A 144,179-nucleotide genomic window follows, 5' to 3' on the forward strand; every position below is an offset into this window, starting at 1 on the left:
CGAATATTAAGGAGGTTTTGTGGCAGCCCCCATATATAAATTGGGTGAAAATCAACTGTGACGGAGCTTCTCGTTCTCCTTCTGATATCTCCGCTTGCGGGGGTCTTGCTAGAGATAAGAATGGTTATTTTCTTGGAGCTTTTGCTTCTTTTTTGGGTGAGTCTAATTCTCTCATTGCTGAACTCTCGGGTGCTTTGCAAGCAATTGAGTTCTCCCATGAGAAGAATTGGAAGAATGTTTGGCTGGAATCGGATTCCAAGGCGGTGGTTCTTGCTTTTAAACCCCCGTTTAGTGTCCCTTGGGCGATTAGATCTAGATGGTTGAATTGTATCTACTTAGTTTCTCACTGGAATTTTATCGTTTCTCACATATATAGAGAAGTGAACAACTGTGCTGATACCCTCGCTAACATAGGCTTAGATTTAACTAGTACTACTTACTACTCTTCTCTCCCTATTGCGTTAAGGGCTGATTTTGCAAAGAATAGGCTTGGTCTGCCTTTCTTTAGGTTTACTTCTGGTTGAGAGGGTCTTGGTATAGTCCCCCCTCTCTTTTTGTACCATTTTTCCTTTTGATATATATATATATATATATATATATATATATATATATATATCATCCTTATTTAAAAAAAATTGATAAGCATCCTATAATGTCAAGTGAACATTACCCTATCCATTTAAGTTGATCCTCACACAAGCCATCTTATAGATAATAACCTGAAATTATTTCCTCTAAAAAGGGAAACAAGTTCTTTCTCATAACCCATCTCTCGTTCCTTAACATAGAGAATTTATTCAATGACCTTAGTTCTTCATAGAAACAGTTCGTTCTCTTCTAGTTTATTTTAAAAGCATCAACTTGTTGATAATTCTGATTCATCATCATCACTGCCATCATAATAATCATCAAATAATAATTTTGGTAATAGTGACGATGATGAGTCTGAATTAGTCAACAAATAGATGCTTTTAAAAATAAACTAGAAAAGAAGGAATCGTTGCTATGAAGAACTTAGGACATTGAACCAAATTCTCTATGCTAAAGAGCGAAATATGAATTACGAGACGCATGCAATTCAAAAAACATTGATTGATCTAAGTCGGTTTTCAAATATAACTTAATTTTCAGATTATTATTTTTTAAAATCAATTTAAATGAATGCATGTGATAACACAAAAATGTATCGTTATTTGGCTTAATTTACATAGATTATATCTCCATTTTTATTTATTTATGTTGGTATTAAGTCGATATTTTTATTATGTTGCAAATATTTAATATTTACAGGCTTGCGTGAGAAAAGTAACAAAAAGGAGGAGAAATGAAGAGAAAAAGATACAAAATATAGAAGACAAGAAAAGGGGGTGAAGGAATGAAGAAATATGAGGAACCAACGACCAAGGCCCAAGCATCCATCAGTAAGGGGTGATGTCCATCACCGTGCCCCTACCGACCGTCTGAAGCAACTAGAAAACTAATTGAAACAAAACAATGAAGTCGCCATCGAACATATATTTATCCTACGCACAAGAATGGAAAATATCGAAGAAAACCACACAATAGCACAGGTCTAAGAGAAAGGGTAAGGGTGTCTGTTTCGTGAAGGGAAGGTATTAGCACCCCTCACGTCTGTGGTACTCCACATGATCCATTCTTGCTAGTTTCTAATCTAAGTGTGTGTGTGTGTGTGTGTGTATGTCATGCAATGTGACAAGGAAACATGCAAGGGAAATATAAGTAAAATAGAAAGAAAAGTCGAACGGAAATAAGAAAAGAAAAGTCCGCTCGATAGAGAGTTTGTACCATGTGCCTACGTTCCTCCAACGTGCAATGCAAAAATTAGAGTGTCGTAGTTCGGCTTAAAAATTTCTGTCTCTATCTCGATTCGCGTCTCCTAGAGAAACGGAACCGAGCACCCTAAGGGAGCATGAAAATAAGGAGCATCACAAAGATCCTAGCAAACATGTCATGTGAACAAGCAACACATATAAAAATAGGCGAACAAGCATCGCAGATAGAAAAAAAACATGTAACAGGCATACACGAATGTGGGTGTGTGAACAGGCATCGCAAAAAACATGTAACAGGCATACATGTGCAAGTGTGTGAACAAGCATCACAAAGATATCATACGAACAGGCATCGCAGGTAAGAAAAGGCATATCATACAACGTACAACAGGCATGTATACGACAATAGCACATAATCGAGCTCGGCTCGTAAATCAAACAAACTACCGAAGTAGTGACCTGGGGACAGGGGAAATGCTCTATGTATCGGGGAAAGTCCTCCGAAGCCACTGTCAACAGGGAAAATCCTCCGAGACAAGCACACAACAAGCTCTAGCTAACGGGGAAACTCCTCCAAAGCCACTGTCAACGCGGAAAGTCCTCCGAGACAAGCTAAAAATAAATTCTCTAGCTAACGGGGAAAGTCCTCTGAAGCCATTGTCAACGGGGAAAGTTCTCTGAGACAAGCACACAACAAGCTCTAGCTAACAGGGAAAGTCCTTCGAAGCCACTGTCAACGGGGAAAGTCCTCCGAGACAAGCTGTCATACCCCAAAATTTTCCCACCACATTTTTATACTCAAGCACATTTGAATATCAAAGTCTCAATACGTGACTGAATATATACTCTCCTAAACAACAGCCCTCCAACTAGGGTTTCGCCTTTCTTAAAGAAAAGTCAGGTTCTTATACCTCAAATGGACTTCGTGGCCTCTCATATGATTCAAATAATCCTCATGCCAAGTTTCAGGCTTCAATTCACAAGATTGCTCAGTCAATTATTCAAAAAGTTAACAGCCGACTAGTTTGACCTATGAGTCAACTGTGGTCAAAGTACAGTCAAAACTCCTGATTTTTTGTCAACATCCTTATATTGAAGTATCATTCACCATTTGATCAAGAATTGATCATGGTTCATCAAGAAAAGATCAGAAGTCAACAATTCCAAAAAGTTTCTAAATTAGGGTTTTCATAGGATAAAGTCAACTAAACTTTGACCAGCCATAACTCCCACGTGGAACCTCAAAATTTTTCCATCCAAAGCTCATTTTGAAGGAAATTGAATTCCCTACAATTTTGTCTCTCACAAGCCAAGTCTAAAAAAGCTTCATTTGAGAGATATGGATCAAAACATTATAGGTCCTTTTCAAAAGTCAACCAGAAGTCATCTTTTTCAAAAGAACACACAAGGAGCATGGAAAATTATTTTGACATGGGACCAAAAACATTGGGTAGAGGACTCTTCAAGGTTTCTAAAAAGTCCTAGAACTCCTCCATACCTTAAAAATTGAGGGAGATATGCCTTGTCAAAGTTGGACAAATTTGAGAAGGAAAATGTGAAGCAAAAGGCCTCAAAATGGATTTTTTTTTTGCAAAGAGGCCCAATATTTTATGATCCAATCTTGCTACACAAGTCATCTAGAAGCTCTAATCAAAAGGCCACAAATTTTTGATTAAAAAATTGATTTTATATGAATTAATATTCAATTAAATCATGATTTAGTCAAATATTTAGAAGGAAAATTGAAAAGATTTGATTTCTCTTCAATTTCAATCATCATTAATTATGAAAATACTCAATATTCAGTGTCAAATTAGTGATAAAAGAAATTGGATTGAGAGAGATTGAAATTGGTCTAAAATAGAAACATATATGAATCAAATTTTCTCCATTTGCAAATCAATGATTGAAAGGGATTTTGCTCAAAATTGTTGACCTAAATCACTCTTGTATATAAACACAACTGGACCAAAGCATTAGGGGACGAAGTTATGGCTTGGAAAACCTTAGTGAAGCTTGCAAATTCTCTAGAAATTCCAAAATCGGATTCAAGGTGGAAGGAAGATTCAAGGCCTTGTAAAGGATCAAACACGCTCCTGAAGGTACTCTGAAACTGTACCAAACATCACGAAAGCCTGAACCACCGAGAATCACCACCAACAAGCCACGGTTCGTTCTTCAAAGTTTTGAATTCGATTTTGATGATTTGCGATGCATAAACTCATTCTGATTGCATAAATTTGTTTCTTATGATGCTTTGAATGTTTATGATTGTTTAATTTGATTGGTGCTTTCTTGTAGCGTGATATGCCATGTTTAGGTTTAGAGGTTTTAAATTAGGGCTTTGATGGTACAGGATGAATTAATCCTAATTACGGTATGGTTGAATTCGTGATGAGTAGACGAACTCATCCATGCTATCGCTGTTGATTTTTGTTGCTCGTATGAAGTTTTGATGTTTGCAGGTTATTTAGTTGCCAAAAATTCGTAGCTAAATCCAAGCTATTTGTAGCTAAGAAAACCAGTGCCAAGGTTGAAGATGATGGGTGGCACCATACCATTCGTCAGTTCAAACTGCGGACCAGTTTTTGTTTCCACCATGCGCTATTTTTTTTATATGTTTTTGTTAATCCGTTTGGTAAACAAAGTGGCAACGTGGCTGGATTGGTAAGCGAGATACCTTTGATCGTAGAGGCGTGGGTTCGACCCTTGGCCTCAACACAATTTTTGTTGAAATTACAAACTGCAAGATCCCACGCACGCAGCCAACGAAGGCCCACCATGTACCATCTCCTCTCAACCACTGGATTCACAAAAGGAGCAATCTGAGGGTCAGAATACGCTACCCCATCATGGACCTTCAAAGAAGCACCACATACAATCAGAAGTTAAGTTTCTTTTAATTCTTTTTATTTTTAATTACACAACCTAATATTTGTTTTATTTATATATATATGTTATATATTTCTTTTTTTTTAATCCTTTTAATAATTTCCCTAACAAAAATTATTTTTGCTAAATTTTTTTTCTAAATGTTAAAATAAAATCTTTATTTTAACTATTATTAGTCATATTACTTGATTTAAATTGGCTTTATTTATTTAAATAATTTAATAAACCATAATTTATTTTTATTAATTGATAAAATATATTAGGGTTAGATATTTAATCGAAACTTGTTTTTTCACCGATTTAATTAATTAGGTTGAAAAACCAATAATTAATTAAATTGACTATTTATTCCGTTAATCCTATTTAATTCGTACCCTAATCAGGGTTTGCGAGGATCATTCCTACACTGAAAAATTTTCTTTTTCTTTGTGCAGTTTCAGGGTTAGCATCAGGTTTCCTCCGACTACGAACCATATCAGATCAAAGCTAAGTCCCCGATTCTATTCTTCTAATTTAAATATTTATTTTTGCCGTTTCCATTTAAATATTCATTTTCGCCTTTAGTTTAATTATTTATTTTTGCCTTGTTAATTTAAAATTAGGGTTTTATATTCAATATCAATGAATTGGCCATACACTCACCCTTTTGTGTTTTTTTTTTCCTTTTCCAAATTTTCAGGGTTAGCCAACCGTCAAAGATCGATTAGTCGATAACCCTAAAACCTAACCTAATTTATTTTTCTTTCTTTTAAATTATTACTTGTGTCAGACCTATTGCACTGTTGGTTCTATTATTCCTTTTTTCCCCATCCCCATAGTATTATGTATCTGCTTCGAGGTTGTATTGTGTGGCCTTGAAGGCACTTAAATCTGTCATATTATATTACTGCGTGGTTAGTAATTCTAGGGAGTGTTAACCTTGAATTGAATTAGAATCACTTAATTGCAAGATAATATAACTGAATCTGATCACGTGATTGATGCACCCACGCACCTTTTATGGTACCCCTCTTGTTGCCTGCTGCCTGTTGCCTTGTGTTTTTAATGCAGAATAGCCAAGTCCCTCGAATACAAGGATACCTCAGCAATGTTGCCCTCAGTTCATTCAAGATCATAAGTCCCTAATGATGCTGCCTTTGATTCGCTAATATGATCTCGTCCCTCGAAGTAGCCTACGAAGTGCTGAGGTATCCTCTGGTTGCCTAATAAAGATGGCTATTCTGATCCTTCCCTTAGACTACATGCCCCTCTATGGCAGGGACAGTCTTGCAGCGAACGATAATTCGATGACCCTTCAACCTCCAAATAAAAGGACTTCCCTACCCTCCTATGGTATGGATAGCCCTGAAAGGCTAAAAGAACATTTTTCATCTAACCAGGTAATTTGCCCCTAATTGCTTTGCTCTGGTTTAAAAATCTTTTTATTACACTTCTTCTTAAAAAACTCACAAGGCTGCGCTCATTTACGAGCTAAAGTCCTTATTTCTTCTCCTTCTACCTTTCTAAAACTTTTGGCTTCAAAACTAAAGAGCAAAGCAATTAAGAGCCCATGGAAAACCATGGATGCAAAGGGTGCCTTACACCTTCCCTTTGTATAAATTATCCCCCGAACTCAGTTTTCTTTTAAAAAGGGTTTTCCTGTTCTTTTAGCCTTTCTGTTAATTTGGATAAAATAAAAGTCGGTGGCGACTCTTGCTTACCGTACATTTCGAATAAAGTAAGTTCACCGTATTACACAAGCACACAACAAGCTCTAGATAACGGGGAAAGTCCTCCAAAGCCACTGTCCGCAGGGAAAGTCCTCCGAGACAAGCTAAAAATAAATGGGAAGGACAAAAAAAGGAAAACAAAACCTCCGGCACACGCCTCAGAGGATTTGCAGATGCAATGCATGCCTAATTCCTACTTCTCATGGCAGGATATGATGCTGCATGCCTACCCTGCTTCTCATGTTATGTATGATGGGAGAAAGCGAATAAAAGGGACAAGAGAATACCGAACGAATAGCAAATCCGCAATGAGCTAGCAAGCGAAAGCAAAAAAGTCCTAAATACTTCACGTAAGCCAGCATCGAGCAAAGTCAAAAAGCATCATCGTGAAAATAAATCGTGAGCGACATGTGGTACGTGTCGAGCATTACCACACAAATAGCCTGCAAAAAATAAAATACTGACATCGCAAGAATAATGTCTCAATGAATGAGAGATCAGATGGATCGCATCGAGAATAAATTTGTGTCCCACAAATAAAGTGGAACATGCCGCAAATTAAGTCGTAAGATAAATCACATCAGAAGCGAATTCGTGTCCAACAAATAAAGTTGAACATGAAGCAAGTCGAATCGCAATTGAAGGCTTTCAAAGTACCTTGCACATCTTAGCAACCACATCAGTAATAACAAGGAGACATGCACCGCCATAGAAAATAATAGCAATTAAATTCTAAAACAAAATCGAACAAAATTAAATTCTTTTTTTATGACATTTTCATCTAAAAACTAGAATAAAAATATGTAACAAAACATTCAAATTCTAATCAAGGAAAATATTACATGTATTTTATTCTCTTTTATCATGCAAAAATATAACAAACATCGTTGTTTTATGTCATTTTATTCCTTAAGAAAAATAATGGAAAAAAACTATTTCTAGCATGAAATTAAGTGAAACAGGGGGGTTTATTAAGAAATCAGTGGTACAGTTAAGCAAGAGGCACAGGGCCCAAGTGTTGCATGTTTGGGCCAAGGGTGTAGCGCAAAAATTCCTAGCAAGGCCCAAGGGAATTCCCCATTCAGATTATTGATCTAAGTTCCACTATCAGAATCATACTTCAATTAATGTCCATTAATCACAATTAATCTCAATTCAAATCTAATCATTACAGTTAAATAACACTAACAACAAAGATTAATAAGAAGGGGATTAGGGTTACTTTTGTGATGCATCAAATTATTTCAAAGAACCTCGGCTTATTCTTCCCCTCACTCTCATGACGGTGACGACCTTCCAACGCTCTCTTCTCCGATCAACTTCGACCGTGCAACCACACTTCCAACACTTCCTCGCCTTCCTCTAATCTCAGACTTCACTCTAAATATTCTCCCTCTTCGTTTCAATTGATCCTCATGAATGAATCAGATCTCCTATTCTCCTCTCCTCTTTTTCTGATTTTTGTTTTCTGCGTTTCGTTCCAGAGATAACGATAACAATGTCGGATTGTTGCAGGTGATGACATTATTTGTTGTTTGTTGGAGATGCGAGCTGATGAAGAGTGCGGAAGTTTCTTCGATGAAGGTGATGAATCAATTGCGGATGAACAATGTAGAGAATCTCGAGAGAAGAGTGGAAATTGGTTTACTGTTCGATGATGATTGGTAATTGATCCTCATATTTGTGAGATTTCTTCTCTTTATTGTTTTCTTGAATTCGAGATGAAGAAGATTGATCCTCAGATGAAGAACATTCTAAAACAACACTAGTTCAAAAATGGATCACACCTAGCACACAATCATCGGTAGATGAAAAACACAAAAGTGGGGTGTTTTCACTCATCCAACAATCTTGCAAACAAAAGATTAAATTATGCAACCATCCAAAAATCATGTTGAAAACACAAAGGCAAGAATCACAAGGACTTTCAAAGGTTGTAATATGGCTTGGTTAACAAACAAGGGATAATTCCTAAGGCTAATCAAAATAAAAACTTGCACAAACCTAAGGGAGTGATCAACTCACAAAAGTTCAAACACAAAATTCCAATCAAACTTCTTTCGAATCCCAAATTTCACACAAAAGCACATACTTATTCGCACAATTATTCGAGATATTTTTGTTTTTCTATTTCAAAGTTTTTTTTCATATTTCTTTCTTTTTCTTTTCATCTCATTTTCACTTTTTTTCCTTTTCTTTTTCAACCTCTTAGAAATCAAACCAACAAGTATACAATCATTTTTCTCCCCAACTTAAACTCAACCATGTCATTATGTGAATAGTCCCTACTTTCTAAGGCAAGGTAAAAATTCATACAAGAACACAAAATTGAGGGTTCAAGAAAAATAACAATCAAAATCCATACAAAAAATGAAATAACTACTTATAGACAAGCATCAAATTCAAAGAATATGGACAATGACAAAAGGCTCAAAAGGGGGGTACAAATGATCGCACACTCACAAGGTGAAATGATAATTTGGCTAGGTAGTTATGCTCAAAATGAAACAAAATGCCTTGATCCTTTTTATGCTTTCATATAGTTAACACAAACAAAAGATTAAGCATAATAAAATCCAGTTAGAACAAGAGTGTCGGTCTCTAGCATATGTGAACAACAGAAAGCTACCTCATAAAAAAGGTAGGAACTAAAGTGATTCACAAATGAATAAGTATACAAAAGAATGAATGGCAACAAAAGTTGTAAAAAGCCTAAGTATCATGAATATGCTAAAGTCTAGAAAGCGATTAACACATACCTTGAACGTGTACAAAACTTTAACAAAATTATTACCATACACTCGCAAGTCGAAACGATCAAACTTGGAAAATCACCTCAAATTCCTCGAACTACTCAAAACGAGGTCAAAGACAAAAAAAAATATTAATATTAACAAACTAAAAGACCATATGAAATCGTCTAAGCAAATTTAAAAGTGACAATTGGAAATTTAAGAACTGGTCCTATCTAAATTTGTTTAGACAATTGCATCACACTACCTAAACTAAACAAAAACTAAAAAGAGCAAACATGCTTGTTTTACGTCATAAGCTCGACGCCTGTTATTTAAGAATGTTCCTCCAAGTTATTTCCGCCCGACTATTCCTAACCACACACAAGCAAACGTGAAAGGAAAAAATAACAATATAACAAACTCACAAGTATAAAGAAAACATGTACCAGTGTAGTAAACATACACAAGTATCAATATAAACAAGTGGGAATATACAATATGTGAGATATATACAAAACATAAAACCAAAGAAACTATTGCGATGCAAGTTCAATAAAACACCAATCCCCAAAAATGGCGCCTTTTTGTTAAAGCGGCAAGCAACAAAAGTTTTGGAAATATTTATCAGAGAAATTATCGTCTCCACAGGGATTTGTGCTATCGAACTGCCATTCAACAATTTCCAAAGTTATGTGTTTGCATTTAATTGTTTAACGAATAAAAACAGAAAAGTAAATATCAACACAATAAGAATTTTTTTTTTTGAAAGAAGAGACTTATTAGGCATTGCATATAATCTACTTCTCACAAACTTAAACTTATCAATCAGTTATACTCAACCTACAATACTCATCAATATCATCAAGCATCGCTCACACCCTAAGTAATTTTTAACCAAAAGTAGAGAGAACTACTATATCATCTCAGTGACGATCTCTCAGCCACCTCAACAACACAGCAGACAACCGTATTGCTCGCGTCGACGATCTCTCAACCAATACAAACAACACAGAGGCATTAAGCTTCGATACCCACGGTGAATATTAGCTCCAAAAACTATCTCTAGAGTCTAGAACTAATAGATATTCATCCCTAATCAAGATTTGTGAGGTATATGTCTATAACAACCCAAATCCAAACATAAAGCAAAAAAATTAAGGAAGACATCAATAATGATTTGTAAAGCAAACTTTATAAAACACCATGATCAACAAATATACATGAGTTCAAAGTAAAATCATATACAAAACCCAACCAAAGAGAAATACCTAAAGAAGCAGAGAAATGAACCGAAAATTTCTCAGTTTGTCCGCTCCGATTGATGATCAATCCACCTCCGATCATCCAAATACAATCTCCATAGTTGTTTTCTAAGCTAATCTACCTAAAAAATGTTTGGTGATGGAGTGGGAGCAAAAAAACCCAAATCATAACCTAAGAAATGTGTTTTTGACTCTTAAAGCGTATTTCTGTCCTGCAAGATTCCCCGGGCGAGCCTTTCATTCGTCGGGCGAGTGACACCAGTAGCAACATCACTGTTTTGGCCATAACTTGAGAACCGTAACTCCGATTTACGCCCGGTTTGAAGCGTTGAAAATATTGTTCAATTCCCTATCTACCAATGACAAAATATCAACCAAATTGATGATTTTTATTATTTTATTGTGAATATTATTCGTTGATTAGTTGGTTCCGTTGCTCTAAAGCGCGCGTTTGAAGCCGTGTCTTCGACACTTTATTGCTCATGCTCCAAATACGCATCACTACCTACAAAATGAATAGAAAAATATCAAAAGATACAAAAATGAATCATAACACGAGTATAAATAAACTAAACGTATTTACGCAGTAAATGGGAGATTATTCAACAGAATTTACACAAAAGCACGACAAGTGCCACAAAACTATATATATACAAAACACTACAAATTACACTTATCACCGATGTTTGTTCGTATGATATTCTTTTGATGCTTGTTCACATATTTGACATGTATGCCTGTTACATGTTTGCCATGCATGTATGCCTGTTACGTGTATGTCTTTTATTTGCGATGCCTACTCGAATGATATCTATGATGCCTGTTCACATATTTGACATGTATGCTTGTTAAATGTTTTCTATACATGTATGCCTGTTACGTGTATGCCCTTTTATCTGCGATGCTTGTTCGTATGATACTTGTGATGCATGTTCACACACATTCACATGTATGCTTGTTACATGTTTGTCATGCACGTATGCCTGTTACATGTATGTCTTTTATATGGGATGCCTCTTCGTATGATATTTATGATGCCTGTTCACATATTTGAAACGTATGATTGTTACATGTTTGCCATGCATTTATGCCTGTTACGTGTATGTCTTTTATCTGCGATGCCTGTTCGTATGCTATTTGTGATGCTTGTTCACATATTTGACATGTATGCTTGTTACATGTTTTCTATACATGTATGCCTATCACGTGTATGCTTTTTATCTGCGATGTCTGTTTGTATGATATCTGTGATGCTTGTTCACATATTTGACATGTAAGTTTGCTACATGTTTGCTATACATGTATGCTTGTTACGTGTATGCCTTTTTATCTGCGATGCTTGTTCGTATGATATATGTGATGCATGTTCACATATTTGACATGTATGCCTGTTATATGTTTGCCATGCATGTATGCCTGTTATGTGTATGCCTTTTTCTCTGCAATGCCTGTTCGTATGATATTTGTGATGCATGTTCACACACCTACTCATGTATGTGTGTTACATGTTGTTTGTGATGCTTGTTCGTTCTTATTTGTGGTGTCTGTTCACATTGTGATGCATGTTCACACACCCACATTCATGTATGCCTGTTACATGTTTGTATGCGATGTCTGTTTGGTTATTCTTATATGTGATGTTTGTTCACATGATTGCTCTAGGTTCACCATGCTTAGTTGCTTATCTATGATGCTTGTTGACATGCCTATCTGTGATGCCTGTTCACATGCTTACTTGATATTTGCTAGGATCTTTATGACGTTGCTTGTTCGTTGCATGCTCCCTTAGGTGTTCGGTTCTATTTCTTTAAGAGACGCGAATCGAGATAGAAATAGAAACTTTTGAGGCGAACTACGATGCTCTGAATTCTTCATTGCACATGGGAGGTACGTAGGCCCCGGGTACACACGCCCTGGCGAGCAGACTTTTCTTTTCTTATTTTGTTCGACTTTCTTTCTTTCTTCCTGTTATTTTCCATTGCATGTTTCCCTTAGCACATCACATGATACATACACACCCTTAGATTAGAAACTAGCAAGAATGAACCCTGTGGAGTACCACAGACGTGAGAGGTGCTAATACCTTCTCCTTGCGTAACTGACACCCTTACCTGTTCTCTAAGACCTGTGCTCTTGTTTGGTTGTCTTTGATATTTTCCAATTATTCGCGTAGGATAAATATATGTTCGATGGCGACTTCATTATGTTTTTCTGATGAGTTTTCTAGTTGCTTCAGTTGGCGATTTCACTGGGGACAAATTGATCTTTGGTTGGTCCAACCCGAGTGTAATTCCTAGTTCTTGCTTGCTTTCTTTGTTGCGGGTGTTTGTGTGTTTACTGCTATCATCATGTATATATTGTTTGCATGCATTTGCATCTATGTGTTTACCGCTTTCCATATGCTGGATATCTTTTGTGTTGTGCTGGCTGGTTTTTTCTATTTGGCGGGCGGGTTATTCCATTTGGTAAAAGGTCCACTACCCAGACCAAGTATACACTTAGATTAGCGTGGATAGTTATGTTGGCTCTCGTGGAGCTTGGCACATAGGGTTGGCATAACATACCACAACCAGGAGAGAAATCAGTGAGGGGATCACTGTCCTGCATGCTTATTGCATTAGGCAGGCGCTCTAATTGTTTGTTCGAAATTCCTGGTGACCATTAGGGAAATCTTGTTTGTGTCTAGGATTCACACCTGTGAGTTTTGGGATGGGACAAGAAACCTTGGCTCCGACCTACCCGAATTGCTTTTTATGATCAGCGCCGAACTTTTGAACTTGTGCCGTTATTATGACAGTTTGTGTAGAATGTTCAGTTTGGTCTCAGAATCAGTTTGGTCTCAGAATCAGCACGACATTATTCAGATTCAGTGGAACCTTGTTCCCATATATGTGTACATCATAGCATCATAGCATGGTCGTATCATAATACACATGTTCAGTCAATTTCCAAGGAATCCCATCAGTGTTTCATCGTTCCTATCTTTACTTGCTTAAATAAACAATCAAATCTTGAAGATTCCTTGGAAATGACCGAACATAACATTGCATCCATTCATTCATACATGCATTCATGACAGGTAATCAGAGATGGAGTTCTTATTCTGAGTTGGCCTTCTCTACACTTGGTCTTCTCTTCAGAAATTTAATTCTGACTTCCCGATACTGAGCAACAATCAAGAGTTAGGCATGGAACAACTCCGTGAGAACTTGAATGAGATGAGAACAGAAATGGGGACCAACATGGGTTTGTGTATGGAGGTTATTCGAGCCATTTCTCTTAGACAAGAAGATTTGAGATAGGTTCTTCAGAGGCCATGTACAGATGGTAATTTCACCCCAGGAGAAGGTCTTTGAAATCAGAATGTCTGAAATACTATTGAGGTTCCAATTTATGTCAAGGAGACTTCACATCATGAGAACAATTCGAGAACTTGAAGCCTTCAGGTTCCCGATTAATGAAACTGACAAAGAGTTCCACCCACTGGAATAAAGGCTGAAAGCCATAGAAGGTCATGACTTTGTTGATTTGGACGTTGTTGGTTTGTGCCTAGTGCCTGATGTTGAGATCAGAAAGGGTCATTTATACTCACTCCATAAGGTTTGGACATGCGAGCCAAAGTGGTGATTACCTCTCGTACATATTCGATGTTTGGGGCTCCCAACCGAGGGATAAGAAAGACGTACTCTTTCTTGAGCTTGAAACATTTGCATTGCTCAAATCCCTTAAGCATTATAAATTCTTGGGTAACTTCGTTGGAATCTTCTGCCAGGCGGTAATCAAAGGTGTTCTACATGGGTACACCTCTTATTCTCAAGGTTCTGCTTCATATCCTTGGTTACCTCCTCTTGGAGTTTCCTTTTCAGTAGACATTGCTTGTCAAGAAAGATAGAAAGAATATGAGGAATAAGTCGATGTAATCCCAATGCCTTGTGTCCCATTGCTTCCTTGCTCGTCGGAATTTCAGTTGGTTAAGGTTTGTGCTTTGGGTCTTCCTCACCACAGATAGCTCTCCTGAGTTCAATGACCATACTAGGTTCTTCCATTTATGATGGTGATTACTGCTCCAGCAGCTTTATTTAGGGCTCCCGGCCGACGGATAAGCAAGGTGCATTCTATCATTATCTTGCACCATTTGCATTGTTCAAATCCCTAAAGCGGAACACTTACAAATCACATTTGACCTCACCGAAATCTTCTTCCGAGAAGTAATCCAAAGTGTTCTGTAGGAACAGATACTAACGCTTGGTGTGTTTTCCACTCTGGGGCACCTGGTCATTCGATTGAAGATTGTCAGCCACTCAGAGATGAGGTTCAAGACCTGATTGACACCAAGGCTATTACTTTCGCACCGGAAGGCCAAATTTGAAATTCTCCTTTGACTCAGCGGATCTTCGGAAGCAATAAGTCCATACGGAGAGAAACTCCTCAACATTGGCATTTCCTAAATCATCATGCATTTTCATGAGTAATCTTTCTTGTTTTGTTCAGTACCATTGTATTCAAAACTTGTTTATTTTTGAACAATAATCATAATGCATTGGATATATTTGTCTTGAAAAAATCCATTCGTTTTCACTCATAAAATATGTCTTTCTTTGCTTGTGGTACCTAACTCTTGTTAAACAAAACATGATAACTCCGTAGGGAGGATGATGAACATGTAATACCTAAGCTCGAACGGTATGCTTTTGAATAATACCTTGTTGATGATGTACATGCATTGTTTCGAATCCCCAAACACTAGAGATATAAGGGGATAGACCCTCGTTAACCCCTTTGAGCCTCGAAGTAGGAGTTTCTTATCTGTTCAGAAAAAAAACCCTCATTTTTAACCCAGGGGCAGGGTAGATTTCATATAATCTGATCGAACGTTCAAAACTCATCAAGAGTGCGCATCTAAGGATACAACAATGGTTATCCTTCAAAGGGTTGAGGAAAAGTCAAAACCACAATGGTTAACCTTCACCTATCAGGAGGTCAAAAGATGACAATGCCATAATGGTAATTCTTCATCAATCATGGAGTGAGGCAGTCACAATCACTTCCAACAAATCAGAGACAATGCAAGATCACATGACTTGTTCAAAAAAAAACAAAAGAAAACAAAAAAGACAAAACAAAAACAAAAAGAGAAAAAGAAAAAGAAAAGAAAAAAAAGTAAAAGAAAAGAAAAAATAGAAAATGGTGATGAAATTAAAGCACGAATGAAGTTGTGTCATGGTAAATTATAATAAGAAAGTAAGTGACTAACGTATCCAAAGAAAACCTCGGTTGGCTCCTCAACCATTCCAAATTCCTTTTGAAGAGATGAATGCTCGTGTCAAGTTAACTAAACTTAGGATTGGAGAACAAAATGAAGGGGGTGGGCACCAAAACGTTTTGAGCCTAAAAATTCTTTTTTCTAAGACCGCGAACCTGACCATGTTACAACCTTGAAAAGTCCTAATTGAAGCAGGGTTAATTCAAAAGCATACTATGAATGAGAATACGGTAAACTATCTCCTAGGAGACTTGTTAAGCTGTTGAGTTGGTATCACACTATCTTTCATACAAAAAATTGGTGTTACAACATCTTCTCAAAAAGTTTCTTTAAACTTCAAGACAAACATGAACTTTGCATTAGAATTATATTTCTCATAACAAACATTCTTTGCATATGAAAAAGTTCTTGACATCAAGAAAGTTTCCATCATGAACTTCGGATGCAAAGTTTAATCCTCCCAAAGGACAAGTTATTTTCAGAACTCTGTTGAGTCGGGGAAACAATATCTCAAAGTATGATCACCATAAGGGGCAAAGAAGCTTTCCAATACTCTGTAGAGTAAGTTTTAAGTCAATCTGGGGCAATCAGGTCGAGATCCGGAGAATCTCTCAAAAAGTTACAAGTAATCAGTGGCATTCACCCAAGCGTAGTCGAAACTACCTCCAAAACTGGTTAGTCAGGGGCATTGTTCTAAGGTTCATAGCTGGGGCAAAACAGTATGCAATGGCATTTTCTCTTTGGATCAGGTTAAGGTCAGGCGCGAGCTAAACCACTTGGTGAATTTTAAGACTGTCGGGAAGTCAGGATCGTCATCTTCAGCTGGTCAAAGGCCTAAAGTCCAATTCTCATTGGCATCTATCTGTAGAGTTTAATTTGATTAAGAGGTTGCAAACAAGGGTGATTGACAAATCATATGAAGTGTGTGTTCCGCAGGTAAAGTATCCACCAGCAGAAGTCTGAACTCCATCTTGAGGGTTCTTACAGATATCCAACTCTGTGTTGGCACCTCGCATATAGTAATCATTTGCATTTGCATTACACCCTCCAAAACACGTAGCATTCCCATCCATAGGGAGCATTGCGCTAAAAAAACTCTTAATCATGCATCGAAGCATAAGCCAGTTAAACCTGTTTCAAAAGTATGAATCATTGATATATCCTCCTTATTAAACACCGAGTTATGCTTTCCCCAGTACATTTTGGTGGTATTTTTTCTCCTCAGTTGAGTCTCGATGATTCCTTGGTAATTTACCCGTGTTCGTTGTAACAACTGAGGCCGAAGAAGGCGATCAGTGGTTGCACCGCATGTAACAACTGAGGCCGAAGAGGGCAGGGGTGGTCGCCAGATCGGAATGAGAGGAATCCTAAGGCCGTGCAGGTATGGGACTGCATGGTTGAAGGAAAGCTTATAAGGATTGATGGGTACTACCTATACAAACAAGATGCATCTTCTTTTCGGTAGCCTGTCCCATAAGAACTCCATAGTTAAGCGTGCTTGACTTGGAGCAATTCTGGGATGGGTGACCTTCTAGGAAGTTTCCCAGAAAGCGTGTGAGTGAGGTCAAAGCATGCTGAAAAGACTTGTGTTGGTCTGTGGGGTCAGTCGATCATCTCGAAAGCAGTCTGGGGTATGACATTCGCTGTTTGGAATGAGAGTGGGAGTACAACATCTCTTTTTCTCAATTATTGGAATATCCATACTTTGTGTGTGGCGGTTTAGATAATTTCCACTCTTGAAGAATTACACCCCGTCTTTTGGCCTGTGGGATTTATGTAGTTCTTTTGCTTCACGAGCATCTGTACTTCCTTGAAAGCCTAGCGTTCACTGGCATCCTTAAGTTGAGTCTAGTTGATACCAGTCTTCTTCAGTCAAGCCCAATGATTATTGGCATCTCTTTCAAGTCCCGTGATTATGGGCATCCCATGGTTAGATCTAGTGTTTGTTAGTCTTTCTCTTTCAAACCCAGTGTTTATTGGCATACCCCTTCAGATCCAATGGTTTTTGGTATTCCTCAACCAAGTCCTGTCATGTGGACATCCTTTTCAAATACACCTTCATGTGGTGACCGTTTCTCGAAATCCCTCTTTTGCTTGGAATTCCTACAGTTAATACTTGTTTGACCATGTAAGCCCACGACTAGGTGGCATTTCTCAAAAAAACAATTCCTTTTTAGTACTCCGGCCAATTCCTGTTTGGCATTTCAATTATCGCTCAACTGTTGACTCTCTAAATCAATACCTGTTTGGAGATATTCAAGAGATATGTACCACTTTCTTCTTTTGAAGTGCAAATTTTCTGAAACAATTGCTCAATCAAAATTCAATCGTACAAGGTATCCAAACCGAAACAATTGCGAACATACTTGAGAAAAAGGCTCAATTAAAATACTAAAACAATCTCTAAAGTTCTAGAAAAAATATCACAATTATCTAAACACCCTAAAGTAATTAGAAAATATTTTTGCACATTTTTTATTTCAAAAGAAAATGATTTTTTAGACAAAAATGAAGAGAGAAACAATTTTTAAGCAAAAAGGAATAACATTAACAGGGGGTGTATTAGTAATTAAAACATGAGCTAATAACCACATTGACTGGCACATGGACCTATACTGGAGGCTGCAGAAAGAAAGTGCTAAACCCAATATAATTGTACTCGTGGCCCAGAATCAATGTTACTTATTTATCTATTTTATTTACAAAGCCATGTGAACATTTTTATAAACCAAGGTTTTTTTTATTAAGTGAACGTGACATGACATTACTACATGATATCAATTGGACTCCATATTTTTAAGTTAGATAAGACAAAAATGAAGCTCTAGCCAATTGTAGAATGCCACCACAACATTTCAATTGGACTCGAATTAGTGGAAATTAATTAGGGTCCCAACAAATTGTCGTTGCTTTTTGTGCTTCTTATCACAGGAAACTAATGGAAATTAATTTTTTGGGACCCGAATTAGTGGAAATTAATTTTTTGGGACCCGAATTAGTGGAAATTAATTTTCATTAATTAATTAATTCGGTGAAAAATTAAATACTATTATTTAAATAGTAGGAAATTAATTAATATTTAATATTAATTAATTACGAATTAGTGACGTGTCCTAAGACCAAGTCTTAACCTAAATTTTGACTAGGTTTTCTTGTCCTCAAGAGTCATCTGTGACTTGCTGACCAAGTGCATAACGTCTACCTTGACTGGGTCGGTTCCACTCTCCCACTAAATTTTTGCCCACGATTCGGTCCACTAAGTTGGATCTTTCTTTACCTATAAATATATTGCCTTCATTCATTTTTTCGGCACTCCAGAATTCACAATCGAATTCTCTCCTCTCTCCCTTATTCTGCTTCATCTTATAAATATTACTTTCTATTTTCGAATGGATTTATTCCAGATACTACGACTGGTTCCTAAACCATCTTTGAAGGTGTATCAATTGGACCGATTCATCACCCGTGCAAGTGTGAATCGTATTTCTTAAAACGAGCTGTTTTATCCTAGAGGCGTCGTGGGTATTTAAGAGCTGCTTTGCATAAATTTGGCAATGTTAGAACAATATTTGTTCTTATCAATTATCTTAGTTTTGATGATAACAATAATATGAATTTTGCTTAAGATAATATGGTACTCTAATCCAATGCAATTTCCCTTTCAGGAAATATATAAAGAGTACGCATAATTCAGCGCTCAGAAGTTGTGTCTCAAATGGTTCAGCATGCAACATCAGAACATGGTCTGGCAAGACATCAGAAGATGGTCGAAGCAGAATCAGAACATGGGTCTATGGAAGCATCAGAAGAACATGAGATCAGAAGCACTGAAGATCAGAAGATGGTATCACGCTCAGAAGCACTTCAAGATCAGAAGATCAGAAGATGCTATGCACCAAGCTGTTTGACTCTGATGATATTCAAACGTTATATTCACAAACATCAGATCAGAAGGAAGTACAGGTGGCAAGCTACGCTGACTGACAAAAGGAACGTTAAAGCTACTAAAGGCTACGTCAGTAGACACAGCGTGAACAAGGCTCGAGGTAGTTGACAAAAGCGTATAACATTAAATGTGATGCTGTACGGAACACGCAAAGCATTAAATGCATTCAACGGTCATCTTCTCAACGCCTATAAATATGAAGTTCTGATGAGAAGCAAGGTTAACGATTCTGCACCAATACAATTCAAATTAACTTGCTGAAACGCTGTTCAAATCAAAACTCAGAATCTTCATCTTCATCAAAGCTCACTACATTGCTGTTGTAATATATTAGTGAGATTAAGCTTAAACGATAAGAGAAATATCACAATTGTGATTATCGCTTTTAAGAAGCATTTGTAATACTCTTAGAATTACATTAAGTTGTAAGGAACTAGAGTGATCGTGTTGATCAGTATACTCTAGGAAGTCTTAGCAGTTGGCTGAGCAGTTTGGAAGTCTTAGGAGTGAACTAAGCCTAGAGTGATCGTGTTGATCAGTAGACTCTAGAAAAGTCTTAGAGGGTATCTAAGCAGTTGTTCCTGGAGTGATCAAGTTGTGATCAGAAGACTCTGGAAGACTTAGTTGCGGACTAAGTGGAAAACCATTGTAATCCGTGCGATTAGTGGATTAAATCCTCAGGTTGAGGTAAATCATCTCTGCGGGGGTGGACTGGAGTAGCTTCGTTAACAGCGAACCAGGATAAAAATAATTGTGCAATTTATTTTTATCGTCCAAGATTTAAAGTCACACTTATTCAATCCCCCCCTTTCTAAGTGTTTTTCTATCCTTCAATTGGCATCAGAGCGCCGGTTCTAAGGTGCAAGCACTTAACCGTGTTTAGAAAAGATTCAGGAAGAGAAAAACGCTTCAGTAAAAGATGGTTGATGAAAGTGAAAAGTCTACACCTACACCTGCATCTACATCTGGCTCTGCTGAGCAATACAACGGTAACAATGGTTATACTAGACCGCCGGTATTTGATGGTGAAAACTTTGAATACTGGAAAGATAAACTGGAAAGTTACTTTCTGGGTCTAGATGGTGATCTATGGGATCTTCTAATGGATGGTTACAAACATCCAGTAAATGCCAGTGGCGTGAAGCTGTCAAGGCAAGAAATAAATGATGATCAAAAGAAGCTTTTCAGGAATCATCATAAATGTAGAACTGTTTTGCTGAATGCTATCTCTCATGCTGAGTATGAGAAGATATCTAACAGGGAAACGGCCTATGACATATATGAGTCCTTGAAAATGACTCATGAAGGAAATGCTCAAGTCAAGGAGACTAAAGCTCTAGCCTTAATCCAGAAGTATGAAGCCTTCAAGATGGAGGATGATGAAGACATTGAAAAGATGTTTTCGAGATTTCAAACTCTGACTGCTGGATTGAGAGTTCTTGACAAAGGATACACCAAGGCTGATCATGTAAAGAAGATCATCAGAAGCTTACCCAGAAGATGGGGTCCGATGGTGACTGCATTCAAGATTGCGAAGAATCTGAATGAAGTTTCTCTGGAAGAGCTGATCAGTGCCTTGAGAAGCCATGAGATTGAGCTGGATGCAAATGAGCCTCAAAAGAAAGGTAAGTCTATTGCATTAAAATCAAATATCAAGAAATGCACTAACGCTTTTCAGGCCAAAGAAGAAGATCCTGAAGAATCAGAATCTGAAGAAGAAGATGAACTGTCCCTGATCTCCAGAAGGCTGAATCAACTCTGGAAGACCAAGCAAAGGAAGTTCAGAGGCTTCAGAAGTTCAAGAAAATTTGAACGTGGAGAATCTTCTGATGAAAGAAGATTTGACAAGAAGAAGGTCATGTGCTATGAATGCAATGAGCCTGGACACTACAAGAATGAATGTCCAAATCTTCAGAAGGAAAGTCCCAAGAAAAAGTTTCATAAGAAGAAAGGTCTTATGGCAACCTGGGATGAGTCAGAAGATGATTCAGAAGATGAGCAGGCCAACTGTGCGCTGATGGCGACAGAAGATGACGGATCAGAATCTACATCAGAATCAGATTCTGAAGAGGTATTTTCTGAACTTACTAGAGATGAGTTAGTTTCCGGTCTAACTGAACTTCTGGAACTCAAGTCTCAGATTAGTCTCAAATACAAAAAGCTGAAAAAGCAATTTGAATTTGAAACAAAGAAGCTTGAGTTGGAGAATTCTGAATTAAAAGAAAAACTTTTAAAATTATCCAATAATGTTGGATCTCCCTCTGATTCAGAAAAATCCACTCCTAGTCTAAACCATATTCTGAAAGAATATGATTTAAGTTTCAGGAAGTTCTTATCTAGAAGTATTGGCAGAAGTCAGCTAGCTTCTATGATATATGCTGTGTCTGGAAACAAAAGAGTTGGCATTGGTTTTGAGGGTGAAACCCCATACAAACTTGAACCTGTTGATGAAATGAAAATTACATACAAGCCATTGTATGATCAGTTCAAGTATGGCCACTCTCATGATATTAGGCACACTTCACATGCACAAAGTTTTCACATAACACACACCAAGAAGCATGTGACACAACCTAGGAAATATCATGAAACTCATATTAAAAATTATCATGCTGTTCCTCCTATTGCTTATAATGTCAAACCCAAGTTCAATCAGAACTTGAGAAAATCTAACAAGAAAGGACCCAAAAAGATGTGGGTACCTAAGGATAAGATTATTCCTATTGCAGATATCCTTGACTGCAAAAAGGACAAGGCACAACATGTCATGGTACCTGGACTCTGGATGCTCGCGACACATGACAGGAAGAAGGTCTATGTTCCAAGACCTGGTGCTTAAGTCAGGAGGAGAAGTCAAATTCGGAGGAGATCAGAAGGGCAAGATAATTGGCTCTGGAACTATAAAGTCTGGTAACTCTCCTTCCATTTCTAATGTACTTCTTGTAGAAGGATTAACTCATAACCTCTTATCTATCAGTCAATTAAGTGACAATGGTTATGATATAATCTTCAATCAAAAGTCTTGCAAGGCTGTAAATCAGAAGGATGGCTCAATCCTATTTACAGGCAAGAGGAAGAACAACATTTATAAGACAGATCTGCAAGATCTTATGAGTCAGAAGGTGACTTGTCTTATGTCTGTTTCTGAAGAGCAGTGGGTCTGGCACAGAAGATTAGGTCATGCTAGTTTGAGAAAGATCTCTCAGATTAACAAACTGAATCTTGTCAGAGGACTCCCTAATCTGAAATTCAAATCAGATGCTCTTTGTGAAGCATGTCAGAAGGGCAAGTTCTCCAAACCTGCATTCAAGTCTAAGAATGTTGTTTCTACCTCAAGGCCATTAGAACTCTTGCACATTGATCTGTTTGGCCCAGTCAAAACAGCATCTGTCAGAGGAAAGAAATATGGATTAGTCATCGTAGATGATTATAGTCGTTGGACATGGGTAAAATTCTTAAAACACAAGGATGAGACTCATTCAGTGTTCTTTGATTTCTGCATTCAGATTCAATCTGAAAAAGAGTGTAAAATCATAAAGGTTAGAAGTGATCATGGTGGTGAATTTGAGAACAGATCCTTTGAAGAATTCTTCAAAGAAAATGGTATTGCCCATGATTTCTCTTGTCCTAGAACTCCACAGCAAAATGGGGTTGTAGAACGAAAGAATAGGACTCTGCAAGAAATGGCCAGAACCATGATCAATGAAACCAATATGGCTAAGCATTTCTGGGCAGAAGCAATAAACACTGCATGCTATATTCAGAATAGAATCTCTATCAGACCTATTCTAAATAAGACTCCCTATGAATTGTGGAAGAATAAAAAGCCCAACATTTCATATTTCCATCCTTTTGGATGTGTATGTTTTATTCTGAACACTAAAGATCATCTTGGTAAGTTTGATTCCAAAGCTCAAAAGTGTTTCCTTCTTGGATATTCTGAACGCTCAAAAGGCTACAGAGTATACAATACTGAAACATTGGTTGTAGAGGAATCAATCAATATCAGGTTTGATGATAAGCTTGGTTCTGAAAAACCAAAGCAGTTTGATAATTTTGCAGATTGTGATATTGATATATCAGAAGTTGTTGAGCCAAGAAGCAACGCATCAGAAGCAGAGTTTCTCAGAAGCAAAGAATCTGAAGATCAAGTATCAGCTTCTCTGGAGGATCTAAGCATATCTGAAGAACCATCTGTCAGAAGATCATCCAGACTCATCTCTGGTCATTCGGAAGACGTCATTCTTGGAAAGAAGGATGATCCAATCAGAACAAGAGCATTCCTTAGGAACAATGCAGACTGTCAATTAGGTCTTGTATCTTTGATCGAGCCAACTTCTGTTGATCATGCTCTAGAAGATCCAGACTGGATAATTGCTATGCAAGAAGAACTAAATCAGTTTACAAGGAATGATGTTTGGGATCTTGTTCCTAGACCAGATGGATTCAATATAATTGGTACAAAATGGGTCTTCAGAAACAAGCTCAGTGAGAAAGGTGAAGTGGTAAGGAACAAAGCCAGACTGGTGGCTCAGGGTTACAGTCAGCAAGAAGGGATTGACTATACAGAAACCTTTGCACCAGTGGCCAGGTTAGAGTCTATTCGTCTATTAATTTCTTTTGCCACTCAACATAACATCACTCTATATCAGATGGATGTTAAGAGTGCCTTCTTAAATGGTTATATAGATGAAGAAGTTTATGTCCATCAACCTCCTGGTTTTGAAGACTCTATGTCTCCTAATCATGTTTTTAAACTTAAGAAATCATTGTATGGATTGAAACAGGCTCCCAGAGCTTGGTATGAACGCTTAAGTTCTTTCCTTCTAGATAATGGTTTCACTAGAGGAAAAGTGGACACTACTCTCTTTTGTAAAACCTTTAAAAGGGATATTTTAATTTGTCAAATATATGTGGATGATATTATTTTTGGAACATCTAATGCTACACTTGGAAAGGAGTTTGCTAAGTCTATGCAGGCTGAGTTTGAAATGAGCATGATGGGAGAACTCAAGTACTTCCTTGGAATACAAATAAATCAAACATCAGAAGGAACATATGTTCACCAAACCAAGTATGTGAAGGAACTTCTGAAGAAGTTTAATCTTCTGGACTGCAAAGAAGCCAAAACTCCTATGCATCCAACATGCATCCTAGGTAAGGATGAGGTAAGTAAGAAGGTAGATCAGAAGTTATACAGAGGTATGATTGGATCTCTTCTATATCTGACTGCTTCTAGACCTGACATTCTGTTCAGTGTTTGTTTGTGTGCTAGATTCCAATCAGATCCTAGAGAATCTCATTTAACTGCTGTTAAGAGAATTCTAAAGTATCTGAAAGGTACTACTAATGTTGGCTTAGTTTACAGAAAATCTAAAGAATACAACTTAGTAGGATTCTGCGATGCTGATTATGCTGGAGACAGAATTGAAAGAAAAAGTACTTCAGGAAGTTGCCAATTTCTTGGAAGTCATTTGATCTCCTGGTACAGCAAGAAGCAAGCAACTATTGCTCTATCAACAACAGAAGCAGAATATGTCGCTGCTGCTGGTTGTAGTACACAGATGCTCTGGATGAAAAGTCAGTTAGAAGATTATCAGATATTTGAGAGTAACATTCCTATATTCTGTGATAATACTTCTGCTATATGTTTATCTAAGAATCCTATTCTTCATTCAAAAGCTAAACATATTGAGATTAAACATCATTTCATAAGGGACTATGTTCAGAAGGGTGTTATATCTTTAAACTTTGTTGATACAGACCATCAATGGGCTGATATCTTTACAAAACCCCTGGCTGAAGATAGGTTTAAGTTCATTCTGAAGAACATCAGTATGGATTTATGCCCAGAATGAGAAGATGAGAAGTTCTCATGTATGAGTATCTTCTGAAATGAATGTGGAACATTTTTTTTGTCAGAAGTTCTGATTGAAATCTTTTAGAAATTATGATTCGGTTATTACTAACGTTTCATTGTCTAAGTTGATTCAGAACCTCTTTTAAAGCAAAACAGCTGTTACGTTTTATCTCGGGATGGTAAACCTATCGTTACTATTCATGGATAAACGCGCGTGCAGTTGAAGGGACGCCGACCATAGGTAACTGTGCTAGTCACCTCATTTGTCTTTATTATCTCTCCTCACGTCACATAACATTAAATGCTAGTCTTCATTCGTTTCACTTTATTTTCTTTTAAATACTCTTCAAAATGGTTTTTTGGTTTCCTATCTCTTTGTTTTCCTCTTAAAGTTTTCTTTCTCTCTCTCTCTCTCGTTTTTCACTTCTTCTCTCAAAACCTAGCGTTCACCCTAAGTCTGTTGAAGCTCCATGACTCAAAGGCGACAGATCTCTGTGCATCTCGGGATGGCTCTTCTAATACCGCTCAAGTCAGACTCTTCTTTGATGTTGTTATCAACTTTCATCCAAAGACAGAAGACTTTCTTGAGTTGTGGGAAGATATACTCAACTTCTATGTTGAGTTTCTTGACCGAATGTTGTAATTTTTAATTTTTGTAGTCATTTCCTCTTTGGAAATTCTACTTTGTAGTTTTCTTTTCCTTGTTGCTTCTGCTTGTTAAACATAGGAACCTCTTGTAATCCTCTGTTGATTATCAATGAAAAAGTTTCTTTGTTTTTACATTCCTGTGTTTCTTTTGTCGTTTTATACATCTGAATCTTTTTAAATATTCTTTTTGATGTTATGACAAAAAGGGGGAGAAGATAAATGATAAATGATTTGATTAAATCTATCAGTTGCTGGGTAAAGGCTCCCACACATTCACTAACAAGAACTGCAAGTTCTATATGGTTTAAGTGTTTTGCAGGTACAGAGAACTGAAGTGAATCTTCAAAGCAAACACTAGAAGCAAAACCATAAGAAGCGTTATTCTGTAAAAGGAATAAGCTCTTGGAAACTGAAGCAAGCTGAGTGCTATCAAGCCTCAGAGATCAGAAGCAAGAAAGAAGAATGAATCAGAAGCACTGATAATAGAATTTGAATATCATTGTCTATCCTTTTCTGACAAAATTCTATTTGCTTTGATACATATAATGTTATGGCTCTGATACATTATTTGCTCTGATACATTATTTCAGCCTATATGGCTCTGATACATATAATGTGTTCAAACATACATTTTATGTTCTAACTCGTTCATGCTGACTTTTGTCGTTTAGTTTTTGTTCTGTAACATTTCAGGATGTAGAGATGCTCTGATGATGCTCTGGTACATTCAACAATGTTCTGATACAAATCTAGCATGAAGTGATGTTGGTAGACATTCAAAGTTCTGAAGCTATCCGAGGGAAGCAGAAATCAGAAGATGTGAATGTTCTAAAGGATCCAGAAAACTCAAGTTCTGAAGCTGTCCTGAATGGAAGCAGAAGTCAGAAGCTGTGAATGTTCTGAAGATCAAAGAAATTCAAGTTCTGAAGCTGTCCACGATGGAAGCAGGAATCAGAAGCTGTGAGTGTTCTAAGGATCTAAAGAAATTCAAGTTCTGAAGCTGTCCAATGGAAGCAGAAGTCAGAAGCTATGAATTCTCTGAAGGCAGAAGCTTATATGATCGTCTCTACCGAAATAATCAGGGAAGTCTTTTATCAAATATCTTCGAGTATTTATTTCAGGGGGAGATTATTTATCTCAGGGGGAGATTGTTAATCTCAGGGGGAGACATATTCATATGCTTATGCTATAGCTGTGTAATTTGTCTTTTGCCGTCTACTCTTTCTGATCGCAAATTCATATCATTTATATATGTTTTTGTCATCATCAAAAAGGGGGAGATTGTTAGAACAAGATTTGTTCTTATCAATTATCTTAGTTTTGATGATAACAATAATATGAATTTTGCTTAAGATAATATGGTACTCTAATCCAATGCAATTTCCCTTTCAGGAAATATATAAAGAGTACGCATAATTCAGCGCTCAGAAGTTGTGTCTCAAATGGTTCAGCATGCAACATCAGAACATGGTCTGGCAAGACATCAGAAGATGGTCGAAGCAGAATCAGAACATGGGTCTATGGAAGCATCAGAAGAACATGAGATCAGAAGCACTGAAGATCAGAAGATGGTATCACGCTCAGAAGCACTTCAAGATCAGAAGATCAGAAGATGCTATGCACCAAGCTGTTTGACTCTGATGATATTCAAACGTTATATTCACAAACATCAGATCAGAAGGAAGTACAGGTGGCAAGCTACGCTGACTGACAAAAGGAACGTTAAAGCTACTAAAGGCTACGTCAGTAGACACAGCGTGAACAAGGCTCGAGGTAGTTGACAAAAGCGTATAACATTAAATGCGATGCTGTACGGAACACGCAAAGCATTAAATGCATTCAACGGTCATCTTCTCAACGCCTATAAATATGAAGTTCTGATGAGAAGCAAGGTTAACGATTCTGCACCAATACAATTCAAATTAACTTGCTGAAACGCTGTTCAAATCAAAACTCAGAATCTTCATCTTCATCAAAGCTCACTACATTGCTGTTGTAATATATTAGTGAGATTAAGCTTAAACGATAAGAGAAATATCACAGTTGTGATTATCGCTTTTAAGAAGCATTTGTAATACTCTTAGAATTACATTAAGTTGTAAGGAACTAGAGTGATCGTGTTGATCAGTATACTCTAGGAAGTCTTAGCAGTTGGCTGAGCAGTTTGGAAGTCTTAGGAGTGAACTAAGCCTAGAGTGATCGTGTTGATCAGTAGACTCTAGAAAAGTCTTAGAGGGTATCTAAGGAGTTGTTCCTGGAGTGATCAAGTTGTGATCAGAAGACTCTGGAAGACTTAGTTGCGGACTAAGTGGAAAACCATTGTAATCCGTGCGATTAATGGATTAAATCCTCAGGTTGAGGTAAATCATCTCTGCGGGGGTGGACTGGAGTAGCTTCGTTAACAGCGAACCAGGATAAAAATAATTGTGCAATTTATTTTTATCGTCCAAGATTTAAAGTCACACTTATTCAATCCCCCCCTTTCTAAGTGTTTTTCTATCCTTCAATTGGCATCAGAGCGCCGGTTCTAAGGTGCAAGCACTTAACCGTGTTTAGAAAAGATTCAGGAAGAGAAAAACGCTTCAGTAAAAGATGGTTGATGAAAGTGAAAAGTCTACACCTACACCTGCATCTACATCTGGCTCTGCTGAGCAATACAACGGTAACAATGGTTATACTAGACCGCCGGTATTTGATGGTGAAAACTTTGAATACTGGAAAGATAAACTGGAAAGTTACTTTCTGGGTCTAGATGGTGATCTATGGGATCTTCTAATGGATGGTTACAAACATCCAGTAAATGCCAGTGGCGTGAAGCTGTCAAGGCAAGAAATGAATGATGATCAAAAGAAGCTTTTCAGGAATCATCATAAATGTAGAACTGTTTTGCTGAATGCTATCTCTCATGCCGAGTATGAGAAGATATCTAACAGGGAAACGGCCTATGACATATATGAGTCCTTGAAAATGACTCATGAAGGAAATGCTCAAGTCAAGGAGACTAAAGCTCTAGCCTTAATCCAGAAGTATGAAGCCTTCAAGATGGAGGATGATGAAGACATTGAAAAGATGTTTTCGAGATTTCAAACTCTGACTGCTGGATTGAGAGTTCTTGACAAAGGATACACCAAGGCTGATCATGTAAAGAAGATCATCAGAAGCTTACCCAGAAGATGGGGTCCGATGGTGACTGCATTCAAGATTGCGAAGAATCTGAATGAAGTTTCTCTGGAAGAGCTGATCAGTGCCTTGAGAAGCCATGAGATTGAGCTGGATGCAAATGAGCCTCAAAAGAAAGGTAAGTCTATTGCATTAAAATCAAATATCAAGAAATGCACTAACGCTTTTCAGGCCAAAGAAGAAGATCCTGAAGAATCAGAATCTGAAGAAGAAGATGAACTGTCCCTGATCTCCAGAAGGCTGAATCAACTCTGGAAGACCAAGCAAAGGAAGTTCAGAGGCTTCAGAAGTTCAAGAAAATTTGAACGTGGAGAATCTTCTGATGAAAGAAGATTTGACAAGAAGAAGGTCATGTGCTATGAATGCAATGAGCCTGGACACTACAAGAATGAATGTCCAAATCTTCAGAAGGAAAGTCCCAAAAAAAAGTTTCATAAGAAGAAAGGTCTTATGGCAACCTGGGATGAGTCAGAAGATGATTCAGAAGATGAGCAGGCCAACTGTGCGCTGATGGCGACAGAAGATGACGGATCAGAATCTACATCAGAATCAGATTCTGAAGAGGTATTTTCTGAACTTACTAGAGATGAGTTAGTTTCCGGTCTAACTGAACTTCTGGAACTCAAGTCTCAGATTAGTCTCAAATACAAAAAGCTGAAAAAGCAATTTGAATTTGAAACAAAGAAGCTTGAGTTGGAGAATTCTGAATTAAAAGAAAAACTTTTAAAATTATCCAATAATGTTGGATCTCCCTCTGATTCAGAAAAATCCACTCCTAGTCTAAACCATATTCTGAAAGAATATGATTTAAGTTTCAGGAAGTTCTTATCTAGAAGTATTGGCAGAAGTCAGCTAGCTTCTATGATATATGCTGTGTCTGGAAACAAAAGAGTTGGCATTGGTTTTGAGGGTGAAACCCCATACAAACTTGAACCTGTTGATGAAATGAAAATTACATACAAGCCATTGTATGATCAGTTCAAGTATGGCCACTCTCATGATATTAGGCACACTTCACATGCACAAAGTTTTCACATAACACACACCAAGAAGCATGTGACACAACCTAGGAAATATCATGAAACTCATATTAAAAATTATCATGCTGTTCCTCCTATTGCTTATAATGTCAAACCCAAGTTCAATCAGAACTTGAGAAAATCTAACAAGAAAGGACCCAAAAAGATGTGGGTACCTAAGGATAAGATTATTCCTATTGCAGATATCCTTGACTGCAAAAAGGACAAGGCACAACATGTCATGGTACCTGGACTCTGGATGCTCGCGACACATGACAGGAAGAAGGTCTATGTTCCAAGACCTGGTGCTTAAGTCAGGAGGAGAAGTCAAATTCGGAGGAGATCAGAAGGGCAAGATAATTGGCTCTGGAACTATAAAGTCTGGTAACTCTCCTTCCATTTCTAATGTACTTCTTGTAGAAGGATTAACTCATAACCTCTTATCTATCAGTCAATTAAGTGACAATGGTTATGATATAATCTTCAATCAAAAGTCTTGCAAGGCTGTAAATCAGAAGGATGGCTCAATCCTATTTACAGGCAAGAGGAAGAACAACATTTATAAGACAGATCTGCAAGATCTTATGAGTCAGAAGGTGACTTGTCTTATGTCTGTTTCTGAAGAGCAGTGGGTCTGGCACAGAAGATTAGGTCATGCTAGTTTGAGAAAGATCTCTCAGATTAACAAACTGAATCTTGTCAGAGGACTCCCTAATCTGAAATTCAAATCAGATGCTCTTTGTGAAGCATGTCAGAAGGGCAAGTTCTCCAAACCTGCATTCAAGTCTAAGAATGTTGTTTCTACCTCAAGGCCATTAGAACTCTTGCACATTGATCTGTTTGGCCCAGTCAAAACAGCATCTGTCAGAGGAAAGAAATATGGATTAGTCATCGTAGATGATTATAGTCGCTGGACATGGGTAAAATTCTTAAAACACAAGGATGAGACTCATTCAGTGTTCTTTGATTTCTGCATTCAGATTCAATCTGAAAAAGAGTGTAAAATCATAAAGGTTAGAAGTGATCATGGTGGTGAATTTGAGAACAGATCCTTTGAAGAATTCTTCAAAGAAAATGGTATTGCCCATGATTTCTCTTGTCCTAGAACTCCACAGCAAAATGGGGTTGTAGAACGAAAGAATAGGACTCTGCAAGAAATGGCCAGAACCATGATCAATGAAACCAATATGGCTAAGCATTTCTGGGCAGAAGCAATAAACACTGCATGCTATATTCAGAATAGAATCTCTATCAGACCTATTCTAAATAAGACTCCCTATGAATTGTGGAAGAATAAAAAGCCCAACATTTCATATTTCCATCCTTTTGGATGTGTATGTTTTATTCTGAACACTAAAGATCATCTTGGTAAGTTTGATTCCAAAGCTCAAAAGTGTTTCCTTCTTGGATATTCTGAACGCTCAAAAGGCTACAGAGTATACAATACTGAAACATTGGTTGTAGAGGAATCAATCAATATCAGGTTTGATGATAAGCTTGGTTCTGAAAAACCAAAGCAGTTTGATAATTTTGCAGATTGTGATATTGATATATCAGAAGTTGTTGAGCCAAGAAGCAACGCATCAGAAGCAGAGTTTCTCAGAAGCAAAGAATCTGAAGATCAAGTATCAGCTTCTCTGGAGGATCTAAGCATATCTGAAGAACCATCTGTCAGAAGATCATCCAGACTCATCTCTGGTCATTCGGAAGACGTCATTCTTGGAAAGAAGGATGATCCAATCAGAACAAGAGCATTCCTTAGGAACAATGCAGACTGTCAATTAGGTCTTGTATCTTTGATCGAGCCAACTTCTGTTGATCATGCTCTAGAAGATCCAGACTGGATAATTGCTATGCAAGAAGAACTAAATCAGTTTACAAGGAATGATGTTTGGGATCTTGTTCCTAGACCAGATGGATTCAATATAATCGGTACAAAATGGGTCTTCAGAAACAAGCTCAGTGAGAAAGGTGAAGTGGTAAGGAACAAAGCCAGACTGGTGGCTCAGGGTTACAGTCAGCAAGAAGGGATTGACTATACAGAAACCTTTGCACCAGTGGCCAGGTTAGAGTCTATTCGTCTATTAATTTCTTTTGCCACTCAACATAACATCACTCTATATCAGATGGATGTTAAGAGTGCCTTCTTAAATGGTTATATAGATGAAGAAGTTTATGTCCATCAACCTCCTGGTTTTGAAGACTCTATGTCTCCTAATCATGTTTTTAAACTTAAGAAATCATTGTATGGATTGAAACAGGCTCCCAGAGCTTGGTATGAACGCTTAAGTTCTTTCCTTCTAGATAATGGTTTCACTAGAGGAAAAGTGGACACTACTCTCTTTTGTAAAACCTTTAAAAGGGATATTTTAATTTGTCAAATATATGTGGATGATATTATTTTTGGAACATCTAATGCTACACTTGGAAAGGAGTTTGCTAAGTCTATGCAGGCTGAGTTTGAAATGAGCATGATGGGAGAACTCAAGTACTTCCTTGGAATACAAATAAATCAAACATCAGAAGGAACATATGTTCACCAAACCAAGTATGTGAAGGAACTTCTGAAGAAGTTTAATCTTCTGGACTGCAAAGAAGCCAAAACTCCTATGCATCCAACATGCATCCTAGGTAAGGATGAGGTAAGTAAGAAGGTAGATCAGAAGTTATACAGAGGTATGATTGGATCTCTTCTATATCTGACTGCTTCTAGACCTGACATTCTGTTCAGTGTTTGTTTGTGTGCTAGATTCCAATCAGATCCTAGAGAATCTCATTTAACTGCTGTTAAGAGAATTCTAAAGTATCTGAAAGGTACTACTAATGTTGGCTTAGTTTACAGAAAATCTAAAGAATACAACTTAGTAGGATTCTGCGATGCTGATTATGCTGGAGACAGAATTGAAAGAAAAAGTACTTCAGGAAGTTGCCAATTTCTTGGAAGTCATTTGATCTCCTGGTACAGCAAGAAGCAAGCAACTATTGCTCTATCAACAACAGAAGCAGAATATGTCGATGCTGCTAGTTGTAGTACACAGATGCTCTGGATGAAAAGTCAGTTAGAAGATTATCAGATATTTGAGAGTAACATTCCTATATTCTGTGATAATACTTCTGCTATATGTTTATCTAAGAATCCTATTCTTCATTCAAAAGCTAAACATATTGAGATTAAACATCATTTCATAAGGGACTATGTTCAGAAGGGTGTTATATCTTTAAACTTTGTTGATACAGACCATCAATGGGCTGATATCTTTACAAAACCCCTGGCTGAAGATAGGTTTAAGTTCATTCTGAAGAACATCAGTATGGATTTATGCCCAGAATGAGAAGATGAGAAGTTATGAATTCTCTGAAGGCAGAAGCTATGAATTCTCTGAAGGCAGAAGCTTATATGATCGTCTCTACCGAAATAATCAGGGAAGTCTTTTATCAAAGTTCTTCGAGTATTTATTTCAGGGGGAGATTATTTATCTCAGGGGGAGATTGTTAATCTCAGGGGGAGACATATTCATATGCTTATGCTATAGCTGTGTAATTTGTCTTTTGCCGTCTACTCTTTCTGATCGCAAATTCATATCATTTATATATGTTTTTGTCATCATCAAAAAGGGGGAGATTGTTAGAACAAGATTTGTTCTTATCAATTATCTTAGTTTTGATGATAACAATAATATGAATTTTGCTTAAGATAATATGGTACTCTAATCCAATGCAATTTCCCTTTCAGGAAATATATAAAGAGTACGCATAATTCAGCGCTCAGAAGTTGTGTCTCAAATGGTTCAGCATGCAACATCAGAACATGGTCTGGCAAGACATCAGAAGATGGTCGAAGCAGAATCAGAACATGGGTCTATGGAAGCATCAGAAGAACATGAGATCAGAAGCACTGAAGATCAGAAGATGGTATCACGCTCAGAAGCACTTCAAGATAAGAAGATCAGAAGATGCTATGCACCAAGCTGTTTGACTCTGATGATATTCAAACGTTATATTCACAAACATCAGATCAGAAGGAAGTACAGGTGGCAAGCTACGCTGACTGACAAAAGGAACGTTAAAGCTACTAAAGGCTACGTCAGTAGACACAGCGTGAACAAGGCTCGAGGTAGTTGACAAAAGCGTATAACATTAAATGCGATGCTGTACGGAACACGCAAAGCATTAAATGCATTCAACGGTCATCTTCTCAACGCCTATAAATATGAAGTTCTGATGAGAAGCAAGGTTAACGATTCTGCACCAATACAATTCAAATTAACTTGCTGAAACGCTGTTCAAATCAAAACTCAGAATCTTCATCTTCATCAAAGCTCACTACATTGCTGTTGTAATATATTAGTGAGATTAAGCTTAAACGATAAGAGAAATATCACAGTTGTGATTATCGCTTTTAAGAAGCATTTGTAATACTCTTAGAATTACATTAAGTTGTAAGGAACTAGAGTGATCGTGTTGATCAGTATACTCTAGGAAGTCTTAGCAGTTGGCTGAGCAGTTTGGAAGTCTTAGGAGTGAACTAAGCCTAGAGTGATCGTGTTGATCAGTAGACTCTAGAAAAGTCTTAGAGGGTATCTAAGCAGTTGTTCCTGGAGTGATCAAGTTGTGATCAGAAGACTCTGGAAGACTTAGTTGCGGACTAAGTGGAAAACCATTGTAATCCGTGCGATTAGTGGATTAAATCCTCAGGTTGAGGTAAATCATCTCTGCGGGGGTGGACTGGAGTAGCTTCGTTAACAGCGAACCAGGATAAAAATAATTGTGCAATTTATTTTTATCGTCCAAGATTTAAAGTCACACTTATTCAATCCCCCCCTTTCTAAGTGTTTTTCTATCCTTCAGGCAATACCGCGAAACGTCTTAAAGAAAGCGTACCGATCTGCGACTCAGCCGATAATTTCCTCTGTGGCATTATTTTCATAAACCAAAAAACAACAATTTTAAGACGATTTTCTGTAACTGCCATGTCGACTGAGGAAACTATCGGTAATACTGCGGCCGCTTTTGTGAATGACAAACCATTCAAGTTTGAGGGATCTAATTTCAAACATTGGCAATCCAAGATGAAGTTTTTCTTAACTCTGAAAAAGGTTGCCCACGTTCTGACTGAGGATATCCCTATTGTTCCTTCTGGATCAATCAAGATAACTAATGGTAAGTCAACTGCTAAATCTGACGGAACCTCCAAAAAGGACGGAGTTTCCAAAACGTCTGATGGAGACTCTGCTGCAAAAGAAAAAGCCGCAGTAGATAATTTACAGCTCCGAAAAGAAATTGCACTATGGCAAGAAAATGATACCTATGCAAACATCACATTCTGAACAGTCTTGCTGATGACCTGTATGATTACTACAGTAATCACAAGACTGCTAAACAGGTCTGGGAAGCTCTCCAAAGGAAGTATGACACTGAAGAAGCTGGTGCAAAGAAATATGCTGTGAGCCGCTACTTGAACTACAAGATGGTGGATGAAAAGTTTGTGGAAGCTCAAAGCCACGAGCTTCAGAAAATTGCTCATGAAATCATTACTGAAGGTATGCCCCTCAATGAACAATTTCAAATTGCTGTAATCATTGACAAACTGTCCCCCCGGTTGGAAAGATTTCAAAAATGTCCTTCGCCACAAAAAAAATTTTAATCGAGAGTCTGATTACTCGTCTCCGAATTGAAGAGGAAGCTCGGAGACAAGATCAGAAAGATGAAGTCTTAGTTGTTTCTAACAATAAAAAGAGATTCGGTGCGGTTCCGAAGCCTACTGGAAAACCATTAAAGAATCAGAACCGCAATGCTGTGAACTGAATTAAGAATGAGAATCCTTCTAGGGCCCCATCTGCTCCATTTACTAGGCAACAACCACCACCTCAGATAAATGACGCTCCGGTTTTCACTTGCTACAATTGTGGAAAACCAGGTCATATGGCAAAGAAATGTAAGAGCAGGCCTAAACCTGTTGCTGGCTTAAATGCTCAGATTAACATGACTGATGAGCCATTTGGTTCTATGATCACTGAAATCAACATGGTTGGTGGAAGTGATGGTTGGTGGATAGACACTGGTGCCTCTCTCCATGTCTGCTATTATCGTGCTATGTTCAAGACATACACTATTGCTGAAGATAAGAAAGTGTTGTTGGGAGATGCTCACACCACTAATGTTGCTGGAATTGGAGATGTTGAGCTGAAATTCACCTTAGGAAAGACTTTGATCTTGAATGACGTCATGCACGTTCCTGAAATTAGGAAGAATCTTGTTTCTGGTTTTCTTTTAAATAAGGCAGGGTTTAGTCAAACTATAGGGGCGGATTTGTACACCATCACTAAGAATGGTATTTTTGTTGGGAAAGGGTACGCCGTTGATGGCATGTTTAAGTTGAATGTTGATTTTAATAAAGTTTCTCCTTCCGTTTGCTCTTTGTGTGATTTTAATATTTGGCATGCTAGACTTTGTCACGTTAATAAGCGAGTTATTTCTAATGCAAGCGACTTAGGCTTAATTCCTAAATTAAATGTGAATGATTCAAATAAATGTGAATATTGTAGTCAAGCTAAAATAACTAAGACTTCTCATAAATCAACTATTAAAGAATCTAATCCCCTAGATCTTATACATTCTGATATATGTGAATTAGATGGAGCTTTAACTAGAAATAGTTGAAGGATAGAAAAACACTTAGAAAGGGGGGGGGGGGGGTTTGAATAAGTGTAGCTTTAAAAACTTGACAGATAAAAATAAATTGCACAGTTATTTTTATCCTGGTTCGTTGTTAACTAAACTACTCCAGTCCACCCCCGCAGAGATGATTTACCTCAACTGAGGATTTAATCCACTAATCGCACGGATTACAATGGTTCTCCACTTAGTCAGCAACTAAGTCTTCCAGAGTCTTCTGATCACACACTGATCACTCCAGGAACAACTGCTTAGATACCCTCTAAGACTTTCTAGAGTATTCTGATCCACACGATCACTCTAGTTACAACCTGCTTAGATAACCTCTAAGACTTCCTAGAGTATTCTGATCCACACGATCACTCTAGTTCCTTACAACTTAATGTAATCAATTCTAAGAGTATTACAATTGCTTCTTAAAAGCTATAATCACAAACTGTGATATTTCTCTTAACGTTTAAGCTTAATCTCACTAATATATTACAACAGCAATGTAGTGAGCTTTGATGAAGATGAAGATTCTGAGCTTTGAGTAGAACAGAGTTTCAGCAAGTTAATATGAGTTGTTTTTGTTCAGAATCGTTAACCTTGCTTCTCATCAGAACTTCATATTTATAGGCGTTGGAGAAGATGACCGTTGAGTGCATTTAATGGTTTGCGTGTTCCGTACAGCATCGCATTTAATGTTATACGCTTTTGTCAACTACCTCGAGCCTTGTTCACGCTGTGTCTACTGACGTTGCCTTTAGTAGCTTTTAACGTTCCTTTTGTCAGTCAGTGTAGCTTGCCACTTGTACTTCCTTCTGATCTGATGTTTGTGAATACAACGTTTGAATATCATCGGAGTCAAACAGCTTGGTGCAAAGCATCTTCTGATCTTCTGACCTTGAAGTGCTTCTGAGCGTGATACCATCAGAACTTCAGTGCTTCTGCTCTCATGTTCTTCTGATGCTTCCATAGACCCATGTTCTGATTCTGCTTCGACCATCTTCTGATGTCTTGCCTGACCATGTTCTGATGTTGCATGCTGAACCCTTTGAGATAAAGCTTCTGAGCGCTGAATTATGCATACTCTTTATATATTTCCTGAAAAGGAAATTGCATTGGATTAGAGTACCATATTATCTTAAGCAAAATTCATATTATTGTTATCATCAAAACTAAGATAATTGATCAGAACAAATCTTGTTCTAACAATCTCCCCCTTTTTGATGATGACAAAAACATATATAAATGATATGAATTTGCGATCAGAAAGAGCAGACGGCAAAAGACAAATTACACAGCTATAGCATAAGCATATGAATATGTCTCCCCCTGAGATTAACAATCTCCCCCTGAGATAAATAGTCTCCCCCTGAAATAAATATTCGAAGAACTTTAATAAAAGACTTCCCTGATTATTTCGGTAGAGACGATCACATAAGCTTCTGTCTTTAGAGAATTCATAGCTTCTGACTTCTGCTTCCATTGGACAGCTTCAGAACTAGAATTTCCTTAGATCCCTAGAACACTCACAGCTTCTGATTCCTGCTTCCATCTAGGACAGCTTCAGAACTTGAATTTCTTTGATCTTCAGAACATTCACAGCTTCTGATTTCTGCTTCCATTTAGGACAGCTTCAGAACTTGAATTTCTTTGATCTTCAGAACATTCACAGCTTCTGATTTCTGCTTCCATTTAGGACAGCTTCAGAACTTGAGTTTTCTGGATCTTTAGAACATTCACAGCTTCTGATTTCTGCTTCCCTCGGATAGCTTCAGAGCTTTGAATTTCTACTAACATCACTTCATGCTAGATTTGTATCAGAACATTGTTGAATGTACCAGAGCATCATCAGAGCATCTCTACATCCTGAAATGTTACAGAACAAAAACTAAACGACAAAAGTCAGCATGAACGAGTCAGAACATAAAATGTATATTAGAACACATGATATGTATCAGAGCCATATAGGCTGAAATAATGTATCAGAGCAAATAGAATTTTGTCAGAGCAAATAGACAAATATGGATCAAATTCTATTATCAGTGCTCCTGATTCATTCTTCTTTCTTGCTTCTGATTTCTGAAGCTTGACAGCACTCAGCTTGCTTCAGTTTCCATGAATTTATTCTTTTTACAGAATAACACTTCTTATGGTTTTGCTTCTTGTGTTTGCTTTGAAGATTCTCTTCACTTCTTTATACCTGCAAAACACTTAAACCATATAGAACTTGCAGTTCTTGTTAGAAAATGTGTGGGAGCTTTACCCAGCAACTGATAGATTAATCAAATCATTTATCATTTATCTTCTCCCCCTTTTTGTCATATCATCAAAAAGAATATTTTAAAAGAAAAAAAACTTTGTTTGAGCAAGAGAAGAAAACGGAAGAGAGAGAGAAAAACTTGATGAGGAATGCAAAGAGATAGAGAAGGAGAACACAGACAGAGTGTAAAAGAGAAAATATAAGAGGGAAGGAGAAGCGTTTGAAGAGTATTTAAAAGAAAATAAAATGAAACAAATGATGGATAGCATTTAATGTTACGTGACATGAGGAGAGATAATAAAGACAAATGAGGTGACTAGCACAGTTACCTATGGTCGGTGTCCCTTCAACTGCACGCGCGCTTATCCATGAATAGTAACAACAGGTTTACCATCTCGAGATAAAACGTTACAGCTATTTTGCTTTAAAAGAGGTTCTGAATCAACTTAGACAATGAAACGTTAGTAATAACCGAATCATAATTTCTAAAAGATTTCAATCAGAACTTCTGATTAAAAAAAAATTCACATTCATTTCAGAAGATACTCATACGTAAGAACTTCTCATCTTCTCATTCTGGGCATAAATCCATACTGATGTTCTTCAGAATGAACTTAAACCTATCTTCAGCCAGGGGTTTTGTAAAGATATCAGCCCATTGATGGTCTGTATCCACAAAGTTTAAAGATATAACACCCTTCTGAACATAGTCCCTTATGAAATGATGTTTAATCTCAATAAGTTTAGCCTTTGAATGAAGAATAGGATTCTTAGATAAACATATAGCAGAAGTATTATCACAGAATATAGGAATGTTACTCTCATATATCTGATAATCTTCTAACTGACTCTTCATCCAGAGCATCTGTGTACTGCAACCAGCAGCAGCGACATATTCTGCTTCTGTTGTTGATAAAGCAATAGTTGCTTGCTTCTTGCTATACCAGGAGATCAAATGACTTCCAAGAAATTGGCAACTTCCTGAAGTACTCTTTCTTTCAATTCTGTCTCCAGCATAGTCAGCATCGCAGAATCCTACTAAGTTGTATTCTTTAGATTTTCTGTAAACTAAGCCAACATTAGTAGTACCTTTCAGATACCTTAGAATTCTCTTAACAGCAGTTAAATGAGATTCTCTAGGATCTGATTGGAATCTAGCACACAAACAAACACTGAACAGAATGTCAGGTCTAGAAGCAGTCAAATATAGAAGAGATCCAATCATACCTCTGTATAACTTCTGATCTACCTTCTTACTTACCTCATCCTTACCTAGGATGCATGTTGGATGCATAGGAGTTTTGGCTTCTTTGCAGTCTAGAAGATTAAACTTCTTCAGAAGTTCCTTCACATACTTGGTTTGGTGAACATACGTTCCTTCTGATGTTTGATTTATTTGTATTCCAAGGAAATACTTGAGTTCTCCCATCATGCTCATTTCAAACTCAGCCTGCATAGACTTAGCAAACTCCTTTCCAAGTATAGCATTAGATGTTCCAAAAATAATATCATCTACATATATTTGACAAATTAAAATATCCCTTTTAAAGGTTTTACAAAAGAGAGTAGTGTCCACTTTTCCTCTAGTGAAACCATTATCCAGAAGGAAAGAACTTAAGCGTTCATACCAAGCTCTGGGAGCTTGTTTCAATCCATACAACGATTTCTTTAATTTAAAAACATGATTAGGAGACATAGAGTCTTCAAAACCAGGAGGTTGATGGACATAAACTTCTTCATCTATATAACCATTTAAGAAGGCACTCTTAACATCCATCTTATAGAGAGTGATGTTATGTTGAGTGGCAAATGAAATTAATAGACGAATAGATTCTAACCTGGCCACTGGTGCAAAGGTTTCTGTATAGTCAATCCCTTCTTGCTGACTATAACCCTGAGCCACCAGTCTGGCTTTGTTCCTTACCACTTCACCTTTCTCACTGAGCTTGTTTCTGAAGACCCATTTTGTACCGATTATATTGAATCCATCTGGTCTAGGAACAAGATCCCAAACATCATTCCTTGTAAACTGATTCAGTTCTTCTTGCATAGCAATTATCCAGTCTGGATCTTCTAGAGCATGATCAACAGAAGTTGGCTCGATCAAAGATACAAGGCCTAATTGACAGTCTGCATTGTTCTTAAGGAATGCTCTTGTTCTGATTGGATCATCCTTCTTTCCAAGAATGACATCTTCTGAATGACCAGAGATGAGTCTGGATGATCTTCTGACAGATGGTTCTTCAGAAATGCTTAGATTCTCCAGAGAAGCTGATACTTGATCTTCAGATTCTTTGCTTCTGAGAAGCTCTGCTTCTGATGCGTTGCTTCTTGGCTCAACAACTTCTGATATGTCAATATCACAATCTGCAAAATTATCAAACTGCTTTGGTTTTTCAGAACCAAGCTTATCATCAAACCTGATATTGATTGATTCTTCCACAATCAATGTTTCAGTATTGTATACTCTGTAGCCTTTTGAGCGTTCAGAATATCCAAGAAGGAAACATTTTTGTGCTTTGCAATCAAACTTACCAAGATGATTTTTAGTGTTCAGAATAAAACATACACATCCAAAAGGATGGAAATATGAAATGTTGGGCTTTCTATTCTTCCACAATTCATAAGGAGTCTTATTTAGAATAGGTCTGATAGAGATTCTATTCTGAATATAGCATGCAGTGTTTATTGCTTCTGCCCAGAAATGCTTAGCCATATTGGTTTCATTGATCATGGTTCTGGCCATTTCTTGCAGAGTCCTATTCTTTCGTTCTACAACTCCATTTTGCTGTGGAGTTCTAGGACAAGAGAAATCATGGGCAATACCATTTTCTTTGAAGAATTCTTCAAAGGATCTGTTATCAAATTCACCACCATGATCACTTCTGACCTTTATGATTTTACACTCTTTTTCAGATTGAATCTGAATGCAGAAATCAAAGAACACTGAATGAGACTCATCCTTGTGTTTCAAGAATTTTACCCACGTCCAGCGGCTATAATCATCTACGATGACTAATCCATATTTCTTCCCTCTGACAGATGCTGTTTTGACTGGGCCAAACAGATCAATGTGCAAGAGTTCTAATGGCCTTGAGGTAGAAACAACATTCTTGGACTTGAATGCAGGTTTGGAGAACTTGCCCTTCTGACATGCTTCACAAAGAGCATCTGATTTGAATTTCAGATTAGGGAGTCCTCTGACAAGATCCAGTTTGTTAATCTGAGAAATCTTTCTCAAACTAGCATGACCTAATCTTCTGTGCCAGACCCACTGCTCTTCAGAAACAGACATAAGACAAGTCACCTTCTGACTCATAAGATCTTGCAGATCTGTCTTATAAATGTTGTTCTTTCTCTTGCCTGTAAATAGGATTGAGCCATCCTTCTGATTTACAGCCTTGCAAGACTTATGATTAAAGATTATATCATAACCATTGTCACTCAGTTGACTGATAGATAAGAGGTTATGTGTTAATCCTTCTACAAGAAGTACATTAGAAATGGAAGGAGAGTTACCAGACTTTATAGTTCCAGAGCCAATTATCTTGCCCTTCTGATCTCCTCCAAACTTGACTTCTCCTCCAGACTTAAGCACCAGGTCTTGGAACATAGACCTCCTTCCTGTCATGTGTCGTGAGCATCCAGAGTCCAGGTACCACGACATGTTGTGCTTTGTCCTTTTTGCAGCCAAGGATATCTGCAATAGGAATAATCTTATCCTTAGGTACCCACATCTTCTTGGGTCCTTTCTTGTTAGATTTTCTCAAGTTCTGATTGAACTTGGGTTTAACATTGTAAGCAATAGGAGGAACAGCATGATAAATTTTAATATGAGTTTCATGATATTTCCTAGGTTGTGTCACATGCTTTTTGGTGTGTGTTATGTGAAAACTTTGAGCATGTGAAGTGTGCCTAATATCATGGGAGTGGCCATACTTGAACTGATCATACAATGGCTTGTATGTGAATTTCATTTCATCAACAGGTTCAAGTTTGTATGGGGTTTCACCCTCAAAACCAATGCCGACTCTTTTGTTTCCAGACACAGCATATATCATAGAAGCTAGCTGACTTCTGCCAATACTTCTAGATAAGAACTTCCTGAAACTTAAATCATATTCTTTCAGAATATGGTTTAGACTAGGAGTGGATTTTTCTGAATCAGAAGGAGATCCAACATTATTGGATAATTTTAAAAGTTTTTCTTTTAATTCAGAATTCTCCAACTCAAGCTTCTTTGTTTCAAATTCAAATAGCTTTTTCAGCTTTTTGTATTTGAGACTGATCTGAGACTTGAATTCCAGAAGTTCAGTTAGACCGGAAACTAACTCATCTCTAGTAAGTTCAGAAAATACCTCTTCAGAATCTGACTCTGATGTAGATTCTGATCCGTCATCTTCTGTCGCCATCAGCGCACAGTTAGCCTGCTCATCTTCAGAGTCTGAATCATCTTCTGACTCATCCCAGGTTGCCATAAGACCTTTCTTCTTATGAAACTTCTTCTTGGGATTTTCCTTCTGAAGTTTTGGACATTCATTCTTGAAGTGTCCAGGCTCATTGCATTCATAGCACATGACCTTCTTCTTGTCAAATCTTCTGTCATCAGAAGATTCTCCACGTTCAAATTTCTTTGAACTTCTGACGCCTCTGAACTTCCTTTGCTTGTTCTTCCAGAGTTGATTTAGCCTTCTGGAGATCAAGGACAGTTCATCTTCTTCTTCAGATTCTGATTCTTCAGGATCTTCTTCTCTAGCCTGAAAAGCGTTAGTGCATTTCATGATATTGGATTTTAATGCAATAGACTTACCTTTCTTTTGAGGCTCATTTGCGTCCAGCTCTATTTCATGGCTTCTCAAGGCACTGATAAGCTCTTCCAGAGAAACTTCATTCAGATTCTTTGCAATCTTGAATGCAGTCACCATAGGACCCCATCTTCTGGGTAAGCTTCTGATGATCTTCTTTACGTGATCAGCCTTGGTGTATCCCTTGTCAAGAACTCTCAATCCAGCAGTAAGAGTTTGAAATCTTGAAAACATCTTTTCAATGTCTTCATCATCCTCCATCTTGAAGGCTTCATACTTCTGGATTAAAGCGAGAGCTTTAGTCTCCTTGACTTGAGCATTTCCTTCATGAGTCATTTTCAAAGACTCATATATGTCATAGGCCGTTTCCCTGTTAGATATCTTCTCATACTCAGCATGAGAGATAGCATTCAGCAAAACAGTTCTGCATTTATGATGATTCCTGAAAAGCTTCTTCTGATCATCGTTCATTTCTTGCCTTATCAGCTTTACGCCACTGGCATTTACCGGATGTTTGTAACCATCCATCAGAAGATCCCATAGATCACCATCTAGACCAAGAAAGTAACTTTCCAGTTTATCTTTCCAGTATTCAAAGTTTTCACCATCAAATACCGGCGGTCTAGTATAACCATTGTTACCGTTGTGTTGCTCAGCAGAGCCAGATGTAGATGTAGACTTTGCAGTTTCATCAGCCATCTTTTACTGAAGCGTTTTTCTCTTCCTGAATCTTTTCTAAACACGGTTAAGTGCTTGCACCTTAGAACCGGCGCTCTGATGCCAATTGAAGGATAGAAAAACACTTAGAAAGGGGGGGGGGTTTGAATAAGTGTAGCTTTAAAAACTTGACAGATAAAAATAAATTGCACAGTTATTTTTATCCTGGTTCGTTGTTAACTAAACTACTCCAGTCCACCCCCGCAGAGATGATTTACCTCAACTGAGGATTTAATCCACTAATCGCACGGATTACAATGGTTCTCCACTTAGTCAGCAACTAAGTCTTCCAGAGTCTTCTGATCACACACTGATCACTCCAGGAACAACTGCTTAGATACCCTCTAAGACTTTCTAGAGTATTCTGATCCACACGATCACTCTAGTTACAACCTGCTTAGATAACCTCTAAGACTTCCTAGAGTATTCTGATCCACACGATCACTCTAGTTCCTTACAACTTAATGTAATCAATTTTAAGAGTATTACAATTGCTTCTTAAAAGCTATAATCACAAACTGTGATATTTCTCTTAACGTTTAAGCTTAATCTCACTAATATATTACAACAGCAATGTAGTGAGCTTTGATGAAGATGAAGATTCTGAGCTTTGAGTAGAACAGAGTTTCAGCAAGTTAATATGAGTTGTTTTTGTTCAGAATCGTTAACCTTGCTTCTCATCAGAACTTCATATTTATAGGCGTTGGAGAAGATGACCGTTGAGTGCATTTAATGCTTTGCGTGTTCCGTACAGCATCGCATTTAATGTTATACGCTTTTGTCAACTACCTCGAGCCTTGTTCACGCTGTGTCTACTGACGTTGCCTTTAGTAGCTTTTAACGTTCCTTTTGTCAGTCAGCGTAGCTTGCCACTTGTACTTCCTTCTGATCTGATGTTTGTGAATACAACGTTTGAATATCATCAGAGTCAAACAGCTTGGTGCAAAGCATCTTCTGATCTTCTGACCTTGAAGTGCTTCTGAGCGTGATACCATCAGAACTTCAGTGCTTCTGCTCTCATGTTCTTCTGATGCTTCCATAGACCCATGTTCTGATTCTGCTTCGACCATCTTCTGATGTCTTGCCAGACCATGTTCTGATGTTGCATGCTGAACCCTTTGAGACAAAGCTTCTGAGCGCTGAATTATGCATACTCGTTATATATTTCCTGAAAAGGAAATTGTATTGGATTAGAGTACCATATTATCTTAAGCAAAATTCATATTATTGTTATCATCAAAACTAAGATAATTGATCAGAACAAATCTTGTTCTAACAATAGTAAACGTTATTTTATCACTTATTGACGATTGCTCTGATTATACTTATATATACTTAATGAAAAATAAAAGTGAAGCGCTTGACATGTTTAAGATGTATGTGACTGAAATTGAGAATCAATTTAGTAAGAAGATTAAGAGACTTCGTAGTGATAGGGGAACTGAATACGATTCTGGGTTATTCAATGAATTTTATATTAAACATGGAATTGTACATGAAACGACCGATCCATATTCTCCTGAAATGAATGGTAAAGCAGAAAGAAAGAATAGAACTTTTACTGAACTTGTTGTTGCAATTATGATGAATTCTGGTGCTGCACCTCACTGGTGGGGGTAAATTTTATTGATTGTTTGCTATGTCCTGAATAGAATACCCAAGTCAAAAATTAAGATCTCACCTTATGATATATTAAAGAAAAGACAACCAAACTTGTCTTATTTGAGAGCTTGGGGCTGTCTGGCCTATGTCAGAATTCCGGATCCGAAACGAGTTAAACTCGCTAGTAGAGCATACGAATGTGTATTCATTGGGTATGCAGGAAACAATAAGGCATATAGGTTTTATGACCTAAATTCAAAAGTGATCATAGAATCAAATGATGTTGATTTCTATGAAAACAAATTTCCCTTCAAATCAATAAATAGTGGGGGTACTGAATCGAGTCACATTCTTGTGATAAGAAGCACAGAAAGCAACGACAATATAGAAACAGAACTTCGACGAAGTAAAAGAGTAAGAGTCTCTAAAGACTATGGGCATGACTATGCGGCTTATAATGTAGAAGAAGATCCAATAAATCTTCAAGAAGCTTTGTCATCTCTGGATGCAGACTTATGGCAAGAAGCTATTAATGATGAGATAGATTCCTTAGAGTCTAACAAGACCTGGCACTTAGTAGACTTGCCTCCTGGATGCAAACCAATCGGTTGTAAATGGGTTTTGAAAAAGAAACTAAAACCTGATGGAACTATTGATAAATACAAGGCTCATCTTGTAGCCAAGGATTTTAGACAAAGAGAAAATGTAGATTTCTTCGACACCTACTCTCCAGTCACTAGAATTACATCCATTAGGGTACTTATCTCAGTTGCTACTATTTATAATTTGATAGTACACCAAATGGATGTAAAACCAGCTTTTCTAAACGGTGACTTAGAAGAAGAAATCTATATGGAACAACCGGAAGGTTTTGTGATCCATGGACAAGAAAACAAGGTCTGTAAGTTAGATAAGTTCTTGTATGGATTAAAACAAGCTCCTAAGCAATGGCATGAAAAGTTTGATAACTTAATGATATCGAATGGGTACAAAGTGAATGAAAGTGACAAATGCGTTTATTACAAATCTGAGAATCGCATTTGCACTATCATATGTCTATATGTAGACGATCTACTCATACTTGGATCAAACATTCACGCCGTTAATGCTATGAAATCATTGTTGTGCAACAACTTTGATATGAAAGACCTCGGAGAAGCGAGTGTGATTCTTGGCATCAAGATCACAAACTCCGAACCAGGAATTTCTTTGGATCAATCACATTACGTGGAAAAGATCTTAAAGAAATATAATTATTTTGAATGTAAACCATCGAGCACACCATATGATCCAAGCATGAAACTATTTAAGAACACTGGTGAAAGTGTCAGACAGGCAGAATATGCAAGCATCATTGGCAGTCTTAGGTATGCCACTGATTGTACCAGACCAGACATTGCATATGTCGTAGGATTGTTGTGTAGGTTTACGAGTAGACCGAGTAATGAGCATTGGCGAGCTATTGAGCGAGTCATGCGGTACCTTAAAAAGACAAAGAACCTCGGTCTACATTATCATAGATTTCCTGCAGTACTTGAAGGATACAGTGATGCAGATTGGAATACCTTATCAGATGATTCTAAAGCTACTAATGGCTATGTATTCAACATAGCCGTTGGAGCTGTAACTTGGAAATCAAAGAAACAGACTATCCTGGCTAAGTCCACGATGGATTCTGAAATGATAGCATTAGCAAATGCTAGTGAAGAAGCAAGTTGGTTATGATGCTTGCTAGCTGAGATTCCTTTGTGGGAAAAACCTATGCTAGCTGTGTTGATCCACTGTGATAGTACCACGGTGTCATACCCCAAAATTTGCCCATACTATTTCTCCTATTCAAATTCAAATCAAGGTACAAAGCTCAAAGACACCCCCTCCTAAACAAGGTCCAAAGAATTAGGGTTTTGTTGTTCTGAGAAAAAATCAATGGATCAAAAGCTCCAAGGCATCCCATATGGTCTATGATACTCCACACTACCTCCATGAAAAATTTCAGGTCTCAATTCAAAAGATTGACCACTCAATTGTTCAGAAAGTCAATAGTCGATTGATTTGACCTAAAAGTCAACTGTGGTCAAAGTACAGTCAAAAATCCTGATTTCTTGTCAACATCCTTATATTGAAGTATCATTCACCATTTGATCAAGAATTGATCATGGTTCATTAAGGAAAGATCAGAAATCAACAATTCCAAAAGTTTCTAAATTAAGGTTTTTCATAGGAGAAAGTCAACTGAACTTTGACCAGCCATAACTCCCACATGGAACATCAGAAATTTTCCATCCAAGGCTCATTTTGAAGTAAATTGGATTCTCTACAATTTTGTCTCTCACAAGCCAAGTCTAAAAAAGCTTCATTTGAGAGATATGGATCAAAACATTATAGGTCCTTTTCAAAAGTCAACCAAAAGTCATCTTTTTCAAAAGAGCACACAAGGAGCATGGAAAATTATTTTGACATGAGACCAAAAACACTGGTTAGAGGACTCTCTAAGGTTTCTAAAAAGTCCTAGAACTCCTCCATACCTCAAAAATTGAGAGAGATATGCCTTGTCAAAGTTGGACCATTTTGAAGGAAAAAATGTGAAGAAAAAGGACTCAAAATGAATATTTTTACAAAGAGGCCCAAGCTTTCGTGACCCAATCTTGCTCCCCAAGTCATCTAGAAGATCCAAGTCCAAAGCCACGAATTCTTGATTAATGTGTGATTTTTTATTGAATTTAATTCATTAAAAATGTAATATAAATCAAATAATTTGGGAAATATTCAAAGGGATTTGATTTGTTCTTGGTTTTAATCAGAATTATTCCTCAAAATACATAATACTTAAAGCAAATTCGGGCAAGAATATATTGGTGGAAAAAGATTTGGAATTAGCCATAATTGGAAATATTAGAATAAAATTCCAATCAAATTCAAGTCCCATGATTCAAAGAGATTTAAATCAGAATTCTCACCTTAATTGAAACATCTATCAGTAGACAATTGAGTCAGACCCTTGGACAAGGTTTTTGGTCGCTGCAGCCAAGAAGGAAAGAGCTTCAAAATTCTCAAGAAAAGTGGAAACACGATTTTGGAATTGAAGGACGATTCAAGGGATTCTAAGCGCTAATTCACATTCCTAGAAGTTCACTGAGGCTTTTTGGATCGTCACTCGATATCAATACCCCCAAAAATCTCTCCTCCAAGCCACGGTATGTAGCTTTTAAAACTCGAGTTCGATTAGAATCATTATGCATTATCTGTAGAAACTAGTTACATATATGTGTTCATGTTAATGTGTTGGTGCTATCTGGAGTGTAAATTGCATTATTGTGCTTGATTGATGATGGTGGCTGTCCACGAATTTTAGGGTTTCCAATTAGGGTTTTGTAATTTAGTAAGAATCAGGCCTTGATTTTGGTATGGACAGGTTCGAATGGCCAAGACGAAGCCAACAGTGGTTTTGGTTTTTATTTTTGCGCATGTATATGCAATTTAGCGTTTGGCAGGTGTTGAAAGTATGAGTTTTTATAGCACTCTGTAAATGAGCGCTGTAAAAAGCTATTTGCAGGTTTTGTTAAAGAAGATGACTGCGTGTCACCCTGGGATTGGAGCATTTGAATCGCGCGTGCTTTTTAGACTTATATCACATGATTTTTATATATTTTATTATTCGCGTATTATTATCAACAAGCGTGAATAGACTGGGTGGTAGGAGCGTCGCATGTGCACCAAAGGGGAAGGGGTTTGATCCCTATCCCCAACGTATTTTTTTCAAAAATATTCCTTGCAGGTTCCCATGTACCACAGGCCCTAGGGTTCACGTTGCACACTCATGCTCTGGCCTTAGGATTGTTCCCATTCCAGATCCAACGCCTCAGAAGCACAGGACCACCATGGAATATCACAGATCACCACACCAGATCCTAAGTTAAGATTTTTATAAAACTTTTTATTTTTAATTACATAATATATTTATTTATTTAAATATATATATATATATATATATATATATATATATATATATATATATATATATATACATGTTTACATGTTTTTTTTTATAATAGTTTTTACAAACTAGTTTTTTTAAGAAAAAATTCTTTTTTTTCTTTTTACAAATAATATAATAATATTTATTTTAAATTATTTTTATTATGTTATTATATTATTTTCTTTTATTCAAATAATTTTATGAAATCATAATTATATTCTTTTACTTATGGTAAGGTCATATATTTAATCGAATTTTATTTTTTTCCCTCGATTTAATTAGGTTGAAAAACCAATAATTAATTAAATCGATCATTTATTCTTTTAATTTTATTCGTACCCTAATCAGGGTTTCCTCCGACTACGAACCATATCAGATCAAAGCTAAGTCCCGATTCAATTTCTTTTACATTTATTGTTTCCTTTTACATTTAATTTAATATTAATTCTGCCTTTTAATTTCAGTTATTTATTTTGCCTTGCTGATTTAAATGAACTGTCCATACACTCACCCCTTTGTATTTGTTTTCTTTTTCCCCAATTTTCAGGGTTAGCCAACCGTCAAAGCTCGACTAGTCGGTAACCCTAAAACCCAACCTCATTTATTTTTCTTTCTTTAATTATTACTTGAGTCAGATCTATTATTCCTCTTTTTCCCATCCCCATAATATTTTTGTATCTGCTCCGAGGTTGTATTGTTTGGCCTTGAAGGCACTTAAACCTATCATTATATTATTGTGTGGTTAGTAATTCTAGGGAGTGACAACCATGAATTGAATTAGAATCACCTAATTACAAGATAATATAATCGAATCTGATCACGTGATTGTTGCACCCACGCACCTTTTATGGCACCTCTCTTGTTGCCTGTTGCATGTTGCCTGTTGCCTTGTGTTTTTTGCAGAATAGCCATGTCCCTCGAATACGAGGATACCTCAGCAATGTTTCCCTCAGTTCATTCAAAGATCATAAGTCCCTAATGATGCTGCCTTCGATTCGCCAAATATGATATCGTCCCTTGAAGTTGCCTACGAAGTGCTGAGGTATCCTTTGGTTGCCTAAACGAAAAATGGCTATTCTGATCCTTCCCTTAGACTACCTGCCCCTCTATGGCTAGGGACAGTCTTATGGCGAACGATAATTTGACGACCCTTCAACCTCCAAATCAAAGGACTTCCTTACCCTCTTATGGTAGGGATAGCCCTGAAAGGCTAGAAAGAACATTTTTCATCTAACCAGGTAATTGCCCCTAATTTCTTTGCTCTGGTTTAAAAATCTTTTTATTACACTTTTTCATAAACCTTCAAAAAGGCTACGCTCATTTACAATCTAAAGTCCTTATTTCTTCTTCTTCTACATTTCTAAACTTTTGGTTTCAAAGAGCAAAGCAATTAAGAGCCCATGGAAAACCATGGATGCAAAGGGTGCCTTACACCTTCCCTTTGTATAAATTACCCCCCGAACTCAGTTTTTTATTTAAAAGGTTTTTCCTGTTCTTTTATTCTTTCTGTTAATTTGGATAAATAAAAGTCGGTGGCGACTCTTGCTATCCGCACATTTAAAAAAAGGCAGTTCACCGTATTACAAAACTGGTGACTCTGCTGGGGATATATTCGATTAAAAGAGGGGTTACCTTAAAGTTTAGGATCACTTAATGTTTGCTTTGCTTGCTTTATTTTTCAGGGTTGTTTTAGGAATTAAATGAAGGACGAATCCTACACCCGGATTCAAGTACATCTAAGATAGGAAGTGGCATAGTCATGGCGACCTCCTTCATGTATGTGGAGGATTGGTCAATATGAGAGTTCACGCTTAAGTTAGGCCTCTATGGGTGTTTGCATGCTTCTCTTGTATGAGGGAGGTTCGTGCGAATGTCTGTGGGTGAGCCGGAGCTTAAGGACCTTTAGTTACCTTTAACCCATCTTGACTTTTAGGAACGTAGTTAGGGGACTACTCTTGATGTATGTTGAGAGCATAGTCGCTACCCGATACTACAACTCAGATAGGTTCCTTCTCAAAGCATCATTGCATGGTATGTATGTATCATGTTTGAGGGTGCTTTAGGAGGGCTGACAATTCTGGGTAACTCGATAGAACCCGTTGTTGATATCATCTTTATCCTTAGAAATACCTTTGGGGAAGGGTATCTCACATGATCTAAACTCCATGCAAGCCAAGCCTAAGAAAATTGTGTGACTTGTTTGTGTTTGCTACTAACTTTTGTTTCCTTGCAGGTTTTGTTAAAAGACTTGTTTACCCTTACTATCTCACGATGTGTATAATGAGCTGCATTCACATAACATCATGACATCATGACATCATAAGCATAACATGATTTAACTAACCCTTTCAAGGATCTTAGGAATTTAGGGCGCACAATTTCAGGTGCCCTTATCAAGGACTAAATTCTCATCAAGGGGCAAGAGGATTTATTTTCCTCTGGCCGTATGCCTTCCAGTTCAGAGACATCAAACCTATCAAGGGGCAAGAGGATTTATTTTCCTCTAGCCAGGTACCTTCAAATTTAGAGATATCATGAATCAGAGGCTATGACCCACTGGATATGGTGACCTTGATTTTCAAAGAAGGACGCTCAAAGACAAAAGTCATAATTCTTCGAACAAATATGCGACCAAATCATTCTCTAAATGTGCTAACTATATTCCTTAAAGATCCTTGAAAACATTGCATTTGCATTCATAACATCGCATCACAGGTTTCTACCACAGGTTTCTACCACAGGTTTCTCACCTCCTCGCTGTTTATTTCAGCATCATGAATCTCGAACAATCAGTTAAGGATCTCCAAGCTCAAAACACTGAGTTCCAAGCCTTGATTCTGAATTTGTCCAAGGGGCAAGAAGAGCTGAAAGCCATGCTGACTAAAAAGAAGAATAAGAAGGGCAATAAGACTCTAAGGAAAAGGCTTAGACCGATCTTGCAACTCAGGGATGCCGAAGCCTTTGAAGACAGTGACGAAGATGAGCAAGATGATGATGCTAGCATCAAAACTGATGCAAAAAGAAATCATGATTCTGCCAAGCCCTCTGAAGAAGAAGAGGACTACCATCATGAGGATGAACATCCTAATGACAAATATAAGTTGTTGGAAGAACGTTGAAAGCCATGGAAATCCAGAAGGTACCTGGACTTGACTTTGAAGAACTAGGACTCATCTCAAGGGTTGTCATTCCCCCAAAATTCAAGACTCCGACCTTTGCAAAGTATGATGGAGTCTCTTGTCCTAAACTACACTTGAGGTCTTATGTAAGGAAGATTCAGCCTCATACTGCTGATAAGAAGCTCTGGATCCATTTCTTTCAAGAAAGCCTATCAGGAACACAACTCGAATGGTACTATCAACTGGAGGGTACCAACATCCGTACCTGGGAAGATTTGGTCGTTGCTTTCTACAAGCAATATCAACACAATGCTGACCTGGCACCAACTCGCATGCAACTACAAAGCATGTCTATGGGACCTAAGGAAAGTTTCAAGGAGTATGCTCAAAAGTGGAGAGATTTAGCTGGAAGAGTCCAACCTTCGTTGACTGATAGGGAATTGGTGGACATGTTCATGGGTACACTGACTGGGCCGTTCTATAGTCACTTGCTGGGTAGTTCCTCATCTGGTTTCACTGATCTCATATTGACTGGAGAACGCGTGGAGAGTGGTATTCGAAGTGGGAAGATTCAGGTAGGTACATCTTCTGGTACTGCAAAGAAACCCTATCATGGAAGAAACGAGTCTAATGTTGTTCATAGTCAGAGGGGCCGTAGTAAGAATGATCAGAATCAATCTGTTGGATCTGTTCTCATCTCTACACCAACACCTCAACAAGCTCCTAGACAAGGGTATCAGCGCAGAACAGACAGACCGAGAAGACAATTCACCCCGATCAACATGCCTTTGTCTCAAGCCCTACAACATCTATTGAAGGCTAACTTGGTCACTCCAAGGGATCCTCCAAAGTTTGTCAACACTGCAAATCCAACTTATGATCCCAAAGCCACATGTGCTTATCATTCCAATGCTCCTGGGCATCATGCAGACAATTGCTGGGCCCTGAAGAACAAAGCCAAAGACATGATAGAAGCTGGTGAAATCGAGTTCGATGCTCCAGAGACTCCTAATGTCATTACCGCTCCCATGCCGAAACACGACAAGACTGTTAACGCTATCATACACACAGTTCATGTCTATGATGTGAGAGATCTGTCAACTCCTCTCCCTGACATCAAGAGAAAGCTGCTGCAAGCTGGTTTATTTCCAGGTTGCGACCCAGGTTGTTATTACTGTGCGTCCCTACCTAATGGTTGTGAGAATCTGAGGAGAGGTATCCAAGGCTGGATGGATCGTGGCACTATCAGATTTGAGAAGATTCCTTCTATTGAGAATTTGTGCGAAGGTTTCTCCCGTGGCTTGAAGATCGAAGATGTGTCCGTAATTTCCAAAGCTCCGTTAAAGATCCCTACTAAGGCTCCTTTCAAGATTTCTGCTGAACCCCGTGTGGCTCCTATTATCATCACTAAGCCTAGTCCAATTCCTTATTCTTCTGATAAGGCTATCCCTTGGAATTATGGTGCCGAGGTCTATATTCAAGGAGTTAAGCAAGAACTCATAACTGACCAAACTTCCGAAGGCGTTAATCCTGATGTGGGGAACATTGCCGGAACTAGTAAAGTGACAAGAAGTGGAAGAGTGTTTTCTCCAGAGATCTCTCCAAACACTGCTTCACCTATTGTTACAAATACTCCTAATGCTGATGCTCGAGGTAAAGAACCTGTCCAGACACCAGTTGAGACTGTTACTGAAAATTCATCTCCTGAAGAAGCAAACGAGTTCCTGAAGATCATCCGCAAGAGCGATTATGACATTGTTGAACAAATGGGGCATACTCCTTCCAATATCTCTATGTTGTCACTCTTGAGTTATTCCAAGGCTCACGCCAAAGCTATGATGAAGTTTCTAGAGGCTACCCATGTGCCACAAGAGATTTCTGTCACTCAACTCGAGAATTGTATTGCAAACCTGACGACAGATAACTACCTTGGGTTTTCTGATGCTGATCTGAGTCCTAGTGGAAAGAATCATAACAAGGCGCTACATATCTCCATTGAATATGGGGGCACCACTCTGGCTCATGTACTGGTGTGGTGGTCATTTTCTTTACCTCCCCGTTTCACTTGGGAGGACGGCACGCTAAACCCTTCACGCGAAATTTGGAAGGAGAATGCGCCCGTGGTGGGATGAATTTTATTTCAGTTCTTCCTACGATATCACACGAACTTTCTTATTTGTCCTACGAGTAGGAAAGGGGAAAAAAGATCTCAACTAAACCCTAGGAGTTTGCTAAGTGTGGGGATTTCACCTAGACTAGAAATTCTGGAGTCCGGGGGGTCGGTTATACATAGGGAAGTGTTTAAACACCCTACATATCTGTAGTACTCTACAGGAACCTTCTCTGTGTCATTTGTGATTGTGTTTGCTGCTAATGATTGGGAAAGTTTCTCCTTTGTATTAGGAGAAGGAATTGAATTGATTAAAGAAAGACAGACAGACAAACAAACTGACTATTTTTGGTATTTTATTAGCTCGCTGAGATTCCTTGTGAACCTCATGCCTACATATCCCTAGTGGAAGTCAGAGCTTAATGTAGTTCGGGGAACTAACTAGGGAAATTAATTGTTTTTTTGGTGCCTTGCTTGAAGCTCAAGGTTGAAGCTTGGAATTAAATCTCTGTTTACAGTAAAGAGACATGAAATCATCTTTACAGAGAGGTATTTGTACTATTCTACCACAAACATTTAAAGGAGTGACAGAATAACTGGATTCATTTCATTCAAGAGGGGGACCTTACTTGTGTGTGCAAGTATGCCAGTCAGATGCCTCTTAAATGAAAGAAAGATGCTCGTCCAAATTAGGGAAAGTGTACAAGTCTGGGGATGTGCTAGTGCATGTCTTTCAGAGTCCTAAATGGGAGACTTTGATTGAAATTGAAATTGAAATGTTTGTTTGTTTGAATGTGGTAGAGTAGTAAAAATATCTCTCTATAGAGATAAGCTATGTCTGTCTACTGTATAAAAGATTTGACTTTAGCTGGCTTGTATGAGGCCCAAGCTTGAGGCTTTTTGATTGATTGATTAATTATTATTGACTCTGGGAGATGACTCCATTGAGGATTAATTACAGGGTATTTTGTGTTCTGTACAAAGCCCAGAATTGAGGCTGACTCTACTTAGGGAGACTCTATTTGTGTGCCTTGTACAAAGCCCAAGGTTGTGGCTGACTGTTGAGGACAATTGAATGAATGACTCTATTTTATGTGCCTTGTACAAAGCCCAAGGTTGTGGCTGACTCTAGCTAGGGAAAACATTATTTTCTGCCCTGTACAAAGCCCAAGGTTATGGCTGACTCTTAAATAAACTGAGTATGGATGACTCTATGGGGAAAAGATCCTGGGTGTTAGGAATCTTTGACACATGAAAATATGGTTTATCTGCCTTGTACAAAGCCCAAGGTTGTGGATACTGAATGATGAAGGACTCACTGGGGAGACTCTATTATCTGCCTTGTACAATGCCCAAGGTTGAGGCTGACTCTTGGCAGGGGAGTTTTATTGTTTGGGTGCCTTGTGTGAAGCCCAAGGTTGAGGCTAACTGTTTTTGTTGGTTTTGACTCTACTGAGGAGGTTTTATTTATTAAAAGACTGTTTTTCTTTGGAAGCTAACCCTTTCCAGGGATTTTGACTCAGCTGGTGAATTTGTCTGTTAAAAGACTGACTTTATCATGTTTTTTTGGAGGCTGACCCTTTCCAGGGGTTTTGACTCTTTTGGGGAAATTATCTCCTAAGAGAAATGAATCTTTATTTTTTTGACATTTTTTTTATTAATTGACTTTGGAGGCTAACCCTTTCCAGGGGTTTTGAAATGGAGGTTGATTTTAATTGACTTTGGAGGCTAACCCTTTCCAGGGGTTTTGAAATGGAGGTTAATTTTAATTGACTTTGGAGGCTAACCCTTTCCAGGGGTTTTATTGAAAATGAATGGCAGAAAGATTATCTAATGGAGACTTCTTGTTTAAAGCCCAAGATGAAGGCTGACTCAATGCTGAGGATGACCCAAAGCATGGATCCTAGACTCTGCTAAGGAAGATTGATGAAGGTAAGGGTGACAGAGACTGTCCATGTCTCTCATTCCAAAAGGTGTACTCAATGTAAAATTGAGACAAACTTAGCTTGTTTAAAGTCTGGTTTAAATTGGAAGAAACTCACCAGGGTAGGCTAAAAGGTGACTAAAGACCTGTTCCTATGTTTATAAGAAACCTGATGGGTCCTTGTATACAAGCTCAAGAGGAAGCTGGAAATGCTTTTAAGAAGCCTGTGGGTCCTTGTACAAAGCCCAAGAGGAGGCTAATCGAGGGTCCTTGTTATAGCACAAGAGAAAGCTATGTAGTTTTGAACTTATTTTGGCTCTAAGCAAATGGGTAAGAGGTTTCACCGGGAATAATTCCTCTTTGGGTGGATGTGTCCTATTATTTGGATTCTAAGGTTTTTACCAAGATGTTTCACCGGGAATAATTCATCTTGGGGGTTTGAACTACAGATCTCTAATTAGGAAAGAGCCTTCACCGGGAAGACATTCTCAATCCTAGGCCATATTCCTATAATATATATATAGTTTAACTGTCCTAAGGTTTATACTCAAACGTAGTTCTAAACTAATATATATGCACAGTTTATATTTGACAGTAATTTAAATAAAGACTGTAAATTGAAAGCTTGTAAAGCCTAACCTGGATGGAGTGGAGGCCATTGAAGAAGTATGTACAGAGCCTCAACAGTATTTTTGTTGTTTTGTTGATAATAGTTGAATATTTATGATAAACAGTTAATGGTTTTTGAAAACAGAAGAAGTGAAGATGGACAAAGGTCACATAGGTATCTGAAGAGTTTCACCGGGAATAATGCCCTTCAAATACCAGAAGAATGTTTTGAAAACAGAAAGAAGATTTTGAAAATACAGTTTTGAAAACAAGCTAAGAAGAGAAGGTTTTTGGGACTTACACTCTATTAGAGGCCCAGTACTTTATAGTACTGGCTACAACAGCAATTTGAAAATGATTTGGAATGATACAAGGTTTTGTTGTTTGAAAACCTTAATCATCCGTTTCATCAGAGATTGAAAACAGTTTTGAATATTGACAAAAGTCAACTTAATTAAGGCAAAGATGAAATCTATACCCAATTAAGACCTAAATAATTAGGGTTTTATCATAAAATTATTCACAAAGTAATTAGGTTAAAACAAAATGAAAATATATATATTTTAAAGTATTTAAGAAAACATTTAAAATATACTATTTTAAACCTAATTAAAATACATGAAATAAATAATATTTTTATGATTTTTTTGATTATTCACAAAGTAGGTATATTAAATAGCAAGTGTGTGAAAAATGAAGTGAAAATGATTTAATTTGATAGGTGAATTGATTGTGTGAAGTTGTGAAGAAATTTAGTGTGAAAAGTGATAAAAAAATGGTTTTGTCACCTAGAGGGGTTGAACTCACGCCCTCCAAGTCATTGGCTAAAACACCCACCATCTGGGTTACGCGCGCAGTTTGTTTAAGATGCACATCCAACTTATTATATTTTCAAACAAGTGGCAAAACATTGAAAAATAAATGAAGCAAAAAGTCTGGGGCGAGGGGGATTCGAACCCCAGACTTGAGGCATGATGAGACTAAGGGTGTATGTGTGGCCACTGGGGCAAGTTTGTTCAGTCGTTTATAAAACACCTATCACTCAAAATAAAATAAACTTTGCCCTGAGATTTCAAAAATGGCGCGCTTCACCATCTTCGTCTTCAACCTCAAGTTCTCCATTTTTGAATTTCTGAACTTACTCGTTTCTCAACTATTTGCAACGATGTAAACATGAAACTTGCTCTAAATTCACTCACGATTTTGAATATGTAACTAACATGGATTAATATTAACTACATCTAACTAATTTACCAGAAATCGTGAAGAACCCTAAAATTTCAAAATCAAATTAAATGACTATACTGAAAGATAAATGAATGATGATAGAGGGTTTTCAATCCTCTGATGATGCTGAACAAGATAGAATCGAGCTATTTCACAAAGAATGCTTAAATTAGAGAGGTGAAGTTCAGAAACTTACCTCTGAAAATGGAGGTCGTGAGGATGATTGAGAGCACCTGGGTTTGAATGAATGATCTCAATAGCTTCCTTGAGACTCAATGATGCTAACTGGACGCTTATTGGAGCTTGAATCCTCCTGAATTGCTCTATGGACCTCCCTCGATTTCAGCTTCAAGTGAGCATGGAGGGTGTTGATTCTTGAGTTACAGATGAGCTGCAGACATCTGGTTAGCTTCACTATGACCTGAGGAGTGTGCCTGGATGATTGGCTTGACTTGAAACCTCCTGAATCACTCTATGGACCTCCAACTGCAAATGCTCCAAAGTGAGAGCAACAATGGTGTTCCTCTACTTACAGAAGTGATCCAGGTGCTTGGATCACCTCAAATGACCTCCCTTGAGATGTTAGAATGCTCACTTTCCAAAGATAAGCTCTGGTTTGAAGAAAACGATTCTTCTTGCCAAAGAACTTTGAAAAACAATGAACATGAGAAGAGAAAGAGAAAGCAAGGAATATGGTTGCTTTGGTGTGTTTTTTGAATGAGAATGAGGCCTCTATTTATAGGCAAATGTCTCAGTACTGAGTGAGAGTGTGAGCTTGCTTAATGGGAGAGTTTTGGTTTCTTAGCCATGAAGAAATTTCAAAGAATATCCAAGTGTGATCATTGCATTTTCGAGCCACCTCCCCTATCCATTGATTCTATCTGATCTTAGGGGACAATTCAGATGCAAAGTGAGCTCTAATTGGTTGGTAAGAAAATTCCTTGGGTGATTCATCAATTTGCCATAAATTCTCAAAAGTAATCATTACATAATCACATGTTCTTGTTTTAGGAATCTTCTTCAATTATCATGGCATGGTGAAAATGAATGCATGGTATTGTTTCTGACATGTTATGGGTCGTGTAGCATCCATTAGTGAAGCAAAAATGCACAAAATTGCAAAGTTCCAATTTGCTCATGACCTATAATTTTACTTCATGATGCCAACTTTGGACAAGCATAACTCCTAGCTCAAGTTGAATTTGGAGAAGGTTGAACACAATTTGGAAAGCCCTAAACATCTACTTCAAATCATTAGTTTGGAGTTTCTTCAGAATCCTTTGGCAAATTTGTGAAAAATGAGGCCAAAGATGGAAGAAAACTAGGTTAAAACACTTAGAAAAATTTCGAAGTGTTTATGACCTAAAACTCCAAAATTTCCAAAACTCTTAAATGATTGATCTTTTGAAAAAAGTTCCTTTGTAAGATGTTGTTTTATTTTGCAAGACCTACAACTTTCATGTTGGAAGTTTTTTGAGTTGTGTAGGTGAAATTTTGAGTTCTCACCATGCCTTAAAAAACCCTAATTCCCGACTTTTTGCTCCTTGATGAATTTCTTTGAATTTCTTTGGTCAAATGACTTCATTATCCATATATTGATGATATTGATCCTTAAAAGTCATGGTTTGACCAAAAATCTCAAAAGTCAATGGTGATCCCACACAGTTGACTTTTCCTGACAAAGTGAATTTTTGGGCTTTTGTGAAGAAACAAGATCTTCTCCTCAAATGAATGATGTAAATGGATTATATTGAGGTAGTAGAGATTCTTGAATCATGTATTGAGTTTTGGATCCATGCCCTGATTAAAAGTCAACCATCCTGGTGAATTAGGTCAAAAACCCTAATTGTCGACCAGATGGGAATGATGACTGTAGACTTTGAATTGAGGTGTGATGTCCAGTTGATCTTGTCATATGGGTTATTTGAAGATGACTGATGTCTTTGAATGATCCCCTGGGGCTTTTTAGGGTTTCCCAAAGGTGATCCCTAATTTTAGTCCTTGATAGACTCCAAACCCTAGTCTGTTGATCTGAGTAATCCTGTACTTAGATAACTGGGTGTCTTAATCAATCATATGTGTAATAATGAGGGTTTTGAGTCTTATGCTTGTATTAGAGACTAATCCTCCTATTGATTGATCCTTTGCCTGAGTTTTCTTGTCTTTGAACACCCTCGATTGAATGTCAGGCTGCTCTGGGTACTTGCTTTGACTTGATGAAAAATCCTGAAGATATGTCATCTCAGGGGGGTCAAAAATTAGGGTATGACAACTGGTTGACAATGGCTCGTCTCTGAATGTGCTACCCAAGTTGGTGCTGGACAAACTCAACCCTGACGAAATAGAGCTGAAATCCAATGATGTGATAGTAAAAGCTTTCGATGGTACAATGAGTACTGTATATGGCGAAGTTGAGCTCCCGATCAGAGTAGGTTCCCAGACTTTCAATACTGTGCTCTATGTGATGGACATTCATCCCACTTATTCCTATCTACTTGGGCGTCCTTGGATACATGGGGCAAATGCTGTGACTTCAACTCTCCATCAAAAACTGAAATATCCAGCGAAAGGCAAGATCGTCACTGTGTATGGTGAAGAAGAGTATGTGGTGAGCTTCATAGATGAGACCAAGTATGTCGAGTTCACTGGAGAGGCTTTTGAATCTCCCCGTCAAGCGTTTGAATTGGTCCCTCAAGTGGTTCCTGAGACTAAACCCATCAAAGCCGTTCCTAAAGTCACCAGAGTTCCTCCTACAATGGCTTCCCTGAAAGATGCTAGGGCTGTGGTAGAAGAAGGTGGCTGCACTATTTGGGGGCAATTACCTGACATTCCTTACAAATCCAACAAATAGGGTTTAGGCTGCACTGCTAAGGATCAAAAGGGAGAACAACATCCTCGTCCAGAAGGTTTGAAGTATTATTTCATCAGCAAAGGAGTCAATGCCATTGGAGAAGATGAAGATAATTACAACCTAGACAAGTGGATTTTTCCTACACCTGACGAAGGGCTGGACAACTGGAAGACCGAAGACATTGTCTCTATCTCCTATTGTCAGGAGTAATTGTCGTTTCTAGTTTTGTTTTCTTTTATGTTTTCAATTTTAATTTCTGTACTTCAATAAACAATAAACTTTAAAGCCGTATGTCTTTCCCGAGGCACAACGGTCCATTGTTAGGGCTTGTCATTTCATAAGCATATTTTCATTCAATAAAACATTGGACTTTCATATTCAAAATTGTGTGTTCGCCTTTTATTTTTTCTGCTTTACTTTTTTATAGCTATGTGTTCATACACACACCCACATAATGCACTGCAGATCCATATCCACCCTGGATCCTATTGATAACGACTTTGCAATTGCTAAATATGACTTTGAAAATCCGATCTACCAAGCTGAGGATGAAGGTGAGGAAGATTGCGCAGTGCCCAGAGAACTTGCCAGATTACTAGAGCAAGAAGAAAAGACTATACAGCCGCACGAAGAGCCAATTGAGGTTGTGAATATAGGCACTGATGAAGAAAAGAAAGAAATCAAGATAGGGGCCGAATTAGAGGATGTTGTCAAACAGAGGTTAATTCAGATGTTACGAGACAATGTTGAGATCTTTGCTTGGTCCTACGAAGATATGCCTGGGCTTGATACTGATATTGTGGTTCATCGTCTACCTATAAAAGAAAACAGTCCTCCGGTTAAACAGAAGTTACAAAGAAGCAGACCTGACATGGCTCAGAAGATCAAAGAAGAAGTTGAGAAACAGTTCAACGCCGGTTTCTTGAAAGTTGTGAGTTATCCACCATGGATCGCCAACATAGTACCGGTACCCAAGAAGGACGGAAAGGTCAGAATGTGTGTAGACTATAGAGATTTGAATCGAGCAAGTCCTAAAGATGATTTTCCCCTACCGCATATTGACATTCTAGTTGATAGCATTGCACAATGCAAGGTATTTTCTTTCATGGATGGCTTCTCAGGTTACAATCAGATCAAGATGGCACCCGAAGACATGGAAAAGACAACTTTCACTACTCCTTGGGGCACATTCTGTTACAAAGTCATGTCATTTGGGTTGAAAAACGCAGGGGCAATGTATCAGCGTGCAATGGTAGCTCTGTTCCATGATATGATTCATAAAGAGATAGAGGTCTATGTTGATGATATGATTGCAAAATCCAACACCGAAGAGGAACATCTGGTCCACCTGCAGAAGTTGTTTGATAGGTTGAAGAAATACAAGTTGAGACTGAATCCAAATAAGTATACTTTTGGTGTGAGGTCTGGTAAGCTACTAGGTTTCGTTGTTAGCAGCAAAGGTATTGAAGTCGATCCTGTGAAGGTAAAAGCCATACAAGAAATGCCGGTTCCACGGAATGAGAAAGAAGTTAGAGGATTCTTGGGACGTTTGAACTACATTGCCAGGTTTATTTCCCATCTGAGCGCTACTTGTGAGCCAATCTTCAAACTACTGAGGAAAGATCAAGCAGTGAAATGGAATGACCAATGTCAAGAAGCCTTTGACAAAATCAAGAAATATCTTCAAGAACCTCCGATTATGATACCACCTGTCGAAGGAAGACCTCTAATTATGTACTTAACAGTATTGGAGAACTCAATGGGGTGTGTACTGGGGCAACATGACGAGTCTGGTCGAAAAGAGCATGCAATATACTACCTTAGCAAAAAGTTTACTGACTGTGAAACAAGATACTCACTGCTCAAGAAAACTTGCTGTGCTTTGGCTTGGGCTGCTCGCCAACTAAGACAGTATATGTTGAACCATACCACTTTATTGATCTCTAGAATGGATCCTATCAAGTACGTGTTCGAGAAACCCGCTCTCTCAGGACGAATAGCAAGATGGCAGATGATATTAACAGAGTACGACATCCAGTATACAACACAGAAGGCAATCAAAGGAAGTGTGTTAGCAGATCATTTGGCCCAGCAAGCTGTAGACGACTATCAATCTATGAGTTTTGAATTTCCAGATGAAGATGTTATGCTTGTTACTGATTATAAACAACCTGGTCCGGATGAAGGACCTGAGCCAGGATCCCGATGGACTATGGTCTTTGATGGAGCTTCGAACGCACTTGGTAATGGTATTGGCACTGTGATTATCTCTCCTGCAGGTGGACACACCCCGTTCACAGCAAGACTCTGTTTCGACTGTACCAACAATATGGCTGAGTATGAAGCATGTATATTGGGTCTCGGAGCTGCTATTGACTTAAGAATCAAGTTCTTGGAAGTATATGGGGATTCAGCCCTAGTAATTAGTCAGGTCAAAGGAGAATGGGACACGAAACACCCTAATCTCATGCCTTACAAAGATTTGGTGCTATCTTTGATTCCACACTTCGAAGAGATTACGTTTGAACATATTCCCCGAGAAGAGAATCAATTGGCAGACACATTAGCTACTATGTCGTCCATGTTTAAGGTCACATGGGACAACGAGGCTCCTATAGTTATTATTGAAAGACACGACGAACCGGCATACTGTTACGAGATAGCTACTGACGAGGTCGAAGAAAAACCATGGTTTCATGAAGTAAAAAGATATCTCGAAGCTCAGGAATATCCTGAAGGGGCATCTATCAATGACAAGAAGTTCTTGAGAAGATTTGCTTCAAAATTCTTCCTAAGTAATGGTACTCTATACAAGCGCAATCATGATTCAACTTTGCTTCGTTGTGTGAACAAGAAGGAAGCAGAAGAGATTATGGAAGACATGCATGATGGTACCTTTGGAACTCACTCTAGTGGGCATACTATGGATAAAAAGATTCTGAGAGCGGGTTACTACTTGTCTACTATGGAAACTGACTGCCATCAGCATTCTAAAACTTGTCACAAATGCCAGATCTATGCCGACAAAGTACACGTACCTCCAGTCCCTCTAAATGTCCTGACTGCTCCTTGGCCTTTTGCAATGTGGGGCAATGATATGATCGGAGAAATCAAACCTACCGCTTCCAATGGACATCGCTTCATCCTTGTGGCTATTGATTACTTCACCAAATGGGTAGAAGCTGCTTTATTCGCCTCCGTTACTAAGAATGTGGTGGCTCGATTCATTAAGCACAATCTTATTTGTCGATATGGCATCCCCGAAAGGATTATCACAGACAATGGTACCAATTTGAACAACAAAATGATTACTGAGATCTACACACAGTTCAATATCAAGCACCACAATTCTTCTCCATATAGACCAAAGATGAATGGCGCTGTGGAGGCCGCCAACAAGAACATAAAAAAGATTGTACAGAAAATGACTGTGACCGATAAGGATTGGCATGAGATGTTACCATTTGCTCTTCATGGTTACCGTACCTCAGCACGTACCTCAACTGGGGCAACCCCATTCTCACTAGTTTATGGCATGGAAGTTGTGTTACCGATTGAGGTTCAGATTTTGTCTCTGAGGATCATGAAGGATGCAAAGTTAGACGAAGACGAATGGATTCAGACTCGACTAGACCAGATAACCCTTATTGATGAGAAGAGGCTCGCGGCTGTTTGTCATGGGCAGTTATACTAGAAACGTATGATCAAGGCATTTAACAAGAGAGTCAAGCAACAAGCATACCAGATTGGTGACTTGGTTATAAAGAGAATTATCTTACCACAAGGAGATCCTAGGGGAAATTGGACGCCCACATATGAAGGACCATTCGTAATCAAGAAGATATTCTCTGGAGGAGCAATGATACTCACTACTATGGATGGCGAAGACTTCCCACATCCTGTGAACGCAGACATAGTCAAAAAATACTACGAATAAATACGACCCGCTAGGTCGACGTACCTAGGAAAAAGTAAGGGCATCCCGGCGAACCAAAAGGGTTCGGGAAAAAGTTAGGGATATAAATATAAAAATGTACACCCGGCAAGTTGAAAACCCGAAAGGGCGACTTGGGCAAAAAAGGGTATCCTGGTAGGCTGAAAACCTGAAAGGGCAGCCTAGGCAAAAGTTAAGGATTAAAGCGTACGACTATGTCTCGTTCAGATCATCCATCATTTAATCCCATCAACAATATCAAGCTCAAAAGGCACGGACCAGTTCAATCATCTCTCTCCAACAAGCAAGGGATGAGATGCTCGAAGACATATTAGCAATAGCAGAATTGAAACTCAATAGGATTGTTTCCACATAGCTATTTTTCTTTTGTTTTACTTCTGTACCTTTCTAAAAACACACAATGTTCTCTTATTATTTTGCCTATTCACGGCTTTTTCTTAATACAAGTTATCTTTCTTTCTATTTTTCTGAGTTTTTCTCCTGCTCGAATACGTAAACGTCCAATGATAATTTTGAATGAACATATGCATATGAACATGATTATCATTTATCTTTCCTTTTGCAAAATATCTTATGATTAGTAAAAAGATAGGACAGGCAAATAGACAATGTCTAAAGTAATCCGGAAGTCCTCCCCTAGAGTCAATAATCTGGAGGAATCCCCACAGAGTAATCATTCAGAAAGATATCTCCAAATACTCTCAACAAAAGACATGGCTCCCCAACAGAGTTTACATCTTCAACACTACCGGTTCTCCGACATCTCTCATCCCCAATCAGGGTATATCAAGTCACTGATCATCCCCAAGCAGAAATCACAAATCCCCGATTAAGCATCTCCAAGATAAGATCAAAACATCAAAATCACAACAACATAGAGACCTATATTCTGAATCAAGATGCTTCAGATAACATAAATCATAGTCAAACATCATAAAACATAAACATATTCATACATAGCATACATTACCTCATACGTACGTCCCTCATTTATTTTGAGGAACTCGTCACATAACACATGCACCATGACATTGCATAAAATTGACAATATCAGACAGGTACATCACAAAGATTTGAATCGCATTCAAAGCAAAGCCTAACGCATGGCCTTTAAGAAATCTACGGATGCAAATTAGATCCACTCTAACGCACGACTCATCCTCAAGCCTAACACACGGCCTTCCAGACATCTACGGATGCAATTTGGATTCAGTCTAACGCACGACTCATCCTTCAGCCTAACGCACGGCTTTCCAGATATCTACCGATGCAAATTGGATTCAATCTAATGCGCGACTCGTCCTCCCGCCTAACGCACGGCCTTCCAGACATCTACGGATGCAATTTGGATTCAGTCTAACGCACGACCCATCCTTCAGCCTAACGCACGGTTTTCCAGACATCTACGGATGCAAATTGGATCTGATCTAACGCACGACACATCCTTCAGCCTAATGCACGGTTTTCCAGACATCTGCTGATGCAAACTAGACCCAGTCTAACATACGACTCGTTCTAAAGAAGTCTATATGGTCTAACGTACGACATATTCTGACTCTCAAGTATATCAAGCTGGATGCCATCTTTAAGCCCGTCTCAATCATACATCTTTTCCAAACCCGTGGATGGCATCTTCAAGCCCATCTCCTACAAAATCCACATTTCAACTAGGGCAAATTTCTTGGTATTCTAGTGTTCAATCATCTTCCACCTTCAGATACCGACTGGCATACAAACCACTCTACATCTTCAGGTTTAAGACAATTGAACGGGGGCAGCTGTCATACCCCAAAATTTTCCCATACTATTTCTCCTATTCAAATTCAAATCAAGGTACAAAGCTCAAAGACACCCCTCCTAAACAAGGTCTAAAGAATTAGGGTTTTGTTGTTCTGAGAAAAAATCAATGGATCAAAAGCTCCAAGGCATCCCATATGGTCTATGATACTCCACACTACCTCCATGACAAATTTCAGGTCTCAATTCAAAAGATTGATCACTCAATTGTTCAGAAAGTCAACAGTCGATTGATTTGACCTAAAAGTCAATTGTGGTCAAAGTACAGTCAAAACTCTTGATTTCTGGTCAACATCCTTATATTGAAGTATCATTCACCATTTAATCAAGATTTGATCATGGTTCATCAAGGAAAGATCGGAAATCAACAATTCCAAAAGTTTCTAAATTAAGGTTTTTCATAGGAGAAAGTCAACTGAACTTTGACCAGCCATAACTCCCACATGGAACATCCGAAATTTTCCATCCAAGGCTCATTTTGAAGGAAATTGGATTCTATACAATTTTGTCTCTCACAAGCCAAGTCTAAAAATGCTTCATTTGAGAGATATGGATCGAAACATTATAGGTCCTTTTCAAAAGTCAACCAAAAGTCATCTTTTTTAAAAGAGCACACCAGGAGAATGTAAAATTATTTTGACATGAGACCAAAAACACTGGTTAGAGTACTCTTCAAGGTTTCTAAAAAGTCCTAGAACTCTTCCATACCTCAAAAATTGAGAGAGATATTCCTTGTCAAAGTTGGACCATTTTGAAGGAAAAAATGTGAAGAAAAAGGACTCAAAATGAATATTTTTACAAAGAGGCCCAAGATTTTGTGACCCAATCTTGCTCCCCAAGTCATCTAGAAGATTCAAGTCCAAAGCCACGAATTCTTGATTAATGTGTGATTTTTTATTGAATTTAATTAATTAAAAATGTAATATAAATCAAATAATTTGGAAAATATTCAAAGGGATTTGATTTGTTCTTGGTTTTAATCAGAATTAATCATCAAAATACATAATATTTAAAGCAAATTCGGGCAAGAATATATTGGTGGAAAAAGATTTGGAATTAGCCATAATTGGAAAGATTAGAATAAAATTCCAATCAAATTCAAGTCCCATGATTCAAAGAGATTTAAATCAGAATTCTCACCCTAATTGAAACCTCTATAAGTAGACAATTGAGTCAGACCCTTGGACAAGGTTTTTGGTCGCTGCAGCCAAGAAGGAAAGAGCTTCAAAATTCTCAAGAAAAGTGGAAACAAGATTTTGGAATTGAAGGACGATTCAAGGGATTCTAAGCGCTAATTCACATTCCTGGAAGTTCACTGAGGCTTCTTGGATCGTCACTCGACATCAATACCCCCAGAAATCTCTCCTCCAAGCCACGGTATGTAGCTTTTAAAACTCGAGTTTGGTTAGGATCATTCATGCATTATCTGTAGAAACTAGTTACATATATGTGTTCATGTTAATGTGTTGGTGCTATCTGGAGTGTTAATTGCAGTATTGTGCTTGATTGATGATGGTGGCCGTCCACAAATTTTAGGGTTTCCAATTAGGGTTTTGTAATTTAGTAAGAATCAGGCCTTGATTTTGGAATGGACAGGTTCGGATGGCCAAGACGAAGCCAACAGTGGTTTTGGTTTTTATTTTTGCGCATGTATATGCAATTTAGCGTTTGGCAGGTGTTGAAAGTATGAGTTTTTATAGCACTTTGTAAATGAGCGCTGTAAAAAGCTATTTGCAGGTTTTGTTAAAAATGACTGCGTGTCACCCTGGGATTGGAGCATTTGAAATCGCGCGCGCTTTTTAGACTTATATCACATGATTTTTATATATTTTATTATTCGCGTATTATTATCAACAAGCGTGAATAGACTGGGTGGTAGGAGCGTCGCATGTGCACCAAAGGGTAAGGGGTTCGATCCCTATCCCCAACGTATTTTTTTCAAAAATATTCCTTGCAGGTTCCCATGTACCACAGGCCCTAGGGTTCACGTTGCACACTCATGCTCTGGCCTTAGGATTGTTCCCATTCCAGATCCAACGCCTCAGAAGCACAGGACCACCATGGAATATCACAGATCACCACACCAGATCCTAAGTTAAGATTTTTATAAAACATTTTATTTTTAATTACATAATATATTTATTTATTTAAATATATATATATATATATATATATATATATATATATATATATATATATACATGTTTTTTTTATAATAGTTTTTACAAACTAGTTTTTTTAAGAAAAAAACTTTTTTTTCTTTTTACAAATAATATAATAATATTTATTTTAAATTATTTTTATTATGTTATTATATTATTTTCTTTTATTCAAATAATTTTGTGAAATCATAATTATTTTCTTTTAATTATGGTAAGGTCATATATTTAATCGAATTTTATTTTTTCCCTTGATTTAATTAGGTTGAAAAACCACTAATTAATTAAATCGATCATTTATTCTTTTAATTTTATTCGTACCCTAATCAGGGTTTACGAAGATCACGTCTACACTAAATTTTTTTTCTCTTTTCTTTGTGTAGCTTCAGGGTTAGCACTAGGGTTTCCTCCGACTACGAACCATATCAGATCAAAGCTAAGTCCCGATTCAATTTCTTTTACATTTATTGTTTCCTTTTACATTTAATTTAATATTAATTCTGCCTTTTAATTTCAGTTATTTATTTTGCCTTGCTGATTTAAATGAACTGTCCATACACTCACCCCTTTGTATTTGTTTTCTTTTTCCCCAATTTTCAGGGTTAGCCAACCGTCAAAGCTCGACTAGTTGGTAACCCTAAAAACCAACCTCATTTATTTTTCTTTCTTTAATTATTACTTGAGTCAGATCTATTATTCCTCTTTTTCCCATCCCCATAATATTTTTGTATTTGCTCCGAGGTTGTATTGTTAGGCCTTGAAGGCACTTAAACCTATCATTATATTATTGTGTGGTTAGTAATTCTAGGGAGTGACAACCATGAATTGAATTAGAATCACCTAATTACAAGATAATATAATCGAATCTGATCACGTGATTGTTGCACCCACGCACCTTTTATGGTACCTCTCTTGTTGCCTGTTGCATGTTGCCTGTTGCCTTGTGTTTTTTGCAGAATAGCGATGTCCCTCGAATGCGAGGATACCTCAGCAATGTTGCCCTCAGTTCATTCAAAGATCATAAGTCCCTAATGATGCTGCCTTCGATTCTCCAAATATGATCTCGTCCCTCGAAGTTGCCTACGAAGTGCTGAGGTATCCTCTAGTTGCCTAAACGAAAAATGGCTATTATGATCCTTCCCTTAGACTACCTGCCCCTCTATGGCTAGGGACAGTCTTATGGCGAACGATAATTCGACGACCCTTCAACCTCCAAATCAAACGACTTCCTTACCTTCTTATGGTAGGGATAGCCCTGAAAGGCTAGAAAGAACATTTTTCATCTAACCAGGTAATTGCCCCTAATTGCTTTGCTCTGGTTTAAAAATCTTTTTATTACATTTTTTCATAAACCTTTAAAAAGGCTACGCTCATTTACGAGCTAAAGTCCTTATTTTTTCTTCTTCTACATTTCTAAACTTTTGGTTTCAAAGAGCAAAGCAATTAAGAGCCCATGGAAAACCATGGATGCAAAGGGTGCCTTACACCTTCCCTTTGTATAAATTACCCCCCGAACTCAGTTTTTTATTTAAAAGGTTTTTCCTGTTCTTTTAGCCTTTCTGTTAATTTGGATAAATAAAAGTCGGTGGCGACTCTTGCTATTCGCACGTTTCAAAAAAGTCAGACACCGTATTACACACGGCTATTGAAAAAATAGAGAACCGTTATTATAATGGTAAAAGACGTCAAATTAGAAGAAAGCACATCACTATTAGAGACTGTATCTCTAAAGGAGTTGTGAGAGTGGATCATGTACGCACTGATGAAAATTTAGCAAATCCTTTGACGAAAGGATTAGCTAGAGAGAAAGTCTATAATACATCATATAAGATGGGACTAATGCCTATAGGAATGTGAGTCGCTCATGATGGTAACCCGACCTAAATGACTGGAGATCCCAAGAAATAGGTTCAATGGGTAATAACAAGTTGTGAGTGATATGAGACGCTACAGGAGTACTCTTGATAGACTCACCTATGTGATTGTGGAATTGAGGCCGGTTCCTATGGAATTTCGAGGCAGAATTCCTAGAGCCTTCACTAAACCGGGATACACGTCCAGGGCCATTAAAATCACAGGCTATTGATACTACACCTTAAGAAAAGGTTCAAGTCTGAGATAGAGTTCAAGACAATAGTGCCACTCTTGTTGAATCGGAATCTTACTAGCTACACAAAGGTTCAAGTCGTAGACACCTTTTCTTATGCACAATCTTAGAAACATTTAACGTACTTCTAAAATTCACCTTTTAAATTTAAGTGGGGGATTGTTGGAATACTTGGAATGATGATAATTTGGAGGAGGAGTTGGAATGATTTGTTGACATTAAATGAGCAATAAATGAGCACAAGTAAGAGTTAATATGAAGATGAATTTGAAAAGATTCATTTTAAGTCCCACATTGGAGGGAACACAAATAATACTAGTGTACATATATTCCAACTTGAACAATTGTTCTCGGGCCCAAGGGCACCTACAATTCTATAATGGAGTGAGGACACGCCAAAATGCAATCATGACATACACGCGTGCGCGCCGCCGCCTCTGTCCGTTCGGCCGGCTCGGTTCGGTTCGGTCCGGTCCGGTCTAAATGAATTAATTTTTTGGTACTCAAATTAGTGGAAATTAATTTTCATTAATTAATTAATTCGGTGAAAAATTAAATACTATTATTTAAATAGTAGGAAATTAATTAATATTTAATATTAATTAATTACGAATTGGTGACGTTTCCTAAGACCATGTCTTAACCTAAATTTTGACTAGGTTTGCCTGTCCTCAAGAGTCATTCGTGACTTGCTGACCAAGTGCATAACGGCTACCTTGACTGGGTCGGTTCCACTCTCCCACTAAATTTTCGCCCACGATTCGGTCCACTAAATTGGATCTTTCTTTGCCTATAAATATATTGCCTTCATTCATTTTTTTGGCACTCCAGAATTCACAATCGAATTCTCTCCTCTCTCCCTTATTCTGCTTCATCTTATAAATATTCTTTTCTGTTATCGACTGGATTTATTCCAGAACTACGATTGATTCTTAAACCATCTTTGAAGGTGTATCAATTAGAACGATTCATCAACCGTGCAAGTGTGAATCGTATTTCTTGAAACGAGTTGTTTTATCCTGGAGGCGTCGTGGGTATTTAAGAGCTGCTTTGCATAAATTAGGCAGTACCGCAAAACGTCTTAAAGAAATCATACCTATCCGCGACTCAGCCGATAATTTCCTCTGTGGCATTATTTTCATAAACCGAAAAACAACAATACCTCACTAAAAATGCACATGAACACCATCTATCATCTTGTCTTTATGCGCTGATTATGAAAAAAAACATTTAACACGCATTGGAACAAAGTGTAGATTCATTCAAACAGAAATCACATCCTGCAAACAATGATGCAACATATAACACCGAAAACATATAACCAATGCTCAGCCTCCTGGTGTAAGGAGCTCTCACCAGATGCATATGCCCTATTTCGTGTTGCTAGAATGCTGAGAGAGACCAGAAAACATACCTGATGCGAATCTCGAATCGAATTTTTTTATAGAAAAAACTCTACGAGCTGCTTTCCTCCACTCCTTACTTCTTGAAGATGATGATTAGTTACGGATCTTTGATACGAATATCTGAGAAATAAACTCAAAGATGTTCTTGATTCTTGAAGCTCGATTCGCATGATGTGCCGTCAAGCCTTCTGAGAAATAAACTCAGAATTGTGGATAGTTGGAACTTGAATCTTGCTTGAAAACCAAAAATGGTGATTGATGATGGAGTTTGTTTTTGATGAAGATGATGATGTATGAAGGTGGTTGAAGGTGATGAAGATGGTGGAGTCTTGATAAAAAGAATGAAGGTTGTTGTGGTGGTGGAGTTTGTTATGAAATTTGTTATGATTCTTGATGGTGAAGATGAGAGAGAGAGAGAGAGAGAAAGGAGAGTGATCCGAGAGTGAGGGAGAAGAGAGTGAGGAGTGGTGAAGAGAATTTGGAGCTGTGAAGAGAAGGATAAAAAATCATGTGTGAGATTGGGAAGGTTTTTTAGTTTATATATGGTTGTCCATGGTTGTATGGTGGAGTAGAAGTGTAGCAGATTATTTGCATGATGTGTTGTTGGTACGATGGTGATGCGTTGTAGTTTATTCTTTTCCCTCTAAACTTAGCTTGCAAGTTTTGTTACACTTGGAGTATGCATACCTCACCACTTTCATGCATGCAGTAGTGGTATCACTAGAATAAAATATAATTTTTGGACACAACACATAATGTGTGGGATTGAAACAAACATCGAAAAATTGTGAGGGCAAGCAAGCTTCTCCAAACTTAATATAAATGCAAAAAACAATATTTAACATTGTCAAAGAAAATGGAAATTAGTTGGTGGGGGCTTAAGCCCCCATCTGACAGTACTTGCATCCGCCCCTGGTGGAATCTGTCAAGGATTACATATGCGTAAAAAATTCCGCATCGACCAAATACAGCAGGCTCTTCTAACTAATTAGGCATTGTTAACTGCTTTAGATATGTTGTATTAATATTATTCAGTTTAATAATATTTGTTTTTAAATTACTATTTTTTTATTATTCATATTAAGTTGTATTAATATTGTTTTTATGTTTAAAAAAATTATTTTATATTTTTATTAATTTAAAATAATTAAAACTAGTATAAATTATGTTTAAAAAAAATTAAGTGATTTTTTTATTATTTAAAATCAATTAAAACTAATTTTAAATCAATTAAATTATTTATTGAATTTTTATTTTATATATATATATATATATATATATATATATATATATATATATATATATATATAACAAAAATAGTTTAAATAACAAAAATGAAAAAATAAAATAAAAAAATAGCATGTCTCCATATGGATTGGCGACATGCTTTTGAAGTCAGAATGGGCCCACCATGTCTCCATTTGGATTGGAGACATGGTCCAAAGTGTGGCATTTTGGGAATTAATTTTCAGAGTGTGGCATATGGGAAATTGTGTTTCACATGTGTGCCATTGGGGGGAAAAATTCGAGCAAAGTCGTTGTTGGACATGTCTTGGCATGAGAATTGCATCAATAAGGGATCCTGCATCGAAGTCACGTGTTGCTTCCCACAAACTTTACCTTACTACATCAGTAAAATCTCCATTGACTTTGCATGATAGGCCAATTTCCATGTCGGACTTCTACGTTGAAGCTTCTCGCGACATGTTCAAAAATGTCTTTGAGCTTTGCCCTTTACAACTGAGAAAGCACGCCTGAAATTTCTGCCAAGTACCAGAGTTTTAGCAACCTCTAGTGTCCTACTTTAGGTGACCATATCTTGGTACACACTCATTCAAATGCCAAATTCTTGATGTTAGTGGAACGAGCGTACATCATAGAGCAATTTTGATGTTGGGGATATTTTGAGATTTCTCCCATATCAAGGTGTAACCTTGTATCAAAGTAAGTCTCATACTAGACTAGAAATCTTGAGGAATTTCTTTAAGTCTCAGCAATCGTGCACCCCTGTCATACCCCAAAATTTTCCCATCATATTTCAAAATATTTTGACTCATATGATATTCAAATGCTCAAAGATACACAAGAAGGAAGCATGCAGCCTGCCTCCTAAGCAATCAACCCACAACTAGGGTTTTGCTTCTCTTCAAGTAAAATCAACTTATGATACCTCAAATGGACTCCACGGCCTCTCATATACCTTATAGTATCCTAATGCCAAGTTTCAAGCTCTGATTCATAAGATTGTTCAGTCAACAGCTCAAATAGTCAACAATCGATCATTTTAACCTAAAGTCAACTGTGTGAATACAAGATCACAATCACAAAGATGTTTTTGATTCATGGCAAACTCAATAAGCATACAAGCAACAAGGGACAAATGGCAAACTCAATAAGCATACAAGCATCAAGGTACAAGCAGAAGAACTCAAAGAAAAGCAAGCTTTGGTCTCTCATAACAGAGCAGGTCGACCCACTATGCGGACAGGTCGACTCAACACAAGCAAAATAAGAGGAACTCAGAAAATCAGCAGTTAGGTCGACCTACTCCCAACACAGGTCGACCTAAAATGAAGAAATTTACATATCATTCTGCTAGGTCGACCTACACAACAACTAGGTCGACCTAATATGTGAAAAATTCCCCAAAACGCATATGAAGTGGATTCTGGTCGACCTACTTCTTTGACAGGTCGACCTAACTGGGAACAAATGACATCCAAAAGACATGCAGCTCTGTTAGGTCGACCCAGCCCTAAATTAGGTCGACCTATCTGATCAAAACTGACTTCCAAAGGATATGCAGCTCTGTTAGGTCGACCCAGCCCTAAATTAGGTCGACCTATCTGATCAAAACTGTCAAAATTTCTGGTTTTCTCTGCATCAACTGAAAGGCACTCATATATATTATCAAAGGTTCAATTATTGAAAACAACACCAAAGACTGAAAGATACACAAAGGCTTCTCATCTTCGTTCTTCGTCATCTCCAACACAATTACACATAATCATTCTTGCGTTGAGGGTTAGTGATCGAGTTCGATAACGTCCATGGAACGGAATTGAAGATTCCTAGTGGGTGAAGATTTGTGGGGTTTTTGGTGAATAAAATCCGAGGGTTTTGTCCTCCAAGATAGGTGTTTCTTGGGGGTTTTTATCAAGAGTTTTCATCGAGGATTCGGCTGAGTGTGACGATTGAGGAACAAGGGTTCAAGCAATTCAAGACACGGCAGAAAGGAATCAAAGTGAAACTCTTGGATCACCTTGATCTTGCTCAAGATTAAGGGGGAAGAAGATTCAAAGGATCGACATAATTGGTTTATCGTCTATCGCTTTGTTTTCTTCTTTGTATATACTACTTTCAACATTAATGGAAGATTTCCCAATTTCAATTTGGAATTGGGGGCAGACGTAGTCGTAGCGAGGACGATCGACGAACTGCCTAAACAAATATCGTGTTCTTGTCGCTTTTACCTTTTCATTTACAGTCTGTTCATAATTGGTTATAATTGCAAAATTGATTAACGATTCAAGTGTTAAAATTGTGAATTAAAGTTCTGCATAAACATCACAATTCACCACATCTTGAATCACCATCAATTTTATCATTATCACCAAGTGTTTGTGTTTTTGCTTATTTCACTATTGCTGCATTGCAAACGTCGTTCATCATATAAGAAGTTAATTGATTTTCAATAGAGCGACGTATTGATTCTATAGTGTATTCTCTTATCGTTTATCTCAAGCTGGTTAGTGGTTTTAACACATATACAATCGTTTCAATAGTGGTTCGGAATAGACGCGAGTCGATTCAGAATCACTTCCGCTTAAAGTTCAATTAATTCTGCAAAACTGTGTAAGATCTATTCACCCCCCTCTAGATCCTAAGGCCAACGTCTAACAAACTGTGGTCAAATTGCAGTCAAAATGCCTGATTTTTGGTCAACATCAACATTATAATGTTATATTCATCATTTGATCAAAGTTTGGTCATGATTCATCTAGAAGAGCTCCAAAATCATCAAAACCCTAAGGTTCTAAATTAGGGTTTTTAAGGAGAAAGTCAAACCAACTTTGACTGATTGTATCTCTATCATAATTTCTCCAAAATTCCCCAACCAAAGCTTAATCTCAGAGAAATTTGATTCTCTACAACTTTCATGTTGGGCACAAAGTCAATAAATGCACCATTTGAGAGATATAAGCCAATACATTACAGGTCCTTCTAGAAACTCGCAAAAAGTTGTTTTCTTCCAGGAGCCATATATGCAAGATAAAATCCTCAAATGAAAAAAAGGTTCCAAATTGGCTTGTAGAGGACATCTTGGGCTTTCCAAAAAGTCCAAGATCACCTCCATATGGTAAATATTGAATGAGTTATGACTGGTGCAAGTTGGGCAAAATCTGGAAAATGCATGAAATCCTAATTTGTGATTTTCACACTTTTAAGTAATGGGCTTATAATCTTGAGTCATCCACGTGATAATAAGCTTGCAAGAGGCCCATGAGTCAATCTTTATTTATTTTATGATTTTATTTCAATTATTTTTGATTTTATTTATTTAATATCAATTTAAACCAAGTAAAATCATAATTAAATCAAAGAATATCCCATAAATCAATTCCCATTCATTTATTCAGATCCAAACTCAATCAAAAGGATCCAAAGTCGTTTTAGCATGATTGGGAGAGAGGTTTGCTAAAGATAGGAAGAAAATATATGATTTTTATTCAATTTTCTTTCTCTCCAAGAATCAAAAGATCCAAGCCCAAATTTTGACCTAAAACACTCTCTATATATACTACAATAGATGCAGCACAAGGGTTCACGAGGTCAGCAGCAAAAGAACTAGGTTTCACATCTCAAAATTCAAGACAAAAGTGCACCATCGAATTTCATGATGCAGCCAGTTTCAAAGGCTTTCAAGCCCACATGCGTGTTCCTGAGATGAAAAGGAGTAAGGATGCATCGATTTGTATGGTCAAAGCACGTCGAATCATCTCATGCAAGAACACCGTCTACACACTTTCGTTTGAATTCGATTTTTAAATTATATGATGCTTTACTTGAAACTAATTCCATTAACGAGTTTTTGAGGTTCTTTATAATAGGTCTGGACCATCATTTGAAGCTTATCACGGCCAGGACTCGATATGCCATGGTTAGGGCATAGTAATTGCAAAGCTTTGAACGTCAACTTCCAAGCCGATTCAGACCTTAAGGATGTCATAAATCGACTTGCAGCCCTCGATTTAGGGGAGAAGAGGTTTTTTTAACGTTGCTTCCGTAAGATCTTGTTGTTTTTGTTGTTGCAGATTTAGCTATGGAAATTTGCAGAAAATCGCAGCAAGACGGTCGCGAATCCAAGGCAAAATCGTAGCAAATTCTGGGGCTGGATTAATGGAGAAAATGAATAGTAATGTTGGAAGATTGTCTTGCACGCGTGGCCCTTTTGCTTTTCTCCATTGGCCGGTCAAACGACTCCTTTCTCCCTCTTTCTGCTATTGGTTTACGCAGCACATGGGCCCCAGCTATGAACTCTTTGACTTCCTTTTCAATATTGTTTAAGTTTTATATTTAATTTATTTTAATTATATAGTAAACAGCAAAGGAAAATAGCTTACATGGCTAGGCTTGTAATTTGCAAAGTCCTACACCTGGGTTCGATCCCCAGGTGCTGCGTTTTTATTGTCATTATTATTCTAATTCGTTTGCCATCATTATTTCACAGATCCCACGGATCTCCTCTGCGCGCGACCATGCTACCTCCTCATCTCACAGCCATCAGATCAAAGCCAAGTTGGATCCAACGCAACAGAGCTTGAGGGTGCACCATGGACTTTCCAGGGCGTTCCACACACAACCGGTGCCAGTTTTTTTTTTTTTATTTTTGTTTATATAAACCCTTTTCTTTCTTTTTCTTTTTCTTTTAATAACTAGTTAAAATTAGGTTTTTGATAATAATTTTAATTTAGTTTTAATTAGTAATTTTAATTTAGGTTAACCATTTTAATTTAGATTTTAGTTAATAATTTTAATTTAATTTAGATTAATAATTTAATTTAGGTTTATACCATAATTTTAATTTAGGGTTTTAATTTAGACTAATTAACTTAGTTTTAGGTTAATTATAATCTAATTTTTATACTTAGGTTTATTTAATCAAATTGGGTTTTTTATGCAAATATTTATCTTTAGGTTGTAATTTTAATAATGACTATTAATTTTAAGTTTTAATCAGATTTTGCCTTAAAACTTCAAAAAATCATAGATAACCATAGAAAACCTTTTGGTAGATGTTGCCCATTAACTGTAAGTTTAGGTTTACCCATTAGGTTTTTTTAACCTTCAAAGGTTTAGGTTTACCCTTTTGTATCAAACATTGAATTTCTTCAAACGCGCATTCTTTTCTCATCCCATACTCCATTGATTGTCGAATGCCCTCTATTTAATTTTTCCCTCTTATTCTTTATATTTATTTAATTTTTGCCTTTATTTAAAATTATGCCTTCATTTAATTTTGCCTTTTTATTTTACTCATTTGTTTATTTACTTATTTATTTAAGTTTCTGCCTTTACTTTAATTTATTTATTGCCATTTAAATTCTAGAAAATGTGTATAGGCTTGCAAAGGTTTTTTGTAATAGTTAGGTATTATTTTCGTGCCCCATTCTTCCTGTATTATGTAACTGCCCCAAAGCCTTGTAATAGTTGTAGGATTTATTTTCTGCCTTTTATTTTCCCCTTCCCCGAAGGCGTTTATTGTAATAGCGTAGAATTTTATTTTCTGCCTTTATTTCGCCGTAATATTAATTGTCGTGGTTAGTAATCTTAGGGAGTGCAAGCCTTGAATTAATTTAGGTCACTAACTAAAAGATAATTATCTGAATTGAACCACGTGATTGTGCCACACACACACTTTAGGGTAACCTTTCTTGTTGCCTGTTGCCTCTAATTACACTTTAAAAATAGTCAAGTCCCTCGGATACGAGGATACCTTAGCAAATGTTACCCTCAGTTCATTATCATCATTGAAGATCATAAGTCCCTTCGATGTTGCCTCCGGTTATATGATCTTGTCCCTCGAGGTTGCCTACGATATAATGATGATAGTCCCTTTCGATTGTTGAGATATCCTCATTGGTTGCCTAAAAAGACTAGTTTACCCTTCCCTTAGACTATCTGCCCTCTTTATGGCAGGGTCAGTCTTATGGCGAACGATAATTTCGATGACCCTTTAAATCCAATAAAAGGACTTCCTACCCTCCTATGGTATGGATAGCCCTGAAAAGCTAAAATAACATTTTTATAATTTAAGGGTAGTTCCTATTAATTGCTTGCTCTTTTTCAAATTCAAATTCAAAAATCTTTTCCCACTTCTTTTCAAAGAATATTTTCAAAAGACTACGCTTATTTACAAGCTAAAGTTCTTATTCAAATTTCTATTCACACACTACTTTTCAAACAATTCAAACATTTTGAAAACAAAGTGAGCTAAGGAATTAAGAGCCCATGGATAACCATGGATACAAAGGGTGCTTTAAACCATCCCTTTGTATAATTTACCCCCCGAACTCAAAGTCTTTTAAAAGGTCTTTTTCTGTTCTTTTAGCCTTTCTATATATTGGATAAAATAAAAGTCGGTGGCGACTCTTGCTTAACCGCGACATTTTAAAAGTCAGTTCTCCCACCGTATTACAACCTCGAATCGTAATCTTATCCTTCTTGTGTCTTTTGATCCGAACGTTCTTTGGAGAAACTCCCATCTGCAATGTTGTAGCTCGCAACGAGACAAACAACTTCGATGCTAACCCCGACCTAGAATAATACACGCAGCCACATGACAAAGAACTCAAACTCAGCTGCTCAACTATTCTCGAATTTCCCAGAATTTTCTAAGTGCTAGAGGTTCTCCAACATTGAACCATGACTTTTCTTGACTCATATCTTTTTACCCATGACTCAAATCAAAAAAACTTCCAACTACACCGATGTAGTATGCCACGAGCTAAACAATATCGCTCTTGATCACTTTCCAAAATAGTACCTTGGACCATGTGCAATCAGAGCTTCAAGTGGGCAGCCTATCCATTCTTAAAGTTTCTCTAAAATTTCTAAGTGTTGCAAATTTCTCAACCTTGAACCATGAATTTCTTTGATTCATATCTCTTGATACAAGCATTGTTTGAAGAAACTTCCAACTACAATTTTGTAGATTGCCATGAATTGAGTAACTCCTTTTTATCAATTTGAGCAATATCGATGATATGAATGAATGTATTGGATGAATGACCTATATGAAATATGCACATGAATGGGATGTGAAAGCTAGTTAAGAATAAATATGTGGGCAAATTTTGGGGTGCAACACCATTCAAACAATTGTTACTATTTTTCTAAATTTTTTTTATATGTTTAGTGAAGTTTTATACTGATATTAAACATTATATATTTTTTTATTTTTTTACAACAAATTTAGAAGATTTTATCCTGTACTCCTACATTTATTTTCATACTCCTATATTTTATGAAAATGTCAATTTTGCCCATGTGTAAGTTTAACTAATTTATTATTTTATTTTCTTAATATTATTTTGTGTATCGGATGGATTTGCAAAAGAGTTTCGATAGTCTTTTTTTTTTTTTTTTTTACATTTTTAAAGTTTTATTGTGTTCTAGAAGACTTTGCAAAACAATTCTGATATTCATTTTTAACTTTTGTTTTAGATACCGGAAGACTTTGCAAAAGAGTTCTAGTATTTATTTTTTATTTTGTTTACCGAAAGACTTTGCAAAAGTTTTTTCGATAGTCAGTTTTAACCTTTATTTTTTCTAACGGAAGACTTTGTCAAAGAGTTCCGGAATAAAAAATAATTTTTTAGGAAAACTGCAAATTCTAACGAATAAACTATTTATATGAGAACATTTTAGCCAAACAATATATAATGTAGGGTTAGGGAAATAAATTATGGAGTATGAGGTGAAAATTTCCAAATTTAAAAGTTAACAAAAAATATTAGCTTATTTACTTAAATGTTAAAAAAGAATAGTTAAGAGGAGCACACTAATATTCTTAATTTATTTATTCATAATAGGAAAATGGAGTTATAATTATAGTTACAAGGGAAAGTCGTTTTATTCTTTGCTCACTATGAGCTATAACACTTTAAAGCATACATGCATACCATTTGATAATTCATTAAAAAGACCCCAAAATTGAGTACAAATGATCCTTTATTTCTAGGCTTCTTCTCTCCCTTTCTTGAGGTTGAGCATTCGCAAAGTGAGATTGTTCCTGATTCTCTAGTAGCCTATCAACTTCTTGAGCTGATCCAGGGAATGCAAGCTCTTTCACTGGGTTATGAATCTGACGAATCACATTGTCTTCCTCACCTTTAAATTTTCAATCACCCAAAAATAAACATATCTTATTATTTTTCTCCCCTTTATTTAAATAGAACAAGGAGACTTAAAACACTAACTTAAAATTCATATACATATATATATATATATATATATATATATATATATATATATATATATATATATATATATATATATATATAGAAAAGGAGATTGAGTAAGAATATAGTATACCTGCAAGGAAGTTTCTCTGGTTGTTCTCAGCATTGATACCAAAGCCAAGTAAATTGAGATTTGACGAAGCTTTTACGACAACTGGATGACCTGCTGGAATCACAAAAACATCACCTGTAGACAACTTAGCTTTATAATTTTGCACTTGTTTCCTTATCTCTTCTTCTCCTTGTTCCTTTTCCTCGTCGTCTTCTTCTTTCAGGCCCTGTTGATTCTCATTTCTTTGACCCACAAGTTCAAAATCTCCGTTTCCTTCATTAACTGTTACTATCACTATGGCCCTTGAATTATAGTGTGGCAACAAAAGAGACCCCTAAAATAAAAGTCCAAAGAATATATAAATATGTGTTTTAGCAATATGTTCTATAATTAAAACATGTTATTTAGTATAAAAAAATTCTTATCTATGAGTTAATAATAAAAGTTTGACATTATAACTTCACAAAATTTAAATCCTTTAGAATAGTTGTAATTTGATCTTGTGTAATTTTAATTAAGAATGATTTTATATATAACTTGTTGTGTAGTTTATTTGTCTACGTTATATGATAATTTTGATATACCTGGTTAATCTCCACAGAATTGACAAATATATTTAAGTCTTGAAGTTGTGGATTTTCCTCCGGAGTGATCTCAAAAAATTTACCAAACTTGTTGGAATAGATAGGATCACGACTTCTCAAGTTAAATGGTTCAGATTCAGAAGATGCACTTTTTTTGGAGCTAGACTTTGCATTTTTGCTCAATTCCTCAATTTGTTTCCTTGATATTTTGACTATTACATTCTCTTCTTGACCTTGTTGCCTCCTATCTTTAAGGCCTCTCCTGTGATGTGTCTTTTTCTCATGCTCTTCTAAGAGAACCTTCTCTATCTCTTCATAATCGGTCTATAATTTTTTACAATGTATACAAGGAAAAAGTGAATATTTACATAGGTAAACCAAACAAATACATAAAAAAGAAAGAAGAAATAGTTTGTTTTATGCTTACATTGAAGGAAGCCTCTAAAATGTTTTTGCTGAACTCAGATAAGATGGACTGTTGGTTTTGATTTCCAGACACTAAGAAAGACTGTTGAAAGGAAAAAAAATAATTATACGATCAATAGAAAAAGTTTATAGTAAAATCTGGATAAATATAGTCAAATTGTTGTCATGTTATAACAAAGACCTCTAAAAAAATAGTTTTATGCAATTTCATGCATACAATAATTGATATGAGAAAAGTTAAATTTAGCTATATTACCTGAAGTTGACCTGGTCTATTTACGGGAATGGCAAGATCTAATACTCTAAGATCTTCCTTGTCATCTCGATTAACTAAATAACCAATTGTGCCAGCAGGAAGTTTTATGGTATCTCCACGCTCAAGGTTGAAGGAGCTTCTGTCGTTGGGTTTCAACACTGTGAGTATTGCTTTTCCTACAAATTGCAGATAACATTATATTTTAAAAATGAACTTAATTTATCATTAAAAAACATACCTGCAAAGTAAGAAATATCATTATTTTTAAACAACAATTTATGATTAGTTTTTGATATTTAACTTGATAAATAATAAATTACCACTAAGGACAACAAGAATGAAATCGGCATCAGTTTGTTGTGGAAGAAATATGGTGTGAGGTTTGGACTTATATTCCAAAAGACGGTAGTTTTGGAGATTCTCAAATATTTTAGAACGTTGATCAAATTTTGAGAGAAGACGAATGTGACCGTTTTCATTCTCAAAAAGAGTTTGAAACCTCTTAGACTCAAAGATAAAGGGGTTATCTTGATCGGATCTAGAAGAAACACACACTGAAGCTAGGAAAGCAATTCCCAGCAGCATCAAAAATGGAAATGAAGCTTTCATTGTGGTCGCAGCCATGTTGATTTGAATTATTGTCTAACTTTACTCGATGTGGTTGAATGAAGTACACTGATCGTGAGAGGGTATTTATAGATATAGAACAGAAAGCTATGTAATTAACATGCACCAACATTTGGCCATGTTGTATCATGCAAATGGACGTGTGTTGAAATGTACAAAATTGAGGTGGCAAAATGAAAAGAACATAACATGGGTGGTGGAGTTTTGTTTGAATTTGATGAATCTGGACATTCTTTAAGAAAAGGAGGATGATATATATTTGTCTTCATCACTCACCAATGGTTGGATTTGGTGGGTATATTACTGAGGCGACTAGAGAGCGTTAAGAAAGAGAATAAAGAGTTACCCATATCGCATCATATAGAATTGAGAAAATGTATTACTAAATTGAATATGGATTATCGGCAGCTTCCATGCTTGCAGCTGATTTTGTAGCAAAATTTAACCATTGAATTGATACAACCATTTTAGATTAAGAATTCAATCTTTTCTAATTATGAGCAATATTTTATACCTCTAATTATTTATCATGCATTGTTCAATTATAAAGTAGCCCTAACTAACCTTTTTGTCGGAAAAAAAAAATCATCGACTAATATATTCAAATTTCAGCAATGCACACAATTTTTATTAGATCCAAAACTAAATTATACATACACAATTTTTAATAAGATCCAAAAGTAAATATTAAAATTTTTAAATAATCAATATATTACGTGAATAATAATGTCACTTTTATTAGTGTGATCGATGTTACACAATTTTTATTAAGATCCAAAAGTAAATATTAAAATTTTGAAAATAATAAATTTATCTTTGATTCCTCTACAAAATTATTATGTACGTAGTTTTAGTCTCTGCTGTTAAACTGATGTGTATTTTTGAATGATTATTTTACAGACCTGTTTATAACATTATAAAAAGTTCCTTGAAAAAAATGAAACTCAAAATTTGATTTCTATGTCAAAATTTACATTACTTTTATCATTATCTTTTGAAATTAAAAAATTCATTTTTAATTCTTCTCATTTTAAAAAAATTTATAATTTGATAAAGTAATATTTTATAATATTCTATACAGTATGAAAAAAAGCATTCTAAAATTTAAAAGTTTAAGGGTAATTAACCAGTTTTCAAAATTTTAAAAAATAGCAAAGACTAAAATTACATGCATAAAAGTCTTGTAGGGATTGAAATATGTCATCTTTTATATGGACTGAAAAATGAAATTTGAGATATTTATAGGGACCAAATATATTTAGACAATTTCTTAACCCACCCCATGGCGTACTTACGCACCACAATTGACAAAACTGCCCTCGTATTTTCGTAGATGCCACTCCGAAAGCACCTTTTTTTAAAAAAAATGGTTTTTTCCGTAGATAGATCTATGGAACCCCTTAAAACATAGTGAAACGTGGGATTTTTCTAATTAATTGGGAAAATCAGAATGTTCCGTAGATACATTACGGAAGATTTCATGAACTTAATTAATTTGAGATTTTCTCAATTAATTGAGAAATTAATTTGGGATTTTCCCAATTAATTTGTAACTTAATTTGGAATTTTCCCAATTAATTGGGAAAATCCCAAATTTCACTATGTTTTAACGATTACGATGTGATCAAACTTAATTAATTTGGGATTTTCTCAATTAATTGGGAAAATCTCCAATTGAATTACCAATTAATTGAGAAAATCCAAAAATTCTCAATTAATTGGGAAAAAGGGGGCTAAGACAAGTTTCAAGCTAAAAGGGGGCTAAGGCAAGGTGACCCCTTATCACCATTCTGGTTTCTCATAGCGGTGGAGGGGCTAGGAATGTTAATAAATAAAGCATCCGATAATGGTAGCTTTGTGGGATATGCCTTTGGAAACCAAACAGAAAGATTATCTCACCTCCGATTCGCTGACGATACTCTAATAATGGAACCAAGTATTATGGAGAATGTTGTAACTATTAAAGCAATTCTCCACCTATTTGAGCTTGTATCAGGCTTGAAAGTAAATTTTCCTAAAAGCAGTCTAATTGGAATCAAGACAACAAATGTTTGGGTGACTGAAGCAACAAAGGTGCTGAAATGCAAAGCGGGTGAGCTACCATTCAAGTATCTGGGCCTGTCGGTTGGCGCAAATCCGAGGCGGGAAAGCACATGGTTTCCAGTCTTAGATAATGTGAAGTTGAGATTATCGAGATGGCGGTGTCGTAACTTATCTATGGGAGGTCGGTTGGTGTTATTACGCTCTGTTCTATCTGCAACACCCGTGTTCTACCTTTCATTCTTCAAAGCCCCATCAGGTATTATCTCTAAAATTGAATCTCTCTTTAAGCAATTTCTTTGGGGAGGGAGTGAGAACATTAGAAGAGTGAACTGGGTCAAATAGGATAGAGTGTGTATGGATAAAGAAAATGAAGGATTAGGCATTAAAAACATTAAAATCTTTAACGTGGCTCTTTTGGGGAAATGGGTCTGGAGGATGAGGGTGGAGAAAGAAAATCTTTGGTATAAAGTCCTCAAGCGTAAATACGGCGAGGAGGAAGGAAAAATTAGGATAAGGGGCAGTTGTATTTCCTCTTGGCTTAAAGACATTAAGAAGATAAAACTAGTAGGAGGAGGGAACCATCTCAATTGGTTTGAGGGGCTGGAAAGCAGAATATTGAGGGAGGGGGAGAATACATCTTTTTGGAGTGATTGCTGGTTAGGAGGTCCCTTAAAAATGAGGTTCGAACGACGATTCTCAATATCTTTGAATAAAGAAGCTACAGTGGCAGATATGAGAAGGGGAGATGGAAATACTAGAGAATGGCAATTTAGCTGGAGGAGCGATCTCTTTGAATGGGAGACGGAATTATTGCAGTAGTTAATTGAAGAAATTAGTTCAACCTCTTTTAGAACTGAGCGAAGGGATAGCGTTGTTTGGCTCGCCGATCCTTCCGAGAGCTATTCTGTTAAATCAGCCTACTCCGCCCTATTAGATGCTAGTAACTCGGGAGAACAATCGCTTCATACCAAAGTGTGGAACAAGTTCGTTCCCCTTAAAGTGGCGGTGTTTGTTTGGCAAATCATCCAGAACCGAATCCCGTCAAAAGAAAACCTATGTAAGAGAGGGATATTAACTTTGGACAATTCATTGTGTGAAGGAGGATGTGGATCGGTAGACTCCACAAACCATATTTTCTTCGAATGCCATCCCGTAACCAAAGTGTGGGCCGATATCGCGAGATGGTTAGGGGTGATTACTGTATTTCATAACTCTACTGCTGTCAATTTTAACGCCTTTCCAGGAGTGTTGCAGGGAAATAAAGGACAGACTCGCGGAATCTCCACAATTTGGTTGGCATGCATATCAAGCATTTGGAAAGCGAGAAATGCGAAGATCTTTCAACACAAAGAAATCTCTTTCTCAGCGATTGTCGAAGAAACTAAACTCCTCTCATGGAACTGGCTGAGATTTAATTCAAGAGGATTCACTTACTCCATTTATCATTGGCTATCCTCTCCGATTGTATGTCTCAAAGCATTGAAATGACAGTAGAATTAGCTTCGGTCTATCCTTTATTGGGCTGACGCTTGAATATCTTTCATGGTGTAGAATCAATGGTGTGTTTAGGGGGATTCCTAGCTTTGAATTGCTGTCTTTGGAAAGCATTGTTGGCTAGTGAATACAAAGTATCCTCATGTATTCCTGTTAGAGTATTTCTCTATTAGAGTTGCTGTTAGAGTATTCCTGTTATAGTTGTTGTGTTAGAATTGGTGCAGTTAATAATTTATCAATCTGTATTGCCACTCTTTGATTTCTAGCATGTCTTGTGCTAGCTTGTTTAATAATAAAAAATTTGTCCTTTCAAAAAAAAATTGGGAAAAATCTTCCGTAGTTACATCTACGAAAATGTTTGATGGAGTTTGATTAATTGGGGAAATCCCAAATTCTCAATTAATTTGGAAAAATCTTCCGTAGTTAGATCTACGGAAATTTTTGATGGGGTTTGATGTTTTATACGCTTCCGTTGATATATGTACGGAAGGAATCAAATTTTTTCAAAATATGGGGTGCTTCCGAATGTGCATCTACGGAAGCAGCAGGGGGCAAAATTGATATTTTGCGTAGTGTATAAGAGATTCATGGGGTTGGTTGAGAAATGGTCTATATTTAACCCTTGTTTTTTAAATATATTGTTGATAGTAATATTATTTTTTAAAATAATAATAAAATAGATTTAGTTGAATTAATTAAAGAAAATTATAACCTTTTGGAATTAATTTAATTTAATAATTACACTAAGAAACTAATTTAATTAATAAATATTATATATATACACAGTAAATATCTTTACAACACAAATAAACTTTTTTCAAATATTTTTGTTTTTTTTCATAATACATTAAATTAATTTAATAATATTATAACTTTTGTTGAATTAATTCAATTTTAAATTAAAAATTAGAAAATAATTATATTAATAATTTTTATATACACAAAAAATAATTAACATACAACTAAAATTTAAATAAAAGTTTTTTATGTTTTTTCGATGATACACAAATTTAATACTACTACAACTTTTGCTGACTTGGTATAATTTAAGAAAAAAAATTAAGTAATATATATATATATATATATATATATATATATATATATATATATATATATATATATATATATATATATATATATATATATATACACAATAAATATCTTTATTAAAAGAGGAAAAGTTTTTAAAATACTATTTGTATTTTTTTCCATGATAAATAAAATCAATTTAATATTTCTATTACTTTTGTTGAGTTATTTTAATTTAATAATAACATTAAGAAACAAATATAATTAATAATTTTAATATTCACAAAAAAAATTTACAGTACATTTAAAAATTAATCAAAAGCTTTTTGAATTGTTTCTAGGATACACCAAATTCGTATAATAATGCTATTTATTTTGTTGAATTAAATTAATTTAATAATAGCATATTAAAATTAATTTAATTAATAAATTGTATATACACTATATATATATATATATATATATATATATATATATATATATATATTTTTATTTATTTATTTATTTATTTCTAACACAGCTAAAATTTTAAAATATTTTTGTATTTTTCCATGATACATTAAATTAATTTAACAATGCTATAACTCTTTTAAAATTAATTTAACTTCATAATAACACCGAGAAATTAATTTAATCATTTATTTTTAGAAACACAAAAAATATTTTCAGAAAAATAAAAAATTAGTTAAAAGAGTTTTGGATTTTTTTCAGAGATACACAAAATTATTTTACTATGTGATTGAGAGTTTGAAGGGAAACTTAGGGAAGAACTTTGTAAAAATGAAAATAATTGTAATATGACACCACAAAATTATTGTTTTCCACCCATAATTTATTCCAACATCTTTCTTTGGCTACTTCTATATTATAAAGAAGACCACAAAACTAATTATTGTTTTCCACCCATAATTTATTCCAACATCTTTCTTTGGCTACTTCTATATTATAAAGAACACCACAAAACTCTGCTAATAAGTTGGTTCTCCATGGGAGAGGCTTAGCAAAATCCAATGAGAAATCACCTGAGCTCTTCCTAGTATTAGAAGCAAACGATCTCTCAACATTGCACTTTATACAACTATGAAGAGGGAGATTCCAAAAAATCTCTTTAATTAGAGAGACCCTTGGAGGATGAGTGAGGACCTAAAAATCTTTAAGGATTGCAAAATCAAATTGGCTGTATTTGAATATGAGGTTGGATTTAGAGCATGACAACTTAACTTGCACCATAATGAGAGCACAAAATATGGAAAGATTAGAAGTCATGTCATGATACCTTATAGAATTTCTTGCATTCCAAATGGAATTAGGCTTCCCAAAAGTTAGCAGATGAAACCTGGATCAACAAGTTGAGCAATTTACAGAGCTGTTTCCAGAGCTTTGTGGAAAAAGAATAGTTAGAAAGAGATGATTCATGGGTTCTGCATTACTATTACGGAGGGAGCACTTTGAGACCATGCAAAAGCCTTTGAACTGAAGTTGATCATCTATAGGTACTTTATTATACATAAATCTCCATACCAAAAGGGATTTAGAATGAGGGATATCTAAACTCCAAATAGAAGAAACTCGTGGAGGAGCAGATTGAATGTGTTTTTTAAACTGATAAGCATCCTTTAGTGATCTCTAGAAACCTAGCGCCGCGCTCCTCCGGCAAAGCTCCCTCCGTGCTTTCTTTCCCTTCTCTGCTTCATCATGCCTTTGTGATTTTTAGAATGGATTTCAATGCTCTATTCCCTGAAACTATTGCTCCCCGGTCCACTGCCACCAAACCAGATTCATCAAAGCCCCCCTCCGATGATTCTTCTACCAAATCTTTTGCTCAGGTTCTTAAGGGGGTTTGTGACATCCCTAACTCTCAATTTCCTCCCCCGGTTATCGGGATTTCTTCGAATGAGTCGGAGATTCCTATTGCTGCACACGCAGCTTTGGCATCCACCCCTAAAGAGGGAATTCCGGATAGCAATGTGATGACGGATAGAAATGAGGATTCTCAAATTAGGGTGTTAGAACCTGTGATTAATAACGCTCTGGATATAGTGGTTGCTGGTCCAAGCCTCCATAATTCTGATAATTTTGTTTCTCAGGTGCCTTCGGATTCGGACTCACAAGTTTCATCCTTTGTCGATGCTACTCAAAACCGGGTTGGTATTATCAACGATGTTGACGCTAATTTTCTGCAAAACTCGTGGGGAAATTTGGACAACACTTATTCTGATGTTGGAGCATTTTCGGCTGCCATTTCAAAACTCAACAAAACACAGGTTACCAAGAAAAAGCAAAAGTATCCCACAAGGTCCCAAGCAGGCCTAAAATCGCGTTTCTCATGAAGAGCATCTACTGGAATATCAGGGGCTTGGCTAACGCCCCCTCAAGATTAGCCTTGAAGAGACTTATTAAACTTCATAACCCGGATTTCATCTTTATTGCCGAACCAAAATTGGATTATAAAATTTTCCCACCAACAGGTTTTTCAGACTGGATTTCAGACCTTTCAGTTTCAACTCTGCATCGCAACCGTCCTTATGGTGCTTCTGTACCGATGCGTTCTCCCCCGTAGTGATTTCTTTATCGGATCAATTTGTTGCTTTCTCGTTTGATTTGGATCATTGCAACTTGGCTTGTGCAGCAATCTATGCTTCCACCAACCTTATAAAGAGAAGGGAGCTTTGGTCTGATCTTAACAATCTTCAATCTTCGCACCCTCTTCCTTGGTCCTTCTTTGGCAATTTTAATGTTATTTTAGGTGCTCATGAGCATAGAGGTAGGCTCAATCCCTCTAGAGGCCCTATGATGGATTTTCAAAATTGAACCGATCATTCCCATCTTATTCACATTCCTACGATCGGTGCTGAGTTTACTTGGTCTAATAAGCGAGATGCTCCGTTCACAGTGGAAAGGCGCCTTGATAGATGCATTGGAAACCAATTGTGGTTTGACTGTTGCAATCAAATCTCTGTATCCACCCTCTCCAAAGTGTCCTCGGATCACTATCCTCTTTTGCTGGAGATGCATATCAATCCTCTCAGGGTAGTGTCGCAATTCAAATTCTTAAAAGCTTGGACTCTCCACAAGGGCTGCAAAGATCTCATTGTTAAAGTTTGGAATCAAAAAGTGGTGGGGTGTAATATGTTTATTCTGTCTAAAAAGCTTCAGTTGTTGAAAAAAGAGTTGAAAGGTTGGAACAAGAATACCTTTGGAGACGTTTTGGTTAATGTCAAAGTGGCAGAAGCTAAGCTCAGTTTCTTACTGTAGCGGTAAAAAATACACTCGAGCGTAATTGCGCGCTCGAAGTACAACAGAGTCGCCACCGAACTTTATTTATTCCAAGAAGGAAAGGGAAAATATCGATAAAACCCATAAAGAGAAAAGAAATGGATAAGATGGTCATCGCAACCAAATTAGGGTTCGGGAGTCGGTTAAGCAAGGGGAAGGTATTAGCACCCCTCACCTCCATCGTACTCGATGGGACCCATTTAGTTAGTTTCATGTTTGAGTGTTAGCGTAATGTTTGCATTCTTATGCTTATTAATCGAGAAAAGATGAAAGAAAAGGTTTTATTATTGTGAAGAAAAAGAAATGATTTTTTATTATTATGCTCGCCAAGACGTTTGTATCTTGTGCCTACGTATTCCCTAGTGCAATGGGAAAGTCAGAGCAATCGTAGTTCGGGCTAAGAACCACGAAAAGTTTGTTGGTTGATTTTAGTGAGAGGTACTCGATCGCTTTCAAATGGAGACAATACTACGCACACATGGATAAGAGATCACTACAAGAATGGATGACTAAATCAAGAGTGAGACGAGATTTTGGCCATCATCGCATTCGAGTGGAAGATATTCGATCTTCACATGTAGGAGTATGTTCGCATTTTGAAATTGACTAAGTGTCTCGTTTTATGAAAAGATGTTTTAATATGAAAAGGCCATAAGGCAAAAAGGTTTTATTGAAATTGAAGTTGTTTTGTTTACGGACGTTTAGCAAAGGATTGAGCATAGGTGTTCACCTAGTGCGTCTTTACCCAAGGTATTCAAAAGGTGTTCACCAATTCTCACTTATTGTCCAAGTTAGTAAAGGAGGATGCTTGCGGACGTTTAGTAAAGTGTTTAAGCATAGGTGTGCACCTAGCGCGTCCTTTACCCAAGGTATTCAACAGGAGCGAGCCCCATTGTCACTTGTTGTCCTTGTTAATTAATGTATTTTGGTTCAAAAGATCAAGGTATTCAAGAGGTGCGCACTTCTTGTCACTCGATCTTTCGGTTTGATTAATGTGTTTTGATTCAAAGGATCAAGGTATTCAAGAGGTGTTCACTTCTTGTCACTTGATCACTTTGATTTGATTAATTTGTTTTGATTCAAAGGATCAAGGTATTCAAGAGGTGTTCACTTCTTGTCACTTGATCACTTTGATTTGATTAATGTGTTTTGATTCAAAGGATCAAGGTATTCAAGAGGTGTTCACTTCTTGTCACTTGATCACTTTGATTTGATTAATGTATTTTAATTCAAAAGATCAAGGTATTCAAGAGGTGTTCACTTCTTGTCACTTGATCGCTTTGATTTGATTAAGAAAGGTTTTAAAAAAAAGGTGTTAATCCAAAAGAATCGAGGTATTCAAGAGGTGTACACTTCTTGTCACTCGATCTTTCGGTATGGTTTAAAGAAAGTTTGCAAGGAAGAAACTCGACGTTGGATCGAGAAATTATTTGTAACGACTTGGCGTTGGACCAAGGTTTATTGATTTTTGGATCGAGATTAATCTAATATTTTTAGTATTTTTAATATGGACAATAAAACTAACCTATTTTTGATGTTTTTAATAATAGAAATTAAAATCAAACAAAAATGAAACATTAATGAAATAATTGATAGAATGAATATAACATGGAAATAATTGAAATAAAACTAAATGGGCTTGAAAAAAATGAAATGGAGGGTGCGTCATAGTATTCTGGGCGCTGGGCTTAAGAGCAAGGCCCAAGATTAAATTCAAACCAAACTCAAAGAGAGAGGTATGCTTGCTGGCTAAGGTGTAGATCAAAATTCGGTTGGGCTCAAAAGAGACTTGGTCCAAATGATAACTCAAAGTGAACAAACAAGTGGGGTGTATGTAGCGCATAGGGATACATAAGAGTAAATCAGATTGGACTTTCTACCATAAAGCCCAAAACATCAATAAACATGAAAATAAACCCTAAGTCTACTGGGGTGATCCGCCTCCACCTCTTAACTTCATTCGGTCAACCCTTCTTTCACTCTCTCAAATCTCACGGCTCTGTTTCTATGTTTTTTTACACAAACTAAACCAATGTTCCTCTGTTCTCACTCAAACGAATCGACTCTTCTCTCCTCAAACCACAACAGTCAATCACGAAAAACAAAAAAAGCATACAGTAACTAAACACAATGTTCCATAAGCAACAGATTCAACAATTACTAAGCATGAAGAAAACAAAAGATTGAAGTTACCGTTGGAGGTATGATTGTCGCGATTATGGCTTTTTTCGCGTTGAAGATGCGCGTTTAATGTGAAGATGGAAACTATGCCTCGATGTCCATGTGCGATTCGCCGAGTTGCTGAGTTGTGGTCGTGAGAATTTGCGAGCGTCGTGTTGACTCGGTGATGGATTGTGAGGACGGTTTTGGATCGGTGAGTTCAGCTTCCGTCTGTTTTGTGGGCGAAGTCACTCAGCATTGCAAACGTGTGTTACGGATCTGTGCGTGTATTGAGTTGTATGAGCTTGTTGTGTTTGGTTGCAGGTGTTAGAAAATTAATTTAAACCGAATGGAATCGAGGCTAGAATCGTGTACGGGACACTTTCCTTATAGTATTTCAAGCACTCCCAATTTGTCTTGGAGTTTTTACGCAGGAATACCCAGGATAATTCAGCCTTCTCGAGTTTGCGCAAGACCGGCGAAAACTCGAATGTAGCGAAGAGTGCTCTGGAATTATTATAGAGGATTTGCATTTTTGTGTTGTTCTTTTTCTGAATTTAGAATGAATTATTTATAGGCCATATTGGTATTGTTTCACAAGGTAGCGACCCTTGGTGAAACAATGTCTTTTACCAAAAGTCACAATGATTGGCCTATAACAACACACTATAAAAGTTGCATGGTTTCATTCTACAACACTTCATGAAGTGTTGCCATTTTTCAAATCCACTTCTCTTGTCATTTTGGAACAACTATCATATTATTAATTGTTATTAATAATTTACAACAACAGGTTGCTCTATGAATTCGTACGTGAGGTTTGTGCAGGGAGATTTAAAGATGAAATGGCATGTTCAGTGAAGGTGTTTGGGTTAGTAAGGTTATGAACTATCTGGATAAGTATGAAAGTTTGATGTAAGTTGTATGAAGGTGTCAAGATGGATGAATTTTAACAGAGTTTTTTCTCCTCCCTTTTCTGTTAACGAATGTCTCTTTTTATTGTGAAGAGATTAGGGTTTTAATGTGAGCTTGAGATGATAATTGGGGGGGGGGGATTTGAACTTATATGGCAACTGATTCTTGGCCTTTTGATGCAGATTTGTGTTTGAACAAATTGATGCAAATGTTGGTGTTTTATGTGCAGAAAATGCAGGTCTTGGAGCAGGGTCAGGATGCAGAGTTTTGGCTTGTAATGGCATAGCTGATTTTTTGTCATTTTCTGTAACTTGAAACATACATTTGAAATGTAGAAACCATGTGGTATGTATTGGAATGGAAATTTTGGACATAAGGGACAAATAGTAACACTAATAATAATAACTATAAAATTAATATTAATAATGAAAAAACTAATAACTATAAAATTAAAGGAGAAATAAAGATTATAATAATAATAATTACAATAAAAATATAAAAATACAAAACAGACAATAAGACCAATTCTTTTTAAAATAAATTAAAAAAAACAACTATTTATTATAAAAAAGAAAAAAGAATCTTGGATAAATAAAATAAACAAATGTGGATGCAGAAGTTATTTTTGTTGAATATAAATAAACAGTCAAATTTTTTATTCTTTGAATATGCTAAAATGGACAGTTGAACGAAGAATGCACATGAAACATGAATGTGATTTGACAAAATAAATGAAATATCGCAGGACAAAAATTGGGGTGCGACACTTACAGCAGCAGATTCAGCTTGATGGTTACAGGGACAATCTTAAAGAGGATGAATCTTTGGCGCAACATGATCTATCTTCCACTTTGGCCATAGAGGAGTGCTTTTGGAGAGATAAGGCTCGGATCTAATGACATTTGGAGGGAGACCGAAACACGGCGTTCTTCCACCGTCTATCCAAAATCAAATGCAAAATGAAAGCAATATCTCTGCTCAAACATGAGGACAAAGTGTTAACTGATCCCACTTCTATTGCGGTCTGCACCGTTAATTATTTCAAAAATTTGTTTATGTCTAACTCTTGATCTGTGCAGGATTACAAAATGGTTGAGGATACCATTCCTAGCTTGATAAATGAAGAGACAAACTCTCTGCTCACGAAGCTTCCCTCGTTGGAAGAGATTATCGTTGCTGTTTTTGCCTTGAACAAGGATAGCGCACCGGGCCCGGATGGTTTTGGGGCTGTCTTTTATCAAACTTACTGGGATATTATCAAGCTCGATGTCGCAAATGCTATTTTGGATTTCTTTATCTCAGGGTGGGTGCTGCCTGGCTTCAACTCCAATACCATTACTCTTATCCCTAAGATCAAGAGCGCAGATCCTTTGGATCTTTTCCGGCCCATTGCCATTTCTAACTTCAAGTCCAAGCTAATTTCTAAAATTCTTGCTGACAGACTAGCTTCTTTAATGCCCTTGCTGATTTCTCAAGAGCAAAGGGGTTTTGTTAAAGGTAGACAGATTCACAACTGTATCGGATTGGCTTCGGAATGTATTAACATGCTGAGCAACCAAGTTTGGTGTGGGAATTTAGCTTTGAAGGTGGATATTAGGAAAGCTTTTGACACCCTTAATTGGGACTTCCTCTTCAAAGTCATGAGGCAATTCGGTTTCAATGACCTCTTTTGTTATTAGATCAATACCATTCTTCGCTCAGCGTTCTTATCCATTAATATTAATGGGGCTTTACATGGTTTTTTTGCTTTCTCCCGCGGAGTTCGTCAAGGAGACCCGCTCTCGCCCTTATTATTTTGTTTGGCTGAAGAAATGATTAGCAGGAAGATTCTTCAGTTGGTCTCATACCTCAAGCTCGATCTCATTTTTGGCCCCAAGAATAACACAGTTCCTTCTCATATTTTATATGCGGACGATGTTCTTATTTTTTGTAAAGGGAAGATATCCAATTTAAAAAATCTCATCACTGCCTTCAAGGAATATGCTGTTGTTTCTGGTCAACATGTGAATTGTGGGAAATCGTTTATTTTCGGAGGCGCTGTGTCTGTTTCCCGTCTCAATATCCTTGCTGATTTGTCCGGGTTCAACATTGATGCTACTCCTCTCATTTATCTTGGTGTTCCGCTGTTTAAGGGTAAACCTAAGCGGGTTTTTCTTCAACCTATTGTGGACAAAGTCATCCTTAAGTTGGCGTCGTGGAAAGGGTCGCTGCTTTTGTTCGCAGGTAGGATGGAATTGGTCAAGTCTTCAATTCAAGGGATGCTTTCGCACAGTATGACAATATATGCTTGGCCGCTTTCTCTTATTAGTGACTTGGAAAGGGCGATCAAAAGATTCTTACGGAGCGGTGATACGTCTAAGCTTAAAGCTGTCACAGTTGATTGGAACACGGTTTGCTTACCAACTGAGGAAGGTGGCCTTGGGCTCAGATCCATTTGCAAGCTTAATGAAGCGTTCAAATTGAAATTAGCTTGGGAGCTTGTTAACTCAGAATGCAGCTGGGCAGTTCTTCTTCGCAGCAGAATTACTAGGAAAAACAGATTCATCACTCACCATATTTTTTCTTCTATTTGGTACAGTGTCAAGCAAGAGATGAAAATTGTCATGGATAACTCCACTTGGGTTCTTGGTAACGGTAGCTCCATTAGTTCATGGTCCGATCGTTGGTGTGGCTCTCCGCTTTTCCTTCACAGCGATGCTCCGGCCTTGATTGAGGATCACTCGGTTGACAGGTTGTTAATTAATGGTTCGTGGGACTTTTCTCGCTCAGCTACCAACATCCCAGCTTCCCTGCAGGTTCGCATTCGTAGTTGCACTATCCCTATCGTCTCCCGACCTGACAAAAGATGTTGGGACACTTCTCCGAATGGAGAGCTTTCTCTCAAGTTGGCTTATGATTTCAAGAGAAGTAGAGGTATTCCGCAAGTTCGGTGGAAGATGATTTGGAACAGTTACATTCCTCCTTCCATTTCCTTTATGGTTTGGAGGCTTATGCACCATAAAATGCCTACTGATGATCTTTGGCATAGAAGAGGTTTTTCTTTCCCTTCTAGATGTTCTCTTTGCGGTCGTATGGCTGAATCGGAGCAACACCTTTTCTTCAATTGCCGGTTTGCGTCGATGCTTTGGAGTTGGATTAAATCAATGCTTAATCTCTCTTTCTCAATCCTTGGATGGGAAGACATTTGGAGGATTTTAGACAAAGGCGGTGCTGTCCAATGCAAAGTCATTAGTCTTGCAGCTGTTTTTTCGCTTTTGCACACGATTTGGTTCGCTCGGAATAAGGCCAGGTTTAATGATTTAAAACTCACTATTTCTTCTTGTGTTTCTTCTATTAAAAGTAGTGTGTTTTTTGCTGGCAATGCTGTCTCTCATGGCTCTCATCTGAATATGCAAGACTTTGCTCTCATCAAGAGTTTTAAGGTGACAATTCGGCCTTCGAGGGCACCGAATATTAAGGAGGTTTTGTGGCAGCCCCCATATAGAAATTGGGTGAAAATCAACTGTGACGGAGCTTCTCGTTCTCCTTCTAATATCTCCGCTTGCGGGGGTCTTGCTAGAGATAAGAATGGTTGTTTTCTTGGAGCTTTTGCTTCTTTTTTGGGTGAGTCTAATTCTCTCATTGCTGAACTCTCGGGTGCTATGCAAGCAATTGAGTTCTCCCATGAGAAGAATTGGAAGAATGTTTGGCTGGAATCGGATTCGAAGGCGGTGGTTCTTGCTTTTAAACCCCCGTTTAGTGTCCCTTGGGCGATTAGATCTAGATGGTTGAATTGTATCTACTTAGTTTCTCACTGGAATTTTATCGTTTCTCACATATATAGAGAAGTGAACAGCTGTGTTGATACCCTCGCTAACATAGGCTTAGATTTAACTGGTAGTACTTACTACTCTTCTCTCCCTCTTGCGTTAAGGGCTGATTTTGTAAAGAATAGGCTTGGTCTGTCTTTCTTTAGGTTTACTTCTGGTTGAGAGGGTCTTGGTATAGTCCCCCCTCTCTTTTTGTACCATTTTTCCTTTTGATATATATATAAAATATATATATATATATATATATATATATATATATATATATATATATATATATATATATATATATATATATATATATATCAGCCTTATTTAAAAAAAACTAATAAGCATCCTATAATGTCAAGTGAACATTACCCTATCCATTTAAGTTGATCCTCACACAAGCCATCTTATAGATAATAACCTGAAATTATTTCCTCTAAAAAGGGAAACAAGTTCTTTCTCATAACCCATCTCTCGTTCCTTAACATAGAGAATTTATTCAATGACCTTAGTTCTTCATAGAAATAGTTCGTTCTCTTCTAGTTTATTTTAAAAGCATCAACTTGTTGATAATTCTGATTCATCATCATCACTGCCATCATAATAATCATCAAATAATAATATTGGTGATAGTGACGATGATGAGTCTGAATTAGTCAACAAATAGATGCTTTTCAAAATAAACTAGAAGAGAAGGAATCGTTGCTATGAAGAACTTAGGACATTGAACCAAATTCTCTATGCTAAAGAGCGAAATATGAATTACGAGACGCATGCAATTCAAAAAACATTGATTGATCTAAGTCGGTTTTCAAATATAACTTAATTTTCAGATTATTATTTTTTAGAATCAATTTAAATGAATGCATGTGATAACACAAATGTATCGTTATTTGGCTTAATTTACATAGATTATATCTCCATTTTTATTTATTTATGTTTGTATTAAGTCGATATTTTTATTATGTTGCAGATATTTAATATTTACAGGCTTGCGTGAAAAAAGTAACAAAAAGGAGGAGAAATGAAGAGAAAAAGATATAAAATATAGAAGACAAGAAAAGGGGGTGAAGGAATGAAGAAATATGAGGAACCAACGACCAAGGCCCAAGCATCCATCAGTAAGGGGTGACGTCCGTCACCGTGCCCCTACCGACCGTCTGAAGCAACTAGAAAACTAATTGAAACAAAACAATGAAGTCGCCATCGAACATATATTTATCCTACGCACAAGAATGGAAAATATCGAAGAAAACCACACAATAGCACAGGTCTAAGAGAAAGGGTAAGGGTGTCTGTTACGTGAAAGGAAGGTATTAGCACCCCTCACGTCTGTGGTACTCCACATGATCCATTCTTGCTAGTTTCTAATCTAAGGGTGTGTGTGTGTGTATGTGTGTGTGTGTGTGTCATGCAATGTGACAAGGAAACATGCAAGGGAAATATAAGCAAAATAGAAAGAAAAGTCGAACGGAAATAAGAAAAGAAAAGTCCGCTCGATAGAGAGTTTGTACCATGTGCCTACGTTCCTCCAACGTGCAATGCAAAAATTAGAGCGTCGTAGTTCGGCTTAAAAGTTTCTATCTCTATCTCGATTCGCGTCTCCTAGAGAAACGGAACCGAGCACCCTAAGGGAGCATGAAAATAAGGAGCATCACAAAGATCCTAGCAAACATGTCATGTGAACAAGCAACACATATAAAAATAGGCGAACAAGCATCGCAGATAGAAAAAAAACATGTAACAGGCATACACGAATGTGGGTGTGTGAACAGGCATCGCAAAAAACATGTAACAAGCATACATGTGCAAGTGTGTGAACAAGCATCACAAAGATATCATACGAACAGGCATCGCATGTAAGAAAAGGCATATCATACAATGTACAACAGGCATGTATACGATAATAGCACATAATCGAGCTCAGCTCGTAAATCAAACAAACTACCAAAGTAGTGACCTGGGGACAGGGGAAATGCTCTATGTACCGGGGAAAGTCCTCCGAAGCCACTGTCAACAGGGAAAATCCTCTAAGACAAGCACACAACAAGCTCTAGCTAACGGGGAAACTCCTCCAAAGCCATTGTCAACGCGGAAAGTCCTCCGAGACAAGCTAAAAATAAATTCTCTAGCTAACGGGGAAAGTCCTCTGAAGCCACTGTCAACGGGGAAAGTTCTCTGAGACAAGCACACAACAAGCTCTAGCTAACAGGGAAAGTCCTTCGAAGCCACTGTCAACGGGGAAAGTCCTCCGAGACAAGCTGTCATACCCCAAAATTTTCCCACCATATTTTTATACTCAAGCTCATTTGAATATCAAAGTCTCAATACTTGACTGAATATATACTCTCCTAAACAACAGCCCTCCAACTAGGGTTTTGCCTTTCTTAAAGAAAAGTCAGGTTCTGATACCTCAAATGGACTTCGTGGCCTCTCATATGATTCAAATAATCCTCATGCCAAGTTTCAGGCTTCAATTCACAAGATTGCTCAGTCAATTATTCAAAAAGTTAACAGCCGACTAGTTTGACCTAAAAGTCAACTGTGGTCAAAGTACAGTCAAAACTCCTGATTTTTTGTCAACATCCTTATTTTGAAGTATCATTCACCATTTGATCAATAATTGATCATGGTTCATCAAGAAAAGATCAGAAACCAACAATTCTAAAAAGTTTCTAAATTAGGGTTTTCATAGGATAAAGTCAACTAAACTTTGACCAGCCATAACTCCCACGTGGAACCTCAAAAATTTTCCATCCAAAGCTCATTTGAAGGAAATTGAATTCCCTACAATTTTGTCTCTCACAAGCCAAGTCGAAAAAAGCTTCATTTGAGAGATATGGTTCAAAACATTATAGGTCCTTTTCAAAAGTCAACTAGAAGTCATCTTTTTCAAAAGAACACACAAGGAGCATGGAAATTTATTTTGACATGGGACCAAAAACATTGGTTAGAGGACTCTTCAAGGTTTCTAAAAAGTCCTAGAACTCCTCCATACCTTAAAAATTGAGGGAGATATGCCTTGTCAAAGTTGGACAAATTTGAGAAGGAAAATGTGAAGCAAAAGGCCTCAAAATGGATTTTTTTTTTCAAAGAGGCCCAATATTTTATGATCCAATCTTGCTACACAAGTCATCTAGAAGCTCTAATCAAAAGGCCACAAATTTTTGATTAAAAAATTGATTTTATATGAATTAATATTCAATTAAATCATGATTTAGTCAAATATTTAGAAGGAAAATTGAAAAGATTTGATTTCTCTTCAATTTCATCATCATTAATTATGAAAATACTCAGTATTCAGTGCCAAATTAGTGATAAAAGAAATTGGATTGAGAGAGATTGAAATTGGTCTAAAATAGAAACATATATGAATCAAATTTTCTCAATTTGCAAATCAATGATTGAAAGGGATTTTGCTCAAAATTGTTGACCTAAATCACTCTAGTATATAAACACAACTGGACCAAAGCATTAGGGGACGAAATTCTGGCTTGGAAAACCTTAGTGAAGCTTGCAAATTCTCTAGAAATTCCAAAATCGGATTCAAGGTGGAAGGAAGATTCAAGGCCTTGTAAAGGATCAAACACGCTCCTGAAGGTACTCTGAAACAGTACCAAACATCACGAAAGCCTGAACCACCGAGAATCGCCACCAACAAGCCGCGGTTTGTTCTTCAAAGTTTTGAATTCGATTTTGATGATTTGCGATGCATAAACTCATTCTGATTGCATAAATTTGTTTCTTATGATGCTTTGAATGTTTATGATTTTTTAATTTGATTGGTGCTTGCTTGTAGCATGATATGCCATGTTTAGGTTTAGAGGTTTTAAATTAGGGCTTTGATGGTACAGGATGAATTAATCCTAATTACGGTATGGTTGAATTCGTGATGAGTAGACGAACTCATCCATGCTATCGTTGTTGATTTTTGTTGCTCGTGTGAAGTTTTGATGTTTGCAGGTTATTTAGTTGCCAAAAATTCGTAGCTAAATCCAAGCTATTTGTAGCTAATAAAACCAGTGCCAAGGTTGAAGATGATGGGTGGCACCATACCATTCGTCAGTTCAAACTGCGGGCCAGTTTTTGTTTCCACCATGCGCTATTTTTTTATATGTTTTTGTTAATCCGTTTGGTAAACAAAGTGGCAACGTGGCCGGATTGGTAAGCGAGATACCTTTGATCATAGAGGCGTGGGTTCGACCCATGGCCTCAACACAATTTTTGTTGAAATTATAAATTGCAAGATCCCACGCACGCAGCCAACGAAGGTCCACCATGTACCATCTCCTCTCAACCACTGGATTCACAAAAGGAGCAATCTGAGGGTCAGAATACGCTACCCCATCATGGACCTTCAAAGAAGCACCACATACAATCAGAAGTTAAGTTTCTTTTAATTCTTTTTATTTTTAATTACACAACCTAATATTTGTTTTATTTATATATATATGTTATATATTTCTTTTTTTTTAATCCTTTTAATAATTTCCCTAACAAAAATTATTTTTGCTAAATTTTTTTTTCTAAATGTTAAAATAAAATCTTTATTTTAATTATTATTAGTCATATTACTTGATTTAAATTGGCTTTAGTTATTTAAATAATTTAATAAACCATAATTTATTTTTATTAATTGATAAAATATATTAGGGTTAGATATTTAATCGAAACTTGTTTTTTCACCGATTTAATTAAGGGTTAATACCTATTTTGCCCCCTGCCATATAGGGCGCATTTGAAAAACGCCCCTGCAAAAAAAAAAGTTGCAAGAATTTCCCTAACATTTCAAGATTCTCTCAATTTTTACCTTCATCACATCCAGTCAGCAAAAAAGCTGACGTGGCATGTTTATTTTTTATTTTTTATTTTTTTCTAATGATGTGGATGGCCTATGTGGCTTATTATTTTATTTTATTATTATTTATAATGCCACGTATGCAATTTATATTATATTAATTTTTGTCAAAACATTTTAAATAACCAAAATTTGTTGGAACTAGGAGTTGAACCCACTCCCTTTCATTTGAAAATCCACTCGTCTAACCACTAAGCCAAGTGGTTTGTTTTGATCATTAAATACGTTGAATGGTGTTAATAGCATACTTCATTTTAATTTAAATAGGTTTTAGTAGTTTTAGTTTAACTATATTAATATACTTAAATATAATTAAATTAGTTTAACTATATTAATATAATTAATTTAATTTAGTTTAACTATATTAATAATTTATTTTTAATTACATAAATTAGTTTAAATATTAATGTTAATACATTAACGTTTAAAAAATATTAAATATCATTTATATTTAAAACGTTATTATAAACTTTAAAAAATATAATAACTTTAATATTTAAATTACTATCTAAAAATAATGTACATGTACAGTAATATATTAGTTAGTAATATATTAGTTAATAGTTAATATTTAAATTAATAATTATTAGTTAATATTTATTAGTTAATAGTTAACGTTATTAATTAATATTAGTTAAATAATAATATAGTAATTAATATTTATTTTACTGTTAACGTTAAATAAATTATAAAATATAAACTAAATTAATTTATTTTTAATTTAAATAATTTTAACTAGTTTTAATTTAACTAGATTAATTAAACTAGTTTTAAATTAATTAATATAATTAAATATAATTAATTTAGTTTATACTAATTGAACCATATAAAAATATTTTTATGTTTTATATAATAATTAATAATTTAACATCAATATACTATAAAAATTTAATGTTAAGAATATTAAAATTATTTTAGAATTAAATAAATGATTTATATAGATAATATTTATATAAAATAATGTAATTTAAAAAATACTGTAGCTATTATCCCATTCAAATTTTCTTTATATGAGCATTATTTTTAAATAGCAATTAAGTATCTATTCTTAATTACGATGCTTTGGTTTATAATAACGTTTTAAATAACAATTAACTATGATTCTTTGGTTTATAATAACGTTTTCAGTATCTATTAATTATTAGCAAAGGCAACTAAATGTCATCAACGAAGCTGCAGCTTAGTGGTAATGTTGTGTATCTTGTAAGCTTGGTGTCATGAGTTCAACTCCCATTGAGACCATGTTTTTAAGCTTTAATATTTAGCATTTTAACAACTTGACAATAAAATAATAATAAATATTGCCACATGGAATTAAAATAAAATTAAAATAAATAAAAAATAATAAAAATGCCACATAGCCAGCCACGTCATTAAAAATAATAATAAAAAATAAAAAATAAAATTAAAAAAAATTGCCACGTCAGCTTTTTTGCTGACTGGATGTGATGAAGGTAAAAAATGAGAGAATCTTGAAATGTTAGGGAAATTCTTGCAACTTTTTTTTTTGCAGGGGGGTTTTTCAAATGCGCCCTATATGGCAGGGGGCAAAATAGGTATTAACCCTTTAATTAATTAGGTTGAAAAACCAATAATTAATTAAATTGACTATTTATTCCGTTAATCCTATTTAATTCGTACCCTAATCAGGGTTTGCGAGGATCATTCCTACACTGAAAAATTTTCTTTTTCCTTGTGCAGTTTTAGGGTTAGCATCAGGTTTCCTCCGACTACGAACCATATCAGATCAAAGCTAAGTCCCCGATTCTATTCTTCTAATTTAAATATTTATTTTTGCCCTTTCCATTTAAATATTCATTTTTGCCTTTAGTTTAATTATTTATTTTTGCCTTGTTAATTTAAAATTAGGGTTTTATATTCAATATCAATGAACTGGCCATACACTCACCCTTTTGTGTTTGTTTTTCCTTTTCCAAATTTTCAGGGTTAGCCAAGCGTCAAAGATCGATTAGTCGATAACCCTAAAACCTAACCTAATTTATTTTTCTTTCTTTTAAATTATTGCTTGTGTCAGACCTATTGCACTATTGGTTCTATTATTCCTTTTTTCCCCATCCCCATAGTATTATGTATCGGCTTCGAGGTTGTATTGTGTGACCTTGAAGGCACTTAAATCTGTCATATTATATTACTGCGTGGTTAGTAATTCTAGGGAGTGTTAACCTCGAATTGAATTAGAATCACTTAATTGCAAGATAATATAACTGAATCTGATCACGTGATTGATGCACCCACGCACCTTTTATGGTACCCCTCTTGTTGCCTATTGCCTGTTGCCCTGTGTTTTTAATGCAGAATAGCCAAGTCCCTCGAATACGAGGATACCTCAGCAATGTTGCCCTCAGTTCATTCAAGATGATAAGTCCCTAATGATGCTGCCTTCGATTCGCTAATATGATCTCGTCCCTCGAAGTTGCCTACGAAGTGCTGAGGTATCCTCTGGTTGCCTAATAAAGATGGCTATTCTGATCCTTCCCTTAGACTACATGCCCCTCTATGGCAGGGACAGTCTTGCGGCGAACGATAATTTGATGACCCTTCAACCTCCAAATAAAAGGACTTCCCTACCCTCGTATGGTATGGATAGCCCTGAAAGGCTAAAAGAACATTTTTCATCTAACCAGGTAATTTGCCCCTAATTGCTTTGCTCTGGTTTAAAAATCTTTTTATTACACTTCTTCTTAAAAAACTCACAAGGCTACGCTCATTTACGAGCTAAAGTCCTTATTTATTCTCCTTCTACCTTTCTAAAACTTTTGGCTTCAAAACTAAAGAGCAAAGCAATTAAGAGCCCATGGAAAACCATGGATGCAAAGGGTGCCTTACACCTTCCCTTTGTATAAATTACCCCCCGAACTCAGTTTTCTTTTAAAAAGGTTTTTCCTGTTCTTTTAGCCTTTCTGTTAATTTGGATAAAATAAAAGTCGGTGGCAACTCTTGCTTACCGTACATTGCAAATAAAGTAAGTTCACCGTATTACACAAGCACACAACAAGCTCTAGATAACGGGGAAAGTCCTCCAAAGCCACTGTCCGCAGGGAAAGTCCTCCGAGACAAGCTAAAAATAAATGGGAAGGACAAAAAAAGGAAAACAGAACCTCCGGCACACGCCTCAGAGGATTTGCAGATGCAATGCATGCCTAATTCGTACTTCTCATGGCAGGATATGATGCTGCATGCCTACCCTGCTTCTCATGTTATGTATGATGGGAGAAAGCGAATAAAAGGGACAAGAGAATACCGAACGAATAGCAAATCCGCAATGAGCTAGCAAGCGAAAGCAAAAAAGTCCTAAATACTTCACGTAAGCCAGCATCGAGCAAAGTCAAAAAGCATCATCGTGAAAATAAATCGTGAGCGACATGTGGTACGTGTCGAGCATTACCACACAAATAGCCTGCAAAAAATAAAATACTGACATCGCAAGAATAATGTCTCAATGAATGAGAGATCAGATGGATCGCATCGAGAATAAATTGTGTCCCACAAATAAAGTGGAACATGCCGCAAATTAAGTCGTAAGACAAATCACATCAGAAGCGAATTCGTGTCCAACAAATAAAGTTGAACAAGAAGCAAGTTGAATCACAATTGAAGGCTTTCAAATTACCTTGCACATCTTAGCAACCACATCAGTAATAACAAGGAGACATGCACCGCCATAGAAAATAATAGCAATTAAATTCTAAAACAAAATCGAACAAAATTAAATTCTTTCTATGACATTTTCATCTAAAAACTAGAATAAAAATATGTAACAAAACATTCAAATTCTAATCAAGGAAAATATTACATGTATTTTATTCTCTTTTATCATGCAAAAATATAACAAACATCGTTGTTTTATGTCATTTTATTCCTTAAGAAAAATAATGGAAAAAATCTATTTCTAGCATGAAATTAAGTGAAACAGGGGGGTTTATTATGAAATCAGTGGTACAACTAAGCAAGAGGCACAGGGCCCAGGTGTTGCATGTTTGGGCCAAGGGTGTAGCGCAGAAATTCCTAGCAAGGCCCAAGGGAATTCACCATTCAGATTATTGATCTAAGTTCCACTATCAGAATCATACTTCAATTAATGTCCATTAATCACAATTAATCTCAATTCAAATCTAATCATTACAGTTAAATAACACTAACAACAAAGATTAATAAGAAGGGGATTAGGGTTACTTTTGTGATGCATCAAATTATTTCAAAGAACCTCGGCTTATTCTTCCCCTCACTCTCATGACGGTGACGGCCTTCCAACGCTCTCTTCTCCGATCAACTTCGACCGTGCAACCTCACTTCTAACACTTCCTCGCCTTCCTCTAATCTCAGACTTCACTTTAAATATTCTCCCTCTTCGTTTCAATTGATCCTCATGAATGAATCAGATCTCCTATTCTCCTCTCCTCTTTTTCTGATTTTTGTTTTCTGCGTTTCGTTCCAGAGATAACGATAACAACGTCAGATTGTTGTAGGTGATGACATTATTTGTTGTTTGTTGGAGATGCGAGCTGATGAAGAGTGCGGAAGTTTCTTCGATGAAGGTGATGAATCAGTTGCGGATGAACAATGTAGAGAATCTCGAGAGAAGAGTGGAAATTGGTTTACTGTTCGATGATGATTGGTAATTGATCCTCATATTTGTGAGATTTCTTCTCTTTATTGTTTTCTTGAATTGAAGAAGATTGATCCTCAGATGAAGAACATTCTAAAACAACACTAGTTCAAAAATGGATCACACCTAGCACACAATCATCGGTAGATGAAAAACACAAAAGTGGGGTGTTTTCACTCATCCAACAATCTTGCAAACAAAAGATTAAATTATGCAACCATCCAAAAATCATGTTGAAAACACAAAGGCAAGAATCACAAGGACTTTCCAAGGTTGTAATATGGCTTGGTTAACAAACAAGGGATAATTCCTAAGGCTAATCGAAATAAAAACTTGCACAAACCTAAGGGAGTGATCAACTCACAAAAGTTCAAACACAAAATTCCAATCAAACTTCCAAATTTCACACAAAAGCACATACTTATTCGCACAATTATTCGAGATATTTTTGTTTTTCTATTTCAAAGTTTTTTTTCATATTTCTTTCTTTTTCTTTTCATCTCTTTTTCACTTTTTTCCTTTTCTTTTTCAACCTCTTAGAAATCAAACCAACAAGTATACAATCATTTTTCTCCCCAACTTAAATTCAACCATGTCATTATGTGAATAGTCCCTACTTTCTAAGGCAAGGTAAAAATTCATACAAGAACACAAAATTGAGGGTTCAAGAAAAATAACAATCAAAATCCATACAAAAAATGAAATAACTACTTATAGACAAGCATCAAATTCAAAGAATATGGACAATGACAAAAGGCTCAAAAGGGGGGTACAAATGATCGCACACTCACAAGGTGAAATGATAATTTGGCTAGGTAGTTATGCTCAAAATGAAACAAAATGCCTTGATCTTTTTTATGCTTTCATATAGTTAACACAAACAAAAGATTAAGCATAATAAAATCCAGTTAGAACAAGAATGTCGGTCTCTAGCATATGTGAACTGTAACGCCCGGAAAATAAGTATATACTTGATTTGGACGTTTGTGACGTTTATTGGAATTGTACCGTTTTTGGAGTTGTTTCAGTCGGTATTAGTTCGGGATGGCGGACTAATATTTAATTGAAGGTTTTCATATTTTTGGTACTAGAAATATTATTAAGGTAATATTCCGCGTTTTGGGGCGTTTGAACGATATTTGAGCGTAAGGGCATTTTGGTCATTTCCGCGAGGAAGATATTTTCTTTATAAAGAAAACAAAGATAGAAAGAAGAGAAAGAAAGGAAAGAAAGAAAGAGAAGGGAGAAAGAAGAAGAGGAAAAGAAGGAAAAAGTGTAGATTGGTGGATTCTCGACCGAATCGAGTTCCGATCGTTGCTATAGCAAGGTAAGGGGGTGAATCTAATTTATCTTGGATGTATGATTCTTATAGTCTTGTTCTTGTTCTTGTTCTTCTTGTTCCAATTTCCACAATTTTCTTGTGTGATCTTTGTTTGATCTAAGTTTGTTTGAGAATGATTGTATGATGAATAAATGATATCCTTGTTGTGTTGTGGTGATTGATCATGCTTTCTTTTCCATTTCTATGGCTTGATTGAGTTTGGGTAAAATGTTAGGTTTTGAGATAGATTGATGAATCAACCATGAAAAGTGTGATAATAGGTTGTTTCTATGGTTTGTATGTGTTGTATTGGTGTTGTAATGATGTTTTGGAGTGGTTTTGGTGGGTATAGGGGGCCTGGAACAGTTCTGGTGCGTTCTGGTTTTTTCTGGGTTTACGCAGGTCCGCTGAGCGGAGGTGGGTCCGCTGAGCGAAGGTTCTGTTGCAGAAAATTCTCTGCGAAGGTCCGCTGAGCGGAGCTGAAGCGGATGACAGCTTTTTCTGTTTTTCCAAAACTTTGAAACCTTGTAACTTTTGATCCGTAGCTCCGTTTCGTACGCCGTTCGAAGTGTTAGGAAGCTAGTTGGATGTTCTATACGATAGTATAGGCTTGGTTAGCTTGTTATTAATTGGTTATGAGGTGTTGTTGATGAAATCACATAATTGTTTATATGCGCGATATGATTGGTAAATAATCATAGTGCTTGGTTGTAATTGATAATGATGTGTTGTGTGAATGTTATCGTAATGGTACGAGGTATGTGATTAGTTGTCGATAACATGAGATCATGTTCATATGTGTTATGTATTAATGAATGTTCGTTCTTGATGTGAGACGATGTTTGGTTGTTTGTTATTAACATGATGTGTGGCCTTATGTCAAGTAATTATTGTTATGAGAATGATGTAATATCATTGTTGAATTGTTGTTATTACAACTTGTGGATGATGTATTGATGAAGTTGTGGGCCGATGGCCAATATTAATTTGATGTGTATGAGTGTGTTATATGTTCATCTATGTCGATGTGGCCAGTATGTTTGAACGGTGAATGTGTGCTGTGTGCTTATTAATGCCTGTGTGGTAATTATGGTGTGATGTAATTGATAACGATGTTATTAATTGGTGATGTATCCTTTTGGATAGAATATAAACGGTGTAACGTGGGTATGTGACCGTGTTATATTGTTGATGATGTTGTTGTCGTGTAATAGAGTCATATATTTGCACAGCATAACATTTCATTACGTTAATGGCGGAATGCTGTTAGCAGGTGGCCTGAATTGGCAATTATTACCAGTGGGGGCTTAATGCTCGGTAAAAAGGTGTATTTGCCCTAGTGGCAAGAGGTCATCAGTGGGGGCTAAATGCTCGATGACGTTTAGTCGTAGCTTGATGCTCGACAAAGGTGTATTTTCCTGAGGGAAAGAAGTCCCAGCATAATGCTCGACAAAGGTATATTTGTCATAATGACAAGGGGAGTTTTACTCCGGATTTGGTACCACATGCATATGCATAGTTGAGTCTCATTCATCATTGTCTGTCTTTATAATTATGTTATCATTCATGTGTCACATTACTTATATATTGATTATGGTTGAATGAGTGGATTACTTTGTTGTATGATTCTTGATGATACTTGTTGGCATTACTATAATTGTCATGCTTTCATTATGAATTATATTCTCACCCTTCTGCTGATTTGATGCTTGAGTGGCATCCTGCAGATTAGCCGCTTTGGAAGTCTTTTGGAAGAGGTAGTTCTCCAGTTGGTCTTGTCGGTCGCTCTGATATGTAACACTGGGTAGTCGGGAGTCTGTTGTTATTTATTTGTATATGACTCTTTTGAACATGTATATGTGATAACGTGCCATTGTATATTGTAAACACTTTATTTTGGAAAACTCCTCTTTGAGAGTGAGAGCTATACGTATATATATATGTTCATATCTTCCGTGTGTTATGTATCATGTTATTGGCAGGTGTGTATGCTTTTGACATCGGTGATGTCCGTTTGTTTTCAAGGTGTTTGTTTGGTTACTTAGTGTAACATCCTAATTGTGTTGTATGAAATTTTAAATACTCTGATATTTTCTTGCCTAAATGCTTTGGGTAGAATTGGGGTGTTACATTAGTGGTATCAGAGCAGGTCGGTCTGTCCGGCCAGTGTTGTCTAATGTTGTTTAATTCCTCAGTATGTGATAAGTGTGTGGAGCACTGTCAGTACTTGTTGTGCCTCTAGTCGGATGTATGCAGGAGTGGTTTGCAGCTAAGTGGGGGAGAACATATGCTTCTCGGATATGTTTCAGTTGCAAGATGTTAGTATGCTATTGAGGGCAGCAGTACTAGTGTTGTTGGAATTTGTTGTTTTCTGAAGTGAAGGCGACTTGGACTTAAGACTTCGGTTGTTAATCAAGTTGGAGTGTCTCGGAGTAGATTTTGGTTATTTCTAAGAATTAGGAATATGAAGAGTTGAGTAGGATCTCAGGAATTTTATTCTTAGGATTTGTTAGAAGTGTTTTGGTACGTAGCTACAAGATGTCGGGTTGGCTGGTTCAGATGATCTTGAGAGATTTGTGAATTATGGAATCATAGCGCTTCTGTGCTATGAGAAAAAGTTGGAAAAGAATATTATTAATGTTGGTACTGATAGTTTATACTCTATTATGATTGTCGGCTACCTATTGACAAATTGAGGACTTGATCACCCTTAATCTCTTGTTGATAGTAGACGGGATCGTATTGGACGTGATAGGCTTATCTGGCTAGTTTGATAATATTGGAAGTGAATGAGTCGGTGCAAGGTGGTACGACGTTATTTATGTTGTCGACGATTTTGGATGTTCTTGAGAAAGAGAAGTTGTTGGGATTGCGGATAGTTGTGCATTTGTATAAGTGTTTCTTGAAGGTTTAATTGATTCATCGTTGAAAAGAGGAATTCTGTCTTGGAGTTCTGTTTTAACGGATTTTGTTCCTAGAACTATTGTTGTGTCGAGGGTTCCGTATCGGATGCCATCTTTTGAGTTGAAAGAGTTGAGGAGTCAACTTAAGGATTTTCTTGAGAAGAGGTTTGTTCGTTCGAGTGTGTCGCCGTAGGGTGCATGTGTTTTGTTGGCTAAGAAGGAAGGTTCAGTCAGGCTTTGTGTCGATTTTAGACAATTGAGAAAAGTGACAATTAAGGAAAAGTATCCACTTTCGAGGATTGATATTTTGACGGATCAAGTTTGTTGGAGCTTGTTTGTTTTGCAAGTTTGATTTGAGGTATGGGTATCATTAGTGTGAAGATGATCATGCTAAGTATTTGAGAATTGTTTTGTCCGTGTTGGGAAGAAGGAGTTGTTTGCCAAGTTTCCTTGTGTGAGTTTTTGGTTGGGTGAAGTGAATGTTCAAGGGGTAAGTGGTGGTTTATGCCTTTATGCGAGTTAAGATTTTTGAAAGGATTTATCTGTCACAAGATTTAGAGTTGGCAGTTGTTATTTCTGTTTGGGAAATTTGAAGGCACTAATTATTCAGATCGAGATTTGTGTGTGTAAGTGACTACAAGAGTTTGAAGCATTCGTTTGATCAGAACGAGTTGAATATGAGAACCATTGCATACGTCTATGTGGATGATTCGAGTATTGCGATTGTTGAAACAGTTGTGAGATTTGAGTTGGGTGTGTAAAGTGACTTCTTCAGGTGTTGAGCTTTATACGTGGGAGCTTACTTATGGTATTCTTGATGAGATTAGAAAAGGTCAGGAATCGGATTTGAATGGGTTGATAAGATGACATTTATTAGTCAAAGATAAAGATGGTGATCTTCGGATTGATAAGAGCAATGTCATGGGATGTCATGATCAAGTTTGTATTCCTAATGTTCGGATTTGAAAAGAGGACTTTGGATGAAGTGTGTCATAGTGATTTGAGTATTCATCCTGATGCTACTAAGATGTATCAAGATTTGAGAAGGTAATTTTTAGTGGCAAGGTAATGAAGAAGGATATGAAGGGATTTGTTTATTTGTGTTTGACTTGTCAGGAGTCGTCTGGTTTCATGTAACTGTTATCCATTCCTGAGTAGAAGTGGAATAGCGTTTCTATGGATTTTGTTTCTGGTTTGCCGAGGACGTCGAGTAATTGTGAGGCGATTTGGGTTATTGTGGATATATTGACGAAATTTGCTCACGTTATTTCGATAAGAATTGATTAACCGATGGAAGTACTGGCGAGTGGTATGTTGATAAAGATGTTTGTTGGTTTGTTTGTTTGCATGGTGTTTCGAAATGTATTGTTCAGATTGAGATCCGAGGTTTATTTTTGAAATTTTGAGAAGGTTCGCAAAGTACATTGGATAATACAAAGACTTTTGCCTGGTGTGCGAGCTGACACGGCAGATTAAGAGGTTGAGTATGTTAAGAGAGAACAATGAGTTTCTGGTGAATACTAGAAAAGAGCTGGAAGTTGGTTATGAAATGGGTGAATGTGTTTGTTGTGGGAAATCAGAGTGTGCATCGGAAGCGTGAAATGACGCGGTTCATATGTGTATGAATTGTTAGAGTTCAAATTATGGACAGTGGATGTGGTAGTGTAATACGGTGAACTGACTTTTTATTAATCGGAATGTTGCGGATAGCAAGAGTCGCCACCGACTTTTATTTTATCCAAACTATATTCGGAAAGGCAAAAAGAAACAGAAAAAAACCTTTTAGGAAATCTAAGTTCGGGGGGTAATTTATGCAAAGGGAAGGTGTAAGGCACCCTTTGCATCCATGGTTTTCCATGGGCTCTTAATTGCTTTGCTTGCTCGTTTGTTTAGAAAATGTAGATGAAAGAGATAGGGACTTTAGCTTGTGAATAAGCGTTGCCCTTTTGAAAAATTATGAGAAAGAATATAATAAAAAGGTTTGAGCATTGCAAGGCAATTAGGGCAATTACCTTAAACTCAGATGATAGGTCTCTTTTTAGCCTTTCAGAATGAAAGGGTCAATCCTTGCCATAAGAGGGCAGGAAGCCTTTCGTTTGGAGGTTGAAGGGTCATCGAAGCATCCTTTGCCATAAGACTGTCCCATGCCATAGAGGGGCAGGTAGTCTAAGGCAAGGATCAGAATAAGCCATTTCGTAGGCAGCCAGAAGATACCTCAGCCTTTTTCCGTAGGCAACATCCGAGGGTCGAGGTCATTTGTGTATCGAAGGCAGCATCATTAGGGTCGTGACCTTTTTATCGAGGCAACATGGCTGAGGTATCTTCGAATTCGAGGGACGTGACTTATTCTGCAAAAACACAAAGGCAACAGGCAACAAGGCAACAAGGCAACAAGGCAACAGAGAGGTTACCCAAAGGGTGCGTGTGTGCAACAATCACGTGATTATATTCAGATATTTATCTTTTAATTAGTTATTCTAATTCAGTTTAAGGCTTGCACTCCCTAAGATTACTAACCACGCATTTAACAAAAGCAATAATAATATGGGGAAGGGAAATTGTAACCAGCGGATATAAAATAATAGGTCTGAACAAGTAATAATTAAATAAGGTCAAGGTTTTAGGGTTACCGACTATTCGAGCTTTGGCAATTGGCGAACCCTGAAAATTGAAAAGAAAGAATAAACAGACAAAGGTGTGAGTGTATTATTTGTTCATAGACAATTAGGGTTAACCCTAAAAATGAAAATAATAATAAAAGAAAAAGGGTAAAAGAAACTTAGCTTCGTGTTTTTGAAGGTTGATAATTGGAGGTAGCCTGAAGCATTGACTCTGACCATTGAAACATTGACAATAGAAAAAGAAATAAGTGTAGGAGGAGTTCATTGGCGAAGGAATTAAACCCTAATCACATAAAATAAATAACAATAATAGAAAGGTTTAGAACTTAGCTTCGTTCTTTTGACGTGGCGCGTAGTCGGAAGGCGCCTGGAAAGACAATCCTGAAAAGGCACAGAAAAATAAATATTTTTAGTGTTTGGCCTGATCTTCGTAAACCCTGACTAGGGCACAAGTTAACCCTGATTAATAGAATAAACCTAATCCTAATATATATTTTAATCAAATAATAAAAATTTTATAATTAATTAAATAATTAGGTAATTAAATTAATTCATTTAATCAAAATAAAAAAATATTATTAATAATTAATAGTTAAATAAATATTTATTGTTTGTGTTTTTTATGGAAGAGAAGAAAATTAGAACAAATTTTGTGAAAAGAGAAATATTTAAAAGAGTTAAAGAAACAATATACAAATCAATAAAATAAATAAGTTATTAGAAAAAACTCAGCTTGATTCAGTGTGGCTCGCTGGTGAGGGTCCATGTGGGACTGCGCTTTCAGAAGCGTTTGATCACACTTCCAGGAGATCTGATGGCTGAGGAGCGAGGCTTCACCATGATCCGTCCTAGGTGCGCTGCGTTGAATCTTTGAGCATGTTTATGCAAGGAAATTGTTTCAAAAAATGAAGTGAGACGCTGGGTATTGAACCCAGGTCTCGTGGATAACGAGTCCTCTCCCTTAACCATCCATGCTGCCTGCGCTTGTTGTTATTTGGATCAAACACATATAATTAATAAAAAAAACATTAATTTCAAAACAAAATCGACGCGCGCTGCTAGTCTTCCTCTTCGTTGGTTTTTTCCAGAAATCCTTGACCTTTAGGCCACGGTTTTCACGCGTGGCCATAGGCTCTCAAATTCAAAACCTGCGAATAAACGTCAATTACAGCAAACAAACAAACCAGATCAAGCATGTGCAATCCCCTGGACACGAAAACGCTATCAATTTGGATCAATCGGCTCTCTAACGGCATGGCCCCAATTCGAGTAGCACAAACCCTAACTATGGTGTTTTCGTATACCTGCATCTAAACACAAAATTGAAAGCCCAGAAACCTTCGGCACAATCATACAAACTCGACCATATGCTCGAAAATCATTTATGATGCATGATATGGTATAATCGAATCAGAGAAATTCATGCCAAACCGTGAACGTGGTGAACTCGATACTGGGCGTCGTGGACCTCTATGAGAATTAAATTCGCTTCTGATGGTATAGAGGAAGCTTTCTTGATCCTTAGAATTGCTTGAATTGATTGAATTCCCGGTCTGCCAATTCTTGAATATCACGTTTTTGTTCTTGAGTTAGGGTTCAGTTGCAGACCAAAAAAATTTCGTCCCCTCCTTCTAATTAGGTTTTGTGTATATATACGAGGGATTTAGGTCAGAATTTGCAACAAATCCAACTGAATCTTGGCCTTTGATGATTGGCAAATTTGATATAAACTTGATTGGAATTTTTTGTCATGAAATCTTTCCAAATTGGCTTAAATAAATCTTATCTCTTTCCAATCTTTTTGGTCACAAATTTGAAATGATTATGTGATATATTTGATGATTGGAATGATTGGTAATTAAAATTAAGTCAAATCTCTCCATAATTTCTTCAAATCTTTGATTTTTATCAATTTTTAATGAATAAAATTCACTAAAAATATCAAATAATAAAAAATTCGTGGCATAGATATTGGGGCTTCTAGATGACTTATATAACAATATTGGATCATAAAACATTGGGCCTCTTTGCAAAAATATTCATTTTGAATCCTTTTTCTACACATTTTCCCTCTCAAATTTGTCCGACTTTGACAAGGCATATCTCCCTTGATTTTTGAGGTATGGAAGTGTTCTAAGATTTTTTTAGAAACCTCAGAGAGTCCTCTAACCAGTGCCTTTGGTCTCATATCAAAATTATTTTCCATGCTCCTTGTGTGTCCTTTTGAAGAAAGTGTCTATGAAGCTTTGAACTTTGATTTGCATTTGTACAAGAGAAATAGTATGGGCAAATTTTGGGGTATGACAGGTAGGAATTATAAGACCACCAGATGTTTTGGTTACATGTTTGACTGCTATGTCTTGGCATGGTTATTTGGATGTTGTGTGACCGGGTTGTTGTCTGTGTCTTGATTATTTCTTGTGTTTTGGTGTTAGTCGATGAGTGCATTGTATGGGCATTGCATCTCGTTGTCGTTGTTGTGTTTTGGTTGTTTTGCTTTTAGCTAGAGTAATTCGTTGTTTGGCGCTGATTGTGTCGTTGCTTTCGTGGTTTGATAGTTGGTTAGTCGGAGGCAAGGGCGTATCTAAGTTTGTTTGTGTTTGGGATATTTCCGAGGACGGAAATCTTCTAAGTGGGGGAGAGTTGTAACGCCCGGAAAATAAGTATATACTTGATTTGGACGTTAGTGACGTTTATTGGAATTGTACCGTTTTTGGAGTTGTTTCAGTCGGTATTAGTTCGGGATGGCGGACTAATATTTAATTGAAGGTTTTCATATTTTTGGTACTAGAAATATTATTAAGGTAATATTCTGCGTTTTGGGGCGTTTGAACGATATTTGAGCGTAAGGGCATTTTGGTCATTTCCGCGAGGAAGATATTTTCTTTATAAAGAAAACAAAGATAGAAAGAAGAGAAAGAAAGGAAAGAAAGAAAGAGAAGGGAGAAAGAAGAAGAGGAAAAGAAGGAAAAAGTGTAGATTGGTGGATTCTCGACCGAATCGAGTTCCGATCGTTGCTATAGCAAGGTAAGGGGGTGAATCTAATTTATCTTGGATGTATGATTCTTATAGTCTTGTTCTTGTTCTTGTTCTTCTTGTTCCAATTTCCACAATTTTCTTGTGTGATCTTTGTTTGATCTAAGTTTGTTTGAGAATGATTGTATGATGAATAAATGATATCCTTGTTGTGTTGTGGTGATTGATCATGCTTTCTTTTCCATTTCTATGGCTTGATTGAGTTTGGGTAAAATGTTAGGTTTTGAGATAGATTGATGAATCAACCATGAAAAGTGTGATAATAGGTTGTTTCTATGGTTTGTATGTGTTGTATTGGTGTTGTAATGATGTTTTGGAGTGGTTTTGGTGGGTATAGGGGGCCTGGAACAGTTCTGGTGCGTTCTGGTTTTTTCTGGGTTTACGCAGGTCCGCTGAGCGGAGGTGGGTCCGCTGAGCGAAGGTTCTGTTGCAGAAAATTCTCTGCGAAGGTCCGCTGAGCGGAGCTGAAGCGGATGACAGCTTTTTCTGTTTTTCCAAAACTTTGAAACCTTGTAACTTTTGATCCGTAGCTCCGTTTCGTACGCCGTTCGAAGTGTTAGGAAGCTAGTTGGATGTTCTATACGATAGTATAGGCTTGGTTAGCTTGTTATTAATTGGTTATGAGGTGTTGTTGATGAAATCACATAATTGTTTATATGCGCGATATGATTGGTAAATAATCATAGTGCTTGGTTGTAATTGATAATGATGTGTTGTGTGAATGTTATCGTAATGGTACGAGGTATGTGATTAGTTGTCGATAACATGAGATCATGTTCATATGTGTTATGTATTAATGAATGTTCGTTCTTGATGTGAGACGATGTTTGGTTGTTTGTTATTAACATGATGTATGGCCTTATGGCAAGTAATTATTGTTATGAGAATGATGTAATATCATTGTTGAATTGTTGTTATTACAACTTGTGGATGATGTATTGATGAAGTTGTGGGCCGATGGCCAATATTAATTTGATGTGTATGAGTGTGTTATATGTTCATCTATGCCGATGTGGCCAGTATGTTTGAACGGTGAATGTGTGCTGTGTGCTTATTAATGCCTGTGTGGTAATTATGGTGTGATGTAATTGATAACGATGTTATTAATTGGTGATGTATCCTTTTGGATAGAATATAAACGGTGTAACGTGGGTATGTGACCGTGTTATATTGTTGATGATGTTGTTGTCGTGTAATAGAGTCATATATTTGCACAGCATAACATTTCATTACGTTAATGGCGGAATGCTGTTAGCAGGTGGCCTGAATTGGCAATTATTACCAGTGGGGGCTTAATGCTCGGTAAAAAGGTGTATTTGCCCTAGTGGCAAGAGGTCATCAGTGGGGGCTAAATGCTCGATGACGTTTAGTCGTAGCTTGATGCTCGACAAAGGTGTATTTTCCCGAGGGAAAGAAGTCCCAGCATAATGCTCGGCAAAGGTGTATTTGTCATAATGACAAGGGGAGTTTTACTCCGGATTTGGTACCACATGCATATGCATAGTTGAGTCTCATTCATCATTGTCTGTCTTTATAATTATGTTATCATTCATGTGTCACATTACTTATATATTGATTATGGTTGAATGAGTGGATTACTTTGTTGTATGATTCTTGATGATACTTGTTGGCATTACTATAATTGTCATGCTTTCATTATGAATTATATTCTCACCCTTCTGCTGATTTGATGCTTGAGTGGCATCCTGCAGATTAGCCGCTTTGGAAGTCTTTTGGAAGAGGTAGTTCTCCAGTTGGTCTTGTCGGTCGCTCTGATATGTAACACTGGGTAGTCGGGAGTCTGTTGTTATTTATTTGTATATGACTCTTTTGAACATGTATATGTGATAACGTGCCATTGTATATTGTAAACACTTTATTTTGGAAAACTCCTCTTTGAGAGTGAGAGCTATACGTATATATATATATGTTCATATCTTCCGTGTGTTATGTATCATGTTATTGGCAGGTGTGTATGCTTTTGACATCGGTGATGTCCGTTTGTTTTCAAGGTGTTTGTTTGGTTACTTAGTGTAACATCCTAATTGTGTTGTATGAAATTTTAAATACTCTGATATTTTCTTGCCTAAATGCTTTGGGTAGAATTGGGGTGTTACATGAACAACGGAAAGCTACCTCATAAAAAAGGTAGGAACTAAAATGATTCACAAATGAATAAGTATACAAAAGAATGAATGGCATAAAAGTTGTAAAAAGCCTAAGTATCATGAATATGCTAAAGTCTAGAAAGCGATAAACACATACCTTGAACGTGTACAAAACTTTAACAAAATTATTACCATACACTCGCAAGTCGAAACGATCAAACTTGGAAAATCACCTCAAATTCCTCGAACTACTCAAAACGAGGTCAAAGACAAAAACACAAACTATTAATATTAAAAAACTAAAAGACCATATGAAATCGTCTAAACAAATTTAAAAGTGACAATTGGAAATTTAAGAACTGGTCCTATCTAAATTTGTTTAGACAATTGCATCACACTACCTAAACTAAACAAAAACTAAAAAGAGCAAACATGCTTGTTTTACGTCGTAAGCTCGACGCCTGTTATTTAAGAACGTTCCTCCAAGTTATTTCCGCCCGACTATTCCTAACCACACACAAGCAAACATGAAAGTAAAAAAATAATAATATAACAAACTCACAAGTATAAAGAAAACATGTACCAGTGTAGTAAACATACACAAGTATCAATATAAACAAGTGGGAATATACAATATGTGAGATATATACAAAACATAAAACCAAAGAAACTATTGCGATGCAAGTTCAATAAAACACCAATCCCCAAAAATGGCGCCTTTTTGTTAAAGCAGTAAAGCGGCAAGCAACAAAAGTTTTGGAAATATTTATCAGAGAAATTATCGTCTCCACAGGGATTTGTGCTATCGAACTGCCATTCAACAATTTCCAAAGTTATGTGTTTGGGTTTAATTGTTTAACGAATAAAAACAGAAAAGTAAATATCAACACAAAAAGAATTTTTTTTTTTTTGAAAGAAGAGACTTATTAGGCATTGCATATAATCTACTTCTCACAAACTTAAACTTATCAATCAGTTATACTCAACCTACAATACTCATCAATATCATCAAGCATCGCTCACACCCTAAGTAATTTTTAACCCAAAGTAGAGAGAACTACTATATCATCTCAGTGACGATCTCTCAGCCACCTCAACAACACAGCAGACAACCATATTGCTCGCGTCGACGATCTCTCAACCAATACAAACAACACAGAGGCATTAAGCTTCGATACCCACGGTGAATATTAGCTCCAAAAACTATCTCTAGAGTCTAGAACTAATAGATATTCATCCCTAATCAAAATTTGTGAGGTATATGTCTATAACAACCCAAATCCAAACATAAAGCAAAAAAATTAAGGAAGACATCAATAATGATTTGTAAAGCAAACTTTATAAAACACCATGATCAACAAATATACATGAGTTCAAAGTAAAATCATATACAAAACCCAACCAAAGAGAAATACCTAAAGAAGGAAAGAAATGAACCGAAAATTTCTCAGTTTGTCCGCTCCGATTGATGATCAATCCACCTCCGATCATCCAAATACAATCTCCATAGTTGTTTTCTAAGCTAATCTACCTAAAAAATGTTTGGTGATGGAGTGGGAGCAAAAAATACCCAAAAACCATAACCTAAGAAATGTGTTTTTGACTCTTAAAGCGTATTTCTGTCCTGCAAGAATCCCCGGGCGAGCCTGTCATTCGCCGGGCGAGTGACACCAGTAGCAACATCACTATTTTTGCCATAACTTGAGAACCGTAACTCCGATTTACGCCCGGTTTGAAGCGTTGGAAAGATTGTTCAATGCCCTATCTACCAATGACAAAATATCAACCAAATTGATGATTTTTATTATTTTATTGTGAATATTATTCGTTGATTAGTTGGTTCCGTTGCTCTAAATCGCGCGTTTGAAGCCGTGTCTTCGACACTTTATTGCTCATACTCCAAATACGCATCACTACCTACAAAATGAATAGAAAAATATCAAAAGATACAAAAATGAATCAAAACACGAGTATAAATAAACTAAACGTATTTACGCAGTAAATGGGAGATTATTCAACGGAATTTACACAAAAACACGATAAGTGCCACAAAACTATATATATACAAAACACTACAAATTAGCACTTATCACCGATGTTTGTTCGTATGATATTCTTTTGATGCTTGTTCACATATTTGACATGTATGACTGTTACATGTTTGCCATGCATGTATGCCTGTTACGTGTATGTCTTTTATTTGCGATGCCTGCTCGAATGATATCTATGATGCCTGTTCACATATTTGACATGTATGCTTGTTAAATGTTTGCTATACATGTATGCCTGTTACGTGTATGCCCTTTTATCTGCGATGCTTGTTCGTATGATACTTGTGATGCATGTTCACACATATTCACATGTATGCTTGTTACATGTTTGTCATGCACGTATGCCTGTTACATGTATGTCTTTTATATGGGATGCCTCTTCGTATGATATTTATGATGCCTGTTCACATATTTGACACGTATGATTGTTACATGTTTGCCATGCATTTATGCCTGTTACGTGTATGTCTTTTATCTGCGATGCCTGTTCGTATGATATTTGTGATGCTTGTTCACATATTTGACATGTATGCTTGTTACATGTTTTCTATACATGTATGCCTATCACGTGTATGCTTTTTATCTGCGATGTCTGTTTGTATGATATCTGTGATGCTTGTTCACATATTTGACATGTACGTTTGCTACATGTTTGCTATACATGTATGCTTGTTACGTGTATGCCTTTTTATCTGCGATGCTTGTTCGTGTGATATATGTGATGTATGTTCACATATTTGACATGTATGCATGTTACATGTTTGCCATGCATGTATGCCTGTTATGTGTATGCCTTTTTCTCTGCAATGCCTGTTCGTATGATATTTGTGATGCATGTTCACACACCTACTCATGTATGTGTGTTACATGTTGTTTGTGATGCTTGTTCGTTCTTATTTGTGGTGTCTGTTCACATTGTGATGCATGTTCACACACCCACATTCATGTATGCCTGTTACATGTTTGTATGCGATGTCTGTTTGGTTATTCTTACATGTGATGTTTGTTCACATTATTGCTCTAGGTTCACCATGCTTAGTTGCTTATCTGTGATGCTTGTTGACATGCCTATCTGTGATGCCTGTTCACATGCTTACTTGATATTTGCTAGGATCTTTATGACGTTGCTTGTTCGTTGCATGCTCCCTTAGGTGTTCGGTTCTATTTCTTTAGGAGACGCGAATCGAGATAGAAATAGAAACTTTTGAGGCGAACTACGATGCTCTGAATTCTTCATTGCACATGGGAGGTACGTAGGCCCCGGGTACACACGCCCTGGCGAGCAGACTTTTCTTTTCTTATTTTGTTCGACTTTCTTTCTTTCTTCCTATTATTTTCCATTGCATGTTTCCCTTAGCACATCACATGATACACACACACACCCTTAGATTAGAAACTAGCAAGAATGGACCCTGTGGAGTACCACAGACGTGAGAGGTGCTAATACCTTCTCCTTGCGTAACTGACACCCTTACCTGTTCTCTAAGACCTGTGCTCTTGTTTGGTTGTCTTTGATATTTTCCAATTATTCGCGTAGGATAAATATATGTTCGATGGCGACTTCATTATGTTTTTCTGATGAGTTTTCTAGTTGCTTCAGTTGGCGATTTCACTGGGGACAAATTGATCTTTGGTTGGTCCAACCCGAGTGTCATTCCTAGTTCTTGCTTGCTTTCTTTGTTGCGGGTGTTTTTGTGTTTACTGCTATCATCATGTATATATTGTTTGCATGCATTTGCATCTATGTGTTTACCGCTTTCCATATGCTGGATATCTTTTGTGTTGTGCTGGCTGGTTTTTTCTATTTGGCGGGCGGGTTATTCCATTTGGTAAAAGGTCCACTACCCAGACCAAGTGTCGCACGCTCGCGAAAATGAACAGAGTCGCCACCAATATATTTATCCCATAAAGGGAAAGGAATATCAGAAAACCTAAGATGGATAAGAACGAGGTCTTTCGACCAGAGATAGGGTACGGGAGTCGGTTACGCGAGGGGAAGGTACTAGCACCCCTCACGCCCATCGTACTCGATGGTATCCACCTATGTTTGTTGCTATCTAAAGGGTGTATAAATCTAAAGCTTAATTACTAAGGGAATGCATGCAAATGAAAGAAAAGAAACACGGGGAAAATAAGGTTTTTAAATAGTTGTGCTCGCTTAGGCCCCGCGACCTAATGCCTACGTATCCTTTTCAGGAATCAGAGCGCCGTAGTTCGGCCCTTTAGTTTTGTTTGTTTTTGTGTTTTTTAGTGGACGAAGTTACATTCGCACTCCGCTGCTCGACCTCTGGAGTCTTAAGCTGGGAATGGAGCGGAAATAACATGTCCGATTAAAGAATGCCTCGGAGGCGAGATAGAGAAGAGAGTCTGAGCGTTTCGAGGAAATCCCTTAAGCAAGGGAAACTCGAGTTACTCTTTGGTTTGTGTTTTTTAGAGGTTGGGAACTTACGCCTGAATGGAACCCTTAAGCAAGGGAGCTCCAAGCACTCGAACATCCCTTAAGCAAGAGAAGTTACAAGCTTCCATTCCCTTTTTATTAGTCAAAGTATTTATTAGTCATTTTTTATGAGTTTTCTTGGTATTTTTTATGGGAAATTTATTTGGATATTGTTAGGTGTTTTAAAGTGTTGTAAAAGAAAAGAAACTAACCTAAGTATGAAGGGAATTTCTACCTAATGTTATCATGGTTTCTACCTAAGGTTAGGAATAAAAGAAACATGAAAATTAAAGTCACATCATGAGCAAACTTGAGTAAGGATACAATGGTACAAAAACTACACAAGCATGTAATGACAAGTCAAGAATATAGTACAAAAATGAACCAAAAATACTACTATTTTTATATTGATTTTTATGGGAGAAATTGAATTACAAGTCAAGTAAAAAGACTAAAAAACAAATAGCCTAAAAACTAATATTTTTAGTGATTATTTTTATATGTCAAAAATTGGTATTAAAGTCTAAAAATGATAGGAAGGAAATTAGCATTTATCACCTAAAAGAAATTGGCAAAAGAAATTAATAAAATCCAAAATAAAATGTAAACAGGGGTGCAAAACTGAATTGCAGGCTGGTGAATAGAAGTGAGGGCGCAGGCCCAGTGTCTGGCCCAGAAGGCGTTTTGTTATAGTATGCCAAAAATGGCAGCATAGGGCCTCAGGGGGGTGTGAGCGCAAATCAGGCCCAATGGATTGAGTTGATCCAGATTTTATTTGTTATTATTCAGAATAATAATAAAACAAACAATTAATTAAAAAAAATAAAAGAATTAAATGAAATTGGATTGGGAAATTAGGGTTCATTTGCGCCGTTTCACATTCATTTTCCCTCACTCAATTTCGTTCTCAGAACATTCTCTCTCGCGAACGGCGTCGGAGAAATTCCTTTCTCCGAGCGGCCGCCGCCAAACGGTACAGATCAAACCGATGTCTCCTTCCGTCTCTCTTATGTACTTCGTTTCACCGCTAGGTCTCTCAAATGATATAAATCCTAAAACCTTAGAAACTCGATTAAACGATGAAGATGGAGAATCTCGTGACAAAAGCATAGGGGAAACTTTAAGAGATATTCAATCTTTACAACGAAGAAGATGAAGAGCGGAGATTCGTGGTACTTACTTGAGGTGAAGGTCGCGATTGTGTGGTCGGCGAAATAAACGCGGAAGAACGATAATATTCTTCAGGTAACTCTCGATTCCTTGGTTCTCTCTGCTTTACGATTCCTCTTCCTTCTTCTCTCGTCTCTGACCTCTCTCCGTTTCGTCGTCTCTCCTTCCTTTTCTTTTCTTTGTATGATTTCTCCTTCTACTCTTTTTCTTGAATTTTTCTCTGTGCTGTGATTGCTCTGTGTTGAGATGAGAGTAGAGGATGACTTGTAAGTAGAAGGATGGAGGCCGAGCTCAAGCTTAATCGGAGCTCCGATTGTGGAGCTCCAATGGCTTCTGGAAACCGAGCGTATAGTGAGGGTAATTGAAGAGAGAGGTTGGAGAGAGATAATTTGCAGAGATATGAGTGTGAATTGAGAGAAGAGTGGGAAGAAGATGAAGATGGAGGTGAATGAGAGTGATGAAGATTAATAGAGAATGGGTGAGAAATGGAAGATGAAGATGAGAGAATAGATTGAGAGTGAAGAATTGTGTGTAGTGAAATGGCGTGGAGAGAGCTTGAAGAACTGTGCTGATGAATATATATATATAGGTAACTTTCCTTCTCAGAATTCTGTTAGATTTTGAGATTCAGTTAGGATTTGTAACTGACTTTTTGAGAGTTTGTTATGGCAGTTAGAGTTGTTGTGAGGTTGTTGAATCTGTTAGTTAGTTCTGTTAGAACTTATAGGTTAACTGCTGGGAAAATCTGCTACTTGATGTTTTTGCTTTTTGATAGATAGTTATGGGGCTGATGTAATACGGTTTTTTTTTGGTTTGCAGGTTTGGCAGCTGCAGACTTGGTATGGATTAACCTGGTATGCTGATAGACCCGGTTTCCTTTTGTATGCAATGCACAGGTTGAATGGTGAACCTGTTTTTAAACTGACAATGTTCTGAATTTGAATTAATGACAAAATTCTTTGCTGCAGCCTGATTGTTTGTGCACATATGCAGGGTTATGGTAAGTACGGTGATGAGCGAAAGGCTTTGCAGAGGCTCACTCATTGGATGCAAGATGGAGTAACTCAAGGACTTGGAGAAAAGTAGATCCAGGACTTAGATATAATCTTGTAATGTAATAACAAAATATTTGTACTTGTATGCATTTTTCTTTTGCTGAGTGAACTTGAATAACATTAACCTTGTATAGATCGGATAAACTCAAAAATGTGAATGATGTAAGGTAGGGCTTTGACTGGTAATGAATCTGTATATGAACATGTATTGGTGACATTTGGTAATCGAACTTGTATATCTTGAAAATAGTGTTGAATAACTCTTGAATAAATAAACAGGCTTGAGTATCCTTGTACATGTCATATGCTCTAAGTTTCAAGTAGCTTGTTTCTCAGGAAATCCCACACAAATTCTTAATAATTCTAATCCATTATGGTATTCTTTGAATTCGAATCCACTTGAATTTCAAGGAACAAATCCTCGATTGGTTCCCCTCTTCAATGAAACCCTTATTCAATCTTAAATCAACTTGAGTGAGGTAGACCCTTTGAATAACCTCTGAATATAGATAAAAAAATTTAAGCAATAATAACTTCCAAGTCAACAAGATCTTTGATCCCAATATCAGATTTATTTACTAATGATGCATGGTGTGTTAGATGACTTAATGGACGAGATTATGGGATGCATAAGCCAATTAGAAATAAAATTAAGATGGGCAAATTTTGGGGTGCAACAGCTGCCCCTATTTAACCGTCTTAGACCTGAAATCGAGATTGGCGCTAGCCTTTCGAGCATTTAAGGTAGAAGATGATTAAATATCAAGTGAACCTGAAAATTTGCCTGAAGAAAGGTGTAATGGGATCCACTGGGGAAAAGATGGTGTTAAATCCACTGGAAGAATAGTGTTAATTCTGGATTGAACGGGGTAACTCTGGGTTGAGGAATAAAGGGAAGTCAACTCTGGGTTGGATAAGAGGTAAACATCGATTCTGGATCGAGAAGGGAAACAAGAACATCAACTCTGGGTTGAAGATAAGGTATGGATATCAACTCTGGATTGAGAGAAGGAAAGATGGACAATTAGTAATGATCGTCAACTCTGGGTTGAGAAAAAATAAAGAGAGAAAATCGTCAACTCTGGGTTGAATGGTAAAGATAAGAGATAACTATCAACTCTGGGTTGAATGAGAAAAGAAACAAGACAACCATCAACTCTGGGTTGAGTGGGAAAAGATAAGCATCAACTCTGGGTTGAATAAAAGACGAACATCAACTCTAGATTAAATAAAAGGTGACCGTCAACTCTGGGTGAGTAGGAAAGAAACAAGACAACCATCAACCCTGGGTTGAGTGGGAAAAAGATAAGCATCAACTCTGGATTGAATAAAAGATAACCGTCAACTCTGGGTTGAGTGGGAAAGAAAGAGATAACCGTCAACTCTGGGTTGAGTGGGAAAAGATAATTAACTCGGGGTTAAAAGATGAAAGGAAGGTCAACTCTAGGTTGAACACAAAGACACCAACTCTGGGTTGAAGCAAGATGAACATGATTGACTTGAGGAGATGACACCACAATGGTAACTCTGAGTGCCCCAGTGGAATATCAATTGATTGCTTGTAGAGAACCCATCTGATGAGTAACTTGGCTTATGCTTCACATGCAAATGTTTGATTTATTTGTGCACTTCTGGAAATGCAATGCAAGGGATTCTATATGCAGTGTACTGATGCATTGTTCAGGGTTTCTGCTTTGATGTGGAATAGATTAGGTGGAGTTTTGAAACTCTGCTTGATTCAAGATGGGGTGGATGGCCCTGCTTTGTTGATGATCGGATCATGCGGGTGAAATGATAATGAAAATGCAATGATATGCATGATGATTGTATGATTATGAGTGCAATGATTGTCTCCAAGATACCAGGAGTGGATGGAGTATGCCCTTGTGGAAGGTTGTTGCTTGAAGGACAACACTTGTGAAGGTGAGGTGTTTAGTTTGACTCCTCGACACTTGTCTTGATATCTGACACTTGCTTGGGGATGGAAGAAAGAATTGTCACTAGCTTGCCCCAGCTTGTATGACCTTTTGAGATAGAATTTTGACATGCTTGAATCATGGAGATGTGCAATGGTCTGCCCTAGTGTGGATGAAGGGATGAATGCCCCAGATTGGAAGGAACTCTTCCACCAGATGGGTTCTTTGGATATTTGCTCAGCGGATGACCAACATTTGCCCTTGTAAGACTACTCGATGGAATTTCAATGTTGAACTTTCCTTGGTATCAAGTACTTACTTTCAGGTTAGAGACAATTCTGTTTTTTTTGTTTTTTTTGTTTTGAAAAAGATAATGAGAATGCAATGCACATGTTAATCTCAAAGGAAAAGTTTTTATTTGTCAAAATGTTGTATTGATACTAGCACAAATGACACAGCAACATAAGGAGTCAGTTTGACATGATCTTACAGTTTGTATGCTTTCGGAACGAACCCTACTTCAATTAGGACTTTTGAGGGTTGTAACGTGGCCGGGTTCACGGTTTGAGAAACAAAGGATAAAGGCTCAAGTTCTACTTAACCCACCCCTTCTTCGTGATGTTCTCCAGTCCTACGTTCAGATAGTTTGACACGAGTGTTCGCCTTTCAGGAAGGATTGTGATGGATGAGGATCTTTTATGGCTTTGATGGAGGTGGCAGTCACCCTTCGGTGCTTTCATTGATGATTATAACAACTTGTCCCTTGGAGGATTTTTGTTCTTGTTATTTTCTTTTGCTTTCCCTAACTTTTGCCTGGACAGAAAGTTTCTTTTGATTTTGGTTTTTGTTGTCCAGCGGGATATGCCCTAATTTTTGCCTAAGTCAATTGCTTCAAAGCTTTTTTCTTTTGACTTAGCGGGCTATTGTTTTTTTTTTATCATGATTCATAACTTTCTTTTCATTCTTTTTTTTTCGTTCGGGAACAAGTTGTATGACTTTTATGATTGACTTGATGAAAAGGTTGTGACTGCCTTCTTTTTAGTGAATGAGAGACATCCATTGGGGATTGTGCTCTTCTTCTTTGTTGTGAGATATGAGATATGATTGATCCTCTGATGGAATACCTGAAAGTTGAGCACTCGGTCGCACTAACTGAAGACTACCCTGCCCCTGGTTAAGATTGAGGGTTTTGCATGTTTGAAAAGAAACTACTACTCCTTAGGCTCAAAGGGGTTGACGAGGGTTTCACTCCCTTATAACTCCAGTGTTTAGGAATTGAAATAATGCCTGTACATCGTCAGCAGGATCTTTGTTCCAAAAGCATACAGTTAGTAATGCATGTGTTTTTTGATTTATCATCATTCTCCTTTTTTAATTGCTTAAGACAAATGAGTGAAGTATCAATGAATATAATGACAAAGATGAAATGATTTGAGAAAAACATGTATATCACATTATTTTTATTTATTCAAACAGAATGAGTTTCTTACAATGAGAAGTAATTGATAACAACGAAAATAGTACAATTGAAAATACTAGAGAAATCTATACAATGGCAAGCTTGGCCTTATTCTAATGCAAATGAGATGTTCCCTGACAAACACAAAGTCTTTAGGCTCCATTGGTGGAAGGTGCCCCCTTTAGGGGGCATGGAGTTTTCTGATTGTAGCTTGATCTTGTTTGTAATTCTCCCTGATTCTTCTTCTGTGAGCTTTTGTCAGATATTGGTGCGGAGGAATCGTCTTGACTGATCTGATGGAGAGGAAGAGTGGTAAGAGTCTTGGTAACCAGGGATGCACATGCATGAATGCAAATATGTTAATGAAGATGCAAATGTAGCATAAATCAGGATCAAGGATCAAGGCCTCTTGGATAGTAGCTTCTCATGGTCAATAAGATATGGTCGAACCCTCTAGATTCAGAGGTTCGACGTTGCTTTCTGGATAAATAGCTTGTGCATAAGTCAAAGATGGTCGAGCCCTCCAGATTCAGAGGTTCGACGTTGATTCTGATAGATAACCTTTGCATAAGTCAAATAAGGTCGAACCTTCCAGATTCAGAGGTTCGACGTTGATTCTGATAGATAACTGATGTAGAACTTCTGTATAAGTCAAGTGTCCCAGGATCAAAGGTTCGACGCCTTTTGTTGAATAGCAGAAATCCGGGTATGATGAAGGTCAGGTTTCCTGTCCCACCCCAATCTCACAGGTATGTAGTCTAGACACGGACAAGTGGTCCCTAATGGTCACCAGGGTCTACAGTTCCCATGGGGTACAAAGTGTTTGAGGCAACAAGCGTGCCAGACACAGTGTTCCATGAAAGAACCTCGCCCAGTTGTGGTACCCCATATTGAACTCATCCATAGCAAGCGCTACGGTAGTCAACATGAGCATCCACGCTAATCCTATGTGTCACTTGGCCTGGGTAGTGGGCCTTTTACCTCATACAACCCCCCACCTGCAAAACAGAACAGAAGACCCCAAGGAACACAGAATATAATCCATATGCATGATGTGCAAATAGAAATAAACATGATATGCAGGCAAAGAATAAGCATGCAAACATATATACAAGGTATAGACATAAAAACAAGTAAACACCCAGTAAATAAACAAACAAACGTAGGCTAGGATCGACTTGCTTAGGTGTCCCCAGCAGAGTCGCCAGCTGTCGCACGCTCGCGAAATGTGAACAGAGTCGCCACCAATATATTTATCCCATAAAGGGAAAGGAATATCAGAAAACCTAAGATGGATAAGAACGAGGTCTTTCGACCAGAGATAGGGTACGGGAGTCGGTTACGCGAGGGGAAGGTACTAGCACCCCTCACGCCCATCGTACTCGATGGTATCCACCTATGTTTGTTGCTATCTAAAGGGTGTATAAATCTAAAGCTTAATTACTAAGGGAATGCATGCAAATGAAAGAAAAGAAACACGGGGAAAATAAGGTTTATAAATAGTTGTGCTCGCTTAGGCCCCGCGACCTAATGCCTACGTATCCTTTTCAGGAATCAGAGCGCCGTAGTTCGGCCCTTTAGTTTTGTTTGTTTTTGTGTTTTTTAGTGGACGAAGTTACATTCGCACTCCGCTGCTCGACCTCTGGAGTCTTAAGCTGGGAATGGAGCGGAAATAACATGTCCGATTAAAGAATGCCTCGGAGGCGAGATAGAGAAGAGAGTCTGAGCGTTTCGAGGAAATCCCTTAAGCAAGGGAAACTCGAGTTACTCTTTGGTTTGTGTTTTTTAGAGGTTGGGAACTTACGCCTGAATGGAACCCTTAAGCAAGGGAGCTCCAAGCACTCGAACATCCCTTAAGCAAGAGAAGTTACAAGCTTCCATTCCCTTTTTATTAGTCAAAGTATTTATTAGTCATTTTTTATGAGTTTTCTTGGTATTTTTTATGGGAAATTTATTTGGATATTGTTAGGTGTTTTAAAGTGTTGTAAAAGAAAAGAAACTAACCTAAGTATGAAGGGAATTTCTACCTAATGTTATCATGGTTTCTACCTAAGGTTAGGAATAAAAGAAACATGAAAATTAAAGTCACATCATGAGCAAACTTGAGTAAGGATACAATGGTACAAAAACTACACAAGCATGTAATGACAAGTCAAGAATATAGTACAAAAATGAACCAAAAATACTACTATTTTTATATTGATTTTTATGGGAGAAATTGAATTACAAGTCAAGTAAAAAGACTAAAAAACAAATAGCCTAAAAACTAATATTTTTAGTGATTATTTTTATATGTCAAAAATTGGTATTAAAGTCTAAAAATGATAGGAAGGAAATTAGCATTTATCACCTAAAAGAAATTGGCAAAAGAAATTAATAAAATCCAAAATAAAATGTAAACAGGGGTGCAAAACTGAATTGCAGGCTGGTGAATAGAAGTGAGGGCGCAGGCCCAGTGTCTGGCCCAGAAGGCGTTTTGTTATAGTATGCCAAAAATGGCAGCATAGGGCCTCAGGGGGGTGTGAGCGCAAATCAGGCCCAATGGATTGAGTTGATCCAGATTTTATTTGTTATTATTCAGAATAATAATAAAACAAACAATTAATTAAAAAAAATAAAAGAATTAAATGAAATTGGATTGGGAAATTAGGGTTCATTTGCGCCGTTTCACATTCATTTTCCCTCACTCAATTTCGTTCTCAGAACATTCTCTCTCGCGAACGGCGTCGGAGAAATTCCTTTCTCCGAGCGGCCGCCGCCAAACGGTACAGATCAAACCGATGTCTCCTTCCGTCTCTCTTATGTACTTCGTTTCACCGCTAGGTCTCTCAAATGATATAAATCCTAAAACCTTAGAAACTCGATTAAACGATGAAGACGGAGAATCTCGTGACAAAAGCATAGGGGAAACTTTAAGAGATATTCAATCTTTACAACGAAGAAGATGAAGAGCGGAGATTCGTGGTACTTACTTGAGGTGAAGGTCGCGATTGTGTGGTCGGCGAAATAAACGCGGAAGAACGATAATATTCTTCAGGTAACTCTCGATTCCTTGGTTCTCTCTGCTTTACGATTCCTCTTCCTTCTTCTCTCGTCTCTGACCTCTCTCCGTTTCGTCGTCTCTCCTTCCTTTTCTTTTCTTTGTATGATTTCTCCTTCTACTCTTTTTCTTGAATTTTTCTCTGTGCTGTGATTGCTCTGTGTTGAGATGAGAGTAGAGGATGACTTGTAAGTAGAAGGATGGAGGCCGAGCTCAAGCTTAATCGGAGCTCCGATTGTGGAGCTCCAATGGCTTCTGGAAACCGAGCGTATAGTGAGGGTAATTGAAGAGAGAGGTTGGAGAGAGATAATTTGCAGAGATATGAGTGTGAATTGAGAGAAGAGTGGGAAGAAGATGAAGATGGAGGTGAATGAGAGTGATGAAGATTAATAGAGAATGGGTGAGAAATGGAAGATGAAGATGAGAGAATAGATTGAGAGTGAAGAATTGTGTGTAGTGAAATGGCGTGGAGAGAGCTTGAAGAACTGTGCTGATGAATATATATATAGGTAACTTTCCTTCTCAGAATTCTGTTAGATTTTGAGATTCAGTTAGGATTTGTAACTGACTTTTTGAGAGTTTGTTATGGCAGTTAGAGTTGTTGTGAGGTTGTTGAATCTGTTAGTTAGTTCTGTTAGAACTTATAGGTTAACTGCTGGGAAAATCTGCTACTTGATGTTTTTGCTTTTTGATAGATAGTTATGGGGCTGATGTAATACGGTTTTTTTTTGGTTTGCAGGTTTGGCAGCTGCAGACTTGGTATGGATTAACCTGGTATGCTGATAGACCCGGTTTCCTTTTGTATGCAATGCACAGGTTGAATGGTGAACCTGTTTTTAAACTGACAATGTTCTGAATTTGAATTAATGACAAAATTCTTTGCTGCAGCCTGATTGTTTGTGCACATATGCAGGGTTATGGTAAGTACGGTGATGAGCGAAAGGCTTTGCAGAGGCTCACTCATTGGATGCAAGATGGAGTAACTCAAGGACTTGGAGAAAAGTAGATCCAGGACTTAGATATAATCTTGTAATGTAATAACAAAATATTTGTACTTGTATGCATTTTTCTTTTGCTGAGTGAACTTGAATAACATTAACCTTGTATAGATCGGATAAACTCAAAAATGTGAATGATGTAAGGTAGGGCTTTGACTGGTAATGAATCTGTATATGAACATGTATTGGTGACATTTGGTAATCGAACTTGTATATCTTGAAAATAGTGTTGAATAACTCTTGAATAAATAAACAGGCTTGAGTATCCTTGTACATGTCATATGCTCTAAGTTTCAAGTAGCTTGTTTCTCAGGAAATCCCACACAAATTCTTAATAATTCTAATCCATTATGGTATTCTTTGAATTCGAATCCACTTGAATTTCAAGGAACAAATCCTCGATTGGTTCCCCTCTTCAATGAAACCCTTATTCAATCTTAAATCAACTTGAGTGAGGTAGACCCTTTGAATAACCTCTGAATATAGATAAAAAAATTTAAGCAATAATAACTTCCAAGTCAACAAGATCTTTGATCCCAATATCAGATTTATTTACTAATGATGCATGGTGTGTTAGATGACTTAATGGACGAGATTATGGGATGCATAAGCCAATTAGAAATAAAATTAAGATGGGCAAATTTTGGGGTGCAACACCAAGTATACACTTAGATTAGCGTGGATAGTTATGTTGGCTCTCGTGGAGCTTGGCACGTAGGGTTGGCATAACATACCACAACCAGGAGAGAAATCAGTGAGGGGATCACTGTCCTGCATGCTTATTGCATTAGGCAGGCGCTCTAATTGTTTGTTCGAAATTCCTGGTGACCATTAGGGAAATCTTGTTTGTGTCTAGGATTCACACCTGTGAGTTTTGGGATGGGACAAGAAACCTTGGCTCCGACCTACCCGGATTGCTTTTTATGATCAGCGCCGAACTTTGGAACTTGTGCCGTTATTATGACAGTTTGTGTAGAATGTTCAGTTTGGTCTCAGAATCAGTTTGGTCTCAGAATCAGCACGACATTATTCAGATTCAGTGGAATCTTGTTCCCATATATGTGTACATCATAGCATCATAGCATGGTCGTATCATAATACACATGTTCAGTCAATTTCCAAGGAATCCCATCAGTGTTTCATCGTTCCTATCTTTACTTGCTTAAATCAACAATCAAATCTTGAAGATTCCTTGGAAATGATTGAACATAACATTGCATCCATTCATTCATACATGCATTCATGACAGGTAATCAGAGATGGAGTTCTTATTCTGAGTTGGCCTTCTCTACACTTGGCCTTCTCTTCAGAAATTTAATTCTGACTTCCCGATACTGAGCAACAATCAAGAGTTAGGCATGGAACAACTCCGTGAGAACTTGAATGAGATGAGAACAGAAATGGGGACCAACATGGGTTTGTGTATGGAGGTTATTCGAGCCATTTCTCTTAGACAAGAAGAGTTGAGATAGGTTCTTCAGAGGCCATGTACAGATGGTAATCTCACCCCAGGAGAAGGCCTTTGAAATCAGAATGTCTGAAATACTATTGAGGTTCCAATTTATGTCAAGGAGACTTCACATCATGAGAACAATTCGAGAACTTGAAGCCTTCAGGTTCCCGATTAATGAAACTGACAAAGAGTTCCACCCACTGGAATAAAGGTTGAAAGCCATAGAAGGTCATGACTTCGTTGATTTGGACGTTGTTGGTTTGTGCCTAGTGCCTGATGTTGAGATCAGAAAGGGTCATTTATACTCACTCCATAAGGTTTGGACATGTGAGCCAAAGTGGTGATTACCTCTCGTACATATTCGATGTTTGGGGCTCCCAACCGAGGGATAAGAAAGACGTACTCTTTCTTGAGCTTGAAACATTTGCATTGCTCAAATCCCTTAAGCATTATAAATTCTTGGGTGACTTCGTTGGAATCTTCTGCCAGGCAGTAATCAAAGGTGTTCTACATGGGTACACCTCTTATTCTCAAGGTTCTGCTTCATATCCTTGGTTACCTCCTCCTGGAGTTTCCTTTTCAGTAGACATTGCTTGTCAAGAAAGATAGAAAGAATATGAGGAATAAGTCGATGTAATCCCAATGCCTTGTGTCCCGTTGCTTCCTTGCTTGTCGGAATTTCACTTGGTTAAGGTTTGTGCTTTGGGTCTTCCTCACCACAGATAGCTCTCCTGAGTTCAATGACCATGATAACACGATTTTATATCGTATATTTAGCCTGAAATCCATAAATATTTATAGCATTTTCTGTTTATTATATTGTTTTATTATGATATTATGCGAGTATTTGCTTTGTTTCAGGTTTTACATTCTTATTGAAACTATTTGTGAAAAGGAGAGGAAATGGAGCTAAAATGACTACTATTTGTGCCTAAAAGATGAAAAAAAGGGTGCTGAAGTGAAAAAGGGGTGCAAAAGGAAACCCAAATGTGCAAAGCAATGACCCAGCCCACGAAGGATCAATTGTGCGTGGCCCAAATCATCCCAGCAAGTGGAGACGCACGTCTCCAAGGTTCTTCTGCCACGTCACCAAGAGGAGACGCCCGTCTCCAACTGCTCCTGGATTTTCTCCACTTGAGACGCACTTCTCAAGTCGTTCAAAGAGGTCTCCCCAAAAAGTGGAGACGCACGTCTCCAAGCCCCAGTCAGAGAAATTCCTGCTTTCACGCATTCCAACTGCAAAGGCTCGCCTATAAATAGAGGCAGATACTTCACTTCAACCAGTCTGATTTTCTGCTAACGAAGTGCTGCCGAAATTATTCCGCGACCGCTATTTTCTTTCCTGCTTTCAATTAAACCGTTTTATTTTCTCACAGCAATTTCTACACCGGAAATTGTTGTGAACCTTTTATAAATCTAGCCTTATGTTAGATTTATCCTTTTTATTCCTTGTTTTAAATTTCTATCCGTTTAATTCCGAAGAACGATCCAGCCAACCTGTGGTGGAAGTTCGGTACTTCAAGATTTCAATTCAGATTTATTTTATTTCAGGTTTATCATTTACTGTTTTATTTATTATTGTTATTGCATGATATATTATATGCCATTTAACATGCCTTTTATTATAAACCAAATTAATTTATGCATGCTTAACCGTATTAATATGTCTGGCTAATTAACTAAGATATCGGTATGTAAAGTAAGTTAACCGTGGGATCCGAAATAAATTGGCTTAATTATATTTTACTAAATATCACTTGTTTTTGGTTTGTATGTCTAATTTAATTAGTAAGTCTTAAAACCAATAGAGCGAAAGTTTGAGGGGTTAAGACGGTCAAAGGTTAAAATCAATAGAGCGAAAGTTTGAGATCTTTAACTGGATAGTGGACATAGGACAATAGTTTTAAGGATGGCGAAAGCGTATTAAAACTAATTAGAACTTATTTATTTTCAAAAAATGTTTTTACACCCGAGCGGGATGGCGAAAGCGTACGTTAGGGATATTAGCATGTTCCGAGTCAACAGAGCGAAAGTTTGAGATTAGGGGATTTAAATAGATAACAACTTCATAAAACGAGCATTTTAATAATTACGTTGTTTCCAAAAAGCTTTTCTAAAATCTAATGGGATGGCGAAAGCGTACGTTACGAGTTAGGATAGTAGTCTAAATCAACAGAGCGAAAGTTTGAGAGGAGGACTTTTAATCAATTGAATTAATAAAGATTTTTAATCGAATTATGCATTAGCCAATGGACCTTCGGATCACCTAAAGTTAAGCGAAATACATACTGATATCCGTCTATTATTATATTTCTTAATATTCACAATCACTTTCCTTTAGAAACAATCAAAATATTAGTAGCCTTAGCTTTACATAGTAACCTTAGATAACGGTAGATCGATTCATAGTCCTTGTGGATTCGATATCTTTTAAAACTACACGACACGACTGTGCACTTGCAGTCATAAGATTAATAGACACGTAAAGTCGCGATCAAGTTTTTGGCGCCGTTGCCGGGAACTATTTAAGTCGATATCGTAACTCACTGTTACACCGTAGAGACTAGGCAATTCTTTCCTTTCTTTCTGGACGATTGTATGCCAAATACTCGTTCACAAGGAGGAGATTTAATACAACGAATTAACGAGATCGAACGTTTCATTAATGTCAAACGTCGAGCTCGCAACCTTCCCGAAGTAGCACCAATTCCGATTAATCAGGAATTGAACTATACCGATCAAATCAATCAAATTACCCCGAAGTTAGAGATGGCTGCTATTCGTCCTCTTAGAGACTATGCCGCTCCTTCACGCGCTGAACCGCACTCAAGTATCGCACCACCTGCGATTGAGGTGAACAATTTTGAACTGAAACCTTCGTTGGTACAAGCTGTTCAACAGAACCAATTCTCTAGAAGCCCTGCAGACGACCCCAACCTCCATTTATCTGTGTTCGTGCAATATGCCGACACTGTCAAAGCTAACAACGTTAGTTCCGAAGCTATTCGATTACGTCTCTTTCCCTTCTCCTTGAGAGATAGAGCTAGAGCGTGGCTTCAATCCCTACCTTCTAATTCCATAACTACATGGGACGAATTGAAGAGAGTATTCTTAGCAAGATACTTTCCGCCTAGCAAAACCGCTATGCTAAGAGGTCAAATCAACGGATTTACCCAGAAAGATAACGAATCACTCTTCGAAGCTTGGGAACGATACAAGGACATGCTTAGACTATGCCCTCATCATGAACTCGAACCATGGCTGATCATCCATACTTTCTATGGTGGTCTCCTTTATAACACTAAAATGACTATAGATGCCGCTGCTGGCGGAGCATTAATGGACAAACCCCATGATGAAGCATATAATCTCATAGAGAACATGGCACAAAACCATTTCCAATGGGGTGGAGAACGAGCCGCTCTAGAGAAAACCCAAACCAAAGGAGGAATGTACGAAGTAAGTGGTATAGACCGCGTTAACGCTAAAGTAGACGCTTTAACTCAAAAGATCGAAAACTTAACTATCACTCCTTCAGCCACCGCTGCTGCCGTAGCACCTAACTGCGAGATTTGTGGATTAACTGGACACGCAGTTGTCGAATGTCAACTCTTGACTGGTATCCCATCTGATCAAGTAAATTATGCTCAAGGAAACCCTTATTCTAACACGTACAACCTTGGATGGAAAAACCATCCAAACTTTTCGTATAAGAACAACAACGCGTTGTACGCGCCTGGACAAGCACCTGCTGTCCCACCTGGCTATCAAAAAGTGCCTGTAGCTGCTCAAAACGCCCCTAGGAAGTCGAACCTAGAAATCATGATGGAAAACTTTATAGCTTCCCAACAACAAACCAATAAGGACTTCCTAAATCAAAACATCCACAATAGTGAGCAACTAAAACAATTATCGAACAAAGTAGATGCCTTAGCTACGCATAACAAAATGTTAGAAACTCAAATTTCACAAGTAGCTCAACAACAAGCACCTACTGCTGCTCCTGCTGGCACGTTTCCTGCTCAACCACAACCTAATCCTAAAGGACATGCGAACGCGATAACACTACAAAGTGGAACGAACTACGATGGACCTATCGATCCTAGAACTCCAAACGCACCCATGTCACAACAAGAGCCAAAGGAAACCAAAAAGACATCAACTGATGATCAAACTGCTAAGACCAATGAGAACAACAACGAAGTGGAACCTGAAAAAGAAAAACCTTACGTTCCACCACCACCTTATAAGCCACCAATTCCTTACCCTCAGAGATTAGCTAAATCCAAAACCGAAGCGCAATTTAAAAAATTTGTAGAACTTCTGAAACAATTAAACATAACCATACCGTTCACAGAAGCCATAGCTGAAATGTCGTCGTACGCTAAATTCTTGAAAGAAATTCTATCGAACAAAAGGAAACTCGAGGATAACGAAACTGTAACACTTACCGCTGAATGTACCGCTGCGTAATAGGAAAAACTATTATAGAAAAAGCCTTGTGCGACTTAGGAGCCAGTATTAGTTTGATGCCTCTTTCGACCTGTAAGAAGCTAAATCTGGGTGAGCTTAAGGCAACGAGAATGTCTCTTCAACTAGCTTACCGTTTAGTAAAATACCCTGTAGGAATGTTAGAAAATATCCCTGTGCGTGTAGGCCAATTCTACATCCCAACTGACTTCATCATAATGGATATCCAAGAAGATTCTAACATCCCGATCATATTAGGAAGACCATTCTTAGCAACCGCTGGTGCAATTATAGACGTTAAGCGAGGAAAGCTTACCTTCGAAGTAGGAGAAGAGAAAATCGAATTTATTCTTTCCCAATTTCTAAAAGCACCTTCTATAATTGACACATGCTGCGCTGCCGACATAATCGACGAGTGTGTAAATGAAATAAAATCCAATCCACATAAGGAAACCGAGATCCTAAGAATTCCTATACCGCCAATTTTTGAAGATGACAACTGGGGTGGGGAATATCAAGATAACCACCTGAGTGAATGTTTGGCATTAACTCCTGATCCTATACCTGGGCCTAAGAAACCTGCTATAGAACTTAAAACACTACCTACCGACCTTTGGTACGAATTCCTAGACGAAGAACTTAACCGACCAGTTATAGTTAACGCCAATTTAGGACAAACCGAGACTGGAAAATTACTCACCGTCCTAAGAAAATACCAAACCGCTTTAGGATATAACATATCAGATCTGAAAGGAATAAGTCCTTCCCTCTGTATGCATCGCATTATGCTCGAAGAAGATTGTAAAACCTCTAGGGAATATCAAAGACGAATAAATCCCATTATGAGCGATGTGGTTAAAAAGGAAATCCAAAAACTGCTAGAAGTCGGAATCATATATCCAATATCCGATAGTAAATGGGTTAGTCCTGTTCACGTCGTACCAAAGAAAGGAGGAGTTACTGTAATCACTAACGCAAAAGGCGAATCTGTAGCACAACGTACCCAAACTGGATGGAGAATGTGCATTGACTATAGGAAGCTAAACAAAGTCACCCGAAAAGACCATTTCCCTTTACCATTCATAGATCAAATGCTCGAACGCCTAACTAAACACTCACATTTCTGTTATCTGGATGGATACTCCGGATTTTTCCAAATTCCTATCCACCCTGACAACCAAGAAAAGACCACGTTTACCTGTCCTTATGGTACGTTCGCTTATAGACGAATGCCTTTCAGACTTTGCAATGCAGCCGCAACCTTCCAGAGATGCATGATGGCGATATTTGCCGACTTCCTGGATGGAATAATGGAGGTCTTTATGGACGAATTCTCTGTCTGTGGAGGAAGTTTTGAAACATGTTTAGAAAACCTTGAATTGGTACTTAAACGATGCGTAAGCGTTAACCTAGTCCTTAATTGGGAAAAATGCCATTTCATGGTTCGACAAGGAATCGTACTTGGACACATCGTATCCGATAGAGGGATCGAAGTGGATAAAGCTAAAATCGAAATTATCGAAAAACCTTCAACCTCCCAAAACAGTTAGCGAAATAAGGAGTTTTCTAGGACACGCTGGTTTTTACCGACGTTTCATTAAGGATTTCCCTAAAATAACCAAACCCTTAACCGAATTACTGATGAAAGACGCCGAATTCATTTTTAACGATAAATGCACTGAAGCATTCCGTACGCTTAAACAAGCATTAATCTCTGCGCCGATTATGCAACCTCCCGACTGGAATGAGCCTTTCGAAATAATGTGCGACGCAAGCGATTATGCTGTAGGAGTCGTTCTAGGGCAAAGAAAAGATAAGAAACTACATGTCATATACTATGCGAGTAGAACCCTAGACGAAGTTCAAATGAATTACGCCACGACAGAAAAAGAACTATTAGCCGTCGTATTCGCGTTAGATAAGTCCCGTTCCTACTTGGTAGGAGCCAAAATAATCATATACACTGACCACGCCGCTATTAGGTACCTCTTAACCAAGAAGGACGCCAAACCGAGACTGTTAAGATGGATCCTTTTATTACAAGAGTTCGACTTGGAAATTAAAGATAAAAAGGGAACTGAAAATGTCGTAGCAGATCACCTCTCTCGACTGGAAAATCTGAAACCCGAACAAGTACCAATTGACGATGATTTCCCTTACGAAAGACTCATCGCTCAGTTAGAAGCTAACGAATTAGAACCATACCATCCAATCACTGAAACCAATAACTTCGCTGAAGTAGCTTTAGCCCGTTCTGACACACCTTGGTATGCAGACTTCGTAAATTACCTAGCTGCTGGTGTACTTCCTCCTGATCTAAGTTACCAACAGAAGAAGAAATTCTTCCATGACCTAAAACATTACTATTGGGACGACCCCCTCCTTTTCAAAATAGGCCCCGATGGAATCTTTAGACGTTGTGTACCCGAGGAAGAAATAGGAAGCATAATTACACATTGTCATTCTGCACCATGTGGAGGACACCATAACACATCTAGAACCTGCGCCAAAATCCTTCAATCTGGACTCTTCTGGCCCAACCTATGGAAAGACGTTTATTTTGCTGTATTAAACTGTGATAGATGCCAACGAACCGGAAATATCTCGAGACGTGAGGAAATGCCTCAAAAGGGCATTCTAGAAGTAGAAATATTTGACGTCTGGGGAATAGACTTTATGGGTCCGTTTCCATCATCATTCGGAAATCAATATATACTCGTAGCTGTCTATTACATTTCGAAATGGATAGAAGCTATCGCTTCTCCTACAAATGATACACGAATAGTTATCAAACTCATCAAAAACATCATCTTTCCTAGGTTCGGTGTGCCAAGACTGGTAATTAGCGATGGTGGGTCGCATTTCATTTCAAGAATCCTTGA

General features: G+C 37.0%; 2 protein-coding genes and 1 non-coding gene across 3 annotated transcripts; 1 reads left to right on the top strand and 2 right to left on the bottom strand.

Annotated features, from left to right (window-relative positions):
* Positions 1–47,650: 47,650 nt before the first annotated feature.
* Positions 47,651–78,974, top strand: LOC131635910 (secreted RxLR effector protein 161-like). The gene is made up of 2 exons (XM_058906547.1): positions 47,651–48,068; positions 78,910–78,974. The coding sequence occupies exons 1-2, from the start codon at positions 47,651–47,653 to the stop codon at positions 78,972–78,974; spliced, it is 483 nt and encodes a 160-aa protein (XP_058762530.1).
* A 3,685-nt stretch (positions 78,975–82,659) lies between these two features.
* On the bottom strand, positions 82,660–85,090 carry LOC131635911 (vicilin). The gene is made up of 6 exons (XM_058906549.1): positions 84,757–85,090; positions 84,437–84,612; positions 84,182–84,262; positions 83,755–84,078; positions 83,192–83,504; positions 82,660–82,987 (listed from the first exon to the last, which is right to left on the bottom strand). Exons 1-6 carry the CDS (start codon positions 85,058–85,060, stop codon positions 82,794–82,796), a joined length of 1,392 nt encoding a protein of 463 aa, XP_058762532.1. The 5' UTR covers positions 85,061–85,090; the 3' UTR covers positions 82,660–82,793.
* A 54,881-nt stretch (positions 85,091–139,971) lies between these two features.
* Positions 139,972–140,078, bottom strand: LOC131635912 (small nucleolar RNA R71). The gene has a single exon (XR_009293904.1). It is a non-coding gene; the product is annotated as a small nucleolar RNA R71 (small nucleolar RNA).
* Positions 140,079–144,179: the final 4,101 nt, after the last annotated feature.

This window comes from Vicia villosa, unplaced genomic scaffold (assembly GCF_029867415.1).
Source record: "Vicia villosa cultivar HV-30 ecotype Madison, WI unplaced genomic scaffold, Vvil1.0 ctg.001588F_1_1, whole genome shotgun sequence".
In the NCBI taxonomy this organism is placed as follows: Eukaryota; Viridiplantae; Streptophyta; class Magnoliopsida; order Fabales; family Fabaceae; genus Vicia; species Vicia villosa.

What these genes read in the sequence shown, in the direction of transcription:
- LOC131635910 (XM_058906547.1), top strand. Translation starts at nt 47,651, where the DNA reads ATGAAACTATTTAAGAACACTGGTGAAAGTGTCAGACAGGCAGAATAT. An exon ending in AAATGCTAGTGAAGAAGCAA is followed by an intron (nt 48,069 to 78,909) that starts GTTGGTTATGAT and finishes TTGTTGTTGCAG; the next exon opens with ATTTAGCTATGGAAATTTGC.
- LOC131635911 (XM_058906549.1), bottom strand. Translation starts at nt 85,060, where the DNA reads ATGGCTGCGACCACAATGAAAGCTTCATTTCCATTTTTGATGCTGCTG. An exon ending in CATTCTTGTTGTCCTTAGTG is followed by an intron (nt 84,613 to 84,756) that starts GTAATTTATTAT and finishes TGCAATTTGTAG; the next exon opens with GAAAAGCAATACTCACAGTG. An exon ending in TTTTAGAGGCTTCCTTCAAT is followed by an intron (nt 84,079 to 84,181) that starts GTAAGCATAAAA and finishes AAAAAATTATAG; the next exon opens with ACCGATTATGAAGAGATAGA.